This window comes from Rhinatrema bivittatum, chromosome 9 (assembly GCF_901001135.1).
Source record: "Rhinatrema bivittatum chromosome 9, aRhiBiv1.1, whole genome shotgun sequence".
NCBI lineage: Eukaryota > Metazoa > Chordata > Amphibia > Gymnophiona > Rhinatrematidae > Rhinatrema > Rhinatrema bivittatum.
In genome coordinates, this window is record NC_042623.1 from 8,083,763 (window position 1) to 8,209,074 (window position 125,312).

Consider the following 125,312-nt stretch of genomic DNA (forward strand, 5'->3'; position numbering starts at 1 on the left):
AGTGGTAGCTGAATATCCATCCCCTCTGAATGGCCGTCAGTAAGCCGGGGTAACCAGTTATCTGATGAAACAGTTATCCAGCTAAGTGGCGGGTAGGGAGGAGCCAGCAGAGTCAGATAAGAATCCAGCTCTTGGATATTCAGAGTTAGTCATAAAGCTGTCCTAAAGTTATCCAGATAAAGTTATCCAGCTAAGTAGCTGAGTCGTACAGCAGCTCAGTCGCTACCTCATGGCTTACAGGCCCAAGATGATTCTTTGGGGAGGAAGGCGCTGGGGAAATGGAGGCTGCGGGAAGTAGACCCTCGGTAGCACCAGGACCGAGGACAGCTATGTTCCGACCCGCTGAAGTACAAGTCCTGCAGTCCACCTCCTCGTGTCTGGAGGCTTCAGTGGCACGTTACAAGGACGGCCCTGCTCATGCACTTTCAGGTATCTCACAGACCTCAGCTAACTGGTTCCTCTTTGGTTTCTCGCTTTCCTATTTCCTTGGAAGCTTCTCCTAAAGGCTCATCAGTCACAATTGTTGCTCCTCTAAGTCAAAATGTATTTCTTAACATGGAGAAATATGATGGAGAAAAGCCTTCTCCAGGGTACAGTGCTTGAGGCCTAAGGCACCCGATGACGTGCATGGGCAAGAAGTCTCATAGTAAATAATTTCCTAGAGGCTCCAGTTATTGCAGAGAGGATTACCTTGTTGTCAGTGACGGATTTAGGATTTTGGCGCCCCTAGGCACCGTTGCTGCTATCACCTCCTGTCACCCCCCTCTTCCCTCCCCCCCCCCCCCCCCAAGGTTGGACAACAGGGGGCAGAAGGTCTAAATCCCCCAAATTGGCAAACATTTCCATCTTTTATAATCACATTATGAAACTAAAGTAGTTTTACACTTTAATTATTAGTATAATTTATATTATTCTTATTGGAAGGCAGCAAATCTTCAGCTGGCCTGCTGCTCACCCCCAGATCGTTGCAGTCCTCGGCCCCTTTACAAATGCAGGCCTGCTTGTCGAGGTTATCAGTGCGGAGACCTGGTCAGGGCTGTGTTACTGGGTGAATCTGTAGACCTGCTGCAGCAGCCAGGAGTCTCCCTTAAAAGGTCCTTACAACGAAATGTCAAAGCACTTACATGAAGGTGCAAACTCTTGTGGCGAGGGTGGTGGTTTTAGATGACATAAGGCACGAAAACAGTTCTGTTGAATTACGCTTGTTCACCTGTCTCCTGCATTAAATTTTAATTTTTCTTTTTCCAAACCTCTAGTGCCCTATTCTTTGCGATAATGCCAACTTTCTGAATTATGTATAGCTTTGATGCTGGTAACAATGCATTCTGCTTTAAGGGAAACGCAAGCTCTGAAATATTAAACTTGCTTATTAAAATGTTCTAGCGTGCCTGATTTTTGGAGCTGTCATGAGATACGCAGTCGTCACTGGGTTTCGGATGCTCTGACTCCCCCTTCCGGAGCAGGCATCCATGGAAAACAATGCGGGCGCTCTTGTTCCTATTTGCATTTGCTAACTTGGCTTCTCTCTCTAGGAATGTGATGGCTGAGCCTGTTGATTTGTCCATCCTTTGCTCGTGGGACGGCTCCTGCAAGGACTTGGCACGGGATCTACAGTAACGTTTCCTACAAGCTGCAGAACCAGGGCCAGTGAAAATGTGGTACAGGCTCCAGGTACTTGCCCTAGCTCTGTTTTCCAAAGGAGGTTTGCTGCACTCCCTCAGCGACCATAACTTTGTCAGGAAGGAAATCAAGATGGAAGGAGATCTGGTTTTAGGAGGGTTGTTCCCGATCAAAGAGAAAGGCAGTGGAATCGAAGAATGTGGAAGGATCAACGAGGACAGGGGAATCCAGCGCTCGGAGGCCATGCTCTTTGCAATTGATCATATCAACAGTGATAAGTCCTTGCTTCCTGGGGTTAAGCTTGGAGTTCATATTTTGGACACGTGTTCAAGGGATACCTACGCTTTGGAGCAGTCACTGGAATTCGTCAGAGCCTCCTTGACTAAGGTGGACGAAGCAGAGTTTATGTGCCCTGATGGGTCTTACGCCATCCAAGAAAACAACCCCTTACTCATCGCAGGGGTGATAGGTGGTTCATACAGCAGCGTTTCCATACAGGTAAGACATCGCCAACGTTAAATATTAAAGACATGTCGGCTTATAAAATGCAGGTAGTGCAAGAAAATGGTTGTCATCTGCAACAAATGCAGCTTGTTGATTCTGGCCGTTCATATAGGTCAAGGTGAATATTTGGTATTACTCATGCCAAGGGTTATAAAAGGTTTAGTATAAACACAGACTAAAAAAAAAAATAATAATTTTAAAAGGCACTAGACCTTTGTAAATAGTTTATGTCTCCAGCTGTCTGTTACTGTTTTGTATTAGGCAGTAGGTTAGGTATCTCAGCTATGCGCTCCACCTAATACCCCCCAAGAGAAATCCCCTCTTCTTGCTACACTTACTGCTTTGGTAACCTAGTCAGTTGCTCCTAATTTATTCTGATTTCCAGTTTTCTAATATGTGATTTTCCCTGTTTTCTCTATACTAGCCCTATTCAACCATATTTCTGCCTGTTAAATGTGCAATATTTGGGTCTCTGTATTTTGCAGCATTATCACTCACACCCAAATCTTTACCTGCATTACTCTACGGCTCTACAATGCCTCCTTTAATCGACAATTATTCATTATCATACCAGCCAGGACACCACACTAATTTTCCCCTCGCTTTCACACATCAGACCGCACACCACAAGACAACTCAAAACAAAAGAAGGCTTATCCCAATACACACACTCACACGCACACAAGCCATCAGTCTCTCTCTCATTACCATTATTCTTTTCAACGCACAATCTCTCCAAAAGAAAACTCATCTCTTACATGACATTCTCATTGACTCCAAACCTGAAATATGCGCTGTCACGGAAACATGGTTCAAACAGCATGACACTCCCCTCTTCAACCAACTACCCCTAGACAGCTACGATGTTTTCTCAATCCCTCGAAAAAAGAAGAGAGGAGGCGGCATACTCCTGGCTGTAAAAAAGGACTTTCAACTCTTGGCCCAGAAATGTGACATCCCTAAGCAATATGAAATTGGCTTCTTCAAATCAAAATCACTCCAACTATGTCTCATTTATACCCCCCCAGGTCTCCTTGAGAAAGATTCATCCCCCCTTATTGAATTCTTTGCTAACTCGTTATCCCCCGACGTACCCACGATTCTCCTAGGAGACTTTAACTTACACATAGATACAATCCCACAATCCCCAGCATGCGAAGCATTCATGTCCTCACTCGAAGCCATGGGTTTCCAACAAATTGTGAACTCGCCCACACACAAAGCTGGCCACACTCTTGATCTGATTTTTATCAACTCCCACTTCAACATAAGCAACCCCCCATCATGCATGGCAGTACCCTGGTCTGATCACTCCCTAATTCAAACTAGACTCACCCTCCCTCAAAGTTCTACTATACTGCCCAGTCAGCCCATAGCATTCAATTTTCGCAAATCCTGCGATATAGACACCATCGCACAAGCATGCTCGGACATAGGCAACCATATTGATCTCTCCTCCACCGACAACGCCTTCTCCACCTGGGTTAATTCCACCCTCAGCATCGCCAATAAACACTGCCCTTTAATAACGAAAACTGTAAACCCAAACCGTAGAAATCGAAAACCCTGGTACACGCCTGAGCTCAGGGATCTTAAAACCCATCTCAGAGCTGCAGAAAGGTCCTGGCGTAAGCACCAATCCCCCGCAACCAAAACAATATACTACCAACGTATGCATGAATATAGAAAGTCCATACTCCAAACCAAACGAGAATATTACGCCAAAAAAATACATGGTCTGCAACACAATCCCAAGGCCCTCTTCTCCATGGTTGCCAATCTAACCTCGCCCTCCCTAACACAACAACCTGCAATTTCCTCAAAAAATCGGTGCAATGAGCTTGCACAATTTTTTAAAAACAAGGTATCCTCCATCACAGCACAATTCTCTCGCAACAGCTTCAAAATCTGTCTCCCCTTTATAAACGCACCAGTCTCCCTTTCCATTTTTGATTCCTCTTCCTCCCTGGAAGTTGAGAACATCCTAAAAAAAATGAAACCCTCTTCACATCCCTCTGAAACTATTCCTTCTAAACTCTTACTATCTATACCCAAAGTGATCGCCAAACCCTTATCGAATATTCTTAACTGTTCCTTAGAGCATGGCACAGTCCCTAATTTTCTTAAGCAAGCAGTAGTGAAACCGCTACTCAAAAAACCCAATCTTGACCCTACCACCCTATCTAATTACAGACCCGTCTCCAATCTACCCCTCCTAGCTAAAGTCATGGAAAAACTAGTTAATTCACGCCTATCTGATCACCTAGAACAGAACAATATTTTCCCATCCACCCAACACGGTTTCAGGAAGCATTTAAGTACTGAAACCCTACTGCTCTCCCTACATGATACCCTCATCAGAGGAATCGACTCAGGATCCTCGTACCTGATTGCAATGCTTGACATTTCTGCTGCATTTGATACAGTCAATCACGATGTCCTCCTCAATATCTTGAAGAGTATCGGGATTACTGGCAATGCCCTCACCTGGATTCAATCGTACCTCCAAAATCGCTTCTTTACTGTTTTAGTGGACAACAATGAATCTGACCCCATCAGTCTCCCTCAAGGTGTGCCCCAAGGATCCTCTCTCTCTTCTACCCTCTTTAATATATACATGCTTCCCCTTACCACGCTTCTCACTAACCTTCACATCAAGCATTTCATATATGCTGATGATGTGCAACTCATTTTCCCATTCTCTGACTCTCTACAAACTGCGCTACAGAACTGGGAATCCTGTCTCTCCTCTATCAACCAACTTCTCAATGACATGCAGCTAGCTCTAAATCCCAACAAAACTGAACTATTAATCATATCTAACAGGCATCCGCTCCCAGACATTCCTTTTGCATACTCATCTACCACTTTCCCCCCGCACACTCGCAACCTAGGTGTCCTTATTGACAATCATCTTACCTTTAAACCATTCATTAAATCCATCCTAAAGGAATGCTACTTTAAGCTCCAAACGATAAAAAAACTCAGACCCCTGCTTCATTTCTCCGACTTCCGCACAGTTCTCCAGTCTATCATCTTGTCTAAAATAGACTATTGTAACGCTCTCTTCCTCGGCATCCCTGCAATACATACCAAGCCTTTGCAACTTTTGCAAAACGCCGCCGCTAGGATTCTGTCAAACACAAGAAAAAGAGACCACATTGCCCCCACACTCATAGAACTACATTGGCTCCCAATAAAATCACGAATTCTTTATAAAGCACTCTCCATCATTCATAAAAGTCTGTTAAACTCCAACCTCAACTGGATCAACCCCCCCCCTCCTCCCCCGCACCTCCAACAGACCTACCCGCACAGCCCTTCAAGGAACCCTTCGTGCCCAACCCATCAAAACTTTCAAACTATCCTCTACTATCAGCAGAGCTTTCTCCCTCGCAGGCCCCACCTTATGGAACTCCCTACCCCATGATATACGCCTAGAGACACATACACCCAAATTCAAAAAAAAACTGAAAACCTGGCTTTTCCAGCAAGCCTACTCCATATCCCCCCCTACCACTTAGAATTTCCCCCATTAGTGAATTCCTCTATAATATATACTCTTCGAGCTATGACTATGAATGCCTCCGATTTAAGACTAAGAATTTGCCTGCTGTTTTTTGTACTTTGAACTCTCCTATCTGTGTATATAGTTGGTTTACTCATATTGAGTTATATTTATAGCTAGTTTTCACCCCCCTGTTTAATGTACTCTATTGGTTATATGTAAGGGCCCTGCCCAAAAGTTAATCTTGTTCCGCTGTTATATGTAAGGGCTCTGCCCAAATGTTTTTGTTTTTTGTAAACCGATGCGATGTGTCAACGGACGTCGGTATAAAAGAGACCTTAAATAAAATAAAATAATAAAAATAATACTGGCCTCTGTCCCACACCAGTATCATGCAAAGCTGAGTGACAAGGGGTCAAGATGAAACGTAGAAGGATGAGCCGCATTGGTACCACAGATTTGGACTTTTCTGCCCAGGCAAAGTCTTGACAACTGTCATCTGACTGAGGCTGGCGGCTGCAGCTGCTCGATTCCCCGGGAAAAAAAAACCTTTAAGTTGTTAGCCAGAAAAGCCAGGTTAAGACAGATGCCTTATTTCAGCTGGGTCCCAGAGGACCGCTGGGGGAACAGTAATTTCGCCTGCACCAGACGGTTTTCTGAGAATTTCTGAGAGCTCTTATTACGAAGCTGGATAGCTCTTTTTCAGAGGCAACACTGAGATTATTTTCCTGCTGAAGAATATGTTTAATATGTGTAAATGCATCTGTGTGTGGGAGCATGCAGAGTCGTGCCCTGTGACCAATGGACAATTACAACAAAGTGATATTTCTTTTTAAGAGGATGATTTTAAGAGCCACGGACCTGGGTAAACGGTCTGGCTGAATATTGCCCTCTTCTGCCCAGGCTTCCATATCACACAGGTACTTTTAGCTGAGTTAAAGAGAGGTATTCCAGGAGGAGTGAGGGGGTGCTTAGAATGGGGGAGGAAAACAGGGTATATACATTACATTTTATTTATTTTATTTTATTTTCAAATATGCACATGCTGTTTTGCATCCCTCCCCGCCTCCAATGAGCTGCCTGCACAAATACCAGGTGCAAGGCATGCAAGCCTTTGAGTGCATACCCTTTGTATGCATGTACTTGGGTAGTTTACTGTGAAAATTAGCTACAAAGTCCATGTGGTTAAAAGGGCACAAGGACTTTGCAACTGTCCATGCCATCGAAAAGTGGCTTCTAAGAGGGTCATTTTTGAACAGCCCACCTGGGCTACATTCTGCCGGGATTTGTACCCAAAGACTGTAGCTTGAACATTCTAAAATGGATACATGCGCATACATTCATTTCGAAAATTCGTCAGCGTGTACGGAACCAGGACAGACATACACACACACACCAGGTAACACCTGCTCAGGAACAAGTCCAACTTTGTACAGATATATCATATATAGGGTACATATATATTTGTACATATATATCATATATATATGTACATATATATCATATATATCATATATAGGGTACATATATATTTGTACATATATATCATATATATATATATATATATATATATATATATATATATATATATATATATATATATATATATATATATAGGGTACACAAGCCTACACCTGAACTGATCTTTTATATCACTTTTCCTTCCTGGTTAATGATCTCTTTATCCCACATTGCTTAATAATCCTTGAATTAGTCTGAATTTCCCTCCTGCCAATCTTCAACCACTTGTTACATGATTAACCTAATTTATAGGAATTCTGCTAGTTAAAATTGTATATATTGTATAAGTTATTATTTATTCAATTCAATGTTGTCCAAGTTCCATAGTTTCCCTGTTCTCTGTAAGACATTCGTGTTAAGTCATTTCTAAGTTCTATGTAAACCGAAGTGATTGGTAACATTGTTACCAGAACGTCGGTATATAAAAAATGTTAAATAAATAAATAAATATCCATATGCATTCTTTCAAACATCGTGTCCCACTCCCCCCAGAAAGCCTCTTTGTTGTACACATGTAATTGCTTTTGAGCAATATCTTTCTGTGCAGAAGTCCCCAGGTAATTTTTAAAAGGCCATTTACATGAATAAAACCAGCTTTATGTGTTTAGATTTTGATTTTTCAATAATAGAAGGTTTTCTGGGCTCTCACCTAAGCCAGTAAGGTTTCACAACACACTAGCTCCTACATATAGGTACAAAGATAGTTTTCTTCTTAGGTTAGAGAAGTGTTAAGGGCTTTTCCACACCTTGTTTTCCAGTTGCTTGTGGTCATTTGTTCTCACTTCTTTTGTTTGTTAAGTAAACACATATATTCCTGAAGACATCTGAAAGCAATCGTTCATTCTTCCTTCAATTTAGATTATAATAAAATATGAAATATTGGTTTTTAAAACATAGAAACATATAGAAACAGAAATGACGGCAGAAGAAGACCAAAAGGTCCATCCAGTCTGCCCAGCAAGCTTTCACACTTTTTTTTTCATACTTTTCTGTTACTCTTGTCCCTTTAAATAATTTTTTTGGTTCTATTTCCCTACCACCCCCGCCATTGTAGATAGCAGTGCTGGAGCTGCATCTGAGTGAAATATCCAGCTAAATGGTTTGGGGTAGTAACTTCTGTAATAAGCAAGCTACTCCCACGCTTGTTTACCCAGCCTGTGCAACTCAGTTCTTGTTGGTTGTTTGAATACAAATCCTCTTTTCTTCATACCCCTGCCATTGAAGCAGTGAGCTGCACTGGATATGTATTCTAAGCACAATATATGAACACTAAGAGACCACATTGCTGTCAGAGCTAGCCATAAGTGCCGAGCTTCTGGTTACGATTAGAGATTTGGGGGGTGTAGGTGGGGTGAGAGGATTAGGGTGAATTTGGTGAGGTACGGGTAGGGGGAAAGGTAGCACAATGCTGCTGCTTTCCATTAATTCATCTATGGACTTTTGAAGGGGCTGGGGAGGGGAAGGAAGGCCCACATTGTATATTCTGGGGGTACATAAGAACATAAGAGATGCCACATTATATAATACATATTTTGGGGGTACATAAGAACATAAGATATGCCACATTATATAATGCATATTCTGGGGGTACATAATTACATAAGAGATGTCACATTATATAATGCATATTTTGGGGGTACATAAGAACATAAGATATGTCACATTGTATAATGCATATTCTGGGGGTACATAGGAACATAAGATATGCCACATTATATAATGCATATTCTGGGGGTACATAAGAACATAAGAGATGCCACATTGTATAATGCATATTCTGGGGATACATAAGAACATAAGATATGCCACATTATATAATGCATATTCTGGGGGTACATAAGAACATAAGATATGCCACATTATATAATGCATATTTTGGGGGTACATAAGAACATAAGATATGCCACATTGTATAATGCATATTCTGGGGATACATAAGAACATAAGATATGCCACATTGTATAATGCATATTCTGGGGGTACATAAGAACATAAGATATGCCACATTATATAATGCATATTTTGGGGGTACATAAGAACATAAGATATGCCACATTATATAATGCATATTCTGGGGAAACATAAGAACATAAGATATGTCACATTGTATGATGCATATTTTGGGGGTACATACCATACTGGGTCAGACCAAGGTGCCATCAAGCCCAACATCCTGTGTCCAACAGTGGCCAATCCAAGTCATTAGTATCTGGTAAGTACCCAAATACTAAGAAGATCCCATGCTACTATGGGTTATTAATTACAGTAATAGCAGTTTATGGACTAGGAGATTGGCCAGCAGGACTGGCATTGTTTCCACTGGGGTGGGGGTGAGGGTTAGAGCTACAAATCCAAATAACTTATTCCGCTAATGCGCCTTCTGTATCCAGCTGAATTTTGGACAATGACTTAAATCAGCTAAAAATTAGCTTGCTAAATGCTGCGGATATTCACTACTCATATTTAGCCAAATAATGAAGTCAGCTAAATACCTTTTGAATATTGGCCTCTAAATAGCTTAGGCCAGATGCATTAAATATTTTCCCACAGACACAAAATTGGGAAAAGCCTTTAACAAATCTGCCCTGTTAGTAAAACTTACTGCTGAGCCTTTTCTCCCACTCCCCGCATGTCGTCCTGCGCAGTTCCTTCCTCCCGCGCTGCGTCAGAAATTGCAAGCATACCGTTTGCTGATTTCCTGCTGAGGGGACCCGGCAGTCTCCAGTGGATCTGGTACAGGGATACGTCTTTCAGTTCAGGTGAATTTCAGTCGCCGTACCCCGCAGGCCCTGATTCGGTGCTCCCTGGGAAATCTCTGAGTTGTAGCGCGACCACCCCCAGCCTCTGGCTCCAGAAGTCGTGAGTGCGGTGGCTAAACCTGTGATCCCAGGCCGTGCCCCCCCCCCCCCCACCATGGAAGCTGTAATCTCCGTGCTCACAGACCTGAGAGGAGCCCAGGTTTGGGGATAGGGACGCCGAGGAGATGCAGGGCAGGATTTCGGAGTGGTGGGGAGAACAAGACATTTTGCACCCGCACCCCTACAAATTTTGCCGTCCCAGGCACAGGCCTGCTAAGCCAGTGTGGGAAATCAGGGTCTGTGGCTAAAAGTGTCCCGTGGATCTGACCGCAGCCAGCTGAGGGGTCTGGAGCCCCAAAGCAAAGACAGAAAGCCTCGGTTAAGAAACCAATCTGATTGCAAATCATGCCTGAGATAAAGAGAGTGGAGAAGTTGCTTGTGTGGGACCGAAGAGATCTGACACAGTGGCTTTCACCTTCGTTTGCTCGCTAAGGCCATGCCCCTTCACATTTTCTGATTATATGGGCAATAAGCACCCGGAATTCCCCCGTTCTTTTCTCTTCCTGGCACTTTCTAACTGCCCGCCCCCTGCAAAAGCGGCAGAAAGTTGATCTGAATCCTCTCTTCTCCTCCTCCTCCTCCCCCCCCCGCTCGTCTCCCTATCTCCATCCACATCAGGCAGAGACTACAGAGCCTGTGGACGCTCCTATTACTTAATGCGTATTCTTGGATAAGATCAGATGTAGGTTCTGAGCCCTGACCTGCTGATGACCTCTGCTTGGCCTTTTGGCTGAGACACGGAGCGCATAGCAATGCCCTCCACCCACCCCCTGGCCAAGCTGGAAGTGTTAAACCACCTGTAAAAAATTAAAATTACAATGGGTAAAATGTCGCACAAACACAACGGGAGAAAGTTTGAGCAGCTCCAGTTGTTTGTGTGCACCTCGGCCTGTTTCAAAGGGAAATTACCTTTCTTCTCTCCCTTTGATAAAAAGCAGCCACAAAGTCCATGCACTTAAATCACCCGTGCACTTTACACGTGCTGTCTGTGCAAGAGACCACGTGGGGGCACAATAGTGCCTGTATGCATTTAAACATTGATTGTGCGCCTGCTCTTTTACTCCCCTTAAACCCACCTAAGTTCCTGTGCTGTGCAAAACCAGCCGCACACTTTTACCTGGACAAGGGGTTAGGCACGCTTTCAGCCACGCCTTTGTAGCTGGACGAATGGCTTTAAAATTGTCCTTGAATTTACTTATCCAGTGGTTATAACGAGGTGGCAGAGGCAGAACCGGTGCTGGGACTCCTATAAAGAGAATGAGAATCTTGCGTCCCAGCTCCGTGCTTAACTACTAATCCATTCTCTTCTCTTTACTTCTGAATTTCCTCTGCAATCACCTCCCAAATATACCGCACTGATGGCGCCTAAGCACATGACAGACTCTTTGCAAAACAGCTGGGAGTTCATGAAACAGAGAGCGAGTGAGTGCTGTGGAATACCTGGAACTCAAATAAGATGACTTATCCCCACTCAAGCACTATTCCAGCTCAGCTCATATATCTTATTTGTGACCAAACACAGGCAGTTGGGTTGCTTCTGTGACTCTGACATTAAACAATGCTTAAAAATGCATGAGGTTGGGAGGTGGGGATGGGGTGGGCATGAATGGACATGGGCATGGGGATGAAAGTGAAGGTAGGAGTGGGGATACAGGTGAAGTGAAGATAGGATGGGAGTGGGAGTGGGGATGGGGTGAGGATAGGGATGGAAGTGAAGGTGGAGGTGGGGATAGAGGTGAGGTGGGGTGAAGATAGGATGGGAGTGGGAGTGGGGATGGGGTGATGATAGGGATGGAAGTGAAGGTGGAGGTGGGGATAGAAGTGGGGTGAAGATAGGATGGGAGTGGGAGTGGGGATGGGGTGAGGATAGGGATGGAAGTGAAGGTGGAGGTGGGGATAGAAGTGGGTGAAGATAGGATGGGAGTGGGAGGGGGATGGGGTGGGATAGGGATGGAAGTGAAGGTGGAGGTGGAGATAGAAGTGGGGTGAAGATAGGATGGGAGTGGGAGTGGGGATGTGGTGAGGATAGGGATGGAAGTGAAGGTGGGAGTGGGGATACAGGTGGAGTGAAGATAGGATGGGAGTGGGAGTGGGGATGGGGTGAGGATAGGGATGGAAGTGAAGGTGGGAGTGGGGATACAGGTGAAGTGAAGATAGGATGGGAGTGGGAATGGGATGGGGATGGGGTGAGGATAGGGATGGAAGTGAAGGTGGAGGTGGGGATAGAGGTGGGGTGAAGATAGGATGGGAGTGGGAGTGGGGATGAGGTGAGGATAGGGATGGAAGTGAAGGTGGAGGTGGGGATAGAAGTGGGGTGAAGATAGGATGGGAGTGGGGATGGGGTGAGGATAGGGATGGAAGTGAAGGTGGAGTTGGGGAGAAGTGGGTGAAGATAGGATGGGAGTGGGGGTGGGGATGGGGTGAGGATAGGGATGGAAGTGAAGGTGGAGGTGGGGATAGAAGTGGGGTGAAGATAGGATGGGAGTGGGAGTGGGGATGGGGTGAGGATAGGGATGGAAGTGAAGGTGGGAGTGGGGATATACAGGTGGAGTGTGAAGATAGGATGGGGGTGGGGTGGGGATGGGGTGAGGATAGGGATGGAAGTGAAGGTGGAGGTGGGGTGAAGATAGAGGTGGGGTGAAGATAGGATGGGAGTGGGAGTGGGGATGGGGTGAGGATAGGGATGGAAGTGAAGGTGGGAGTGGGGATACAGGTGGAGTGAAGATAGGATGGGAGTGGGAGTGGGGATGGGGTGAGGATAGGGATGGAAGTGAAGGTGGAAGGGGGGATAGAAGTGGGGTGAAGATAGGATGGGAGTGGGAGTGGGAGTGGGGATGGGGTGAGGATAGGGATGGAAGTGAAGGTGGAGGGGGGTGAAGATAGAGGTGGGGTGAAGATAGGATGGGAGTGGGAGTGGGGATGGGGTGAGGATAGGGATGGAAGTGAAGGTGGGAGTGGGGATACAGGTGGAGTGAAGATAGGATGGGGAGGGGAGTGGGGATGGGGTGAGGATAGGGATGGAAGTGAAGGTGGAAGGGGGGATAGAAGTGGGGTGAAGATAGGATGGGAGTGGGAGTGGGAGTGGGGATGGGGTGAGGATAGGGATGGAAGTGAAGGTGGAGGGGGTGAGGATGGGGTGGAAATAGAGATGGGAGTGGGAGTGGGGATGGGGTGAGGTTAGGGATGGAAGTGAAGGTGGAAGGGGGGATAGAAGTGGGGTGAAGATAGGATGGGAGTGGGAGTGGGGATGGGGTGAGGATAGGGATGGAAGTGAAGGTGGAGGTGGGGATAGAAGTGGGGTGAAGATAGGATGGGAGTGGGAGTGGGGATGGGGTGAGGATAGGGATGGAAGTGAAGGTGGAGGTGGGGATAGAAGTGGGGTGAAGATAGGATGGGAGTGGGAGTGGGGATGGGGTGAGGATAGGGATGGAAGTGAAGGTGGAGGTGGGGTGTGGATGGGATGGAGATGAAGACAGGGATAAGGATGGATGTAGGAGGTGGGGGTGAGGATGGGGTGGAAATAGAGATGGGAATGGGGATGAGGATAGAGGTGGATGTAACTTACCATCGACCACATGCTCCTGTCTCACAATCCAGGTCCCGCTGCTGAAACCTGCAGCCTGTTGAGGTTCTCCAGCAAGGTTCCCAGCATCTGGCTTCTGCTCTACATTCTACTGGGGCATTCTACTACCACTTGTGGGTTTCTGAACTTCCTGTGGAGCCAGATGATGATGTCATTACTACTCCTCTATAGATATAGATATATAGCAACCCATGTCACTCAATGGGTGCCTTAGCAACAGGTCTTGCTTCCTGCTCCTGATTATCTTCCCTTGTCCTGCTCTAACTTCACCTTGCAACCCAGCCTTCTTCCTGACCTCATACTGAACGCTGCCTGCACTGACCTCTCCTCTGCCTCCTGCTACAACACAGTGCCTCTGGTCCTACTTATCAGCTACTACTTGTGAGGGACTCCCTAACTCAGTTGGAGGTCGCCCTGTGACCTGGATTTTCTCTACAAATCTAGGCCTCCTCCAGGCCATGACTGTTGAGTGGGGTGAACATGGGGATAGGGATGACAATGGAAGTGGAGATGGGAGTTAGGATGGGAGTGATGAGGTGCACATGGACATGGGGATGGAAGTGGAGGTGGGGGTGGGGGTGGGCTGGAGTTGGAGATGATGGGGATAAGGATAGGAATGGTGGTAGAGATGAGGTGGGCATGGGGTTGGAGAGGAGGAGGGGAGGAGACTAGGAATGGAGGTGGAGATGAAGTGCGAGGGGAGAGGAGGGGAGGTGGAGGTGGGGGTGGGCTGGGGTTGGAGGTGTAGATGGAAATGGGAAATGAAATGAATTTTTACGTCTGTTCTTCCCAGTGCTCCTTTTTTCTCTAGAAGACCTGGGCTGCTATCCAGTTCATCCCTTTTGTGGACCAAATGCATGTTGATGAGCCTATTAATTATTACCCTGGAATACTGAAAGTAAAATGTCCGGCCAAGCCGCACATTTACTCTCACAAATTAACATATGCCCAAAGGCGTTAATTTCAGACGGCACCGGGAAAGTGTACAGAAAAGCAGAAAAAACGTTTTTCTGTACACCTTCCAACTTAATATCATAGCGAAATTGTCGGAGGCCCCAAAATTAAAAAAAAATCTGCCCGCTGGTCGAACGGGTTTGAAAACGGATGCTCAGTTTTGCTGGCGTCCGTTTTCCAAATCTGTGGCTTTCTGCGGGTTCCATAACCGACGACGGTAAAATGAAGCGTCGGACCCGCTGACAGCCGCCGCTTCCGCTAATAAGGAAGCGCTAGTGTCCTTAGTGCCTCCTTATTAGCGCAGGCCCTAATTTTAAATACAAAATCGCGCGCCCAGGAGAGGTGCCTGGGCACACCTCGGGAGAGTGGGCACTCGCCTCGGAGCGCCCACTCTCCCGCGGGTTTTATTGCATCGGCCTGAGAGTCAGCACACTGTCTTTTATTGCACATTTGCATAAAAATCTTACAGTATAGAAAGCCCCCAATGCTTTCCTGATTTATATTGGAGAAAGTTCCTTCTCCTGGCTTGCATCTCTTTCACTATGTCCAGAAAAATAGATGCGCTTTGACCCATAAATAAAACATTTTTCAAAGCAAAAACAAGTTTCAAAGTCCAATGATTGTCACTCTCTTCCGCAAAAGTAAGAGTAAGAGTAGATCTTTCAGCGGTTTCAGACAGAGATGCAGAATGCTCCAAGAAAGTTGGTAGATCAGTACCCAAAGAAACGTCTTCATTTTCAGCCCACAATTGTACATTTTTCTTAATAGGCAAATAATATATTCTAGTAACCTCAGGTACCGTTTCTTTGGAAACGTTTAAGAATTGCATATAGAATTTCCTAAGCATTTCCCTAGGAGATATAAGAGGAGAAGGAGGAAAATTAAGAAATCTAAGGTTACAATGCCTAAGAAGATTCTCCATATTTTCCAGTTTCTGACAGCTACGTTGAAAATCTTTGGGAAGAGACACGTCGCATTCTTGGAGACTAACACACATTTCTTTTCCGATTCCTGCAGTTTGCTAGATTGATCCACCCTTCTGGCAGGTGGTTCACACTTTGCTTAACTTTCAGATTTCCCATAAGGGGAAAACCTCCACTTTATCATAAACCTGATAACAATATCCATTCCTATGCACTCTGCGGCGTTACCCAAATCTTTCCAGCTGTTTAGTTACTGGCACAGAATGAAGATCAACTTCGTCCCCAGTAGGACTACACTGTACCCTTTAATTTACCAGCATCATAATAAGGCCATCTAATCTTTTCTTAAGAAGGATGAGAGAGCAGTCCCTGGTGGCGGATGTGCAAGCAGTGGAGACAATAGCAGGATCTGAATTCAGGAAAGCATGGGGATAAACGCAGGGGATCTCTAAGGGAGAGACGGGAATTATAATGCTAAATTAAGCGGGCAGATGGGCAGATTGGATGGGCCATACGGTCCTTTTCCTGCCTTCATGTTTCTGTGGGAATAATGAGTGAGGTGATCTAATCTGCAGACGGCACAAAATTATTCATAGCGATTACATCACAAAAAAGCATTGTGAGAAATTGCAAGAGGACCTTGCGAGACATATATAGAAACGTCATTACCAGGTAGTTTATAAATGTATTAAATAAAAAGCAGTGGTCCCAGAACAGATCCCTGGGGCACGCCACCATTCACCTTTCTGCTTTGGGAAAATTGACCATTTTGCCCTGCTGTTTTCTATCTTTTAACCGGTTCCCATCCTGCTGGGCATTCCCTAAATCCTTTGTTTACCTTAGGAATTTAATTTCCAACCAAAGAGCTGATCTGCATTACAGCTTTGCCCTGCTTTGATCACTCTTTAGTTCTCTTTCTGTAAACGTTGACGTAGTGTGTTATGCGCAAATTGAGATTCCTGTTACCCGTAGGAACAGTCATGACCTTAATATGGGCATTTTGTCAGTCAGTCTTCAGAGTTTCCCAGATAAGTTTCCTGACAACGCTCTCGATAGCCAAACTGAGATTTGAAATGCTTTTCTAAAGGTCGCGTTATATAACGTTCTCTCCCTCAGTAAACCCAGGTCAAACTCTACCTCTGATTTTACCTAAGAGGCAGATTCGACATTTCAAAGAAAAATAGTAGAACAACCTCATTCTTACTTTGAGCTGTGTAAAGTTAAAAGTACCATATATAAGACATAATAAAAACTGCAAAGAAACATTTTACGAATAGCTGAGATTGCCGTGGGCAGCTTTTTAAAATCATATCATACCTGTCAAGTACAAAGAATAGTTCAATGGGAGTTGATGTGAAGTGTTTAACAGCAAGACACTTTTGCCAATTATTTTGACAAGAAAAATATTAGATATTAAAAGAATTTATAGCTCCTTCATTGTGTGATCTGCCAAATCCAGAGGATTTAGAATGAAAACAGCCCCCCTATGAGTGAATTCTCCTCCTCTAATAAATTCCAGGTTTATGGAAAGCTTGCAAGCAGTTGGCTCTACTCCTCCTCTCATAGACTCTCTTCCCTCCAAACTGATTAAGAACCAGGAACTTGGCCTTGCATCTTATCTCGGCACTGCTGTTTAGAACAGGGCCAGGACCACTCTCTTTAAAGGACACACGGATCTGTGCTCTCCTAAAGAAAGAGGAATTAGATACTACACACCGTCGGCCATTACAGACTGGTCTCGCATCTTCCCTTTATGTCCAAGGTAATGGAAAAAGTGCGTTACCAGCAACTCCTGAATTACCTGTAAAACGTGAATGCTTTTTATTCCAGATAATCACAGCACAGAGCCTGCCTGACTTGCAATGGTCAAAGAAATTCTTGTAAACACTGATAGGTGGAAAAGATGCCCTCATTATAAGCTTGAGAGCGGCCTTTGATTCTATTGACCATTTCTTGCTGATCCAATGGTTCTATGAGCAAGGACTGGCTGGTACAGTACTAAGGTGGTTTAGGTCATTCCTGACCGTAGCCGGCCCCAGTTATCAGAATTCCTTACCAGAGTCAACTCGCACGAAGGCAGGCACTAAATCCTTTTAAAACACATCTGCTTCAGCTGACCTTTCAAGATGTCCTGTGTTCTGAAACTGGTTAGTTATGCTGATGGAAATGTTTTTTCTTAACAGATTATTACTGCTTTAGAATTTATTTCATGTATTTGTAAGTCTTGTGTTACAATATGTTTACCCATATTTCTGCCTAGAACGATAAGTGGCATAGAAATGGTTCAAAATAAATAGATAGTGCTTCTGATCAGATTAACTGACACTGTAAGGCCAATTTTATATGGGGGTCCCTCTGGGCTCAATGTTGGCTCCAGTGCATTTTAATCTCTGTCTTGTACCACTGGCAACTTTAATTCAAGATCCCGGAATCAGTTTTTTTCTCTTTTGCAGATGATGAATCGTTTGTGGTAAAACCTATTCTAAAAAATAATACTAGCTGTTCTGACAGTTGGGAAAATTATAGACCAATATCCAACCTGCCCTTTCTCTTAAAAAATTCTCGAAAAAGCAGAACTATCACAACTAGAAGACTATCTAGATGCCCAGCACATTCTACATCCAAACCAATTCAGGTTCAGGAAAAATCGCTCAACCGAGTCTCTACTGTATCCTTAATGGACCCCATATTACGGGGATGTAACAATGATGAATCCTATTTCCTGGTACTACTTGACCTAACAGCAGCCTTTGATACCATTGACCATACCCTGCTATGCCAGCAGTTGAAAAAATCGAAACTGACGACAATGTAATGAAGTGGTTCTCCTCATTCCTATCAAAAAGGTCATTCCAAATCAAACTGGGCAACCACTTGTCCGACACCCTCCCAATTGATGCAGGTGTCCCCCAGGGTTCAGCTCTCTCAGCAACTCTATAAGAACATATGAACATGCCATACTGGGTCAGACCAAAGGTCCATCAAGCCCACCATCCTGCTTCCAACAGTGGCCAATCCAGGCCATAAGAACCTGGCAAGTACCCAAAAACTAAGTCTATTCCATGTTACCGTTGCTAGTAATAGCGGTGGTTATTATCTAAGTCAACTTAATTCTTCTCCAAGAACTTATCCAATCCTTTTTTAAACACAGCTATACTAACTGCACTAACCACATCCTCTGGCAACAAATTCCAGAGTTTAATTGTGCGTTGAGTAAAAAAGAACTTTCTCCGATTAGTTTTAAATGTGCCCCATGCTAACTTCATGGAGTGCCCCCTAGTCTTTCTACTATCCGAAAGAGTAAATAACCGATTCACATCTACCCGTTCTAGACCTCTCATGATTTTAAACACCTCTATCATATCCCCCCTCAGTCGTCTCTTCTCCAAGCTGAAAAGTTGGCTAAAGAGGTCTTTCCCCTATGAGGAAGACCTCTTTAGTCTTTCCTCATAGGGGAGCTGTTTCCATTCCCCTTATCATTTTGGTAGCCCTTCTCTGTACCTTCTCCATCGCAATTATATCTTTTTTGAGATGCGGCGACCAGAATTGTACACAGTATTCAAGGTGCGGTCTCACCATGGAGCGATACAGAGGCATTATGACATTTTCCGTTTTATTCACCATTCCCTTTCTAATATTCCCAACATTCTGTTTGCTTTTTTGACTGCCACAGCACACTGAACCAACGATTTCAATGTGCTATCCACTATGACACCTAGATCTCTTTCTTGGGTTGTAGCTCCTAATATGGAACCCAACATTGTGTAATTATAGCATGGGTTATTTTTCCCTATATGCATCACCTTGTACTTATCCACATTAAATTTCATCTGCCATTTGGATGCCCAATTTTCCAGTCTCACAAGATCTTCCTGCAATTTATCACAATCTGCTTGTGATTTAACTACTCTGAACAATTTGTGTCATCTGCAAATTTGATTATCTCACCTCGTCGTATTTCTTTCCAGATCATTTATAAATATATTGAAAAGTAAAGGGTCCCAATACAGATCCCTGAGGCACTCCACTGTCCACCTACTCCCTTCCACTGAGAAATTGTCCATTTAATCCTACTCTCTGTTTCCTGTCTTTTAGCCAGTTTTGCAATCCACGAAAGGACATCGCCACCTATCCCATGACGTTTTACTTTTCCTAGAAGCCTTTCATGAGGAACTTTGTCAAACGCCTTCTGAAAATCCAAGTATACTATATCTACTGGTTCACCTTTATCCACATGTTTATTAACTCCTTCAAAAAAGTGAAGCAGATTTGTGAGGAAAGACTTGCCCTGGGTAAAGCCATGCTGACTTTGTTCCATTAAACCATGTCTTTCTATATGTTCTGTGATTTTGATGTTTAGAACACTTTCCACTATTTTCCTGGCACTGAAGTCAGGCTAATCGGTCTGTAGTTTCCCCGGATCGCCCCTGGAGCCCTTTTTAAATATTGGGGTTACATTTGCTATCCTCCAGTCTTCAGGTACAATGGATGATTTTAATGATAAGTTACAAATTTTTACTAATAGGTCTGAAATTTCATTTTTTAGTTCCTTCAGAACTCTGGGGTGTATACCATCCGATCCGGGTGATTTACTACTCTTCAGTTGTCAATCAGGCCTACCACAATCTTCTAGGTTCACCGTGATTAATCAATCTGAATCATTTCTCCATTACGGGTATCTCCCCAACATCCTCTTCAGTAAACACCGAAGCAAAGAAATCATTTAATCTTTCCGCGATGGCCTTATCTTCTCTAAGTGCCCCTTTAACCCCTCGATCATCTAACGGTCCAACTGACTCCCTCACAGGCTTTCTGCTTCGGATATATTTAAAAAGTTTTTACTGTGAGTTTTTGCCTCTACAGCCAACTTCTTTTAAAAGTCTCTCTTAGCCTGTCTTATCAATGTCTTACATTTAACTTGCCAATGTTTATGCTTTAATCCTATTTTCTTCTGTTGGGATCCTTCTTCCAATTTTTAAATGAAGATCTTTTGGCTAAAAATAGCTTCTTTCACCTCCCCTTTTAACCATGCCATGGTTAAAAGGGGAGGGTTCAGCTCTCTCGGCAACTCTATTCAACATGTATATACTTCCTCTATGTAAACTTCTAACTGATCTAGGAATCGCCTTCTACCTATACGCTGACAACATTCAGTTCTATATACCATGCACCAAATCTATTGAAAATGCTAAATTAACTCTAGCGAGACACATGAAGGCAATACAACATGAATTATCCAAACTTAAACTAACTCTAAACACCAATAAAACTGAAATCATTCTATTGAGAAGAAAACTACCTACAGTGACTCCTCAAACACTTGAAATGGGTAACTTCAGCATTACATCCTCTGACCAAATACTTGACTTGAGTATACAGATTGACGAGAACCTAACAATGGAAAAACACATAAGCAAATTGATCAAATCAGGATATGCCAAATTGTGCTTACTACATAAACTGAAACCATTGCTGACTCATGCAGACTTTCGCACAGTCCTGCAGACCCTCATCTTTCCAAACTTACACTACTGTAACTCACTTCTACTCGGACTTCCCAATTGTCTTCTAAAAAAAAACTACAACTATTACAAAATACCACAGCTAGACTCTTAACTGGTTCAAGGACATTCGATCATATATCACATTCACTGATAGCTCCTCATTGACTACCTGTACAATCCCGCATCAGAGTCCTAACATTAATACACTCCATCATCCATTCTAACACCTCTGGTTTGGTCGATGTAGCTCTACAGTCATATAGGCCACAGAGATCATTGCGATCTCAAAACAAAGGACTACTAGCTGTGCCATCATTACAGAATACTCACCTAACAAAAATAAGAGACCGCATGTTTTCAATAGCAATCCCAATACTATGGAACTCCCTACCCGAGAATCTAAAACTGACTCCAGAAACAAAGAAATTCAAATGTGACCTAAAAAACATGGTTATTTCAAAATTTCTATAACCTAACTTAAAATCGCCTGAATACAGAGCATGCACCCTCAAGGACAATGTCGTTAAGAACCTATCCTTTGATCTAAATACCTTATCCCAAGTAAATGTCAATCTTTAATGTGTATGATGTTTCACGTCATTAAAATCAATGTTCCGTAATTGTTGATGTATATTATGTACATCAAGTTGTAAACCATTGTGATCTTTATTTGGACTGGCGGTATATAAAATGGCTAAATAAATGAATAAATGTAGATCCATTTATAACATACTCAGCTTCCGATTCTATACGTTATATGTTTGATGGGCCTGTAGGCTTCTTGGGTTTTGTAGTTTTCTATTTAGATCCAATACAAATTAATGACCTGCTTATCTCAACAAATACTTGGCCGCTGTTTCTTTCTGACTGATTGCACACAGGCTTAAACTTACAATTCTTCCATCTGTCTCAGGGTTAGGCATCTGTCCTAAAGGCTTAGGGGTAAATTTTCAAAGAAGCACATGGGCGTACATGTGCACACGCTACCCAGCGCGCACACATGGATGCCCGATTTTATAACATGCACACGAGGGGGGGGCGCGCATGTTATAAAATCAGGGGTCAGTGCGTGCAATGGGGTGCACAATTGTGCACCCTGCATGCGCCGATGCCCGCGGGCTTCACCCGTTCCCTCCCAGGCTGCTCCGATTTTGGAGCAGCCTGTGAGGGAACTTCCCTTCCCCCTAATATAACCTTCCCACCCCTTCCCCTAACCTATCCCCCCAGCCCTATCCTAAACCCCCCAAAATTTTATTTTACCTTCTGCGCCTGCCTCTGGCCCCAACCCGCCCCTTTTTAAAAGCTTTGGGACTTAGACGCAGCCCGGGGCTTTACGCACATCCCCAGGCCTTTATAAAATAGGCCCGGTGCGCGTAACCCCCTCTACGTGCGTAGAGCTTTTAAAATCCGTCCCTTAGTGCCATAAACTTAGAATGAAACTCTCCCAGTAAAACTTTAATTGAAGAGTAAAACCTTGACAGCAACATTAGTCCAAACTTGGACAGGAGACCCTCCCACTGTGCATTGATACCTCTGCGGTATTTAGATGTCTCTATCATATCTCTCCTTTCCTCCAGGGTGTACATGTTTAGATCTTTAAGTCTCTCCCCATATGCTTTAGAATGAAGACCACTGACCATTTCAGTGGCCTCCCTCTGGCCGGACTCCATCCTGTTTATATCCTTTTGAAGGTGCGGTCTCCAGAATTGTACTCAGTATTCCCAGTGAGGTCTCACTAGGGACCTATACAGAGGCAATATCACCTCCCTTTCTCTGCTGACCTTTTCTCTCTGTTATAATTAGTGAGGTTTGGGAGGACCCTTGGACACTGTGGCAGCTGACCACGCCCAAGGGGGGAAGTCCCATGAGGGGCCACAGGTCAGGCTCAGCTCTTGGACACACAAACACAGATTTATCTTTATTTAGACAGTTTGAGAAGCCACCAGAGGTGGCGGTAGTGAGTAGAAGATGTAGCCCGGCTGGGCTAGTATTCCCCAGGCGCTGGTACAGCGGTTCCTCCGGTAGCACTGCTGTAGTGGAGAGAACTGAGAGAATGAGTACAAAAGAACATTCACAGAGTCTCAAATATGGAGAAGCCCCGAGATAGGGAGAGCTGGCCCTCGAGGAGTGAGTACCAGATCCCTGGGAGCAGGGAGACTCGTTGGCAATGTACTCACACAGCGGTTCCACGTAGGAGATGGCACTGGTGCTAGAACGGAGGCAGGCCCTCGAGGAGCGAGTACCTGGTTCCAGGGAGACAGCTCTGAGGAGCGAGTACCAGATCCCTGGGAGCAGGGAGACTCGTTGGCAAAGTACTCACACAGCGGTTCCACGTAAGAGATGGCACTGGTGCTAGAACGGAGGCAGGCCCTCGAGGAGCGAGTACCAGATTCCTGGGAGCAGGGAGACTCGTTGGCAAAGTACTCACACAGCGGTTCCACATAGGAGATGGCACTGGCGCTGGAACGGAGGCAGGCCCTCGAGGAGCGAGTACCTTGTTCCAGGGAGACAGCTCTGAGGAGCGAGTACCAGATCCCTGGGAGCAGGGAGACTCGTTGGCAAAGTACTCACACAGCGGTTCCACATAGGAGATGGCACTGGCGCTGGAACGGAGGCAGGCCCTCGAGGAGCGAGTACCTTGTTCCAGGGAGACAGCTCTGAGGAGCGAGTACCAGATCCCTGGGCACAGGGAGACTCGTTGGCAAAGTACTCACACAGCGGTTCCACGTAAGAGATGGCACTGGTGCTGGAACGGAGGCAGGCCCTCGAGGAGCGAGTACCAGATCCCTGGGAGCAGGGAGACTCGTTGGCAAAGTACTCACACAGCGGTTCCACGTAGGAGATGGCGCTGGCGCTGGAATGGAGGCAGGCCCTCGAGGAACGAGTACCTGGTTCCAGGGAGACAGCTCTGAGGAGTAGATGGTAGTAGTACTCACTGATGGTGTCTGTAGCGAATTCTTCCAAGTAGAAGAGGAGATAGATGCAAGCAGCGGGTCAGAGAACATGGGCCCTCGAGGAGCGAGTACCGATTACCTGATAGCGACCTGAAAGAAGCAAAAGAGGCCCCCGAGGAGCAGGTACCCCATTAGCAGTAAGAGTCCAATAGAAGTTGGAAAGGCAGAGTAGCTGGGTACGGAGAACGAATCCCATCCGTAAGAATCCCTCCTTGCAAACTCAACGGCTAGCAATAAACAGTAGGCTTAAATATCCGGGCAGCGTGATGTCATCACAGGGGGGACGCCCCTGAGGAACGCGCCAATGAGGACATAAGAATGAGGGCCACGCGGCGCGTGCGCCTTAAGGTACCTGTAGAACATGGCGGGAGGCAGCACCCAAGACGGTCCATGGACGCTGGAGAGGATGGCAGTCGGATGCCGCGGCAGCCAGGCGTCCGTGAAGAGCAGAAGGAACCACAGGAAAGGAAAGGTAGGCGGAGTGAAGCCATCGGGCAGCGACAGTCACAACACTCTCCCTGTACAGCCAAGCAGCTTTCTAGCTTTTGCCATAGGCTTGTTGATTATCTTAAGAGCATCAGAAATAATCATATATACATAGTCTTGCCTTCTGGCTCCATGTCATGATGAACAGGCATTCAGGCACTTGGAGTTCTCATTTAATTACAACATAAGAACATAAGAAATTGCCATGGTGGGTCAGACCAAGGGTCCATCAAGCTCAGCATCCTGTTTCCAACAGGAACCTAACAATCACCCAAACACTAAGAACATCCCATGCTACTGATGCAATTAATAGCAGTAGCTATTCCATAAGTAAATTTGATTAATAGCAGTTAATGGACTTCTCCTCTAAGAACTTATCCAAACCTTTTTTGAACCCAGCTACACTAACTGCACTAACCACATCCTCTGGCAACAAATTCCAGAGCTTTATTGTGCGCTGAATGAAAAAGAATTTTCTCCGATTAGTCTTAAATGTGCTACTTGCTATCTTCATGGAATGCCCTCTAGTCCTTCTATTATCCAAAAGTATAAATAACCGATTCACATCTACTCGTTCAAGACCTCTCATGATTTTAAAGATCTCTACCATATCCCCCCTCAGCTGTCTCTTCTCCAAGCTGATCAACCCTAACCTCTTCAGCCTTTCCTCATAGGGAAGCTGTTCCATCCCCTTTATCATTTTGATTGCCCTTCTCTGTACTTGTAATGTATCACAATTCGCTTGTGATTTAACTACTCTGAATAATTTTGTATCGTCCGCAAATTTGAAAACCTCACTCTTATTCCTTTCCAGATCATTTATATATATATATTGAAAAGCCCTGGTCCAAGTGCAGATTCCTGAGGCACTCCACTGTTTACCCTTTTCCACTGAGAAAATTGACCATTTAATCCTACTCTCTGTTTCCTATCTTTTAACCAGTTTGTAATCCACAAAAGGACATTGCCTCCTATCCCATGACTTTTTAGTTTTCATAGAAGCCTCTCATGAGGGACTTTGTCAAACGTCTTCTGAAAATCCAAATACACTACATCTACCGGTTCACCTTTATCCACATGTTTATTAACCCCTTCAAAAAAATGAAGCAGATTTGTTAGGCAAGACTTCCCTTGGGTAAATCCATGTTGACTGTGTTCCATTAAACCATGTCTTTCTATATGCTCTACGATTTTGATCTTGAGAATAGTTTCCACTATTTTTCCCGGCACTGAAGTCAGGCTCACCAGTCTATGGTTACCCGGATCGCCCCTGGAGCCTTTTTTAAATATTGGGGTTACATTGGCCACCCTCCAGTCTTCAGGTACAATGGATGATTTTAATGAAAGGTTACAAATTGTAACTAATAGATCAGAAATTTCATATTTTTTAGTTCCTTCAGTACCCTAGGATGCATACCATCCGGTCCAGGTGATTTGCAACTCTTTAGTTTGTCAATCTGACCTACTACATCTTCCCGGTTCACAGTGATTTGGTTTAGTTCGTCTGACTCATCACCCTTGAAAACCATCTCCGGAACTGGTATCTCCCCAACATCCTCATTAGTAAACACGGAAGCAAAGAATTCATTTAGTCTTTCTGCAATGCCTTATCTTCCCTAAGAGCCCCTTTAACTCCTCTGTCATCTAATGGTCCAACCGGCTCCCTCACAGGTTTCTTGCTTCTGATATATATTTAAAAGTTTTTATTATGAGTTTTTGCCTCTATGGCAAAGGTAAATCAATGGGACAATGAGAGCTACAAGTCCCTCATGCAATAGAGTAAAACCCTGGACTGGATTAGCTTGATCGTGACCCTTCTCCCAGATCCCACTCTTGTTTTGTGCACAGAAGACTTTCATCTCTTATACTCTACCACGCCCTTGGGTTTTTGCAGCCAAGTACATGACTCTACCAAACTCTAAACCAGTGGTTCTCAACCCTGTCCTCAGGCCACACTCAGGTATGCACAATGAATATGCATGAGATGGACTTGCATGTGCTTCTGCCATTGTATGCAAATATATCTCATGCATATTCATTCTTGATATATCAAAAACAGACTGGTCAGGTGGGTCTCAAGGACTGGGTTGAGAATCCCTGTTCTAGATCATTCTTCAAGCTTCACTCGATCGCTTCTCATGTTTTTCACACCTTCCTGGCTGTCTTCCCTGTTGCAGACTTTGCTATCATCTGCAAAAAAAAAAACAAAAAAAACCTCTCTCGATAGCCCTTCTGCAAACCGCTGTGCTCAGGAGGGCTGCCTCCTCAATCAGAGTGTTCTGGTTTATTAATTTTTGGGGGGGTTTAGGAGAGTGGTAAGAAACTCACTGAAGTGGGGTGGGAAGAAGAGACTGCCTCGCCTGGCCCCTGTACGCCCCTAAGGGTTCGGCCTAGGCCCACCATTTTAGCCCTGGATCAGGATCAGACCCCAGCCGTGTTGTGCTTGCAGCCTTTAGCACATTTAGCTCTGTTTCTATCTCCCCAGGTCCTCACTGTGCATGCAAGGTCTTGGTCAGGGCTGAAGGAGCTTCCCTTGCCTCTCTCTTTTGGGTTTTCTCTTCCTATGAGGACAGAATGATGGACTGAATAGAGAGGTCTGCTTCTACCTCCCTGGCACTCAGTCCTGGGCCATGCAACGAGGAAGACCAGTGAAATTAGCTCCACACAGAAATTCTGTGAAATCTGCCACATCTGTTTTGTAACTCATTTAAAGTAAGAAATGCAATAAACCAAATGAAATTCATCTTCTCAGAAACGTACAGGTCAGTATTCAAAGCTGGCCATGTAAGTAACTGAGCCGGATACAACTTGTCCGGCTAAGTTACGATGCATATTCAGAGGCACGCGAAGCTGTTGAATATATGTGTATATATATGTAAATATATGTGTATATATATGTGTATATATATGTAAATATATGTGTATATATATGTAAATATATGTGTATATATATATGTAAATATATGTATATATATATATGTAAATATATGTGTGTATATATGTGTATAATATTTGTCTATCTATGTAAATATATGTGTTATATATGTATATATCTGTAAATATATGTGTATATATTTGTATATATATGTGTATATATATGTAATATATGTTCGTGCGCACCTCGTCGGATAAGTCTGCTCAGCTAAACTAAGACCTGCTCTATGGGGCGTCGAAACTTAAATGTACACTTATACGCCTAACCCCAAATATCGGTAGATTGTATAACACGTGCGTGCAGTGAATATGTGTGCGCGCTACCTGGCGCGCGCACACGTGCACCCAATTTTATAACTTGCGCGCACAGGCACACACAAGTTATAAAATCAGGGGTCGGCGCACGCAAGGGGGGTGCACAATTGTGCACTTTGCCCACGCCAAGCTGCGCTGCCTTCCCCCTTCCCTTCCCCCTAACCTAACCTTCCCACCCCTTCTCCTAACCTTCCCCCCCCCCAGCCCTACTCTAACCCCCCCCCTGACTTTTATTTTACCTTTTGCGCCTGCCTCTGGCCCCGTCCCCGTCCCACCCCCGGACCGCCTCGCCCTGCCCACGCCCTGCCCCTCACCCCCCCCCCCCCCCACTCCTTTTTGCAAGCCCCAGGACTTACACGCCATCCTGGGGCTATACGCATGTCGCCGGTCCCTTTTAAAATAAGCCCGGCGCACGTAACCCCCCCTACGTGCGTAAGGCTTTGAAAATCTGCCCCTATATGTCTAACCCGCTCCTCCCCCGATCCATGCAATGCACGCCCATTTTTTAGGCACTAAGGGACTTCCACGGCTAAGTGGCTCACATATTCAGCAGCTGCTGCTTAGCCACCTAAGTCCCATTGTCCTGCTAAATAGCGCTGAACGCGCCTTGAATACTGACCTCGTAACGAATGCAACATTTCTACAATAAGTTGGAAATCCAGCTGGAGTAAAGGATTAAACAAACCAGCTGATGGAAAAGCACTGTGCTGACCCCGGAGGCTGGCAGGGAGCTGCTGCCGAGTTGAGGAGCAGTTCCCCCAAGCGTCGTAGGTGCAGCTCCAAATTCTGCCCTCCTGTTACTGCAGCACAGTGACCCCTGCTCGTGTGATGCAGGGCGCAGTATCGCACAGTGCGGGGAGCCGCGGGAAAACGGGCGACATTCGTACGGCTGACCAGGTCCAGCTGAATGTGAGTGCTGCTTCATGAAATCTACGGATCGAGCTTCAGCTCACCCGCATTGCTGCGTTTGGCTCTTTTCCTGCCTGGCTGCGTGATGGATTAATTATTCTCCCAAAATGCCTTGCTGAGTCCGACCAATGGTCTATCAAGCCCAGCATCCTGCCTGCGACGGTGGCCAGCTCAGGTCACAAGTATCTGGCAGATCCAAATATTACTTGCCACTTATTTTCTCGTACATTTTTGTAAAGTCAATTTCTCCCCATGCAGCTTTCACTGAGCTTGGTAATGCTCAATTGTGATTTGATGGCTTAAACGGCTCCTATTTTTGCCTTCATGTGTGTTACAGAACGATGGAATCGTTGAACTGAGATATATTTTAGGATGAGCAGGACAGTTCATTTGCAGAACAGGTTGACAGGTTTGCATCAGCGTTCACAGAAATCTCTGTAAATGCATGTAAGTGATAGAGCCCATGAAATTCCTATCAGGTGTCTGTGAGAGCTGTCATTCCTGGAAGTGTTAAATCCACCAGCACAACAGAGGGGTGATCCAGGGTGGCACAGCTTACTCATGCTTCTTGGGGTCTGGTGATGTCTGATGTTTAACCTCGGTTCCCAGTTCTAGTTAATAGACGTGTGCCTGATGACTTTGTACTGTGAATACCCTGAGAACCAGGCCGGGTGTGTACCTCCTCCATATATAATTCAGGTAATGGTCTTCAGAGGAGCTAAATACAAATGAAGTTTCCAAAAACAGGAAAAGGCCCTTAAGATCTATGGACAGAGCTGTAGGAAGTGCTTTTCATCTTCTCATTTGCAAATAGCTACTCTTCCAAAAAAAAAAAATACAAAGAAGACATAAAAATATCAATTTCTGATAACAACTTATGGGCCGGATTTTAAAAGCCCTACGTGCATAAATCCAGAGGATTTACACGCTTAGAGGGGGATACGCACGCCGGGCCTATAGCCCCGGGACGCGTGTAAGTCCCGGGGCTTTACTAAAGGGGCAGTCCGGGGGCAGGGCCAGAAGCCGCTGACAGAGCGGCCATTGCCCCTGTGTTGAAGGATCATGTGCCGGCAGGCTGCTGGCGCGCGCAACTTGCACCTGCCCGGAGGCAGGCGCAAAAGGTAAGATAACAATTTGGGGGGGGTTAGAGTAGGGCTGGGGGGGAAAGGTTAGGGGAAGGGGTGGGAAGGTCAGGTTAGGGAGAAGGGAAGTTCCCTTCCAGGCCGCTCTGATTTCCGTGCGGCCTGGGAGGGAACGGGGGAAGGCAGCGCGGCTCAGTGCGCGCAGGGTGCACAATTGTGCACCCCCTTGTGCGCGCTGACCCCTGATTTTATAACTTACGCGCACCTGCGCGCGCAAGTTATAAAATCCGGCGTACATGTGTGCGCGCCGGCTAGCGCGTGCATATGTATGCCATGCGCGCTCCTTTTAAAATCTACCCCTATGTGTCGCCCCCAATAGTGTACTTCCGGTCCTATCATGTCACCTTCTTCAAGGTCTTCCATGTAGGTCTGTAGAGGACAACTTCTAGGACGAGGGGGCACGCCATAAAGTTAGCAAGTAGCACATTTAAAATGTATCAGAGAAAATTCTTTTTCACTCAACCCTTACAATTCATTGCTAGAGAATGTGGTTAAGGCAGTTAGTGTAGCTGGGTTTAAAAAAGGTTTGGATAAGTTCCTGGAGGAGAAGTCCATTAATGGCTATTAATCAATAGGGAATAGTCGCTGCTTGTTACCAGCATTAATACCTTGGGATCTAGTTAATATTTAGTTACTTGCCAGGTACTTGTGACTTGGTTGGCCACTAATGATCACAGGCTTGATAGTCCCTTGATCTGACCCAGTAAGGCGTATCTTATGTTCTTAGGTAAAATGATCTAGCTGAATAAATAGGTAGCTACCTGCTTAGATTGCCCTGATTGGAAACTGTCACCCTCAGAGCAACTGAACGTTTGGGTGGGATTTCCTAGCTTGCATCTTTAAAGCCAGATTACAGGTGTTCCTGAGGGTGGAGAGAGGAGGGGGTTAGGATGGGGGCAGGAAAACAACTCCTGTAGATTTGACTTTCACAACTGTCTGCATTGTTTTGCCCCTGTTCCGCTGCCCAGAGAAATAACACCAGCATTTGGGCTCCGCACGCCATGTCGGCGGTCTGCAAAGAGAAAACCTTTGACAATTAGCGACTGGTTCGCAGCTACATAAACTCTTGAAAATGAGTGCCTAAGAGGCAACAATGGTGGGAAAGGTGCCTGATTCATCAAACCACTGAAAAGAAGATATGCCATGTCTAGGAACTTAGCTACCTTGGTTTTTAGGAACTCAGATTCTCCTCAGAAATATAAGTAATTGACATGTAATGAATTTTCTCATTTTCACTTACAGCAAGTTAAAAACTCTGTTTCTTCACAGGTTGCCAACCTGCTAAGATTATTCCACATTCCACAAATAAGCTATGCATCCACCAGTGCCAAACTGAGCGATAAATCCCGCTATGACTACTTTGCCAGGACAGTGCCCCCTGACTTCTACCAGGCAAAGGCAATGGCTGAGATTCTGCGAGTCTTCAATTGGACGTACGTCTCAACAGTCGCTTCTGAAGGGGATTACGGGGAGACGGGAATAGAAGCTTTTGAACAAGAGGCCCGGCTCAGGAACATCTGCATCGCCATATCAGAGAAAGTCGGCAGGTCCAACGTCAAGAAGTCATACGACAACACGATCCAAGAGCTGATGCAGAAATCAAATGCAAAAGTGGTGGTGCTCTTCATGCGGAGCGACGACACCCGAGAGCTTCTTGCTGCCGCCAATCGATACAATGCATCCTTTACATGGATCGCTAGCGATGGATGGGGTGCACAAGAGAGCATTGTGAAGGGAAGTGAACATATCGCCTATGGGGCAATAACACTGGAACTTGCATCGCACCCCATTAAAGAGTTTGACATGTATTTTAAGAGCCTCAACCCTTACAATAATCATCGCAACCCATGGTTCAAGGATTTCTGGGAGCAGAAGTTCCAGTGCAGCCTTCGGATGAAAAGTCCGCATGGGAAAACTTGCGATAAACGTCTCACTATTGACAGTTCAAATTACGAGCAAGAATCCAAGATCATGTTTGTTGTGAATGCCGTGTATGCGATGGCCCACGCCTTGCATAACATGCAACGAATGCTCTGCCAAAACACGACCAAACTATGTGACGCCATGAAGACTCTGGATGGAAAGAAATTGTACCAGGACTATTTACTGAAAGTCAACTTCACAGGTAAAGCATCTCATTCCTTGCTTTTGATTTTGCCCGTTTGCAGCGTCTCTACAAAAAAAATATCACAGGTGATTGTTTCAGTTTAGTGTCAGCAGATGTTTCTGGGTCATGAGGTTGCTCACTCCTTATTAGGCTGGTGTGACATTTTTATATGATTCCTGAAGCACTCTCAGAACAGGAGAAAAAGCCACAAAGAAAACGAGCTGGTGTGGCTTCATTTTGGGATATGAAATTAAATCACGCTCCAAAAAAAAACAAGAAAAAACACCCTCATTAACACATGTACACACATAAAACATCTTTATACACCACAGTTCTTGAAAAAAAAATAACCTGTAAATAATTTAACATCTGGATTTTATTTATTTATTTATTTATAGTTTTTATATACCGGGAGTTCCTGTATACAATACATATCACTCCGGTTCACAGTTAACAGAAGAACTACTGCCGGGGGGCAGTTTACATAGAACAGTTTACATGGAACAGTTTACATTGAACAAGACTTGAAACAAGTAAAAAAACACTAGATCTAAATAAATAGGTAAAAACCAAAAACTAAGCTCAACTTTAAGTAAATAAATAAGGCAATTAATAGACTAGATTAAATAAAGGCAGAGAAACCATACATTAAAACCAAAGGACAGGGTTTTTTAAATCTTCTAGTTCTTAGCTCTCAGGGAATGCTTGCAGGAAGAGCCAAGTCTTGAGTTTCGCTTTAAAGGTAGTATGGCACAGCTCAAGGCGGAGGTCTGGTGGTAGAGAATTCCAGAGAGACGGGCCCGCAGTTGATAGAGCGCGTTTTCTCAGGGAGGATTTTGCAGGCTGGGTAATCAATCTGTTTTGATATGCTCTTCTAGTCGGCTTATGCGAAGTATGAATTTGTAGCTTGAAGGTTAAGTTGAGTGGGGATATGTTGTGTAGAGCCTTATGAATCATCATGCTGCTTTTGAACTGTATCCTGTATTTAATGGGAAGCCAGTGGAGGTGCTGGAGGATTGGGGTGATGTGGTCTGGTTTTTTTGCGTTGGTGAGAATTCTTGCTGTGGCATTTAGGACCATCTGGAGGGGTTTCGTAGAGCATGCGGGGAGTCCCAGCAGAAGTGAATTGCAATAGTCCAGTTTCGGGAGAATGATGGCCTGGAGCACTGTGCGGAAATCTCTGTAGCGTAGGAGTGGCTTTATTTTCTTTAAAACTTGTAATTTAAAGAAGCATTCTTTGGTGGTGTTGTTAATGAATTTATTGAGGCTGAATCTGTCGTCTAGAATTACACCCAGATCTCTGACTTGCGGCGAGGTGGTGTATCCTGAGGTGTCTGTAGTGTTGCTGGAGGTAGGCAGGGTAGATTTGTCCGGTGCTATTATAAGGATCTCCGTTTTATTAGTATTTAGAACCAGGTTGAGGCTGGTTAGAAGCTCGTTGATGGATGAGAGGCATTTATTCCAGTAAGCCATGGTCTTGTGTAAGGTGTCCGTTATGGGGATGATAATTTGTATGTCATCCGCGTATAGGAAATGGGTGAGCTTGAGGTTAGTGAGGAGGTGACAGAGTGGGAGAAGATAAATGTTGAAAAGGGTGGGGGAGAGTGAGGATCCTTGTGGTACCCCCATTTTGGCTTGGATGGGATGAGATTCCTTGTTGTTTATTTTGACTCTGTATGTTCTGTTTTCAAGGAAGGATTTAAACCAGTTGAACGCTGCTCCTGTGATGCCAATGTCTGTGAGTCGTTGTAGTAAGCTAGAATGGTTCACGGTGTCGAACGCTGCTGACAGATCCAGGAGTGCGAGAAGGCAAGGTTGTCCTTTCTCCAGATTGAAGATGATGGTGTCAGCTAGAGTGGCTAGTAGTGATTCCGTGTTCTTTTTCTTCCGGAATCCAAATTGGTTATTGGTAAGGATATTGTTGTCATCAAGGAATTCAGAGAGTTGACGGTTGACCACTTTCTCCAAAACTTTGGCTAACATAGGAAGGTTTGCTATGGGTCTGTAGTTGGCAGGATCTGTGGTGGGAAGGTTAGGTTTTTTGAGGAGAGGTTTAAGCATTGCAGACTTGAGTTGGTTGGGAACTTGGCCTTGGGTGAGAGAGAGGTTGATGGGATCTAAATTTAACACCAAAAATGTGAGCTTGTATAGGATTGGAAGGAAGTGTATTGATATTAAAAGACCAGCATGGCAGTGACAGCGCTGGAGGCTGCCATCCTGGGCAGCTGGGACTGGGGATGCTGCAGATATAATGTGCACAGCCCCCTGGAGAAAAAAAAGGCTCATCCCACAATGGAAACATTGCAGGTCCACACATCCTGGGTCACAGAAGGCCGAAGGAGCAGGGCTGAATGGAAGGAGAGGGAACCCTTAGTTATGCACAAAGCTCATGGCACCAGAGTGCAAGAGAGGCCGGTTCTGATTGCATTGGAAAACCCAAAGGGAGCATTAGTAAAAGAGTGGGTGAAAAGAAAAGACCAGGATGAGAGCCCGTTTATGGCAGAATAAGAGACATTGATGGAAAGCATTTCAGAAAGGAGCTTACAGCCACCACATCTACATCTGGCCCTGTGCTCGTTCTTACCAAAAATCGATTGTGAGAGATTTTTTTCCATTTACAAAGTTTCTTTTATAGTTTAGTGATTTTTTGCACAGTTTTAGGGAAGGGGGTTGCCCACTCGCTTTTCTAGCACATTTAAGGTTTTATGGTAAGCTGTGTTTTGGGGATAACACTTTTCCAGAAGGCGCGTTTTGTCGAACATTCCCCAATGCTTCTTTGCCATGTAAGCAGACGTGATATGATATTAATAGAGCATCCCCTGACACCAAGAGCTTACAGTCTAAGTGGGGACCCAAGGCAATAGGGGAGAAATATAGGAGCCAATGATCAAAACTCCCTCCGTACTTTTCCCTCATTGGGTTTGCACAAAATAATCCAAGCAAAACTACCTGGGGTACTTCAGCTTTGATTACTGCCCTCGGAAGAAGCACCGGCGAAGATCTGCGAGCACTTTTTCTAGGCAAAGCTACACAAATTACTGCAAACTAACGCTGCCCACAGGGATGGCTACGAATGCTGTGGGGAAAATTGCAATGCGCCTTCCTGAACCCACACAGAGCATGGGCACCATTTCCATGCCTGAAACGCTGTTTTACCTCTAGACACGGCAGCTTCAAAACCTTTATTATATCTTGCATGAGAAAATGAAATCAGATTTACAACGAAAATATGCTGCTATGTTAGTTTGTTCTGCTGCCTCTGCTGGTTACAACTATTTAAAAATGACTTAATGCTCCAGGCATTACTGTCTATTAATTATTCTTTTAGAGCAGCACAGTAAGGACAGCGTGGAATGAGTTGGTGCAACCTCAGCTGGAGGCGGATCATCTGGTTCTTGTCCTCTGCGGCTGATTCCTTTCCTTAGCTGCTGTTTTCCTCCCTACTGCCCGTTGCTGTTGTGGTGAAGCTGCCCCCGTGCTTCACTGGGCCCAGATCCATGTGCTTGCCCTGAATAACCAGCATGCATTGTCCTTAAACTATGGGACGTGGAGCCATGGCCGTGTCTGGACCTCCGCGGCCCCTGCTGCGGTCCAGGGGTAGATTTCCAGCCAGGTTGGGAGCGCCTTGGACTGCCCCCCCAAATCGTAGCCAGGAATCTTAAGCACATCTTCATCTGCATCCGTTTCTGGCTGGAAATTACTATTACTGCTGCTATCATAGATCTAAAGTTCTCGTATACGTGCGTAATAAGGGCCAGCGCACAATCGCCAACCCATCCTATCTGCCAGACTAGATGAGCCCCCATGGTCGTTATCTGCCGTCATGTTCGTGTTTTAGGAATGCCTCTGTGGTCACCCATTTTTGCCTGGCTAAATACCCACAGATGTCAAACAGCTTTTTGTGCAGGCGAAATTTTAATGGAAAAGAATTCACATAGATTTGATTCAGCAAGACGTTTCTCTCCTTCTGGGGGCCGATGTAATAAGCTGTGCATTTAAAAAACCTGTGCTGAATTTCAGCGCTCAGTCTTAACGCATGCACTAAAGAATATTTTAACTCCTGATGCAGAAGGCTAATTGTATGTGAATGTACCAAGAGTTTAAAATGCCTGCTTAGCATGCATAAAATACGGATGTATGCACAGAAAACACTTATTTATTTATTTATTTTATTTATTTATTTAACGCTTTTTATATACCGACATTCGTGGGCCACATCATGTCGGTTCACAAGTAACTGAGAAAGGAAATTACAATGAACGAGGATGGAGGGCTAACTGGGAAATAATTGGATAATATGCAAACTGGATAACATAAAGTACAGGAGAGAGAGTCAACGAGCAGGGATACAACATTGTTGAACGACATGGAAGTTACTTATCCATGTTGAAAATAAATGTGCATAAGCAAAGATTAAATATGCATAAGCAATGTTACGGAGGCGTATGTGTGCACTTCTTGTGTGCACAAATAATGCCTTCTACACATACAGCTTGTGCTTAAAACATGCTTTCGGCACAAACTGTGTTTTCTATACTCAAATTCCAAATGCAGGAATCCCCCGCACGAGGAACTCTGGGTGAGCCTGAGTAACCTTACTCCAGCTCTGCCATACGAGTGCAGTTTCCAGTGCTGAGAAACCAGGAGTCGAGCCTGCTTGCCTCTCTGCATTAGGGAGTAATAGCTAATCCTTTCCTGAGCAAGGAATTTAAATGGAGAAGGGAATCATTTGTGCGCGCAGTTTAATGCAGGTGTGTGCATATGTTTTTTGCATGCACAGCTTCTTGGGCGCGCATTTAAACCGTTCTAGGCCAGTTAAGAACCACAAATTTGTGAATCTGCTGCCAAAGGATTAAACTCCAAAAGCTAAGATTTTGCTTGCCTTGCTTTTATATTTAATAAGGTTTCTATTTTCTGCTTGTTTAGAGAAAACTGTTCTTAATCCGTTTGCTATTTTATTTGTGTTAAGGTTGCTGATTCCGTATCGTTTTGCCTCCATCGCGCTGAGAGCTGCTATCCTGGGCTGATTTCTTCACTTGAGTACTTACTGAAGTTTGAAATTCAGGGTGCATAAAAAGGAGAGCAGATTTTCCTTCTAGAAACTGCTTTCAGGGTGGGGTTTAGGGAAACAATAGTTTTTGTTATCAGTAGGAATCCTGGGAAGAAACCAAAATCTTATGAGTAACATTTAAGAAAGATAATTTTGAGTTTAAAGTGCCCTGACCCTTAAAATCCCTCCCACCCTACACCATCTCCCACCCACCTCTGACCTTGTTTTTTTTCTATAGTCTTAGGGGAGATGTGCAAATTTAATTAAAACTAAGTTGTGAACAAGGTATTTAGAAATTCCTTATCACACTACCTTAATATGGGCCAATCCACCTCTCCCGGGTGCTGGACTTAGTATTCAAATAGGGGAAAATGTGCCCCCCTAGTGCCTCCTCAGCAGCAGGTGCCCAGGAGAGGTGGCTGTCAGTGTGGGTTAGGAAAACGGACGCTGAGTTTTACGAGCATCCGTTTTCCTAAACCACCAGTGACAACGTTTTATTTATTTATTTATTTTCCCCCGTTGTGCTTTTTTCAGTTCCTCTGACTTAATATAGCCACGATATTAAGTTGGAGGAACTACAGAAAAGCAGTTGGGTGCACATATATAATTTTTTTTGCATTGGGGGTAATAGTTAATAGCCTTGTCAACTTGAATTTACCTGTGATGAGTGCTATAAGCCATGCGCTGGTTTGGATGTGCTAATCCCCTTATTGCGTGGGGGGTTTGGACGCACGTGCAAAACGCGTGTTCAAGAGCGTGTAAAGCCATGCACTCGGCCAAGCGCACTGTATTGCATCAGCCTGTAAAGGCGCTCTGTAGTAAACAAATCTACAAATGGGCTACAATTCTGTGTAACAGTTGTGGTGCCCCAGTCTTAAGGCAGACCGTCTGGAAGCTCAAGGCTTGTCCCATTTGCCTTCAGCCTTCAGCCATAAAAAAGGAACTGACTCAACTTACAGAGGACTTGTCCAACTGTGCAGCATCCAAAATATCTGCCCCCACTCCCACACAGTGTTCAGGAACCCAGGAATAAATGGGAAAGACCTGTGACAAGGAGTCACCCTTCCACCCAAACGATGCCCATGCAAAACAGTTTTTCCACATTGGAAAATGAAGAGAGTTCATAAATGGAAAGTGAATTCATATCGGAACAGACACTGAAACTAAATAATACCATAAGAGCATAAAGCTTGCCATACTGGGTCAGACCAAAGGACTATCAAATACATTATCATGTGTCCACCAGTGGCCAATCCAGGTCACAAGTACCCGGCAGGACCCTAAGGAATAAACTGATTCCAAGCTGCTTATCCCAGTGCTAAGCAGTGCATTTCTGCAACTCCATCTTAATAATGGTTTATGGACTTTTCCAAGCCTTTTTTAAACACAACTACACAAAGGAGCTGAGTTAGCCACATAAAGTTATGTGGCTAGCTCTGGTTGTCCTAGAGGTAGTCATATAAACATATAAGGCTAACTTTAAGATAGATGGCTATGTTCAGCAGCACAACCGTACCACTGAATATAGCCTGCCAGTTAGCCGGATATTGACCCCACGGTGTCTCTGAGATGCCAGCTCTGTCTCCCTCTTCATCCAGTGCTATACACTCCAACTCTCCCGTTTTATTTTTCAGACTTCTAGCATTTGTATACGGACATTTCAAAGTAGGTTTTCTGTTTGTATTAACAGTCTGCTCGTCAGGTGGAAGGGGTAATTTGGAATCTTTCTGCTCTTTACTTACAGACACCTGGTCCATTTTAGCATTTATTGCAAGCTCTTTACTGGGTGCCTTATTTTCCCTGTTCTCTTAGGGCCGGATTTTCAAAGCTCTAAGCGCGTCGGGCATATTTTATAAAGGCCTAGCAACGCGCATAAAGCCCCGCGACGCATCTAAGTACCAGGGCTTCAAAAAAGGGGCAGTCCTGGGGTGGGGCAGGGAGGTCCGGGGGCAGAGCGGTCCAGGGGCGGGGCCGCTGTGTTGGAGGATTGCGTGCTGGCAGGACTAGGGGGTGGGAAGGTAAGGGGAAGGGGTGGGAAGGATAGAGTAGGGGGAAGGGAAGTTCCCTCACAGGGTGCACAATTGTGCACCCCCTTGCACGCGCTGACCCCCGATTTTATATCATGCGCGCACCTGCGTGCACATGTTATAAAATCTGGCATCCACGTGTGCGCGCCGGGTAGCGCGCGCGCACATGTATGCCCGCGCGCTTCTTTTAAAATCTACCCCTAGTATCCTTCTAAGATTCATCACTCTGAACCATGCGCTGCTGAGCGACTGTCGGCTTTCCCCTATGATTTAGTTTAAAAGCTGCTCTATCTCCTTTTTAAAGGTTAGCGCCAGCAGTCTGGTTCCACCCTGGTTAAGGTGGAGCCCATCCCTTCGGAAGAGACTCCCCCTTCCCCAAAAGGATCCCCAGTTCCTTACAAAACTGAATCCCTCTTCCTTGCACCATCGTCTCATCCACGCATTGAGACTCCGGAGCTCTGCCTGCCTCTGGGGACCTGCGCGTGGAACAGAGAGCATTTCAGAGAATGCTACCCTGGAGGTTCTGGATTTAATCTTTCTACCTAAGAGCCTAAATTTGGCTTCCAGAACCTCCCTCCCACATCTTCCTATGTCGTTGGTGCCCACGTGTACCACGACAGCCGGCTCCTCCCCAGCACTGTCTAAAATCCTATCTAGGTGACGCGTGAGGTCCACCACCTTCGCACCAGGTAGGCAAGTTACCAGGCGATCCTCACGTCTACCAGCCATCCAGCTATCTACATTCCTAATAATCGAATCACCAACTGCACATATTGAAACAAAATATGCCCTCTACTGGGAGACACTTACAACAGAAACCACAGAATGTTACCAACCAGAAACCTCCTCCTGCTGTCATCAGGGGCACTGACTTGTGGATTCATTTTGAGGGACAGAGCATGATAAAATGCATTCCAGCATCCTCATCTGACAGACTGACGATCCAGAGTGTCAGCACCATTAAGGGAGAAATAAGGAATAGAAAACTGATGTGATCATCCATCTGGGGACCAATGACCTCGCTGGAAACCACATCCAAGAAGTAAAGAGCAGTACACGGCACAGACTGATCCCTGTGCATGGAGAGGGAAAGGAAAGGTCAGATCAAGGTCATATGGGCAACTTCAATACATGGCCCAAAGCCTGCTGCAAAGAGGAAAGATTTGCATTCATTGGGGATTGGGACAGGGTGCAGAACAGCTGGTCAGCATCTGTCAGTGGCAGGAAAAGGGATCCTGACTGAGAAACTCAGAGCGTATGTCATCAGGCATTTAAAGTAAAGGACGAGGGTGGCAGAAGGAAGTCACTGGAACCAGTGCGTACAAATGCAGGTAAAAAAAAAGCAGAAAAGGTGTCTGGGAAGGGCAGCTGGAAAGCCGAGAGCACAAATGCTGGCGGTCGGGAGCCAGAAGGTTCCGGATCAGCAGGCTCGGATACTGCTGCTGTCACAGAGCCGTGCTTCAGTGAGTCTCATGCCGGGCTCTGTGACAGCAGCAGTATCCGAGCCAGCGGGGAAAAAATGGAGGTAGAGTGACTGAAATGCAGGGGCATGGGGTATGGAAGAAGCGCTGTGGGCTGCCTTAAAAAAAACGAGAACGGCCTTTCCATTTACACTGGTGCGGGCTGCAGGTTTCTGAGTCAGACAGAAGAGCTGGACAGAGATTTAGCTGAAGACCTCCGAAAGGTGGGGGGAAAAGGGAGAACGACTCATGTGAGATTTTAATCTGCCAAATGTGGACTGCAGTATCCCTGCTGCCGAATCTGTAAGGAGTGGGCAGACAGTGGAGGTGCTGGGATCACAGAGGAGGAGGAGGGATACTGGACCCGGAGATCATATTTTTAGAGTCCCGGTAGGTGCCCACCTGAGTGGTTTGATGGAGCAGCGAAGATGGAGAGAAGTCACAGGAAGATGAAAGTCCTGGATTACAGCAGCACAGACTCTGTTAGTACGGGGAAGAGCCTTAAGGAGAAGGTAGAAGGCTGGGAGGAGGGGGTGAGGTGGCACAACATTGGGCTAAATTAAAAAGAGCCACAACAAAGGCAACAGATATTTACGTAAGAAAAGTGAATAAAAGGAAGAGGAAAATGAAACCGACGTGTGGTTCTCTAGAGGTGGCTGAAAAAATAGAGGCAGAAAGATCACCCTTCAAAAAGTAAGGAACCCAAAAAGAGGCTTCCAGGGAAGAACGTCTGCTGACGCTGGAAGGGAGGGAAAGAAATCCGGACGGAAGAAGCTTGATGGCAGACGGGAGGGGACAAAACGTTTCTCAGATACATCAGAGAAGGGAGGAAGGCCAAAGGCGGCGTTGCAAGAATGAGACACGGGTCATGGTGTGGAAGCCGAGGAGGAAAAAGCAGAAACATTACACAAACGCTTCATTTCCGCATGTGGAAGAGGCTCGGGGGACCAGAAGTGCAAAAGGCCAGGGGGCCAGGATGCTGCAGGAGGCAGAGAGGTGCTGGCAGGTCTGCTGAAGGACGGATGTGCTCCCACCTGGAGACCACAGGCCGCTTAGCCTTACCCCGGTGCTGGGACAACTAACAGCGATGCTTCTGAGGGAAAGGGTGGGGGACTGTCTGCACTGCGTGGGGATGCATGATCCAAGACATCGGGGCTTCACCACAGGAAGGATCACGTCAGACAAATCTGATTGACTCTTTTTGGATTGGGGGACTAGAGAATTAGATCAAGGAAGGGCACTGAATGTGATTTATCTGGATTTCAGCAAAACTTCTGATATTGTACCACATAGGACGCTCATGAAAAAAGCATTGGAATGGATCCCAGGTGGCGGAATGGATCAGAAATTGGCTGACTGACAGACAATAGAAAGTGGTCATAAATGGAGCCTGTTCTGAGGAGGGAAGAGGGATAAGTGGAGTGCCTCAAGGGTTGGTTCCGGAACCTGTTCTGAGGAGGGAAGAGGGATAAGTGGAGTGCCTCAAGGGTTGGATCTGGAGCCTGTTCTGAGGAGGGAAGAGGGACAAGTGGAGTGCCTCAAGGGTTGGTTCCGGAACCTGTTCTGTTCAGTATTTTTGTGAGTGATGTTGCGGAAGAATTAGAAGGAGAAGTTTGTCATTTTGCAGATGACAGTAAAATCTGCAACACATACCATGCATGTGCACGGGGCAGAGCACCCTGGAGGCAGCGGGCAGGCAGCAGCAGCTGCGGGGCCACCAGTGGTGCTCAACCCGTCGGCGGCTGAAAATGAGAAGCCTGGTATTCCCTTTTATTTGCATATGTGCACGCACTCCCACACACAACTTTTCCCAAGGGCACGCACAGCTTCCACTCCCTCCCGCCTCCAAGCAGGAAGGCCACAGGGCCATAGTGGAATTCATCCCACCATGGCCCAAAAACAACAGGAAGCTCACGGGCCATGGTGGTGCTCATCTCACCATGGCCCAACAACAAGGAAGCCGAGTGTTTATGTGTGAGCTTGTATGTGTGTATGAGTGAGTGAGAGCCTGTGTGTGTGAGAGTCTGCGTATCTATGTGTCTATGTGAGAGCCTGTGCATATGTGTGAGAGCCTGTGTGTGTTTGTGTATGTTTATGTGCCTGTCAGTGCCTGTGAGTCACTTACAGGCTCTCACAGACATGCATGCACGCACACATAATGTGTCTGTGAGGGAGAAGGAGCCTATGTATGTGAGAGAAACAGAGTGTGTGAGAGAATGAATTTGCTCTGTGCGTGAGAGAGAAGACAAAATTTGTACGGCCCTACCTCCCCCAATATATGAGAATCTCAGGGTGACTGGAAATCAGAAGATCCCACGTATGGAGAGCAGGAGATGTTTTAATCCTCATTAGTTTTAATTATTGGGTATAATTTGATGTTTCTGCTTTTTTGAAATATTTAATTTTTGGGAGAGAATGGAACATTTTTAAATTATTGCATTTTTCATTCATCAAATTTTTTAAAATATGTTATTGGTATATGGGGAACTTTCGATATTCTATTCATTAACTCGTTTGAAATATTTATTCATTTTATGACCGATTTTACTATTAAGATGTTTTATATTTCTTGATTTTATTATTTAATATTTTATGAAGAATGGTAATGTTCCTCTTTTGTAAATGAACAGAAGGTAGAATAAGAAACCTTTCTTAAAAGGATACAATGTAAAAATATATAAGAAAGAGGGACAAAATTCAATATAAGTTTTTATTAGTGTTACATACTATTTTAAGAAGATATAATAAATGTACAGGGACAATACACTTGGTAAAATAATCAATAATATCTTTTTTCAATAATGAAGCCACAAATAATAACTATAAGACACTGCTAACTCCACCTACAACTTATAGAAACACCAGAACCCCAACAGAGACCCCGTTTCACTATAAACTGGCTTCCTCAGGGAAGTTATTTTAAATTACAATGACGATATTATATAAAGTTATATTTATATATTATATGAACTGTCTTCCATGCAAATATTTCTTGGGTTCAATTTTCAAAATAAGAACTGGGCTCAGACTGGGTTTTACCCTTACAAACCTTGCCTATTTCAAATTTGTCCCCTATGAGGGAGCAGCTTTCCAAGGTTTAGCCCTAGCCATGTGTATATACAATTACAGGCACAGGGCAGTTAATTACAGAGGGAAGATGGGGTGCAGATTTACTGTTTAAAATTTGAAAGAGTATGCACTTAAAATCCGAGGGGAAACGTATGCTCACCTACAGCTAGACGCAGGGCTGCAGGCAAACTTTGCCCGGTTCAGTTTTCAGAGGGGAAACTTCCCTTTCAAAAGTTTATGTAAAAAGTAGAAGTAAAAACCACCGGCGTTCTTTACAGCTCCCTGCATCTTTTTCTACGTTGCCTCCTAACCAGCTAAATTTTTGTCTTGTAAAATTCTCAGACCTCAATTCCTGGGGCAGGTTTTTCAAATTTAGCTGGTTAGCAGGATATTCAGCGCTAACTAAGCTACGTTTGGTCGGACAAATTTTAGGAGCTGCAATAGCAGAGCTAACTCTGCCCAACCACTGGTAAGTTTCTCTCTCTCCCATCATCCAGTAAATTAAAAAACTAAAATACCCCAGGCCACTCTCCCTCTGTCCCAGAATCTGACACTAAAAAACCCTGAAGTGCTATAAATTGCACATTCCCCCTCACTCCCCCCATCTTCAAACGCCCGGAAAGTCCCCAATGTGGCCTTTGGCCTCTTGTTCTGCCAGTGGCGCTGGTAATTGTGGTCCCTGTGCCAGAAGCATCGCTGTCAGGGCAGAGGGGGAGGAGTGCGTCCTCCTGCTGGCTCAGCCTGGAGGGAATCGGGTGACGCTAGAGAGTTCTGAGGCGAGGGAGGGAGATTTATGGAATCAGGACTCAGGGAACTTTCACATGCCAGAAGGAGGGGGTGCGGTTTTTTTTTTGGTTTTTTTTTAATTAGGGGGACTTATCCAGTTATGGCTGACTGTGATAAATCAGCCAGCTAGATTTAGACAAACTTTTAGCTGCAAATTCAGCCGTGAGTTTCAGCTAAAAAAGTAAAATTAACCCGGTATGTCTGCCGTTCAGCAGCTTTTTGCAACTCGATAATCAACGTCCCTGCTAGCTGGAGGAGCTGGATGGTGGGTGCTGGCCATGGTCCTGAAGAGCACGTTCCCTGCCTACTCCTCAGACACTGGCCTAGGTCGCTCAGGAGAGCCTGCACAACAGCTTCTCCTTGCTGTAAAGTCTTTCCAAAGCTCCAGAACGAACTTTTGGAGGCAGATCAGGGCAGACAAAAATTAGGAGTGAGGCTTATTATGTTCCTGCTCTTCTTGCCACTGTTTAGCCCTGAAGTAAGACTCAACCTGAGAAAGGGACTTCAGTCATTTTTGGGATTAGATTTATCTTGTAATGAACATTAAATGCCCCAATTACAATTTCTGGCTGTTTTCAGGATTTTCGTGGATTACTTTTAAGAGTCAAAGTCCAGACATGGAATTATGTAAAAAATCACGGTTGGTCAGAGACTTCTCTAAAGGTTATGAAAACCAAGACCAGAGCATCACTTGTGGCAAAGCTGAGTCCATCCACATTTGATCAGCGACAAATCACATAGCAACTTAGTAACCTAGTGCATGACGGCAGAAAAAGACCAACGCACCCATCTAGTCTGTCTGGTTATTCCAGCTCACTCTGCAAGGATAGAGGCCAGCTGCTTAGCTGCTGTTAAGAAATCTCTATCTTCCTCTTCAGTTAGGTAACACCCAGACCTCTCCCTTTCCAGTCCTATCCGCTTGGTAATAATCTACATAGCTACCAACACCAGCAGAGTGATTCCCCAAACACAGAACCACATACGTCGCATGCATAGTCTTCCAGACAAACCAGCCATGTGAACGCCTGTATTTTCTCTGGGGATTTCTAGTTATTACTGGGCTTGCAATTTGCTGACAGACCCAGCTGCATGGCTGCCTGTTTTTCCATTTGAATTTCTAATGTTTCATATTACTCACCAGGCCATTCATAGAAACATAGAAACATAGAAATGACGGCAGAAGAAGACCAATCGGCCCATCCAGTCTGCCCAGCAAGCCTCACACTTCTTTTTTTCTCCTACTTATCTGTTTCTCTTGGCTCCTAGTAACCTTTGGTTCTATTTCCCTTCCACCCCCACCATTAATGTAGAAAGCAGTGATGGAGCTGCATCCAAGTGAAATATCTAGCTTGATTAGTTAGGGGTAGTAACCGCCACAATAAGCAAGCTACACCCATGCTTATTTATTTACCCAGACTATGTTATACAGCCCTTATTGGTTGTTTTTCTTCTCCCCTGCCGTTGAAGCAGAGAGCTATGCTGGATATGCGTGAAGTATCAGTTTTTCTTCTCCCCTGCTGTTGAAGCAGAGAGCTATGCTGGATATGTATTGAAAGTGAAGTATGCATTGAAAGCCACATTATCTATCAACAAATATTGAATAAGCCTAATAATTGGTAATACCTATAGCTTATGAACTCTTCGTTAATTTTACATACTCTTGCCCATCCCTGTTTTGTTTTGTTTTTTTTAAATTTGGAGATGGCAGGCCTCCATCCTTCCGCTCCGTGAAAGTGAAACACCAACCACTGGCCACTGGCATCCCGCTCCATGAATGCCTCTGTGGCTACTGCCGCTCTGTGCAGTGTTTTGCTGCCTCCTCTTTATGCACTTCCTCTAGACCTGATGGATCCACAGTGTTTATCCCACGTCCCTTTATTTATTTATTTATTTATTTCGGATTTTTATATACCGACATTCTCAATACAAGTATCGAATCAGGTCAGTTTACATCGAACAATAACTGTCGCAATAAAGGCGTTACATTAAACAGCTTTTCATAACATAAGAGTAACATATAACATATAACATATAAATATAATATAAATATAAATAATACAAATTAAATTACATAGACCATACTAGTGATAATAATGATGATAATAACTCGTCGACAGGAAGAGGAACAATGTAAGGGATGTTTAAAGCGTGAATAAATATCTTGAATAATTAGGGGGGTAGTCTAAGTTGTGCTGTGTGGGTACATAGACCTTATTGAAGTGTATAAATCCGGGTTATGCATGAATTAAAGAAGACTGATGAATCAGAGAAGGAGTCTTAAACAGGTGAGTTGTTCAGATCTAGCGTGGTTGGTTCTTGAGGGGAATATGGGTGAGCGAGGATCTGATGTTCTGAAGTTGGACTATTTTTCTCTTTGACCGGTGTCTGAGTGATCTTGTGATTCTGTATAGGCTTGCCTGAAAAGCCACGTTTTTAGGTTTTTCTTAAAAGTTAGATGACAAGTCTCTTGGCGTAGATCCGGCGGTAATGAGTTCCAGAGGGTGGGCCCAGCTGTGGAGAGAGCTCGTTTTGTAAGTGTAGTTTTGATCAGGGGAGCATATAAGGAGCCTTTGTAGTTGTACCTGATGGGTCTTTGTGATGAGTGAGGGCGGAGTTGTGAGATTAGATTTAGGTGTGCGATGCCCATGATATCCTTGTGGATCATTGATAATGTCTTGTAGGAGATTCTAGCTTTTATAGGAAGCCAGTGAAGGCTGTGTAGAATAGGTGTTATGTGGGCTCTTTTATTTGTGTTAGTGAGTAGCCTCGCTGCGGCATTCTGCACCAATTGTAATGGTCTTGTGGATATGGCTGGGAGACCTAGCAGTAGAGAGTTGCAGTAATCCAGCTTAGACAGAATTATAGACTGGACTACTAGCCGGAAGTCACTAAAGTGAAGAAGAGGTTTAAGATTTTTTATCACTTGGAGTTTGAAATAGCATTCTTTAGTTGTGTTGGTAATGAAGGATTTAAGGTTGAATTTGTTGTCGAGACGCACTCCCAGGTCTCTGACGGAGGTGGAGTGGTTAATAGTTAGTTTTGAGAATTGTGTTGCGCTTTGGGAGTTGGTAAGGGTATGGTTTTCGTCTGGTGAGATGATGAGGATTTCTGTTTTGTTTGGATTAAGTATGAGGTTCAAGCTGGATAGCAGGGTGTTGATAGCCTGTAAGCAGTTATTCCAATGTGCCCAAGTTTTTTGCAGTGATTCTGTGATGGGCAGGAGAATCTGAATGTCATCAGCGAAAATATAATGTTTTAGCTTGAGATTAGAGAGTAAGTGGCAGAGTGGAAGCAGGTAAATATTAAATAGTGTAGGTGAGAGAGATGATCCTTGTGGTACTCCTCGGGTTGATTTGATAGGATGCGATTCTTCATTATTGATTTTTACTTTGTAGAATCTGTTCTCCAGGAACGATTGGAACCAGCTAAGAGCTTCTCCTTGAATTCCTATATCGGTTAGCCGCTCGAGTAGGATGGTATGGTTGACCGTGTCGAATGCGGCGGATAGGTCGAGAAGCGCGAGGAGGTAAGGTTGTTTTTTTTCGAGATTAAGAAGGATGGTGTCCGATAACGATGTTAGAAGTGCTTCAGTGTTTTGTGATTTCCTGAAGCCGAACTGGAAGGGGGAGAGAATGTTGTTATCCTCCAGGTATTCCGACAGTTGCTTGTTGACGAATCGTTCCATAACTCTTGAGATCAGGGGAAGGTTAGCGATAGGGCGGAAATTTGCAGGGTCATCCGTTGAAAGGTTTGGTTTTTTTAGTAAAGGTTTCAGAACGGCTATTTTGAGTTGATCTGGGACTTTTCCTTGGATTAAGGAGCAGTTGATGATGTCTGCTATTGGTTTAGAAATGGTGTTAGGGGTCGATAGGAGAAGATTGGAGGGTATGGTATCTAGAGGATGGGAAGAAGGTTTGAGCTTCTTGAGAATAAGTTCGATTTCCAATGATGAAGGAGTTTCGAATGATGATAAGCTGTATTCTTTGTCATGTGATGGGGTTGTTGGCTGTGGAACCGTCGTTTGTTGGGTGGAGATTGGCTTCAGGAGGTTGGTGATCTTTTTATCAAAGTAGATTGCTAGTTCCTCAGCTTTGTTGGCTGCTTGTTCATCTGGAATGATAGGTGGAGTGGGTTTTGTTAAGGAAGATACAAATGAGAATAGAGCTTTTGAGTCCAGTGCAAAGTTGTGGATTTTTTTTGCAAAGAAGTCTTTTTTAGCCTTTAAGATGGCTAATCTGTATGTGTTGAGATGGGATTTGTAGTTTAGCGTTGTGATGGTGGAAGGAGACTTGCGCCAATTGTTTTCTTTTTTCCGAAGTTCTTGTTTGAGAGTTTTGAGTGTCGGAGTGTACCATGGTTGTCTTTTAGCTTGGGGTGGTTTTACGGATTTGGTGATGGAGGGGCAGGTAAGATCTGCGATCTCGTTTGTAATGTTGAGCCAGGAGATGATAGCTGATGATGCGTCTGTTAAATCCAGTCGTTCGAGTTCTTTGGAAAGAATATTATTAAGATTGTCTATGGAGCAGGGTTTCCTGTAACGTATAGTGGTTACTGGAAATATAGGGCGAGGCTGGTCTTTAATTTGGAATTCAGCAGAGATGACGTGATGGTCCGACCATGGGACTGGGACGCAAATAGGGTTGTTTGTTGGTGTTATGCCATGGTTGAGAAAGATCAGGTCGAGGGTATGTCCCGCTTTGTGCGTGGGGTCTTTAACTATCTGATTGAAGCCTAGGTGGTTGAGTGCTGAGAGAAGGATATCACAATTATGGGTTAGAGGTGCGCTGTTTACATGTAAGTTAAAGTCTCCCATCAACATAGCTGGTTTGTTCTGATTGCAATGTTTTGTAGTAAATTCAATTAGAGGAGAAGGGTCTGTGTCTAAGGTTCCAGGTGGTGAGTAGACTAAAGTTATTTGTAGATGGTCCGAATTGAAAAAGGCAATTTCAGTGTTCTTTATTGTGGTAGATAATTGGAGTGAGAGCCCTATGCCCTTTTTTGTGGCTAGAAGGATCCCTCCACCCCTTTTTTTGGTTCTAGGGATTGAATGTATGTCATAAAGATGGTTTGAAGTCCTTCACAGTTTTGGACTTCACCACTTCCTCCGGAAGGGCATTCCAGGCATCCACCACTCTCTCCGTGAAGAAATATTTCCTGACATTGGTTCTTAGTCTTCTTCCCTGGAGCCTCAGCTCGTGACCTCTGGTTCTGCTGATTTTTTTCTGACGGAAAAGGTTTGTCGTTGTCTTTGGATCGTTAAAGTATTTCAAGTATCTGAAGGTCTGAATCATATCACCCCTGCTCCTCCTTTCCTCCAGGGTGTACATATTTAGATTCTTCAATCTCTCTTCGTATGACATCTGATGAAGACCCTTCACCTTTTTGGTCGCTCTTCTCTGTACCGCTTCCATCTTGTCTCTGTCTCTTTGTAGATACGGTCTCCAGAACTGAACACAGTATTCCAGGTGAGGCCTCACCAAGGACCTGTATAAGGGGATAATCACTTCCCTTTTCTTATTCGATATTCCTCTCTCTATGCAGCCCAGCATTCTTCTGACTTTTGCTATCGCCTTGTTGCATTGTTTCGCAGACTTCATATCATTAGACACTCCGTGCACATCAGCCTCCCCCCCCCCCCCCCCCATATCGTATACAGTTCATTCGGATTTCCACTCCCCATATGCATGACTTTGCACTTCTTGGCATTGAATCTCAGCTGCCATATCTTCGACCACTCTTCCAGTTTCCTTAAATCCTGTCTCATTCTCTCCACTCCTTCCGGCGTGTCCACTCTGTTGCAGATCTTAGTGTCGTCCGCAAAAAGATAAATCTTACCTTCTATCCCGTCCGCAATGTCGCTCACAAAGATATTGAACAGGACTGGAACCCAACACCGATCCCTGCGGTACAACACTTAAAACCGCTCTCTCTTCAGAGAGAGTTCCATTTACCATCACACATTGTCTTCTGTCCGTCAACCAGTTTGCAATCCAGGTCACCAACTCGGCACTCACTCCTATGCTTCTCGTTTTATTCACCAGTCTCCTGTGTGGAACCATATCAAAAGCTTTGCTGAAATCTAAGTAGATGACATCGAGTGCTCTTCCTTGATCCAATTCCTTGGTTACCCAGTCAAAAAAGTCAATCAGATTTGTCTGACAGGATCTTCCCCTGGAGAATCCATGCTGCCTCTGGTCCAGCAATTCTCCGGACTGTAGATAGTTCACTCTTCTCTCGTTCAACAGTGACTCCATTACTTTTCCCACCACCGAAGTGAGGCTAACCAGTCTGTAGTTACCAGCCTCCTCTCTGTTCCCACTCTTGTGAAGCGGGACCACCACCGCTTTTCTCCAATCACTCGGCACCACTCCCGTTTCTAGGGATCTATTGAACAGGTCACACAGTGGACCCACCAGCACATCTCTGAGCTCCATCAGTATCCTTGGATGAATCCCATCAGGTCCCATGGCTTTGTCCACTTTCAGATTATTTAGCTCTTCCCATACATTTTCTACTGTGAAAGGGTTTTCTTCTATTCCACTTCCTTCCATTTTCCTTCCAGTTTTGGCAACCCCAAAACTAGTTGTTGAACTGTTCAATTTGGGTACTTTAAACACTTAAACATGTGCCGATAGATTGTGCTTTCTGCTCTCTCTTCACTTTTTGAAACTAAGGATCCTCTGTGATTATCCCATGCCGGTGAGCCTGACTTCAATGCTGGGAAACTGTTATAAAAAATAAAATCACCGAACATTTAGATTGACATGGTATAATGGGAAACAGCCAGCATGGATTTACCCAAGGGAAGTGGTTTTCACAGTGGAAAAGGGTAAACAGTGGAGTGCCTCGGGGATCTCTACTAGTGCTTTTTAATATATTTTTTAATGATCTGGAAAGGGGCACAACAAGTGAGGTAATCAAATTTGCAGATGACACAAAATTAAGCAGAGTAGTTAAATCTCAAGCGGATTGTGATAAATTGCAGGAGGACCTTGTGAGACTGGAAGATTGGGCATCCAAATGGCAGATGAAATTTAATGTGGACAAGTGCAAGGTATTGCATTTAGGGAAAAACAGTCCATGCTGTAGTTACACAATGTTAGGCTCCACATTAGGAGTTACCATCCAGGAAAGAGATCTAGGTGTCAAACTGAATGAAATTGAAGTCATCAATTCAGTGTGATGTGGTGATCAAAAAAGCAAACAGAATGTTAGGAATTATTAGGAAGGGAATTGTGAATAAAATGGTGGATGTCACAATGCCTCTGTATTGCTCCATGGTGAGACCACATCTTGAATACTGTGTACAATTCTGGTCACCAGATCTCAAAAAATATATAGTTGCACTGGAGAAAATACAGAAAATGGTGACCAAAATAATAAAGGGGATGGAATGGCTCCCCTATGAAGAAAGGCTAAAGAGGTTAGGGCTGTTCAGCTTGGAGAAGAAATGACTGAGGGGGGATATGATAGAGGTCTTTACAATCATGAGAGGTCTAGAATGGGTAAATGTGAATCGGTTGTTTACTCTTTCGGATAATACAAGGAATAGGGAGCACACTGTGAAGTTAGCAAGTAGCTCATTTAAAAAAAATTGGAGAAAATTATTTTTCTCTCAATGCATAATTAAGCTCTGGAATTCATTTCCAAAGGAAGTGGTTAAAGCAGCCCCCCCCCCCCTTTTAATGGAACACATTGTTACCTATTACAGTCATAACCTTTGAAATGTTTTACCCCTTCAGTCACCTATGCTGTTTTGTTATTGTTACTTACTTATAGTTATAAGCTTTGAAACACTGATGTTTGCAGTTGAGCTGTACTTCTGTGCTTTACTATGTTGCCCCTTCCCTTTATTCCCTGTTATTATGTAATTCCATTACTATTGTTATAATGTGAACCGGCATGAAGTACCTCTACAAATACCGGTATAAAAAAAGATTATAAATAAATAAATAAATGGGGTTTTAAAAGGTTTGGATAAGTTCCTAGAGCAGAAGTCCATAAACTGCTATGAATTCCAGAGCTTAATTGTGCATTGAGTGAAAAAGAATTTTCTCTGATTTGTTTTAAATGTGCTACTTGCTAACTTTATGGAGTGCTCTCCTAGTCGTTGTATTATCTTAAAGAATAAATAACTGATTCACATTTACCCATTTAAGTCATTTCATTATTTTATAGACCTCTATTATATCCCCCTTTAGCTGACTCTTCTCCAGGCTGAACAGTCCTAACCTCTTTAGCCTTTCTTCATACCGTTCAGATATCTAAATATCTCTATCATATCACCTAGGGATACATATTTAGATCCTTAATTTTCATCTCAGAGGGCTTCTGGTGAAGACCACTCACCATTGTGGTAGCTCTTCTCTGGACTCCTCCACTTTGTCTATGATCTTCTGAGGGTGCCACCTGTGGAACTAGGCACTATACTCCAAATGAGATTTCACCGTAACTTCTTATTCTGTGTATTCCCTCAGGCATGTCCAATCTGTCACAGATCTTAGTATCATCTACAAAAAGCCAAATTTACCCTCCTACCTCTTCTGCAATATCATTCATAGAGACAGAAGAAGGTGAAAAGAAAAGAGTGCCTCTGAGATTGGTCCTAGGGCTGGTTCTGTTCACTGTCACCTTGCTAAAAGCCCCCCAGCCACACCACAATACAAGATCAAGTAGGGTCTCTGGTATTGCAATAAGCAGGAAAAATGGGCCTTTCTGAGCGGTTGATATTCAGTGAGAGCTAGTCAGCGGGAAAGCTTCATGCATAGCTTTGCCGGGTATTCAGTGGGACAGCCCCACATAAAGGGGGGATTTTTCTGATCAGACTTATCTTCCTAACTTTAGCTGAGTGGTACTCAATGTCAGCGCTCACTGAAGCATCTCCATCACCATCTCCCATTTTATCTGGTTAAACTTTGTGCGGGTGAGGAGTTACCCACACAAAATTTAGCTGGACAGTGGGGGAGGGAAAAAATTCAAATCTCAGGCTTTGTCTGGGTGACTGATAAAGTTACAGAAACAGGGATGGTAACTTTAAAGCAAGAGCGCGCACCCAGCTGCACGTGTATATGGGCGTGAGCGCGCATGTATTGGAATTTTATGTCATTCATGCAAGGGTGCGCACAGTTTATAAAATATGCCAAGCATGCATACGTCTGCTCCTAATTTTAAGCAGCTAGGCAAGGAAAGGTTATTCATGTATTTTCCTATGAACTTGTCGGCTTTTACGCGCGCAAGTGAACACATTTCGTGCCATGTGCACATGAAGAAAATAACCAGTTTTACCAAATAGTTTGCCCAGTCTATCTCTAGATTATCCAGATCCCTCTGGTTCCTCAGCCTGCAGTCCCCCCAGTTTACCCTGACCCCCCTCACCCTGTCAGTTTTTGGCTATAAAGAGCTTTATTCTGACTGACACCTGATATAGAGCAGAAGTAACTTCGCACAGGTAACAGCCCTAAGCGCACTGCGTTCATAGGTTTTAAAATTGGGATTTCTCTGTGTAAATGCTGGCTCTGCCCTGGAATGCCCCTTACTCACCCCAAATCCACCCTGTTTTCTACACGAGCAAAGTTATTCCGTGCGCACGCGTGAGGTTTATAAAATAGCAGTAGCGCAAACGAGAGCCACGTGCGGAAGCACCTGCCGTTTTCTGCGCGCGCATCTCTTTTAAAATTCACCTCAAAGCCTTTGACTATCGATCTCCGTGTTTCTAAGTCAGAAGAAGGCTTCTGAAATGCTAAAGAGATGTCAGCACTGAGATCTGCGTTTCAAATTAATGAAACAGAGTGAAACGAGGAGCCCACAGACTTATTCATGTAAAGGGTGACCTGCTCAACATTGGTATTATGCAGGTAAACTCTGTTCCTGTTTATATAAATTATCCATTAAAAGCAGCATGGAAATTACTGAGCACTGATTTCCAGCTGACACCATGCCGAAGTGGAATTTTCATGTCATAGTCGCATAGTAATGACGGCAGAAAAAGACCAAAATGGTCCATCCAGTCTGCCCAGCAAGCTTCCCAAGGTAGTAACTGCCGCTCCGTGCAGGTTACCCCCAAGCTTTTTTATTTATTCCCATCCTCCAGCCTTTAGGGATCCAGAGTGTTTATCCCATGCCCCTTTGAAACCCTTCACAGTTTTAGCCTTCACCACTTCCTCCGGAAGGGCCTTCCAGTCACTGACTCCTCTCGCACAGAAGAGGACTGCAGAAGGTAAAGCTTTGGCTTCCAGCTTGATGTTTCCTAGAAATTTTAACCACAAAGGCTGTTTCTTTCGAGATCCAGTCCAATTCATTTTAGACAACAGTATTTCAGTTTAGAAATGAGTAGTACTTTTAAGTTCAAATTGTGTAGCATAAAATGCTACCATCATTGACAAGTTGAGCGTTAGTCTACTACTCATCAGTGTAGATGTAGGACACAACTCAGCTATTGTGTATGAGAAAAAGTATCAAAAATGTCAACACAATATAAACAGGCCCGTCTAGAGGCAGTAAGAAACCTATGAGAGCCCTTGGACTAGGTGTCTGAGGTTACAACAGAGGGTGATAATGAGAATCCTAGCGTGGGTCCTCAGTCTGAACACTCTGAATATACATCTTTCAGATTACTACCCACATATCTCCTGAATATCCCCTTCTATGGACATTACATTTAAGAAAACTGAAATATCTCCAAATTTCTGCTGTCCAGAGTGGCAGTTACTGCCCTTAACAGAAACACAGGGGTATCCTGCATGGAGCGGCAGTTACTAACCTTAACAGAAACACAGGGGTAACTTGCACGGAGCAGCAGTTACTACCCTTAACAGAAACATGGGGGTAACCTGCATGGAGCAGCAGTTAATACCCTTAACAGAAACACAGGGGTAACCTGCACGGAGCGGCAGTTACTACCCTTAACAGAAACTTGGGGGTAACCTGCATGGAGCGGCAGTTACTACCCTTAACAGAAACATGGGGGTAACCTGCAAGGAGCGGCAGTTACTACCCTTAACAGAAACATGGGGGTAACCTGCAAGGAGCGGCAGTTACTACCCTTAACAGAAACATGGGGGTAACCTGCAAGGAGCGGCAGTTACTGCCCTTAACAGAAACATGGGGGTAACCTGCACGGAGCGGCAGTTACTGCCCTTAACAGAAACATGGGGGTAACCTGCAAGGAGCGGCAGTTACTACCCTTAACAGAAACATGGGGGTAACCTGCACGGAGCGGCAGTTACTACCCTTAACAGAAACATGGGGGTAATCTGCAAGGAGCGGCAGTTACTGCCCTTAACAGAAACATGGGGGTAACCTGCACGGAGCGGCAGTTACTACCCTTAACAGAAACATGGGGGTAACCTGCAAGGAGCGGCAGTTACTGCCCTTAACAGAAACATGGGGGTAACCTGCAAGGAGCGGCAGTTACTACCCTTATCAGAAACATGGGGGTAACGTGCACGGAGCAGCAGTTACTACCTTTAACAGAAATATGGGGGCAATCTGCATGGTGTGGCAGTTACCACCCTTAAAACAGAGTCATGAGGGTAACATTCATGGAGCAGCATTTACTACCATAAGAAGCTTGCTGGGCAGACTGGATGGACCATTTGTTCCTTCTCTGCCATCATTATTATGTTACAAAAATCAGGTGGGCGAATCTGTCCCAACGTGCACAGAGATGAAACCCACGCATTAAATTGTTGCTAATGGTAGATCATTTGCAAAAATTCTGATTATTTTATCAATATATATCCATGCCAAATGTAAGCATTATCGCTCTTGATCTGAATGGAGTACTGTGATTGCCCTGTTAGTCCACCTGCACCTGTAAGGTTAAGAAGAAAGAGGGACGTGAGACGTTTTACTGGAGTAACTCAGCACATTTGGGACGAGTTTTGGCAAGTTGCGTGCTCTTCATTACAGAGGGAGCAAAGCTCTCCGTAGCTCCTCACAAGGGAAAACATCTCACGTACAACTTCCTTCTTGACCTTTAAGCCTTTTGTTCCGTAAATCAAACCTCTGGACAGGTGACCTGCTTGGACAGGTAGACAAACCGACACAAAAATATTCTCTCTGAGTTTCTTTACATGACCAGAGGATTAAAAAAAAAAAAAACCCCTCGAGAATCCGCTTATATAAGTGCAGGCAAACTCTATTAAAACAGAATCTTTCCCTAAGGAAACTATTTCTATTACAAATTTGCAGCATTAATTCATTTTGATTCAGCTCATTCCTTCTCAGTGGTAGCTGGAGGCAAGTTACCTTCAGGTACAGTAAATATTGCAATCCCTGAGGCAATGGAGGGTGAAGTGACACAAGGGGTGGCGGTGGAATTTGAACCCGGGGTTCTCCATCTGCCGCGGCAGCCTCTAGGCCACAGCTCTTTATAGACTCTCTTTTCTCCTCTGTATTACCTTTATCAAACTGTACATTAGTTTGACGGAGTCCTTGTAACACCGAGACGTTTGCTCAGTACAGAAAGCGTCATTTAAATTTCTGATGGGAAATCTGTTGGCAGGAGCCGCCGCACACCGATGTCTCGCAGGATGTGATTTTGGGGTAAATCCGTGAGCTGAGCAGAAATGTACGTTTTCATGATCGCAATATTTCGTCATGTAAAAGCTAATAGCGCTGCATCTCTTTGCATTAACATCTTGAAAGTGCCATGGAGAGCTGGGTTTACGGCATTAGTGGGATTTGAGTTCCCATAGCCAATAACTGGAGTCTTAAAAAAATGGGCTCGAGTCCCAGGCATTACCGATTTAACAAGGCGATATTTCATTTCATAGACCAATGGCGTACTTTTACGTTTATTTTCAAATGAAAATATACAAGAATCCTCCTAATTGATTAAGTGTATTCCCATGCAGGAGGAGCTTCGTCCAACAAAAAACAAGGCGACGTTTTGGAATTCTGCAGTGTGGACTTGAGGCTTGGGAATATTTGGGGGATATTAAGTGTTTGCAGACGGCTTTCAAATGTTGAGGGAAAGGAGCTTTCTTCAGCAGCAGCCTGTGAAGTTTACAAAAAGCTCCTGTACTGGAACATCCTTTTCCTTGGTCCTTTAAAAGACAAAGGCTGTAGTTTTCTCCAGCACCGATGTGGCCTCTAGAGCTGTGCACTAGGAACGCATTGGTTTAAGACCGAGGGTCAGGCTACACGTGGCTATGAAACAGGCAAGAGGAAATGGCTCTGTGTGACTGCATTTTTACATCTTTCCATGACACAGTGAATCTCTTTGCATACTGTCTGAAGTACAAATCTATGGCAAAGCTCTTATACAGAACTGAGGAGTCCATTTGCATCCTTTGGGTCATGCGTTACATTAACCCAATCAACATGACTAACCCGCCATCAGTTCACGAATACTCTACAGCTGCTGATTATGTTTGATTGCGGATGTTGTGAATAAATGTGGGAGCCCCTTTTTAGGTGATTTAAATTAATCCAATGCTCTTCCCCTGGGGGTAGGTCTAATATCTTTTTCTTTTCTTTTATATCACTGAGTAGAACTGCTTTTGGCCAATACCCACCGGAAGGCTACGTTGGACGAGCACAGTCCTATGTTTCATTCTAAGAACTCTAGAAATATACAAGTCAGGGATCTGCGCAGCATCATTCATGCCTCGCTATGTGCCGACCCTGATAAGGAGGCAAAGCTCCTTTAACTTAGTCCGAAGTGTATTGTGTGAAAAGGTTTTACCTGCTACTTGTTTATTGACCTTTATATCAAAATATCCAACTAGACTAACACTGCAACTTCCGCCCTTCATTCTAGGCACTGCATAGCTGTGATTTAGCACACTCTCCACCTCCTTATTGCTTCCTGATAAAGAAATGTTGCTCCCATGGGCAGTCGTTAGGGTTGGAACCTTGGAAGATTTGCTCTAAACAGAGCACAACATATATGAAAGATAAGAACATGAAATATGACTACTACTACTACTTAACACTTCTGTAACACTATTTGGAGGTACGCAGCACTGTACAAAAATAAATTAGAGAGAGTCCCTGCCCAGTAGAGTGTACAATCTAATCAAGACAAACGTACAGGGCAAAGGAGATGTTGGGAATTTCATTTATTAAGAAAATGGCTAAAAATTAATGAGGCTGTAAGCGAGACAATCAGGGGTTAAGATTAAGAACATAAGAACATAAGAAATTGCCATACTGGGTCAGACCAAGGGTCCATCAAGCCCAGCATCCTGTTTCCAACAGTGGCCAATCCAGGCCATAAGAACCTGGCAATTACCCAAACACTAAGAAGATCCCATGCTACTGATGCAATTAATAGCAATGGCTATTCCCTAAGTATAATTGATTAATAGCAGGTAATAGATGTAAAGCATCCTCATAAAGGTGGGTTCTTAAATGGGATTTAAATAAGACAAGAGAGGGAGCATGATGGGTCAATCGGGAGTTAAGATTTAAAAGCAGTCTCAATAAAGGTGGGGTTCTAGCTCTAGAAACAGACATTGCATTCTTAGAGATTTCCTCAAGCAGGTTAAACCATTATGTCCCAGTGTCCTATTTAGAGGACAGCTTCTTAAAAAAATTGGGACATAATGGGTTAAGCATTGAAATTAACACTATGAGCAGGCAGATCAACTATGATCACCTTCATGAAGTGCAGTAGTTCTGTTGTTTTATATAGTGAGGTAGTAAATGACAGCAGATAAAGACCAACTGGCCCATCCAGTCTTCCCAGGTATGGCAGGAAATGATGCTGTAGCCAGGATCTACCCTCCAGGTGATGCAGTGCCCTCTTGCACCCAGGGCCACGTGCCTGGGAGGGAGGGAGGGATTAGGATGGCTGTTATAGTTGGTGATTCAGTCATTAGGAGCTGGGTGGTTGGTCAGCGTGAGGATTACTTGGTAATTTCCCTGCTTGGTTTGACCTCACGCATCGCTTAGATAGGATTTTAGGCAGTGGTGGAGAGGAACCTGCTGTCCTGGTATGGGAGAGAGGTTCTAAAAACCAAATTTAGGCTTTTAGGCAGAAAGTTGCAGGGAGGCATTCCTCATTGCACACGCAGGACCCCAGAGACAGGCAGAGCTCCAGAGTCTCAGTGCGTAGATGAGGCAATGGTTCAGGGAAGAGAGCTTTACATTTCTTATAGGCAACATTTTAGGGAAGGGCAAGCCTGTTCTAAAAGGATGGGCTTCACCTTAACCAGGGTGGAACCTGGAAGTTAGCACACAGACTCTTACTCAGACACATACACAAGCTCTCACACAGAAACACATATACACACAAGCATGCAGACACACACACACACATGTATACAGGCTCTCTCACACACACACATATGCATACAGACTTTACACAGACACCCACAAGATTTTACACAGATACACACAGGATCTCTCACAGACAGACACACATGCAAGCTCTCTCACACATACACTCACACATCCATACAAGCTCTCACACAGACACAGATACAAGCTCTCACACAGAAACACATATACACACAAGCATGCAGACACACACACATGTATACAGGCTCACACACACACACACACATATGCATACAGACTTTACACAGACACCCACAAGATTCTACACAGATACACACACACAGGATCTCTCACAGACAGACACACATGCAAGCTCTCTCACACACACACACTCACACATCCATACAAGCTCTCACACAGACACATACACAAGCTCTCACACAGAAACACATATACACACAAGCATGCAGACACACACACACACACATGCATACAGGCTCTCTCACACACACACACATGCATACAGACTTTACACAGACACCCACATGCTTTTACACAGATACACACACACTGGATCTCTCACACACACACACACATCCATACAAGCTCTCACACAGACACACACACACGGCTCCACCACAGCCCCCTGGGCTTCCTGAGCTGGAGGAATGGAGATGGAAGTTGTGTGCACCTGCACGGAACTTTTCCCACAGGTGTGCACTGCTTCTGCTTCCCCGCCTCCTCAGATTAAAGGGAACATTGCAGCCTCTCCATATTTTCGACCACCGGCAAGAACTCAGCTGGCAGCCCACAGGCTCGCTTCCTCTTTGGCCACTGGCAGGTTGAGCTCTGCCAGTAGCCCACAGCCTCACCTACTGCTGCCTTCCCCCTCCCCCCCAGGTGTGCCACCCAGCGCAGGAGACAAAATAAAATGTGGAATCTGAGTGGATACAAATTCCAGGTGTGCTGTAGATTGTGTTGCGGTAAAGTACCATCCACCTGACCAGATGAAGAAACAGATAGTAACATGCTAACAGAAACTAGAAAAGCTAACAAACTAGGCAGCACACTAATAATGGAAGATGTCAAGTACCCTGATATTTACTGGGAAAATGTCTCATAAGGATAGGATAAGGAGGTAACGTTTCTGGATGCCGTAAATGACTGTTTCATGGAGCAGCTGGTCCTGGAAGTAACGAGGTGGGGGACAGGTCTGGATCAATGTTTCGCTACCCTCACCTTGAGGCACACCTAAGGTTTTCAGGGTTTTCACAATGACATTGTATGAGGTAGATTTGCATATCCTGGGTCTCAAACATATGGAAATCTCTATCTTGCATATTCATTATGGATATCCTGAAAACCTGACTGGTTAGATGTGCCTCCTGGAGAGGAGCTGGGAAAGACGTCACTAGATCTAATCCCCACTGTGATGCAGGATCTGATGTGAGGTAATGGTGCTGGCAACAGTGATCATAAAGTAATCACATTTAACATAACCAGCGAAGCGAGGACATTAAGGAAAACTACTACTGCAATAGCCTTTAATCTTAAAAAGGGAGGTTATAGGGGGTAAGAGAGGGGTAATCGATAATCTTTCTATAAAAATGTTAGGAACGTGGACCCTTGAGTCGGCTGAGACGGAAGGTGATGCTCTGTGGGAACCCACAGTGGACGTCGCAGCCAGGAGGTGGCGCTGAAGAGATGGCCCTGGAAGGCTTCACCCTTGGAAGCCCGCGGTCCCCCCTGGGAGGAGCCCATGAGGACCCGAACCGCTGGGTCTTAGGCGAGATCCTCTGCGACCGAGGACCAGAAGAGATAGGCCAGGGAAGCAGCCGGCACCAGGAGGTCGATGAAGACTTCACCCTTGGAAGCCCGCGGTCCCCCCTGGGAGGAGCCCATGAGGACCCGAGCCGCTGGGACTTAGGCGAGGCCCCCTGGTGGGTGAAGAACTGGATACCTGTGGATGAAGAGACGCCAGAAGCTGGAGTCCAGCCAGGAACGGAAGCTGAACCCAGAAGTCAGTGGACGAGCCAAGGTCGGAAGCCAGGAGTCAGAAGCCGAAGACAAAGCCAAGGACAGAAGCAGAATCAGAAGTCCAGGGACAGAAGCCGGAGTTGAAAACCAGAAGTCAGAAGCCAAAGACAAGATCAGGGATCCGAAGCAGCAACTAGCAACTCTAACCAGAGTGAACCTCGTTGCAAGGCAAGGCAAGAGCCTAGCTGCAGGGTTTAAGTATCCCTGCAGCATCTGATGTCATCTGGAGGCAGTCCTGTGGTTTCCTGCGCTGGCCCCTTTAAATTCTGAGCCCCTGTACGCACGTGCGCGCCTAGGGGGCGGGGCCAGATGCGGCGGATCACCGGCGTCTCCCTCGAGGAGGGAGTGCTGCGGCCAAGGCCAGGACGGGCCTTGTTGGCGTTCCAGTGGCCCAGGCCGGCCTTGAGGTAAGTGGAGGTCCCGGGGCATGGCCCGGGGCCGTAACAAAAAATGTTATTATTCTTTACTGTATACTGTGCATGGAAGGAGCCACTATGCACCAGTTTTTGTTACAACCTTCAATAAAAAGATTTAAATATATAAAAATGAAACTACAAAAAAATAGGAAATTAGAGAAAAAAACTGAAAAGAGAGGAAGCAAAGGTTAAAAGTTTGCATGAAGCAAAAATCCATCTTCGAAGCCCAGAATAAATGTATTCCATGTAGTAGAAAAGGTAGAAAGAAGACCAAACGTCTGCCAGCGTGGTTAAATGATGAGGTGAAAGAGGCTATTAAAGCCAAAAGAAGATGTTTCCAAAACTTTAAGGTGGTTCCAAATGAAGAAAATAGAAAAGAACATAAACTAAATGTAAAGTATTAATAGAATAAGCCTAAAAAGAATTTGAAAAGATGCTTGATCGACGGGCAAATACTCAAAATAAAAACTTCTTCAAGTACATTCACAGCAAGAAGCCTGTGAAGTAGGACTATGAGATGACTGAAGGGTAAAAGGGTAGTTCAGGGAAGATAAAGTCACTGCAGAAAAACTAAATGAATTCTTTCTTTCACTCTTTACCAAGGAGGATGTTGAGAAGATTCCTATGCTGGAAAAATTATTTGAGGGTGATGATTCAACCAAATCACAGTGAACCGGGAAGATATAATAGAACAATTTGACAAACTAAAGAGTAACAAATCACCAGGACCAGATGGTATACATCTCAGAGTTCTGAAAGAACTAAAAAATGAAATTGAGGACGTTTTTACTAGTAACCTCTAATTTCTTATTCAAATCAGCTATGGTGGAGGATTGCCATTTTTAAAAAAAAAAATGAGTGAATCAGAAAACTACATAACAGCAAGCCTAACCTTGGTACCAGGCAAAATGGTAGAAGCTAATCTGAAGAACAAAATTACTGGTTATCTAATGGGGCAGAACCAACATGGATTTAGCAAAGAGCAATCTTGCCTTACAAATGTGTTAGATTTTGTTTTGAAGAGTTTAACAAACATGTGGAGAAGGGTGAGATCATTAAGTATATCTGCATTTTCAGAAGGTGATTGACAAAATTCCTCGAGATTCATCAGTAAATTAAAAAGTTATGGGATAGGAGGCAATGTCATATTGGATTGGTAATTGAGGATAGGACTGAATGGTCATTTCTCTCAATGGAGAAAATTCTGTTTGCAGTTTGACTGCTGCTGTACACTGAGAACAGGATTTCAAAGAATTCTGCACAATGACTTCAAGATCCTTTTCCTGGATAATGAAATCTCAGTATGGAAGCCAGCTTTATGCATATATTGTTTGAATTACTCTTCTCTGTATGCATCACTTTGTATGTGTCCACATTAAATCTCCTCTGCCATTTAGACATCCAATCCCCCAATCCAGCAAGGCTGTCTTGCAATTTCTCACAATCGGTCACAATCTAACAACTTTGAATAGCTGTGTCATCTGTGAATCTTACCACCTCACTCCAGATCATTTATAAATATATTGTAAAGCACCAGTCCCAGTACAGATCCCTGGGTCATTCCACTGTTTATCTTTAGGTATTAGGAAATGAATGGAGAATATCATAATACCTTTGTATTGATCCGTGGTGCTACAACACCTTGATTATTGTGTGCAGTTCTGGCCCTCCATCTTAATAATGATAGTGCAGAACTAGAAAAGGTACAGAGAAGGGAGATCAAAATGATAAAATGGCTCCCAGATGAGGACAGCCTGAGAAGATGGCTGAGAGGAGACTTGATAGGTCTATAAAACCTTGAGTGGGGTAGAACGGGTAAAGAGAGGACAGTTATTTACCCTTTCCATGAAGCTAATAGGTAACACATTTAAAACAAGTCAGAGAAAGTATTTTGTCACTGAACACAGAATTAAACTGCAGAATTTGCTGCCAGAGGATGTGGTGAAAGCAGTTAGCATAGCTGGGTTTAAAAAGGGTCTAGAGAAGTTCCTGAAGGAAGTATATAAATCACTATAAGCCATGTAGACTTGAGAAACCCACTGCTTATCTGTAGTTATGAGCACGGAGGGTTGGACCTATTCTTTGGGATCCTATCAGGTATTTGTGACCTGGATTGACCGTTGTCAGAGAAAGGCTGCTGGGCTCGATGGACCTTTATATGTTCTCATGTGACTTTCCCTCTGGTTTCTACTATTTGGGTAGAGGAGAACTCAAAATCCCATTGCTCACACCAACACCATCTCCCCTTTTTTCTGCCTCGCTTCTGCCACTGTCCTCCCTAAGTGCGCCCAGTCTGATCCCTCTCTTCCTTATCTTTTGGAAAGGACCAATCACCAGCATTCTGCAGCCTCTGCCTTCCACAGTAAAGCAATGGGAATTTTTGTGAGGATTCGTTCTCTGAAAATATTCAGCCAGCGTTTCTGGGTTTTGAATAATAATCCCATTTTCTTCCAGTCAGCCAAACTTGGTGACTTTCTGCCCTTCCTTTGGAGATTTATTTTGCCCCTGGACAGATGGACGGACAACCAGACACTGACTCCTTTTGCATAATTCTTTCCAACACTCCAGATGTTGAAAAGCATTTTAAAAAAAAATCCTTTAGAGTAAAAGGCAAGAATACCCTGAATGGTGAAAGGCAGAAAGATGTTTTTAAAACAAATGGATTTTTTTTTTACATTTAAATCTATTTTTATAACCTAAAAAGCAAATGTAAATTAGGATAAAAGTGGCTGGCTTTTGTCTGGTTTTTTTCCCCTCAGCCCCTGGCTGGATGTATCGTTCAGCCCTTAGCAGTGAGAATACATCAGAGTTGCCCCAGGGGTGGTTTCACGTCTTCCGTGCCAGGGAATGGGCAGAGCAGGGCACCCGCATCATATTACGCTAAGAAAGGAGAAATATCTTGCCCTTGTGCCTCTCTCTGGCTATAGTCCCCCCTCCCCCCAAAATGTTCCGATCTAAATGACCTTGAATGGCCTTTTTGAAGGTGAGTGGAATGTCTCACAGCCTTACAAAGGGGGGAGGTAGAACCGAAAATTGATCCTGAGGTTGAAGGAACTGCACATTTTGAAGGGAACATTTATTGATTTTGGCAGGATTAATACCCCCACATCTGCTTAAATGATCACTTGCAAATCTCAGGGTGATTAATAATACAAAAATCCTCTGGAAAGGGGATTTTCACGGCCTATTTTTTTTTTTTTAACAAGGAGTGGCAGGAAGGGCCTGGGTGACAGACTGGGGTGAGATGGGGAGGGGTTGTAGACTTTCAGTGTTTCCCTAGCTGTCCTCCCCTTGTCCCCACCACTTGCTCCACTCCAGACGCTTAAACACGAGCTGACTCTCCTCGCTCACAATGCACCTTTCTTTCTTTTTTTTCTTTATCAGCCAAGAAGTTGCAGAGGGAGTAATTCGTATTGAGCTTAGCACCCTCAATCATTTTGAAAAGCTGGCGCCTACCGCAAGACCTAAGATTGATTGCTCAGTCTTCCGTGATCTCAAGCTTAGACTATTGCACTATGGTCTTCCTTGGGACCTCAGAGAAGCTGTTGGCTCAGCCTCAGCTTATCCAGTACACAGCTGCCAGGTTAATTGGAGGGTCTTAAAATGTATGATCATGTGTCTTCAAAACTCCAGGAGCTGAGTTCGCTTCCAATGCACTACCGTGTTCAGTTTAAGATGTTAGTTTTGCATTTCAGGCTTCTTCAGAATTAGGAACCTCAATTTCTGTTCCAAGCCATGAAATTAGCACGTAGCACATTTAAAACAAATCTGAGAAAATTATTTTTCACTTAGCACGTAATTAGGCTCTGAAATTCGTTGCTAGAGGATGTGGTTAAGGCAGCTAGTGTACCTGGGTTTAAACAAAGTTTGGATAAGTTCCTGGATGAGAAGTCCATAAACTGCTATTAATCAACAGGGAATAGCAACTGCTTGTTACCAGCAATAATATCTTGGGATCTATTTAATATTTAGGTACTTGTGAGTTGGATTGGCCACTGTTGGACACAGGATACTGGGTTTGATGGACCCTCGGTCTGACCCACTATGGCATATCTTATCTTCTTATATTATGTTCTTAGCTAAGTCGCTCACTTCTTCCATGCAGTGGGAATTATTGGTCGTCCTGTTGCTTAAAGAAGTCAGATTACACAGGCATTGCTCACAGATGTTCTCGGTTGTTGCTCCAAAAATTTGGAATTCTTTGCCCCAGTGCTGAGAGAAATTAAGGATCTTTTAGGTTTTCAGAAATCATTGAGATCTGGTGGTTTTCTCAGATCTTTGCGGGTTAGGCTGAAGAAATATGTTATTTTACTATGGGAGGTTTTACTATTGGGTTTATGTTACCAGTGATCATCAAACGGTGTGGTGTGATATCGCGAACAGTAGCAGAGAAGTCACATGAAGATCCAAGTCTCAAAGCAAAGAACGTCAAGCAGCATTGTCTGAATTATCAAGAAGACTCCTCACCCAGTAAAAATGTTGCTAGCAGTAATTTGTTATGGGTTTGACAGTTGCTTGGTTTTGATTGTAAGTATTACTACCCTTACCATAAGGCTTGGGGGTAACTGCACAGAGCAGTAGTTACTGTCCTTGAGAGAAGCATGGGGTTATCCTGCAGGGAGCAGCAGTTACTACTGGAAGAAGCTTACTGGGCAGACTGGATAGGCCATCTGATCCTTTTCTCCTGTCATTACTATGTTACTTCTATGTATGATTGTATTTTATTATTCTGTTTGTTGTATTAATGTAAGGCGATTAATAAATGTAATGTAGAGAACCCCACTGGGTCTCTACTAGTGGGAATATTCCATCTGAGTAGGTAAAATGAAAGTATTTTTAGATGGTGTATAGCTCCCTGCATTGGTAATGTCCTGGTGTTATAAAAACCAGCAACACCATTTTGCAGTGTGGATTCTTGAGTTGACATATGAGGAGACAAGATGGAATTTTTTCTGCTCCTGATTTTATTATTTTTATTTGGAGAGGAGTACCCTTGGGCCTTAAGAAATAAGATCTGAATCTGAGGGAAGAAAGGGTAACAATCTTCTCTTTTTGAGAAACTGCTTTTACTTTTTGGATTTTTCTTTAGAGGAAGTTTTATCCACCCGTCCTTCATCTTTTGTTGCTTTCTGAAACCTGGATTTTTATGTTTGGTTCAGCAATTACATTCTCCATGGTCTAGGAGGTTTAGTCACTATCATGAAGAAAGGAGTTTTCAGGAGCCAGGGGTTGATGCATTAAGACGCGCATTGAAAATGGACGTTCGTATTGAGTGCCTGTTTTCCTAACAGACATGCATCTACATCCCATAGGTACCCGATGCAGTATTTAAATGAGGGGCTGCCTAAAAAAGGATGCGCTACGGACGAATTGTGCCTCCCTAACGCTCAAATGCATCAGATGCCCACAATTCCAACGGGCGCTCAATACAAGCGTCCATTTTTATCCCGCTTCTTCTGGCCGATTTTCCTGAGGTTGCTGAAGATGCCCCTTGCTATGGGCGCATATATTGTGCACCTAAATTGTGCATCCAGAATTCTTATTTTAAAATCAAGCCAATATACATTTATTTTTCAACACCACAAGCAGTAAATTTAAGTGTCACAACCATACTAAATAGGAGGAACCACAGAGGATCTATTTTTTAATTTCTTATGAGCCCTTGACTCGTGGATTGACACTACGCCACTTCCGGGGCTGAATTTAAATTTGCTGCATTACAAAGTGTGTGTGAGGTGCCCAGCGATTTTCTACATCGAGGGGTAATAGCTAATAGCCTCATTTACATGGAATTTGCATGTGCCAACTATGAAAAACATTCGGGCCGATACAGTAAACGGCGCAGGAGAGCGGGCGAGCGCCCGCTCTCCCGACGCGTGCCCAGGCCACTCTCCTGGGGGCGCCAATTCAGGAAGCCAAGCTATGCAAATTAGGGCCCGCAGAAGTGACGGCTGTCAGCGGGTTTGACAGCCGACGGCTTAATTTTACCGGTGTCGGCTGTCAAACCCGCTGACAGCCACGGGTTCGGAAAATGGATGCCGGCAAAATTGAGCGTCCGTCTTGCAACCCATGGGCAGATTTTTAATTTTTTTATTAGATTTTAAATTTCTTTTTATTTTTGGGGCCTCCAACTTAATATCGATACCCCTTACTGTATAAGGGGTAAAAATAGCGCGTCAAAAACGCGTGGCCAAACAGGGGCTAAAGGTGCGCTTGGCCCGATTGTGACTCATACCTGGAGTGAAGTCCTCAACTCAGAACCAACACCAGAAAATATTTCTTCACAAAGAAAATGGTGGATACTTTGGAATGCCCTTCCGAAGGAGGGGGTGAGGATGAAAATAGTCAAAGAATTCAAAGGGGGTTAAACACTGTGGATCCAGGTTCTTATGGCCTGGATTGGCCACTGTTGGAAACAGGATGCTGGGCTTGATGGACCCTTGGTCTGACCCAGTTTGGCAATTTCTTATGATGAGCGCTAAAGGCTATGATTTGTTTAGGGGATGCGTTTTCAACGCACTAATTTCCTTATTGCAGTGGACGCTATTCTAGCACGTTCAACCTCACGCAAACCTGTGCACTAGGATGGGCGCACTTTATTGCATCGTCCCCTTGAGATCCAAACACCCTTAAAAGGTCAACATTCATTCATGGGAGGAGGAGAGAAATATGAGAAAAGGAGAAGCACTTGAATATCATCAAGATATACTGGAGGAGGTTGGATAAGGAGTAGTCATCTGGATCAAGATATGGCCAATAGGATGTTAACTTACGTCATCTAAATTTAGTGAAGTATTCTGCGAGGGCGCTTCAAAACTTGCCCCTGAAACTGGGAGAGGATGTGGCAGCAGAAGACGAAATTAAAACATCAGGAGAGAGCCACATATTTACTGGAACTAAATTTTGTAATAGATTTCATTGAACAAAAGCTTGTGTATTGTCATCCACGTTTATTCAAAACCAGTTATCGGTAAAGTTATGTTGGAAACACATTAATCATCCAGCGTGATTATTACTGTATCTTAAAGACTGTTAAGCAATGCTCAGGGCCCCAGCAGTCAATTCTGGAAAGAGAGGGTCTTAACGAACGTATGGGGGGTGTGAACGGAGTAAGCCCTTGTAATCCTCAGTGAGGATATCACCCCAGGGGTTACAATAATAATAATAGTAATAAGCACCCCATAAGGAATGTGTTACAATGAACTGGGTAATTAGTGTCTTCCCATGATGTGATAAGGCCTCCAGGAATTGGTGCAGTCCCAGCTGGCAGCCTCATGTAAGCTGTAATATCCTTTTGTAGCTGCATGATTTATGGTAAGCATCCATTCTTTACAGCACTGTATTCGCAATCGGGGCGAAGGAAAAATGCAATTAGAATATTAGGTTCACAGCTATAATTTATGCACCAATTAATTAAGCATTCATCCTCAGGAAGTCTGAGGTGGAGGAGTGGCAACTTCGCCAGTTAGCGGGTCCAGTTTTTAACCCAAAATGATTACCATGCGGCAACCTGGATAAGTGGTGAGGAGGTTGCAGCTGGAAGTCAGGAGGCCGGGATCAGTAGAAGCAGAGCTTGCACTGTGCAGGTCTTCTCCGCAGAAGGAGATGAGGTAGATTCAGTTTACAATCTATTAATGTTGGTTATAGTAAAATAACATCAGTTGAGAGGGCATTGTAAAGGAGAAGAAATGAATTTAGAAACATTAACACTCCTGCAGAGGGTCCCTGTGCTTAATTATGGGACTGGTCTGCATGGCTAAGCTTTACAGAAGAGCTGTAAGCCCTTGGGGGCAGGGTCATCTGCTCAGAGTCCCGCTTTAATCTCCTTTGTAATTGCTGTTTGATTACTGATGTAAATGACTTTGTATGCTCACTGGCTCTTGTGCCAGTCTCGTCCCAAAGCCAATATTTCTCAATTAAAAGAGCTGCTATCAATCCAAGGAAGCCGCTGTCTTCAGATCCTACCCTGCGCTAAAGGGGCCTGTGAATTATAAATGAGACAATTCCCCCTTTGACTAAGGGAGTGTGAAGTCCCCTGGCGCCCCAGTGCATTTCCGCCGGCTTCCCAGTGAGATGCTCAGCACATCCCAGGCGCTGCCAAGCTGCTGAACTGGGAAGACAGGCCCGGGCAGGAATGAAGGACGTTTGCAGGCCCGATCGGCTCCGGGAAATGTCTTCCCTAGACCGATTTCTTTGGCCTCTCAAAAAAAGATTATTCCTTTCCTCCTTTGACTGTAAGCTGCTCTTACAGCATAGGCGGTGCCTTGGGGAATGAAAGAAGCATGTTGTGAGTTTAGACGGAGGTTGTACCCTCAGTGTACTGCACTGCATTAAAAACCGTGCCGGTAGGGCATTGTTTCGTTCTGTTCTCTAAGCTGCTGCTGCTGCAGTCATATTTGGAACAGTGGACAGGCCTGCATTTAGGGATAACAACATAGGGTGCCACAAAATATCCAGGACAAACTGAAGCCTGTTTCTGCTTGCTTAAGGGTCATGCGCTGGAAGACCCTCAAAGGGGTATTGCTGTGGTACGTCTACCTGTGGGCACCCAAGGGTTAAATCCGGCCCCGACAGTGCAGGCCTCTGGTGATAGGAGTGCACTGAGGAATGTACCTCTCTCTGTGCATGCTTTAAAAATACTTTACTGCCTCTGCACTAAGTTAATGATATGCACAGGACTCTTGCATTAATGCAGAAACAACCTGCACTAAGCATAGCACATACCCAGTAACTGGCCCATTATCAAAGAACCAGTCGGGCCAGGGAAATGTCCCCTCCCTTTTCTGATCCAAAAACGTCTCACACAGCAACAAACTCCCCCCCCCCCCCCCCAAAAAAATCACTCCAGCCCTGCTCCCCTACCGCCACATCAAGCTAGTAGGAAGAGAGTGTCTCCTCTTCTACTGGCATTGCTTTTAATCCCAAACGGTCGTTGGCTAGCAGTGCCACAAACTTGCCCAGTGTACAATTCAAAGTTTGCGGCAGTGCCAGGCAACGCTCCCATCGATCTCCATCCACCTGGCACTACTTCAGATTTCTTATGGTTTGAACCATGCAGGGCTCTGTAGTCTTGCAGGACCTTTACAACCCCTCAAGATTCAAATTCTGAAACGGATGAAATGGCTGCAGGTGGTTGGAAGGGAGTCTGAGGTACCTAGGGGCACTACAAATGTTAAACTGTCCATCATGCATGTGGTTCAAAGTCTGAGACGCTTGTAGGAAAATCCAATCCAGATCAAAGCTGGATGCCAGGCTGGTAGGTGGCAAAGATGTTTCCTCCTGCTAGCTCAGCACCGAGATCTTTTGCGGGGATCCTGAATGGTGGCTGAAAACGTTAGTGAGGGATATGGAAGAGGAGTGGGAACGTTTCGGTTTTTTATTGAGTCAGGTGGGTGGGAGGGTTATTTTCTTTAAGATCAGAGTGGAAGGAAGGGATAAGAGAAAGGTTTACCTAAATTGTACAGCCTTACTGTGTTAATGATAGCGGTGTGCATAGCTCATGCCTACTCTGCATAGTGTGCTTTCCCTAGCACTCGGGTGCTGAATATTTAAGTGCCTTAGAACATTTATAGCAATGTTTAAATAATTGTATTAGTGGGTAGGGACAGTCTTGCACAAGTCATTTCGATGGATCATGTGAAGGGTTAATTTTGTCCCTTATGAGAGAGAAATGCTTTCATACAGTGATGATTGGTTTATAATGAGTTAGTTATTGCATGCAGTTTTGTGTTTTCTGTTCACTGAGAAACATACTGTGTTACAGTTCTAGGTTCACAGCCCCTCCCCAGGCCCCTTTCTCCCTTAATATGATTAGAATTTAGTTAAGGTGATGGAAATGGAAATAGAGGATATTAGAAAGAGGAAGTACAACTTAGACTCCATTATTACGTACAAGGTCAGCACTTAGCTTGTTGGAAAGTACTAAATATTTTTCCTAGAAAGGATAACACAGACATAAAGCACTGCTTAAAGAAATTACAGGCTTCTGTACTAGAAGCAGCTTGGAACACTTCACAGCCCACAGCCCTCCTTCCCTTTAACTTGAAGTCTGCAAGCTTCAAGGTCACAAGCAGATAGATACTGAGTACAAAATGGAGACAGGACTTAATTTAAAGTATAAGAATGCCACTTACTCAAAGCCAGTTAGCAGATTAAGAGTTAAATCTTGGACTTGACTAGATGTATCAATCAAGTGCAGCATAAGAAGTTTTGCAAAAATTGAACCTGAAAACACCAGTCATATACCCAGATTAGTTTTGGTAAAAGTCAGCACATAGCTTGTTGGAAAGTTAAGGTTTTGGTAAAACTAATCTATTAAGATGTAAACTATAGACATAATATGAATTGCACATATTATTTGCAGATTCTGTTTATTATTTGTTACCTGAGACATGACATTAGTGATATTTTTGGTTAGCTTTAGAGAAGGTACAAGGCTAGTGATCACACACATGTGTGAGACAGAATGTCTGGACAATATGGCGATTAAAAGCAGTGAACAAAGACAAGAAATTCACAATTTTCAAAGGACACATGCAGTAGTTTTTCTTATCAGTAGCCTGGCAATATTTCAGGAAAGTTAGTAGACAGAGATCCCCACAGTGCATGTCCCAAACACAGATCTATAACTCTAGCACACGGTAGGACCTACGGACTTCTGCTGAAAGCTATACAGACAGAGCTTAGCAAAACCAGTTTCAGCCTTAGCAAACAGTTCCCCTGTGCTTCCTAAGCCTTCCCAAGAGACGTCTGCTGACACTAGACTGGGGAGAAAGAAGATGAGCTTTCAGGAAAGTACAGTTTATCGCTAGGCCTTTGAATATAATTATTCACTGTTAATTGGGGAATTAAGATATTTACCCTTGCTTATTGTGCTGATATAATATATATATCCTTTTTCTGTTTATTTATTTGTTTGTTTGTTTGTTCTCTGGTGTTTCATAAGCACCTGTCTTGTGCATATATTATACTGAGAATATAGTTTTTCATAGTTTCACCTAAGCTGTAGTCAGTGTTATTATTTTCTTAGTTGTACTTGTGTGAACCAGACTACCAGACAAAAACCGCCATGCTTCCACCCTCTACAATAATGTATGCTATTTTCAGCTCATTCTCTGCACATAGGGCCCATTGAATGTTTATCCTGATCAGTCCAAGCATAGCGATGTATTATACTTTTCCTTGTTGGGAAGTTCTGTGCCATTGTGAAGCATTTTGCGAAACTTGCATGAAAGATGTTTCACGAAATACAGATGTACTCTGTAGCTGACCACAATGTGCTCTTACAGCTGTGTCATGGGTTTAGCGTTTCTGCCTGCTGAGGTCCGAGGCTGAGAACAGGATCATTGAACGGCCACCAGATTCGTTTCCTACCAGTTGGCTACTGTGGCAAAGTCCTGAGAACCGGATAACAAAATACAGTAATTTTGAATAAAACTCTTCATTCAAATGTGAAAAATAGCATTCACACCGGGTTCTTCAAGCTGAGTATAGCACAGGATAGAATCAGCCTAGTTATCGTAATTTGAAATGTACAGCCGGAGCCTTGAGATTGTATAAAATAGCTTCCAAAGGCTATTCTTCACATGTGATCTGTCATCCACAGAAGGTTGCTCAGTTACAAGGACTGCTTTTCAATCTTGTGGTCACGCCTAGGGCCAGGCACATCTCCATAGCCCACATGAGGAAGTTAGCTGTAAAACTTGAGTTTAATTGGTGTTAAAACTTTTCCATAATGGACATAAGCGATCAGAAAGAGGAAATGAGGAGGACGCGGCTCCATCCTCTACAGCGGCTGAACGTCTCACTCCCATTTCTCCTCATCTAGGCAGCCTGCTTCCTTTTCATTGATCCGCTGTATATTTCACGCTGGAAAGTACCCACAAATTAGATTTGTCGCCTTAAGGAACAGTCATATTTTGTTGAGAACATTAAATGCTTTCAAAGGAAAATCCATCAAAATAGCAGGAAATCAAAATTAATTGGGTTTCCGCTGAACAGGCGAGCCAAAGCCTTGCTTGGAGGGCAGCAAACACTTTATGCAAATGATTTCTTTTACCTCGTTAAATCCATTTAATAAGCATTTTAATGGATTCAAATAGAGAGAGAGTATACCGAGCTCCATTTTTCAACAGATTTATCCACGAGAGCAGATGCAGTACAAACTGGTTTGAAACGAGAGCCCAGGGCTGTTCATTACACGGAGGATTTGTTCTCACACTCATTACAGAAGGGAGGGGCCGTGGCATAAACCACAAGCCACAGAGGTTTGCACAAACTACGGAAACCTCAGCACCCTGCTCACAGGTGATGGGCAAATGCTGACCCGCCGTGACAGCCGCTGCGCCCCTCTGCTGCTTTAATGACCACAGCGACGCAAAGCTGCGGTTTGGGGCGCATCTCCTGTCATTGCCTGAGAACCTTGTGAAATATGACAGGTTACAACAATTCAAATGCGATTTTTCAGCTAAAAGTCGCCACCACACAAAAGACAGAGCAAGAAAGAAAGATTTTGGGATCCCATAGCATAACTTGGCACAATTATATTTACAGCCCAAGAAGCTTGCAGCCCTTTGTATGCATTAACATAAGAACATAAGAACAGGCCATACCGGGTCAGACCAAGGGTCCATCAAGCCCAGCATCCTGCTTCCAACAGTGGCCAATCCAGGCCATAAGAACCTGGCAAGTACCCAAACATTAGATAGATCCCAAGCTACTATTGCTTACTAATTACTGTAATAGCAGTTTATGGATTTAACCTCTGGGAACTTATCTAAACCTTTTTTAAATCCAGTTACACTAACTGCTATAATCACATCCTCTGGTAATGAATTCCAGAGCTTAACTATGCACTGAATGAAAAAGTATTTTCTTCAATTTGTTTTAAATGAGCTACTTGCTAACTTCATGGAGTGTCCCCTGGTCCTTCTATTATGTGCAGATTAGGTGGATTGCAAATACTGTTTGCAATGCAGTCCTCTCATTGGAAATGGCCAAGTTGGAGGTAGGTTAAATAGATAATTCCACATGGACAAGTAACTGGTGATGTACATAGGGCACCAGCTGCCATCCAGAAATTATGGCTGATGGCAAGCTGAGCACAGGATTTCAAAGCCAAGTAACAATCACAGAGCCATTAAACCCCAGGGTGGGTCCAAAGGTTAAGGAATTTATCTTGCCATTACATAGGGCACTGAAAAACTCCTACTTGCAATAACTGATACCATCCTTAAAGGCATGGACCACGGCCAATCATACATACTTGCCCTTCTTGATATCTCAGCCGCCTTCGATACCGTGAATCATCAAATCCTAATATCTCGATTAGCAGAGATAGGCATCTCAAACACAGCCTTATCCTGGTTCTCCTCATACCTAGACCACCGTCACTACTTAGTCAAGCTTGATAAATTTGAATCCGCACACATTCCCCTCACACAAGGGGTACCCCAAGGCTCCTCTCTTTCCTCCACCCTCTTCAATATATACTTACTCCCTCTCTGCCACCTCCTCTCTAAACTAGGACTAAAATTCTTCTTGTACGCAGACGACGTACAAATACTTATTCCAATTAAAAAATCCATCAGCGAAACCCTCCAACACTGGGAAATATGCCTGACATCCATTAATTCTCTCCTCTCCAATCTCCACCTAGCACTCAACACCTCGAAAACTGAAATCCTCATCCTAGCTAACCAACCCCTCAACTCAATCCACCATATGATTCTCAACGCCTCACAAGTACACGCACTACCGCCCAGTGTCAGAGATTTAGGAGTAACCCTAGACAATCAACTCAGCTTCAAACCCCACATTAAATCACTTCTAAAAGGGGGCTTCTATAAACTACAAATCCTCAAAAAACTGAAGCCCCTTCTCCACGCCCATGACTTCCGCACGGTTATGCAAACCACCATACTAACCAAACTCGACTATTGCAACTCCCTCCTCCTAGGCCTCCCTGCCTCTACCATCAAACCACTCCAAATCCTCCAAAATGCCATGGCAAGAATTTTAACAAACACCAGAAAAACTGAACACATCACTCCCATACTCCAAGATCTCCATTGGCTCCCCATCACCTTCCGTTCCCAATATAAAACACTCACCATCCTCCACAACACATTATACAACAACAATTCACCCTGGCTTGAAGACATGCCTCGATTCCGTCAAGCTAATCGCCCCACTAGAAACTCCCTTGCTGGCACTCTCCAAACTCCCTCACTTAAAATTGGGCACCTCACCGCCACCAGGGATAGAGCCTTCTCCATAGCGGGCCCTACCCTCTGGAATTCCCTACCCGTCAGACTCCGCTTAGAACCGTCCCTGAGCCATTTCAAAAAAGGAATCAAGACATGGCTCTTTAAACAAGCATACCCCAATCCCACCCAATCCTAACCTATTTTCTCCTTGATCCTTGATCCTCCTCAGTCCCGTCCCAGCCTATAACCTTTTCCCTGACCTCAATCCACCATTCCAGTACCCTCCCCGCTCCCTCCCCTTCCCCCTTCCCCGTACCCCACACCCCCCTGCCTACCATCCCCACTCCCTCCCCGGCTCCCTCCCCCATTGCCCACTGTACCCCCGCCCTCCCTCCCCCCTACTCCGCCCCTCCACCCCCTCTTCTCCTCACTCCCTCCTTCCCCACCCTCCCCCCATCACCAGCCTCTTATCGCTCTTGCACGCTCCTGTATTACTGTACTACTTGCACCTGTATTAATGTATATATCCTCATATACTAAGTGTATCAAGTGCACATGCCACGTAACATTGTATATTAGTTCATTTGCATATATAATCCTAATCCAATGCAAATAGTTGTAACGCTGCCTGTTGACTCTCCTCTCCTGTACTTATGTATATCTTCCAGTTACCCCCTCCCCTGTTCATTGTAATTTCCTTTCCTTTCTCAGTTTTTTGTAAACCGACATGATGTGTCCTACGAATGCCGGTATAAAAAAGTTTCTAAATAAAATAAAATAAATAAATAGGGCCACATCTGAAGCACATTGCACATTTCTGGGCTGCAGACGTCAAGAGTGATATCAACAGGGAAAGGCAACTCAAATTAATTAAAGGCCTGCCTCCTGATGATAGTTCCCAAAGCTGCTCTTTAAGCCGAGAAACCTCAAGACACACACAATAAATATTCCAGCAATATGTGCACCCGTTTGCTCTAAGAATGGGTTTGATTTGCATGCTTTGGTTACGCTGAATATCAGGCCTGTGGGGGATTCTAGCAGACTAGACACGGGCTTATCTTTTTCTTAGAAACAACGAAGGTTGAAAAAGGATGTAATTACATTGTACAGATGCATAAAACATGCAGGGGAACTATTTACCCCCAGAGAAGCCAACCATCAGGTTCTTGGCTTGATTCACTGAATCCGCACAGAACTTATTCTTAACAATCACCTTCAGAGATTCAAAACCTAAGCACGACCCCCTTAAGGACAGGAGCCAGGACGGTCCAAGCACGTAGCCACTGGTCCCTGCCTCCAGCCAATATTAGGTGTCTTCACCATACATTTATCAGTCCCGTGTGGTGACTCGGGGAGCAGGGCCTCATCTCCCAGTTCAGGACCATCAAAAGACCTCAGAGGGAGCTTCACACAGAGAGGGGGAAAGGTGCGACCTGCGCTCCCCATGGAAAGTGCCCTGGCTGAATACATTTAAGGGAAGACTGGATGAGCTCCTGGAAAACAGAAAAGAGCAGGGACTCTCCTGATGTTGCTTAGACTTTAGCTGTCGTTCCAGAGAGATTTCCGCCATTGAAGACAATAATTAATTTTAGGACTGAGTTGCCGGGCACAGGGTTACAGAGGCTTCCAAGTCTAGGTAAACGATTCAAATCCAGTTAGTGTGAAGGAATCGCGTCATCCGAAAGTCGCGAGGCGTTTTATGTAGAATGAGGTCATGGGGCCAGATGTGCTCATTACTGAACCACCTGCATCACAAGTTAGCACTAATTGGCTCCCTCGTTGGGAACCTAACAAAAACATAGGGGATGATGAACTAAACTTGTATGGGACGTTGTGCACGCCTCAGTAACCAGGACATACTGTTTTCTACCTGGGCTTCTTTGCAGATAAGACCCGAAGAAAACAGCACATGTAGGTCTGCCACAAACGTTTATGAAAACACTTGGCTACACCGCCTTGAAGTGTAATTACATTTTTCTGCAAAATCCCATTTGTCAAGTTAGGTTTGCCCATAGTTTTACTATGTTTTCATAGTTAATGAGCTGTTTTGCATGATTTTGTACGACAGTGACTCATTAACTATGAATTCACATAAAAGCTCACGGGCGTAATGCACGCTATTAGGCTTTTGAGCGCATGAAGCAGCCTTTGCGCAGTTTTGCGCTGTTTAGTACACCGGCCTCGTACCGCCTAAATAACCCTCCTGCGTCTAGAAGTGGAGGCTCCAGAACAGAGCTAACGCAGGCTGGCAGGAAAGAGGAGGAAACCTGTTCTGTGGATGAAATGAGACCTGCACTTTCCTGTCTTGTCGCTCCAGCACCTTCCACAAGCTCTACAATCATCCAAAAAATCATTTTCCTTGAGCTTTGTGATTCAATAAATCAGACTCAATAAATCAGAATACTCAACCAGTTCGGCCCTGAATGGTAACTATTCATCCCGACACATTTTAGGGAATCCCAAAAAATGTAACCATGAATTTTCAGTATATATCACAATTCAAGAATCTTCATATAGTTTATTATACATCTCACATGAACATGTTATTAAATTACATTTTATAACAATTAAATACATGTTTAACATTGTAATATTGACAGCTCTCTGTTTGCATTGGTAACATTGTAATACACACATATTTCTGATGATAACACCGTATTCAACAGTGCATATATATCAACCACTATATTCCTCACCACACATACACAGTTTTAAATATGCCCGGTCTGGACCGGATCCAATAATACAACTCCAACCCTAACCCCCTAATATCACACATTCACATACATACACCATTCATTCATCCTAAAACCATATACCCCATAAAAATATCCTAATGCCTAATGTTGTATTATGGATTGGATTGTATATTATTGAGGGGATCTAGCAGTGCCCTAGAGTGATTGTGCCAGATTAAACTATTCATCCCGCCCATCTTGCAATGCTCTTCTTATGGGCTGAGGGGTCTTTGGTGCTCAGATCACTTAATTGCAAAACCAGAGTGATCTCAAAGTCAAAATGACATTTTGCAAGTTGAATACTTCCTGCGCTGGTAGTTTTGTTAAGATAAAAGTTCTTACAGAATCCAGTGATGCTTGAGCACCATAAATGTTGTCCAGCGAGACTCTGCGGCGTTTTACATTCTGCGCAGGTGGGATCTTCCTCTCAGAGGGGTAACAAGCTTCAGAAAAGGCTCTTTCTTCTGGGTCTAAGCAGTTTCTGCCTCTCTTGTGAGCCCCAGCTGCTGAGAAAGGCACCTCAGTTCCAGCTCCCAGGATTTCTCGATTCCCTAAATACCTCGTTGGGCGAGGCAGCGATTGGCCGGCTGTTATTAGTGCAGATGCCAAAGCAAATATATTGAAGAAAAAAAAAAGTGTGATGGATTGTCTGCCTTTGATAGCTTCACTGTTCAGTTCCGAGGCAAATCCCCTCACCGTCCATCCCAGGCCATAAAGAAATATATTCTCTTTTGCTTTCTTCTTCAGACTACTGACTTTCCTCATATTTCGCTACAGTAAGGGTGCTCCCGAGAGAACAAGCAGAAGAGATATTGGACGCTTAGGCAGTCGGTCTTGCTGGGAGGTCAGCATGGGCTGCTGTTTCAGCAGCAGTTAAACGTAATGAGAAAAACGTGGCCGACACATCCAGTGGCGATGAGGTGCGCTGGAGCTGGGCGGGTGGAAAGACTTTTATTGTAGCTCTGCCTCTGCCTTCCGAGCTTCCATGTCAATGGTAACCTCACCCTTACTCTAGCTCTGGTCCCCCACGAGTGCTCCCTCACAGTCACTGAACTCCCCTCTCTCACCCCCCTGACTTGTAGCAACAATCCTCAGCTACTGAGGCAGAGCCTGGCGTGCACGGCCAGCCAACGCTGCTCTTGTACAATAATCCCCCTCACGTGAGACTGTGAACACTGCGGCCACAGTCCCCACATCTGGCCAGGAGGTCAAGGAGCAGGAGCTGGCCTGGGGAGGTGAAACCCAAGTCTACTGTACAGCAGCAGAGCACCTGCCACTGAGCTGTGGACATAGCCGGAAGTCCTAGTGGCAACGCCGGTGCTCATGAAGCAAGCCTTGCAGGGAGCCTAAGGGGCTCACTAGTGATGCTAGATGGGAAGTTCAAGCTAGGATGAGAGGCAGCTGGCTCTGTTTGGCAGGCTGCAGGTTTAGGGTTGCCAACTGGCTCCAGATTTTCAGGACAGGTTGATCCAGTCCTGGTTTTACCCCATTGCATGCTGGGACTTGTTCCGATTTCTCTGTTGCTTTCCCTAACAAAAACAAGACTATAAGTACCTGCATGCAGCGTAGTAAACCTAGGACTGGAGCAACCTGGCCTGAAAATCTATGCAGGTTCTGTAATTAACTAACAGGCACGTGCATGGCTAGCTCTGTCAGGCAGGCTACATGAGGGACCTACAAGGCTGGCCAGACTGGTATTGCTGGATATTTAGATAATTAAGAGCTTTATGCTTAAGCATGGGAGAGGTGGGTGCTGCAGGGAACCGAGGCTCATAATGTCTTCTATCCAAGATGGTGGAGTAGAAAGATGGAAGATAAATAAGGAGACACTGTGCAGGTGGTCACACTCCATGGCTGCCACCTGGCATGTATCCTTAGTGGTGTGGACAGGATACCTGTGCAGACTGATGGAGCTGGTTGTCCTTGTTCGGCTGTTATTCACCCAATTACTATGCAGGTATTTATCAGATACCAACTTCAGTTTGCTCCCAGAATTGTGACTTTACAGCAGCCATGCTTCCAAAATCCCGTCTCTATCACCACAGCACGTCACAGCTTTTGAAGATTTTTTTGTTCACAAACTCAGAGTTGCAGTTTTACAGGATAAAGGATTTTGGGGGTGCTGATTGCAGATAACAGATGGTGATTTGCAGGTGAGTCTGAAGCTGAACCAAAACGTTGGCAGCAATCTGAAGAGTTGGCTTGTGGGTCAGACGTTTATTTACTTATTTAGATTTTATATTCCGCTTTTCTCTCTTTTTTCAGCACTTCATAGCGAATGACATATATGAAAATGTGTTTTCCTTTCCTAATTTCCTGTCCTAACCAACAATACCCCCTGTCAGGGTCAGGGTAGAATGGAGGTGTCCAGTTTCATACCTGCAACATGATGGCACTGCTGTCATTTGGCTGTGCCTTCATCTACAATATATTGCGGCCCATTCTCTTCCAAAAGTCCGTTCTTTCCTCTGACAGCTATTGATCATTTAAACTTTTATACCTAAATATCTACTTTCCCTCAACGTTTCTGAACATTTACTGTGTGTGCACATAAATATTCAGCTGCATTCAAAAAAAAAATGTGCTGAAACTAAAAGTTTTCTATTCTTGTTTTCACAGCACCATTCAACCCTCCTCATAATGCCAACAGTATGGTGAAATTTGACACTTACGGGGATGGAATAGGACGATACAATGTCTTCAATTTCCAGTACAGCGGAGGAAGACACTCCTACCTGAGAGTTGGTCGGTGGGCAGAGACCTTGTCGCTGGATATCGACCAGATTCAGTGGTCCACAAGCTCCATCCCCACCTCCCAATGCAGTGACCCATGTGCTCCAAATGAAATGAAGAGCATACAGCCTGGAGATGTCTGCTGTTGGATGTGCATTCCTTGTGAGCACTACGAATACCTAGCCGATGAGTTCACCTGCCGCGACTGCGGACCCGGACGCTGGCCCACTTCAGATCTGATGGGCTGTTTCGAGCTTCCCGAAGACTTCGTCAAGTGGGAAGACGCCTGGGCAATAGGCCCCATCACTGTTGCTTGTCTTGGTTATGTGTGCACCTGCCTGGTCGCAGCTGTCTTTATCAAGCACAACAACACGCCACTAGTCAAAGCTTCCGGCCGGGAGCTGTGCTACATTTTATTGTTTGGGGTCTTCATGTGCTACTCTATGACGTTCTTCTTCATAGCTAAGCCTTCTCCTGTCATTTGTACTCTACGGCGCTTGGGACTGGGAAGTTCCTTTGTAGTTTGCTACTCCGCCCTTCTGACAAAGACGAACCGCATAGCCCGAATATTCAGTGGTGTCAAGGAAGGCGCTCAGAGGCCCAAATTCATCAGCCCAAGCTCTCAGGTTGTCATATGCCTGAGTCTTATTTCGATACAGATTGTTATTGTGTCTGTGTGGCTCATGCTGGAGTCCCCTGGCACCAGAAGGTGCACATTTCCTGAAAAACGGGAAACTGTTATATTAAAATGCAATGTCAAAGATTCCAGTATGTTAATCTCTTTAACATATGATGTGGTCCTTGTAATTTTATGCACAGTGTATGCCTTCAAAACGAGGAAGTGCCCAGAGAATTTCAACGAGGCCAAATTTATCGGTTTTACAATGTACACGACTTGTATTATCTGGCTGGCCTTCCTGCCCATATTTTATGTGACATCTAGTGATTACAGAGTAAGTCTTTCTTTAACTTGTACACATAACGCTCAGAGTTGCCTGACTTTAACAATGATGTACGTTTTATTCGTTTTCCCCAAAGAATCTGGCAGATTTATCTCATGGAACAAATCTTAAAATGATGTTTAATAGAGAACCACGGAGTTAGCAACTCAGAAAAATGAATGATAGTGTTGTATGAGTTAAGAGTTTATTTATTTATTTGTTTTTCTATTCGATCGGAGATATCACATCGGTTTACAGTAAATAAGGGTTGAAATAAGACTAAGGCATCCTATTTCTTGCAATGAAATTTAGAAACAATATTGGGGCTATAGGAGTAAAGGTAAAACACACGAAGATTGGGGACAAACAGAGTAACTTGGATGTTATAGTACATTGGGAATTTGACGACTATGTTGAGGGTGGAAATAACATCTTGGGGGTGAGGAGGGCGAGGTAATGTAAATTGATGGACGTTTGGGGAAGGGGAGGAGGGGGAGGTTCTGGGGGAGGAGGGGGGAAGATAAATGAATGAGACAGGGGGTTGCGTATGAAGGGCAGGAGACGGTGAGTTGTTACTCTAGTGGTGGGGGAGGGTGGGGAGTTAGGTCACAGGGGGAAAGGCTTTTTGGAAGAGCCTGCATTGGAGATGGGGGTCACTGGCTTGGATCCATCAGAACCAGGACTCCCTAAACTAAATCTCAATTGTGTAATAATGTGGTTGTCTCTCACCTGCCTAGGTCAGCTCTGACATGCACTTCCATGCCCAAAACGATACAGAACCTTAAACTTTGCAAAATATTTAATCAGTTTTGGATCAAGTTGAATTGTGAAAGAAATCTAATCAGAACTGAAAGGAAACTAGGGGGAACTGGATCTAAGGTTAACATCTGACTCCTGCTGCCTGCTTAGGATGAACCAGTTCTGGTAGCACTTCATTATATCTGCCATAGCATCACGGTAAATAACAGCAGATAAAGACCCAGATGGTCCATCCACTCTGCCCAGCAAGTTGTTTAGAGTATAACTGTTATTCCATGCAGATTACCTCGAGGCATTTTGTTTAGGGTTGCAACTGCCGCTCTATGCAGGTTACCCCGTGCCCTCTGATAAGAATAGTAACTTCTGCTCTATAAGAACATAAGAACATGCCATGCTGAGTCAGACCAAGGGTCCATCAAGCCCAGCATCCTGTTTCCAACAGAGGCCAAACCAGGCCATAAGAACCTGACAATTACCCAAACACCAAGAAGATCCCATGCTACTGATGCAATTAATAGCAGTGGCTATTCCCTAAGTAAACTTGATTAATAACAGTTAATGGACTTCTCCTCCAAGAACTTATCCAAACCTTTTTTAAACCCAGCTGCACTAACTGCACTAACCACATCCTCTGGCAACAAATTCCAGAGCTTTATTGTGCATTGAGTGAAAAAGAATTTTCTCCAATTAGTTTTAAATGTGCTACTTGCTAACTTCATGGAATGCCCCCTAGTCCTTCTATTATCTGAAAGTGTAAATAACCGATTCACATCTACCCGTTCTAGACCTCTCATGATTTTAAACACCTCTATCATATCCCCCCTCAGCCGTCTCTTCTCCAAGCTGAACAGTCCTAACCTCTTCAGCCTTTCCTCATAGGGGAGCTGTTCCATCCCCTTTATCATTTTGGTCGCCCTTCTCTGTACCTTCTCCATTGTAATTATATCTTTTTTGAGATGCGGTGACCAGAATTGTACACAGTATTCAAGGTGCGGTCTCACCATGGAGCGATATAGAGGCATGATGACATTTTCCGTTCTATTAACCATTCCCTTCCTAATAATTCCTAACATTCTATTTGCTTTTTTGACTGCTGCAGCACACTGAGCTGATGATTTTAAAGTATTATCCACTATGATGCCTAGATCTTTTTCCTGGATGGTAGTTCCTAATATGGAACCTAACATCGTGTAACTACAGCAAGGGTTATTTTTCACTTGTGATTTAACTACTCTGAATAATTTTGTATCGACCGCAAATTTGATAACCTCACTTGTCGTATTCCTTTCCAGATCATTTATATATATATTGAAAAGCACCTGAGGCACTCCACTGTTTACCCTTTTCCACTGAGCAAATTGACCATTTAATCATATTCTCTGTTTCCTGACTTTTAACCAGTTTGTAATCCACAAAAGGACATCGCCTCCTATCCCATGACTTTTTAGTTTTCCTAGAAGCCTCTCATGAGGGACTTTGTCAAATGTCTTCTGAAAATCCAAATACACCACATCTACCGGTTCACCTTTACCACACGTTTATTAACCCCTTCAAAAAAATGAAGCAGATTTGTTAGGCAAGACTTCCCTTGGGTAAATCCATGCTGACTATGTCCCATTAAATCATGTCTTTCTATATACTCTATGATTCTGATCTTGAGAATAGTTTCCACTATTTTTCCCAGCACTGAAGTCAGGCTCACTGGTCTATAGTTACCCGGATCGCCCCTGGATCCTTTTTTAAATATTGGGGATACGAGCAGCCAAATTCTGAATGATCTGCAAAGCATTCAAGGTTAAAGCTGGAAGATCCAGACCGATTGCATTAACAATAGTCCAAGTAGGACAAGCGCCTGGAGCACAGTGTGGGAATCCTTTAAATTCAAAAAAAGGCTTAAGTTTCCGATGCATGCAAAACATGGAAAATGAGCTTCATACAACTGATTTAACATGAGCATTAAAAGATAAGCCAGGTTCCAAAATATCTCCCAGATTCTGGACTTCCTGTCTGAGTGGAGCTGTTAAGCCTTCAAACTGTAGGTTCTTTGGGAAGGATGGTGATGCAAATCCACCCGTCCTAGTAACCTCAGCTTTTTCAGTATTTGAGGATAAATTATTATTGGTTAATCACACCGGGATAGCTTTAAGATAAATCATAGCCAGTCCTTAGTTGGCGTTAATATCAGATGTTATAGGGAAAACAAACTGAATATCATCAGCGTAGGTAACGAAAGCCAGCAAGAAGCTTACAAATTGGCCTGAGACAGATATAGAACAGGATGGCAGGACAGCGAGGAGCCCTGAGGTACCCCAGTAAGGGAGTCTGGGTGTTAATAATAATTCAGCTAACCAAAGCTGTGGGCATGAAAACATGAAGACTGCATTCTCTCCTATACAATATTAACAGAAAAGGACAAAACGTTTCTGCGGCCATGCATTCCCCAGGCTGGTTCCAGGCCTGGCGTGATCCTATAAACGTATGCTCTGTCCAAAATCTGACCTCCAGTGGGGAATAGTACAATTCAAAAACATCAAGGAGCTTGACTTTCATCCCCAGACCTGCTGCTTCCCAGGACCTTGCCTCACACACCTTAACGTAGCAAACAGGTCATCACAATCAGGCTGCAGATTCAAAGTAGTAATTCATGGAGAATGCCCAGGTCAGTTCCAACACAAACGTCTCAGATTCTGTATCATCAATCCATCTGACCCCTGCTATTAAAAATGCTCTCCTGCAGTGTCCATTCCCAAGTACTTAACTCCTGCAGCCGAATGGAAAGGGGTGGTTTATAAATTTAAAAAGAAAGAAAAGAAAAAATGGCACGTCTGGGTCAACCCTGCAAAATGTTATTTTATTTATTTATTTAAATCTTTTTCTATACCGTCGTTAAGGTGGGGACCGTCACAATGATTTACAGTAAGGCACATAAAAGTAATGCTATTAAAATCTATCAGTTTACACAGGTGCCATAAGATTCGGTAACATAGTTTTAATCAATGTTAGTTGTTAAATGAATGTGAACACTATCATGTCCCGGTCGATTCTATAGCAGTTTTGAGTCTGGGACTCATTCTATAAATGTAACTTATCCTTTAGTGATGAATTCTATTAAAATCTACACCCTTAGTGATTCCTGTTTGTGTGGGTGTTCATTGTTTGTACCTTGCACTTCCCTGGTTTCTATTCTCCCTTCTCTTTTTGAAAAGCTTGTTTGAATAGCCAAGTTTTTAGATTTTTTTCTAAATGTTTTGTTTTCTCTTTGTAGCCTTAATTCCAATGGCATGGAGTTCCATAGTATGGGTCCCGTTAGGGATAATGCTCTCTCTCTTACCTGTGTTAGTCTTGCTGTCTTGACTGATGGAATAGTCAGAAGTGCTTTGTTGGCTGATCTTAGGTTTCTGTTGGGGATGTGTACGCGAAGGGCTGTGTTCAGCCAGTCTGCGTTTTCGTTGTGTATTAACTTGTGTATGGTGCATAGTGTCTTGTACTGTATTCGTTGTTCAATCGGAAGCCAGTGCAACTCAGCCAGTGTTTCCGTAATGTGATCTCTCCATAATGTGATTCCGTAATGTGTTACAATTAGAACCTTCATCCCAGATCAAAATAGCTGCGGAGGGCTCCGTCTCACCGCATAGGTGGACCCTGTTGGTTGCAAAGACTGGCACAGCCTCCAAAGTGGTCACCCACGACCATGGCAGAAGGATTTGTATTACTTCTTCTTCTCTTTGCCAATAACGAGAGCTAGCTGGTTCCACGCCTAATGTGGACAGAGTATAAGAGTCAGACTCCGACAGGAGAGCCAAACCAAGTCCAGGCTGCTCTCTCGCCCCCCAGAACAGGTCAGGAACTGACTCACCCCATGTCTCTCCTGGGTCTCCAAACTTCTCGATATGTACGGAGAGGTGCTCTGGGTCACAACACTTCTCCAGCTTCTTAAGGGTAGTAACTGCTGCTCCCTGCAGGTTACCCCCATGTTTCTGTTAAGGGCAGTAACTGCCGCTCCGTGCAGGTTACCCCCATGTTTCTGTTAAGGGTAGTAACTGCCGCTCCGTGCAGGTTACCCCCATGTTTCTGTTAAGGGTAGTAACTGCCGCTCCGTGCAGGTTACCCCCATGTTTCTGTTAAGGGTAGTAACTGCCGCTCCGTGCAGGTTACCCCCATGTTTCTGTTAAGGGTAGTAACTGCCGCTCCGTGCAGGTTACCCCCATGTTTCTGTTAAGGGTAGTAACTGCCGCTCCGTGCAGGTTACCCCCGTGTTTCTCTTAAGGGTAGTAACTGCCGCTCCATGCAAGTTACCCCCGTGTTTCTCTTAAGGGTAGTAACTGCCACTCCCTGCAAGTTACCCCCATGTTTCTCTTAAGGGTAGTAACTGCCGCTCCATGCAAGATACCCCCATGTTTCTGTTAAGGGAAGTAACTGCCGCTCCGTGCAGGTTACCCCCATGTTTCTCTTAAGGGCAGTAACTGCCGCTCCATGCAGGTTACCCTCATGTTTCTGTTAAGGATAGTAACTGCCACTCCATGCAAGTTACCCTCATGTTTCTCTTAAGGGTAGTGACTGCCGCTCCGTGCATTTATCCCCAAGCCTTATGATAACCCATAAAACATTTACTGGTAGCAACATTTTTACTGGGTGAGGAGCTTTCTTGAAAATTCAGAGAGTACTGATGTGTTTTGCTTTTGGACTTTGCCATAGAAACAGTCCTGTGCTTATTCCCTTATATCTGCATATCAGTACCCCAGACCATAAACGTCAGGGCCTGTGTTGGTTGTTGTCTGAATCCAATTCCTCCTCTTCCTCCCACCCCCTCACACACCTTCTGCGCTCACACCTGCCGCTGTGACTCTGTCAGATGTCGGTGGCACATTTTATTTCTGCTGACTCTGCCGGCAGTTTCCACGCGTAAATGCTATTTCTGGCCCTGGGTATCGGGTTATCATTGCAGGGAAAAGCAGTGCACTCACGTGAGACAAAACATATTCATGACCGCACCGCTCCTAGCTCTCCTCAGCAAGTGTTAAATCTTCAGAGAAATGTCTTTTTCCTTCCGTTCCACGTTGATCTTTCTTGTTACCCCCAGGCACAGGTCATGGCCACAGGTACTGGAGTTAAATCCCTGTAACTTCAAATTACTAATTAACAGAGTCTGCGGTTTGCTCCATTTTGCTGATGGTTGTGCCTGCCCGGGTACTCTGACTGCTGTATCTCGTACAGTGCTGCCGGACTATCCCAGAGGGATCACCATCTAAGGCCTGAATTCATCGTTCTGCATGAGCCGCAGCCAGAGACGGGGGCGATAGCGTGCACCCGGGCACATCACAGTGCTGCCGGACTATCCCAGAGGGATCACCATCTAAGGCCTGAATTCATCGTTCTGCATGAGCCGCAGCCAGAGACGGGGGCGATAGCGTGCACCCGGGCACATCACAGTGCTGCGTTTTCTCTCGCCGTGGTCGCAGCCGCGGCGCACACTTACCCCTCCCCCCCCTTCCTCCGCGCCAATGGGAAAGGTGTTTCCAGCGCTGCCGCCGGCGACGACGTCTAAAACCGGAATGAAAATGTTTCTAACCCTGCACAAACCCCGCCCCTTCCCCCTCATTTAAAGGCTAACGTCGCGATGCGGCCGTTATTGCCTGCGTTGGCGCGCGCATGTTATAAAAGGTGATGTCTGTCTGCACAAGCGCGGCCGGATTTTAACATCCGTGCACACGGGTGCGGGGGCGAGGGATTTTCAAAAGTGCACGCGGCGACGCGATCGGGCTTTGCCCAGTTCCCTCCCAGTCCGCTCCAATTAAGGTGCAGACTGGGAGGGAACTTTCCTTTAGCCCTACCTACCCTTCCTCCCTTTTCCCCTCTCCTCCCCGTCCCCTAAACTTACCCGACCTATTCCTTTTTTTTTATTATTTTCATATTTACTACTCCCCGGGAGCAGAAGCAAATTCCTGCTCGCTGGTCGGCTGCCGGCGCGCGCTTCCCCCTGACAGCCCGCCCCCAGCCCCTCCCCGCCCAGGCCATGCCCCCAGGCCCGCCCCCTTTTGCAGGGCCCAGCACTTCTGTGCATAAGAGGGGTTACGCGCGTGGCTTAGGCCCGTTCTAAAATGCGCGCAGCGTGCGCAAGGACTGGCCACACGTGTTAACTCCAAGTTTTATGCCCGCGGCCCTTTTAAAATCGGGCCTTATGTTTCTTCACCTTCGTCACGCTGAAATTTCAGTTCAATAAGCAGCAAAGAGCAATTTTAAAGTGAGATATTTTGGGCTGAGACTCAGCTTTGTAGACCCCCAAGAGTCCTTCTCGTGAAGCTTAGGCCCAAGTCAGGGGGCAGCATTTCTGGCAGATGCCTGACTGTGATCTGTGCATGCGCAGCAGACAGTTTCCTCTGTGTTTACTTGTTGAGAGAAAGTATAAGAAAGCTAGCCAGCTCCCATCCCATGCCTGCCCCTGCCATGCATCACAATTCTCGGAAAGCCAAAATCCTCAACAAAACACGAAAAAAAACAGCACTCTCATGTGCATGATCAAAGTTTATGAAAAAGTTAGAATTTGACCTGAAAAAAATAATTGAAAAAATTATATATACAGTATATAAATATATGAAATTTGTGATAAATCTGCAGGGAGAGCAGGGAGTCAGAGATGATTGGCGGTTGTGCTTGGAAATTAAAATCCAAGGTTCTCCAAAAATCACATCTCGAGCACTGTGAATGATAAACCTCCCCACCTAAAAAGTTAGTCTAGCTGTGTTTTCCTACGGTTATACGTATTGCCTATAATCTGGCAGATCTATTTTTAAAAAAAAGCATTAACTACTTCACTGAAGTTGCAGCAAAGGAACGAAATACCTGAAAAATCACGAAATGTGTGATAAATCTGTCACTCTCAGCCGCATTCATGCCTGACATGCGCCCCGTTAGCAGCAGGGGTGATCATTTATCTCGGGAGGGTAACTGAGCATGGTGGTGCCATCTAACGCTTTTCTCACCGGTTTTAAATGTATCTCTGCACCTAAGGACCGTGCACGCTCTCACACTGTAACCAGCTGGAGGAATGCTAAGTACCTCTCACACCCTTTCTAGTAACACAGTAATGATGGCAGAAAAGGACCAGCCAGTCTGCCCAGCAAGCTTCTGAAGGTGGTAACTGCCGCTCCGTGCAGGTTACCCCCGAGCCTGATGGTAGCCAGAAGAATTGCAGCTGGCAACGTTTTTCACGGGGTGATGAGCTTTCTTGAAGATTCAGACATTGTTACTCGACGTGCGTTGCTTATGGACTTGGCTGTTGCTGTTTCCCCTTAGGTCTGCGTATCAGTACCCAGAGGTCAGGCCCGCTTGGTTGTTGTCTGTAACTTATTCCCCCTTTCCTCTGCCGCTGAAGTGGGGAACAATGCTGCAGCTGCATGAGAATCATCAAGGCATGTTAATGTTAAGGGCAGTGATCTCCATGCCGTCTGCTAAGGGTAGTAACTGCCGCTCCGTGCAGGTTACCCCCCTGCATGCTTTTCCGCATTCCCATCCTCTGGCCTTTAGGGATCCACAGTGTCTATCCCATGCCCCTTTGAAATCTTTCACTGTTTTTGTCTTCACCACCTCCTCCGGAAGGGCATTCCAGGCATCCACCCCCCTCTCCAGGAAGAAATATTTCCCGACGTTGGTTCTGAGTTTCACTTCATGACCCCTGGTTCTAATGTTGTCTTTCAAATGTTAAGATTTAGAGTAGTTGCATCATTAAAGCTTTTCCAGTATCTGAAGGTCTGAATCCTATCTCCCCTGCACCTCCTCTCCTCCAGGCTGTACATATTCAGATCCTTCAGCCTCTCCTCATACGTTTTCTGACACAGACCCCACACCCTTCTCTGGACCACCTCCATCCTGTCTCTGTCCCTTTTGAGATTCGGTCTCCAGAACTGAGCACAGTACTCCAGGTGAGGCCTCACCAAGGACCTGTACAAGGGGATCATCACTTCCTTTTTTCTTCCTGGTTATTCCTCTCTCTATGCAGCCCCGCACTCTTCTGGCTTTAGCTATCGCCTTGTCACATTGCTTCACCATCTTCAGAGCGCCAAACTATCACCCTAAGGTCCCTCTCCTGCTCCGTGCACAGCAGTCTTTCACCCCCCAACTTTCCACCTCGGCCACCTCAGAGGTGAAACGTTTCTCTAATTCTGGTGTTTGAAGAAAGGGAAGAATGAAAATGTCCTCCTTTTCTTGGGTGGCGCAGTGAGCAGGATTTGAGCTCCTGGATGATGTGTTTGCTTTCTGCTATTTCCTAGCCCCTTGTGCCCTCATCCAGTTCCTGCCAGGCTGTAACCGTGCCAGCTTGGGCTCTCATCCCAGAACATTTCACAAGCTGAACAGGGTTTGGCTTTGTTACAACTGTCGCTGCCCGACGTCTCCACTCCACCCTCCTTACCTCTCTGGCGACTCCTCCCACGGTTGACGGACATTTGGCTGCCGCGGTGTCTGCCTGCCGTCCTCTCCGGCGTCCCCTGTCCAGCTTGGGCACTGCCTCCCGCCATGTTGTCCAGTTGCCTTAGGGCGTGCGCGCCACACAGCCCTGCTTCAAATACTTTCTTTGGTGCAAACCTCAGGGGCGTCCCCCTGTGATGACGTCACGCATCCCGGATACAAAAAGCCTACACTACTGCTAGCTAATCGAGTTAGCAAGGTGAACTCCTTACGGATGGGATTCGCTCTCCGTACCTAGCTACTCTGCCTCTCCTTAATTGGACTTACTCTATCGGGGTACCCGCTCCTCGGGGGCCTCTCTCTCTTCTCTTTCAGGTCGCTGTCTGGAACCGGTACTCGCTCCTCGAGGACCCATGTTCCCCGAACTCGCTGCCTGGACTCCACTTCTGCCTGGAAGACACCGCTGCCTACACCATCAGTGAGTTACCATCTCTATCTCTCAGAGCTGTTCCCTGGGCCTGCCTCTATTCCTGCTCCTGTGATTCCTACCGAGAGAAACCGCTGTGCGAGTACTCAACCAACGAGGCTCTGATCCTGAACCCTGCATATACTCCATTGTACTCACTATCTCAGTTTCTCTTCACTACAGCACAGCCATTGAGGGATCACTGTTCCAGTGTCCTGAGGGACTACAAGCCCAGCCGGGCTTCATCTCTGCTCACTACTGCCACCTCTGGTGGCTCCTCAATACTGTTAATAAAAGATCCATCTGTATTGTGTGTCCTAAGCTGAGCCTGACCTGTGGCCCCTCACAGGACTTCCCCCCATGGGTATCGTCAGCAGCCACAGTGTCCAAGGGTCCGCCCAAAATCTTACCAACAATAACAGACTTGGCCAGCTCTTGGGTCAGAAACCTTCCAGAACACCCCATGTTGCAGGAATTGGTGCATTATTACCGCTCAACTAGTATTAAAACAGTACTCGAGTACTATGCTGCGGAGTGTTCTGACTTCAGATGAGTAACCAAGGCAACGGCCAGGCCAGAAACCTTTTCAAAAGAGCCCATGGCCGTGGTCTAGCCCAGGTCGTTCAATCTGGCCTGACCCAGCTCACCACAGACAAAATCAGATTTCTGAGAGAGAAATCTCTGCCCATTTCTATTGTGTATATCTCCTGATAATTTGGCCGTATGGCATTTTGGATAAAAGGATTATGCAAATGAATAATAAAAAAGCAGTAACTGCTGCTCCGTGCAGGTTACTCCCATGTTTCTCTTAAGGGTAGTAACTGCCGCTCCGTGCAGGTTACTCCCATGTTTCTCTTAAGGGTAGTAACTGCCGCTCCGTGCAGGTTACCCCCATGTTTCTGTTAAGGGTAGTAACTGCCGCTCAGTGCAGGTTACCCCCATGTTTCTGTTAAGGGTAGTAACTGCTGCTCCGTGCAGGTTACCCCCATGTTTCTGTTAAGGGTAGTAACTGCCGCTCAGTGCAGGTTACCCCCATGTTTCTGTTAAGGGTAGTAACTGCCGCTCCGTGCAGGTTACTCCCATGTTTCTCTTAAGGGTAGTAACTGCCGCTCCGTGCAGGTTACCCCCATGTTTCTGTTAAGGGCAGTAACTGCCGCTCCATGCAGGTTAGCCCCATGTTTCTGTTAAGGGCAGTAACTGCCGCTCCCTGCAGGTTACCCCCATGTTTCTGTTAAGGGTAGTAACTGCCGCTCCGTGCAGGTTACCCCCATGTTTCTGTTAAGGGCAGTAACTGCCGCTCCCTGCAGGTTACTCCCATGTTTCTGTTAGGGGTAGTAACTGCCGCTCCGTGCAGGTTACCCCCATGTTTCTGTTAAGGGTAGTAACTGCCACTCTGTGCAGGTTACCCCCATGTTTCTGATAAGAGCAGTAACTGCTGCTCCGTGCAGGTTACCCCCATGTTTCTGTTAAGGGTAGTAACTGCCGCTCCGTGCGGGTTACCCCCATGTTTCTGTTAAGGGTAGTAACTGCCGTTCCGTGCAGGTTACCCCCATGTTTCTGTTAAGGGCAGTAACTGCCGCTCCGTGCGGGTTACCCCCATGTTTCTGTTAAGGGTAGTAACTGCCGCTCCTTGCAGGTTACTCCCATGTTAGGGGTAGTAACTGCCGCTCCGTGCAGGTTACTCCGATGTTTCTGTTAAGGGTAGTAACTGCCGCCCCATGCAGGTTACCCCCATGTTTCTGGTAAGGGCAGTAACTGCCGCTCCGTGCAGGTAACCCCATGTTTCTGTTAAGGGCAGTAACTGCCACTCCGTGCAGATTACCCCCATGTTTCTGTTAAGAGCAGTAACTGCCGCTCCGTGCAGGTAACCCCATGTTTCTGTTAAGAGCAGTAACTGCCGCTCCGTGCAGGTTACCCCCATGTTTCTGTTAAGGGTAGTAACTGCCGCTCCGTGCAGATTACCCCCATGTTTCTGTTAAGGGTAGTAACTGCCGCTCCGTGCAGGTTACCCCCATGTTTCTGTTAAGGATAGTAACTGCCGCTCCGTGCAGGTTACCCCCATGTTTCTGTTAAGGGTAGTAACTGCCGCTCCGTGCAGGTTACCTCCATGTTTCTGTTAAGGGTAGTAACTGCCGCTCCGTGCAGGTTACCCCCATGTTTCTGTTAAGGATCTAACAAGCTCACCTATAGAGGTGACACGCTCCAGATCAGGGTGCTGTGTGGAAGTATTGGTGCAGCACATGTTCCTGGATGCTGATGGTGCTTTGGTTGAAAGGGCGTGGATGACAAATGGAGACTGCATATTTCAGAATTAAATCATTTTAGCAGTACATTAGTTTAGCCATCTGGATGTCATGAATTCGGAAGCAAGGAAGCTACTTTTCGTAGTCTTTTAGATTGATCCAGTTCTTAGGACTATTTTATCCTGATAAAAAACTTTCCAACTCAGAGGTTAATCTAAGCATGGGTAGGAAATACTAAATGCAGTGTGATCTTATTTGGATGAAAGATGCTGAGTGTGTTCACGTGCAGTTAATCCACGTGTAGCTAAATAGATAAACTGAAATTTTCTGATTAAAACATTCATAGAAAGACTATAGGGCCCATCTGCATTTACTGCTCAGGTTTATAGTCTCTACTCCTACTAATCCACTCTCTCTACCACCACCATCCTCTCTGTAAAGAAATATTTCCTCAGATTACTCCTGAGTGCTCCCCCTTCCACCCTCTCCCTCCTACTAATCCACTCTCTCTACCACCACCACCCTCTCTGTCTAAAGAAATATTTCCTCAGATTACTCCCGAGTGCTTCCCCTTCCACCCTCTCCCTCCTACTAATCCACTCTCTCTCTCCACCACCACCACCCTCTCTGTAAAGAAATATTTCCTCAGATTACTCCCGAGTGCTCCCCCTTCCACCCTCTCCCTCCTACTAATCCACTCTCTCTCTCCACCACCACCACCCTCTCTGTAAAGAAATATTTCCTCAGATTACTCCTGAGTGCTTCCCCTTCCACCCTCTCCCTCCTACTAATCCTCACTCTCTCCCCGCCACCCTCTCTGTAAAGAAATATTTCCTCAGATTACTCCTGAGTGCTCCCCCTTCCACCCTCTCCCTCCTACTAATCCTCACTCTCTCTCCACCACCTCCCCCTCTCTGTAAAGAAATATTTCCTCAGATTACTCCCGAGTGCTTCCCCTTCCACCCTCTCCCTCCTACTAATCCACTCTCTCTCTCCACCACCACCACCCTCTCTGTAAAGAAATATTTCCTCAGATTACTCCCGAGTGCTCCCCCTTCCACCCTCTCCCTCTTACTAATCCACTCTCTCTCTCCACCACCACCACCCTCTCTGTAAAGAAATATTTCCTCAGATTACTCCTGAGTGCTTCCCCTTCCACCCTCTCCCTCCTACTAATCCTCACTCTCTCCCCGCCACCCTCTCTGTAAAGAAATATTTCCTCAGATTACTCCTGAGTGCTCCCCCTTCCACCCTCTCCCTCCTACTAATCCTCACTCTCCCTCCTCCACCACCACCACCCTCTCTGTAAAGAAATATTTCCTCAGATTACTCCTGAGTGCGCCCCCTTCCACCCTCTCCCTCCTACTAATCCTCACTCTCTCTCCACCACCACCACCACCCTCTGTAAAGAAATATTTCCTCAGATTACTCCTGAGTGCTCCCCCTTCCACCCTCTCCCTCCTACTAATCCACTCTCTCTCTCCACCACCACCACCCCCTCTCTCTAAAGAAATATTTCCTCAGATTACTCCCGAGTGCACCCCCTTCCACCCTCTCCCTCCTACTAATCCACTCTCTCTCTCCACCACCACCACCACCCCCTCTCTCTAAAGAAATATTTCCTCAGATTACTCCTTCCACCCTTATCTAATGACCCTTCCCGCTAGAGCCTCCTGTGAATGGACACTGTGAGATATTTGAATGTCTATCATATCTCCCCTATCTCGCCTCTCCTCCAGGATGAACAAGTTTAGATCTTTACAAATTTTCACAGCCTTTAATACAAATAGAACTGGGTTTTAACTGTGAACTAAAATAGGCCTGGGCTCAGCTCAATATTAAAATGCACATGGGACCCAGGTTCATGTTTACTTTTACACAAATTGTACAGAAGCGTTCCAGGGGGTGGGATTGGGATTTACACATGCACGTTTTGATTTTAAAAGGTATAGACATAGATTGCAGTGCATCGCACAAGTCACCTTTGTAAGTGCAGGTATAATTTTGTAATTCAAGGAATGTAATGGGTGCTCAAACTCACCCAATTACTGAAGCATTTTCAAAGCAAAATTATGTTTCTGATGAACACCACTGACCAATTCAGTGGCCACTTCTGTGGACCAAAAGATGCTTGGATGGACAGGGAGAGGACTAGCCAGGAGGCTATTATCTTATCTTTCTGAAGTGCACTCTCCAGCATTGTACACAGCATTGCCATGATTGGGGGATGCCTGATCCCCCAATCATGGCCTATTGGGGGATCAGGCATCCCCCGGTGGCCCAATCGCTCCAGTCACATGGTCTGCTGTGCGTGGCCATGACAAAGCCGCGCTCAGCAGACCAAGTGTTGTTTCCTGGGCCGGCCCGACATCGTGAATCCGCCACTGATTGTACACAGTACTCCAAAGGAGTTTTCACCAGGGACCTATGACCTCTGTGTAAGTCTCATCTGGAATACTGTGTACAATTCAGGAGACCGAACCTTCAGGAGGATACAAACAATGGAATAGAATAGCCTGCTGGCCGTTCCTCTCCCTAAGCACCCAAGTGTCCTACTGGCTTTTGCCATCACGTTACCTACCTGTTTGGCCATCTTAAGATCATCAGATACGATCACCCCACATCCTCCTCCTGTACTTTGGTGCTTCCTTGAGTTTGTGCAATCCAAATGCAAGCTGCCCGACTCTCTCTTTTCCACTAGATCCCTCCTCATGCTTTCCACACTGTCCAGGGGATCTATTCAGTTGCACATTTTGGTATCATCCACAAAAAGGCCAACCTTACCCGAGAGCCCTTTCACAATATTGCTTACAATCATTTTGAACATAACTGGACAGAGGGCCAATCCCTGAGGTGCACCCCTGGCGCCCCTGCTTTTCCTCGGAATGAACTCCATTTATCACTGCTCTTTGTCACCATTCACTCAACCAGTCTCTAAGCTAGGCTGTCTCGTTAGGGACCATACTTTGCACACTCAGGTTGTTTATAAGTTGCCTGTATGGAACTGTGTCAAAGGCCTTGCTGAAATCCAAGTACCCTACATCTAACGCTCTCCTCTGATCTAATACTCTTGTCACCCAAAGAAACTGATTAGATTAGTCTGACAAGAACTACCTCTGGTGCAACCATGATCCATTGGATCCTCTAATCCAATGGATTCCAGAAACTGTTTTAGCAACGATTCCATTAATTTACTCACCACTGACATCAGATTAATTGGCCTGTGTTTTCCAGCCTCCTTATCTGCCTTCCAGTCCTTTGGAATCACTCCTGTCTCTAAAGAAGCATTGAAAGGGTCAGTGTGGATACTGTGCAGTGCTCGCTTCCCACCAGCAGGGGCCCTCAGTGGGCCAAGTTCCTTGCTGTTCAGTGTTCCAAGCTCTATGACTTGGAGGTCCTGCTGGCAGCCATGTTTCTAGCACTGCCACAGGATATAAGCCTGCTTCTCCACAAGCACAGTGGTTCAGGTTGGAGGTCCTTGCCTTCCGTGTGCAAACTTGTGATATCCTAGTCTTAGTTTGAGCTCTTGCCTTGTTCCTGTTTTGTGTGTTTGTGACTAGTGGTTGCTGTCTTTTTGCTCTTGTTTGTATCTGTCTTTGCCCAAGTTTTATTTGCTTGTTCTTGATCCTAGTTGTGTGGCCTTCTGGTCTTACTGTGACTGTTTGTCTGGCCTTCTTGTTTTCTGTTTGTCTGTGGGCACACTTTTCTTCCTGTTTCCTGCAGCCAGCTCTGCCTCAGTGGATGTTTTTCTGTATCTGCCCCTGCTGTGCATGTCCTGTTTAGTCCTGCTGTCCACCAGAACCTGATGGCTCAACCCAAGGAGGAGATGGCTGGTCCAAAGCAGAAGACCCTGATGTCTAGCCAGTTCTCTATTTTGGGTCCAGCCTATTCCTGATCTGGGGATTAGCAAACACCAGCTGTAGCTGTCACAGTCAGGCAGCGTTGCTGCCAGAACCTCCCTAAATTCCCTTAATACTCTCAGATGTATTCCTTCCAGTATCATTGCTTTATCTACTTTTATTTCTGTTAGCTCCTTTTGAACACACTCTTCAGACAATTGATTGAGGTCTGCCTCACTTCCATGCCTATTTGTGGCAGTTTTCTGTGGTCCTACTCCAAGTCTTTCCTCAGTGAACACTGACCAGAACTATTTGTAAAGCTATTCTGCTGTTTCCTCATCAACCTCTACTATTTCCCCCACCCTCAGCCCCACCTCCCATCAAATTTCAGTCTTATTGTCCCGTTTTTGGATTCTGACAATGTTACCCAGAAATGAATGTCAATAAATGAGTTGCAGGTGAGATATTTTTATTGGACTAACTCCATTCATTTGTAACTCACATTCACAACTCTTGATGAATGGGGTGCAGCTTTGGAAAACCAATCACAGATGCATTAAGGTAATTACAGTAAAAGGGTCTCACTTACAACTAATTTGTTGGCCTTCATTTCTATGCATCCAAGTGGACCAGCATAAGAATCACAAAATCTTCCTCTAGAAAATATTACACGATAGAAAATAGGTTAATGGTTAAGTGTTATCCTCATGTCTACAATTATCAAACATGAATTGCTCAGGAACTCAGATTATTTTTCTGTAACATATAGTGCCGGTCGCTTTCTGGGATCCTTGCTCTGTAGCATTCTGTAGGCTGACTCACCATCTCACCACAACTCCACCAAATTCAGTACACCCTCCACCATTTGGCCAAGATGCCTACAATTGGCTCTCATCGTTAAGTGACCATCACCGTAAGGAGAACTTATGCATCTCTTGATCTACCCAAGTCATCACTTTAATCGCTTAACAGCTAATTTGAGATTTTTGTTTTCAAAGCATTTAAATTTGTAATTTTGAAGAGTAAACAAAACAAAAGAGTAATCTTTTATAGAGTAGGTGACTGGGCAAGGGTTAGAAGGACAGGGGAAGAAGGGGGAAGGTATCAGGGACAGAGAAGGAGAAGAACATTTGTAAAAAGGGAAGAAGAGAAAACTTCCTCCAAACAAAATATCATTATGAAGGTAGAAAGGCTAAGGCTCCCCATGTGTGGAACATGAATGTGGCCAGGCCTATAGGCTATGTACATCAGGAAACACCAAATAGGATACACATCGCCTTTTCCAGTGAATACAGCTAAAATGTGTGATATCACATGAATGAACCCCATCAGCGCTAACTAAACAGCAAGACTATAGAAGCATCTCTGGTTGTTAGCCTCTTGTACAGAACTCCAGACACATGGTTTGTGTGTATGCGGCTTGGAATCCCTCTGCTATTACAATAATAATAATAATAACGAGGCCCTGTCTGTGGAAGGCATGAGCCATCAGCCTATGACTGTCCATTCTATAAAGTTCTGGTAAGGGTCTGGTGAAAGTGCAACCTTAACTAGACCCAAGGACAAAAAAACAGGATGGAAGATGAGAGGTCATGGTGTTGTCCTAAGGGTGGCCAAGCTTCTATGCCTGGCAGCTGGGATGTATCCTTGCAGTTGTAGACAGGAATAATTCATCAATCTGGATAGGGCAGTTGGGTCTTTACCTGCCATTATCTACTATGTATGTAAGCTCATGATCTGCTATGAACACTGTATTTTGGAAATTTGCAGAATATAAGACTCTATAATGAACAATAAACGGGGTCCTATGTTCAAAGAGATGATGTAAAGCCAACTTTCCGTGCCAGCTTTGGTTTCTTGTTTTCAGGTGCTCAATCAGTAACAAGTTATTTTCTAACAACTCTTTTCCTTGCAGGTTCAGACCACCACCATGTGCATCTCTGTCAGTCTCAGCGGTTTTGTGGTTCTGGGCTGTTTGTTTGCCCCGAAAGTGCACATCATTCTGTTCCAGCCCCAGAAGAATGTGGTCACTCACAGGCTGCAGCTGAACAGGTTCAGTGTTAGTGGCCCAGGGACCACTTTCTCCCAGGGTAAGTAGAGGATCCATGAAACGGAGCCAAATGTACCTTAGTGCAGTTATAACACCTGAGCAGTGTGAGATGTGGCCATGGATGACCTCCTGCTCCCACTGTCTTTGGAGGCAGCTTCTTGGAAGAGGAAGCCAGAACAGATCATCAGGTTTGGGTTAGACTAGCTCCTACTATAATACTGGTATCCTTGTAGAAGATGTTCTCCCTCATGCCTCGTTCTTCAGATCAGATCAGACACTATGTTGGCAGAGCATCTTCTGTTTCTGGACCCCTGCCTTGAGTGCATAGACCTGAGAATCTAATGTAGACCACCTTCCCTGGTTTTGCAAGCTCAGAGTTAACCATTTTGATTTTGAGACCTCTTCTATTTTAACTGTTATTATTACTTGCTTTTGTAAAATCAGTTATTGACATTGTTTAATAAGAAATAAAAAGAACAGTGAATGGTGTCATCCAGAAGCAAGGGGAGTCACCCAGGGTCTGTGAGAGAAGAGACTCCATGACACACCGACGAGACCATTCTCGGAGAATTTCTCTTCCCTCGTCAATAATTTTGGCCTCTTTTTCCTTCAGTCACTTTACTTCTACATAGAAATATGGTACAGACACACTTTATTCTTTTTAACACTTGTCCTTTCCTAAAATACTCTTCAGGTCCCCCTTTTTATTTTCTTTTAAGAAGGAGGTAGATTTTGAAAAGAAAACATCTAAGTAAATTAGCCAGATAAGGCTTAAAAAGATATCCAGCTGCATGGCTACGCTGCTGAACATCCCTGAATAAGTGGCTAGTTAGCTGGATAAGTCTTATCTGGCTAACTTTAGACCTGGCTAAGTTAGCCAGATAAGTAGCTCCGCCCCAAAATGCCCATTTCCCGCCCATCACTTAGCTGGATAAATACTTACATGGATACTTGGTGGCCGCTAAACTTGGTGGCCAGACGTTCAGCCACTGCCTCTTCACCAGATAAGTCCTGAATATCCATCTCAAGGACTTTAGTTAGGGAAACGTGCTTTAGAGCAAAAGCTCTCAACCCAGTCCTGGGGGCATATCCATGCATATCAGAGATCTCCACAATCAATAAGCATGAGACACACCTTCATACAATGAGGGTGGTGCATGCAAATCTGTCTCATGCATATTCATTGTGGAGATCCTGAAAACCAGACAGGCTAGGTGTTGTCCCGAGAATCTCTGCTTTACAGTTTAATAGGACAGAGCTATTTATTTATTTATTTAAAAAATGTACAGACAGCACTATCGCCCATTCTAGATATACATAATCAATCATATTCCATAAATCACAGCAATAAAACGTAACTAAAATGGTATAAAATGCTACATATAATAACTTTAAACAGTATATTCTGTTGCCTTATTGAACTACTTCTAAAACTGGGATCTGTGATTATTTGTCATTAATAGAGTCCACAATGTACTCAGCACTGAACAGAGGCTGCAGTCATGCCTAACGACTCAACAGCTGAAATGTAGTTTGCCCTGGAAGAGTGAGACACAAGAAAAGGGGCCATCAGCTGAGAGGAGCCCACTCATTAGAGCTGACAGAGGAGTGTTTACACTTGGACCTTGCAGCCCCACAGATGAGCCGCTCCTCTCGGCCGTTGCAGTCCTGTGTGTACAGGAGCTGCTCCTTTCGAATGTAACTGTCCTGTAGAGGAGCCGCTCTTTTCCAGACTAACCAATCAGCAGTTGGCCCAGTTAGATTCATATTAAACCTCTGGCTCTTCGTGTTTCTTTTGCAGTTCTCTAGGGAAGCTCTGGAAAATAGTAGGACAAAGTTAATATATACCAACTGATACTATTACCCTTCCCTCATCACGGCTCGTTTAATATCTTTTTTTCTGCTGTTAAATACACCACTTGCTCACATAGTAGCATATTCTAATGAAGACTAAAAGCGTACAGTGGTGGCGCTCCCCATTCCCAAATCTGAGCCACTGAATCGTGCTGCCTGCTCACTCTATTTCCTAGACCAGAAAACTTGGGATACCTAACAGTTGCCAACAATTATTTTGCATAGATTATGTTGCTGGGGTTTTTTTTAATTTCTATTACTCCTTCTGTGACTCGTCAGCCACTTGAAAGCAGATTGCATTCAGGTACCAGAAGGACACATAATGGTGTCGTTATGTAGCAGTTGGGCTATAAAGATGACAACGCTAGAGTTTTAAGATGTGAAAAGAGCAAGCCCAGCTCTTTGAGATATTTACAAGCTGCAGAACTGACTGTGAACATTTTGGCTGGGGGGAGGGGAGAGAGAGCCTTTATGCAAATCCCTGAATTATAATTTGTCAGAATTCAGCTTTCTTCCCTCTGGTTTTTGGAAAACCCAAATATACAACAGATTTGCCAGCCATTAAAAATCAAAAACGATGTCAAGTTTCTTTAGCTGAGGCAGAGAGACTGACTTTGTCTTTATGCCAGCATCAGCTACGTGCCATCGTGGCAGTTCCCTGTCTAAACCCAACTGATTCTGCTAGTGGCAGAGACCGATGGCTCTGCAGCCTCCCACGCGTCATCGCTTTCATTAGCGCAGGTTAATCCACTGGAGGAGCCACTCACCTGCTGCCCAGGTGACCTCCAGCGCCAGCAGCAGGACGCGGGCACTGCCGCTCCACATTACTTACAGCCCATTGCTTCTCTTCACAGACCGCAAACGCGCCGATGCCACGGCACTCTGGAGAATCCCCCCACGTGTGGATGTACATAACAAGAGCCAATGACCAAGTCAAGAGCAAGAAAAACACTTGGGCTTACACTTATACGTGCGATGAGAATGGCAGATTTAATGACCAGGGAGTGAGGCTAAGTGACTGGTGGGAAAACTATTTTAAAGAAATGAGATTCGGTCTCCAGAACTGAACGCAGTACTCCAGGTGAGGCCTCACCAAGGACCTGTACAAGGGCATCACCACCTCCTTTTTCTTCCTGGTTATTCCTCTCTCCATGCAGCCCCGCACTCTTCTGGCTTTAGCTATCTCCTTGTCACATTGCTTCAGATCACCAGACACTCTCACCCCAAGTTCCCCCTCCCAGTCTGTACAAATCAGTCTTTCACCCCCCATCACATGCAGCTCTTTTGGATTACTGCACCCCAGATGCTGACTCTGCACTTCTTGGCACTGAATCTCAGCTGCCAAATCTTCAACCACTCTTTCAGCTTTCTTAAATCACTTTTTATTCTCTCCACTCCTTCCGGCGTGTCCACTCTGTTGCAGATCTTTGTATCATCAGCAAATAGACAGACTTTACCTTCTATCCCATCCGCAATGTCGCTCACAAAGATATTGAACAGAACCGGTCCCAACATCAATGCCTGTGGCTCTCTGCTTAACACCGTTCTTCTCTTCTCTTCTTCCATTTACCATCACACGCTGTCTCCTGACAGACAACCCTTTTGTAATCTACGCCACCACCTTGGCGCTCACTCCCAAGCTTCTCATTTTATTCATAAGCCTCCTATGCGGGACCAATCAAAAGCTTTGCTGAAATCCAAGTCGATCACATCGAGCGCTCTTCCTCAATCCAATTCTTTAGTCACCCGATCAAAACAATCAATCAGCTTTGTCTGACAGGAAAGAGAGTGGCTCACACTCAACACGCTCTCTTGCAGTCTCAGAATCTGACGCACACACGTTCGCAGTCTCAGTCACATAGACTTTCTGAAACACACTCAGACACGGATACTCACTCTCGCACTCGCTCAGAAACAGACACACTTTTTCAAAGATTCCGACACATGGGCACACTGTCTCAGACACACACACACACACACACCATACACACACACACGCATGCTTGTACTGCTGGTCCTGGGATCACTTAGCGAGTATCCCCTCCTCTGGCCTGGCTAAGGGCACTCCAGCACCATCCTGTAACTGGCACCCCCCTGCTCAGCCAGCTCATTAGTGACACCATTCTAGTCCAGCCCCTCCTGCTGAGGTTGGCGGTGATTGGAGGTCTCCGTCTACTTGGGGGGGCGAGGAGTAGGAGAAGTGTGCTCAGTTTGAGTTAGGGTGAGGAGCTGATGTTCCCTCTTGCGTTGGGCCTACTACCCCAACTTAGTGAGTTTTTTCGTTCAGAGGGGATTCCTTATCGGAGCACTCTGTGCCTGAGAGGGTCTGCCTCATCTTTTTAAGAGAGATTTTTCTGAGATTTTTGGTGTCTGGAGCACATCTTGAACCCCTATGGTGAAGGCGGTCCCCTGGATCAAGAGGACAAGGGCTAAAGACCTCTGAGCCCTCCGTCTGGGTCAGAGAAGAGGCAAGGTCAGTGAGAGCATCACCCCAGCCTGAGAGGTTTTTGGGACTGCAGAACATTTCCCCTTTTTGTTGGGAGGAGGATTTTGATGCACCCTCCTGACAGGGAAGCTGGACTGGTGGTTTCCTGGGTGCCTCCGACTTCTCCTTCACAGAACTCACCTCTGTTGGAAGTTTGGGAAGAAGGAAGAAGATCAAGAGACCCTGAACAGGATCCTCCACCCTAGGGGGCCAGGACACAGGTGGTGGGCAAGACACAGAACTCTGGACTACGCTAGGAGTTTTCCCCACAATAGGAATTCCCTAACCCACTGGGGCAGTTTATTCACTGAGAAGGAAAGTGATAACCTCCATCCCACAAGCTGAGATAAAGCCTCGAGCCCAGAATCAGCAAGACAGTGTAAATATTCCCATTGTGCAGTTTCAATGGCCATTGATGGAAGTTTTTCAGAGAATCAGACAGTTTTGTTTGAACACCCAGTCTGCATCCAGCCTGTTATCCCAGTTGTAATTACTGAAAGAGAAAGTATAGAGATAGACTCACAGGGAAAAGCACAGAACTGCCTGGGGCAAGAAGAAAGAATCCGCCCCCCCCCCCTGGGATCTGCACTGCGGGGACGCATGCCTGAGAAGACAGCCCCCGAGAATAAGAACATAAGAAATTGCCATACTGGGTCAGACCAAGGGTCCATCAAGCCCAGCATCCTGTTTCCAACAGAGGCCAAACCAGGCCATAAGAACCTGGCAAGTACCCAAACACTAAGTCTATTCCATGTAACCATTGCTAATGGCAGTGGCTATTCTCTAAGTGAACTTAATAGCAGGTAATGGACTTCTCCTCCAAGAACTTATCCAATCCTTTTTAAACACAGCTACACTAACTGCACTAACCACATCCTCTGGCAACAAATTCCAGAGTTTAATTGTGCGTTGAGTAAAAAAGAACTTTCTCCGATTAGTTTTAAATGTGCCCCATGCTAACTTCATGGAGTGTCCCCTAGTCTTTCTACTATCCGAAAGAGTAAATAACCGATTCACATCTACCCGTTCTAGACCTCTCATGATTTTAAACACCTCTATCATATCCCCCCTCAGCCGTCTCTTCTCCAAGCTGAAAACTCCTAACCTCTTTAGTCTTTCCTCATAGGGGAGTTGTTCCATTCCCCTTATCATTTTGGTAGCCCTTCTCTGTACCTTCTCCATCGCAACTATATCTCTTCTGAGATGCGGCGACCAGAATTGTACAGAGTATTCAAGGTGCGGTCTCACCATGGAGCGATACAGAGGCATTATGACATTTTCCGTTTTATTCACCATTCCCTTTCTAATAGTTCCCAACATTCTGTTTCCTTTTTTGACTGCCGCAGCACACTGTACCGACGATTTCAATGTGTTATCCACTATGACACCTAGATCTCTTTCTTGGGTTGTAGCACCTAATATGGAACCCAACATCGTGTAATTATAGCATGGGTTATTTTTCCCTATATGCATCACCTTGCACTTATCCACATTAAATTTCATCTGCTATTTGGATGCCCAATTTTCCAGTCTCACAAGGTCTTCCTGCAATTTATCACAATCTGCTTGTGATTTAACTACTCTGAACAATTTTGTGTCATCTGCAAATTTGATTGTCTCACTCGTCGTATTTCTTTCCAGATCATTTATAAATATATTGAAAAGTAAGGGTCCCAATACAGATCCCTGAGGCACTCCACTGACCACTCCCTTCCACTGAGAAAATTGTCCATTTAATCCTACTCTCTGTTTCCTGTCTTTTAGCCAGTTTGCAATCCATGAAAGGACATCGCCACCTATCCCATGACTTTTTACTTTTCCTAGAAGCCTCTCATGAGGAACTTTGTCAAACGCCTTCTGAAAATCCAAGTATACTACATCTACCGGTTCACCTTTATCCACATGTTTATTAACTCCTTCAAAAAAGTGAAGCAGATTTGTGAGGCAAGACTTGCCCTGGGTAAAGCCATGCTGACTTTGTTCCATTAAACCATGTCTTTCTATATGTTCTGTGATTTTGATGTTTAGAACAATTTCCACTATTTTTCCTGGCACTGAAGTCAGGCTAACCGGTCTGTAGTTTCCCGGATCGCCCCTGGAGCCCTTTTTAAATATTGGGGTTACATTTGCTATCCTCCAGTCTTCAGGTACAATGGATGATTTTAATGATAAGTTACAAATTTTTACTAATAGGTCTGAAATTTCATTTTTTAGTTCCTTCAGAACTCTGGGGTGTATACCATCCGGTCCAGGTGATTTACTACTCTTCAGTTTGTCAATCAGGCCTACCACATCTTCTAGGTTCACCGTGATTTGAATAAATATACATAGCAAATCCCTGCCCTGGTGGCCACTCCTTGCCCAGCCTGCAGCAGCCAGGCACTCACTGACCCCATTCACTGTGTCCACGGTCAGTCGGTCATCCGCTGCCCTTCTCTGAGATCAGCCCAGCTAGCTCACACAGAGACCTGACAAGTAAGGCAGAGAATGGCTCCAGCAGCGCAGAAAGGATGACTGATGCCCCGGCCTTGTCTTCTGCTCCTCTTCTGCTGTCAGGCTGTCATAAGGGGCAGCTCAGGTTTGCTTTTTTTTTCCTGGCTGTGATTTGTTCTCCTTCCAGCTGGGAGTTGGAGAGGGGAGAGAGCAGAGGCTAAACCAGCAGAGCCCGTTCTGAAGAGGGAGGGGGGTAGGACCAGCAAACACGGCACTCGAGCTAGAGGAGGTCTCACCCTCTCTTCTACTTCCCTGCCCCATTCTAGCCAGAGGAGGTCTCACCCTCTCTTCTACTTCCCTGCCCCATTCTAGCCAGAGGAGGTCTCACTCTCTTGTACTCTCCTGCCCCATTCTAGCCAGAGGAGGTCTCACTCTCTTGCACTCTTCTGCCCCATTCTAGCCAGAGGAGGTCTCACTCTCTTGTACTCTCTTGCCTCATTCTAGCCAGAGGAGGACTCACTCTCTTGCACTCTTCTGCCCCATTCTAGCCAGAGGAGGTCTCACTCTCTTGTACTCTCTTGCCCCATTCTAGCCAGAGGAGGTCTCACTCTCTTGTACTCTCCTGCCCCATTCTAGCCAGAGGAGGTCTCACTCTCTTGTACTCTCTTGCCTCATTCTAGCCAGAGGAGGTCTCACTCTCTCTTGTACTCTCCTGCCCCATTCTAGCCAGAGGAGGTCTCACTCTCTCTTGTACTCACCTGCCCCGTTCCAGCCAGAGGAGGTCTCACTCTCTTGTACTCTCCTGCCCCATTCTAGCTACAGGAGATCTCACTCTCTTGTACTCTCCTGCCCCATTCTAGCCAGACGAGGTCTCACTCTCTCTTGTACTGTCCTGCCCCATTCTAGCCAGAGGAGGTCTCACTCTCTCTTGTACTCTCCTGCCCCATTCTAACCAGAGGAGATCTCACTCTCTTGTACTCTCCTGCAGCTCTGTAGCCAGAGGAGGTCTCACTCTCTTGTACTCTCCTGCCCCATTCTAGCTACAGGAGATCTCACTCTCTTGTACTCTCCTGCCCCATTCTAGCCAGAGGAGGTCTCAGTCTCTTGTACTCTCCTGCCCCATTCTAGCTAGAGGAGATCTCACTCTCTTGTACTCTCCTGCCCCATTCTAGCCAGAGGAGGTCTCACTCTCTTGTACTCTCCTACCCCATTCTAGCCAGAGGAGGTCTCACTCTCTTGTACTCTCCTGCCCCATTCTAGCCAGAGGAGGTCTCACTCTCTTGTACTCTCCTGCCCCATTCTAGCCAGAAGAGATCTCACTCTCTTGTACTCTCCTGCAGCTCTGGAGCCAGAGGAGGTCTCACTCTCTATTGTACTGTCCTGCCCCATTCTAGCCAGAGGAGATCTCGCTCTCTCTTGTACTCACCTGCCCCGTTCCAGCCAGAGGAGGTCTCACTCTCTCTTGTACTCTCCTGCCCCATTCTAGCCAGAGGAGATCTCGCTCTCTCTTGTACTCACCTGCCCCGTTCCAGCCAGAGGAGGTCTCATTCTCTATTGTATTCTTCTGCCCCATTCTAGCCAGAGGAGATCTCGCTCTCTCTTGTACTCACCTGCCCCGTTCCAGCCAGAGGAGGTCTCACTCTCTCTTGTACTCTCCTGCCCCATTCTAGCCAGAGGAGGTCTCACTCTTGTACTTTCCTGCCCCATTCTAGCCAGAGGAGGTCTCACTCTCGTACTCTCTCGCCTCATTCTAGCCAGAGGAGGACTCACTCCCTTGCACTCTCCTGCCCCATTCTAGCCAGAGGGGGTCTCACTCTCTTGTACTCTCTCGCCTCATTCTAGCCAGAGGAGGACTCACTCTCTTGCACTCTCCTGCCCCATTCTAGCCAGAGGAGGTCTCACTCTCTTGTACTCTCCTGCCCCATTCTAGCCAGAGGAGGACTCACTCTCTTGCACTCTCCTGCCCCATTCAAGCCAGAGGAGGTCTCACTCTCTTGTACTCTCTCGCCTCATTCTAGCCAGAAGAGGACTCACTCTCTTGCACTCTCCTGCCCCATTCTAGCCAGAGGAGATGTCACTCTCTTGTACTCTCTTGCCTCATTCTAGCCAGAGGAGGACTCACTCTCTTGCACTCTCCTGCCCCATTCTAGCCAGAGGAGGTCTCACTCTCTTGCACTCACTTGCCTCATTCTAGCCAGAGGAGGTCTCACTCTCTTGTACTCTCCTGCTCCCTTCCAGCCAGAGATCTGACTCTCTATTGTACTCTCCTGCCCCATTCTAGCCAGAGGAGGTCTCACTCTCTCTTGTACTCTCCTGCCCCTTTCCAGCCAGAGGAGGTCTCACTCTCTCTTGTACTCTCCTGCTCCCTTCCAGCCAGAGATCTCACTCTCTATTGTACTCTCCTGCCCCATTCTAGCCAGAGGAGGTCTCACTCTCTCTTGTACTCTCCTGCCCCCTTCCAGCCACTCTCTCTATTATACTTTCACTCCCCATTCTAGCCAGAGGAGGTCTCACTCTCTTGCACTCTCCTGCCCCATTCTAGCCAGAGGAGGTCTCACTCTCTTGCACTCTCCTGCCCCATTCTAGCCAGAGGAGGTCTCACTCTCTTGCACTCTCCTGCCCCATTCTAGCCAGAGGAGGTCTCGCTCTCTCTTGTACTCACCTGCCCCGTCCCAGCCAGAGGAGGTCTCACTCTCTTGTACTCTCTTGCCTCATTCTAGCCAGATGAGGTCTCACTCTCTTGCACTCTCTTGCCTCATTCTAGCCAGAGGTCTCACTCTCTTGTACTCTTTTGCCCCATTCTAGCCAGAGGAGGTCTCACTCTCTTGTACTCTCTTGCCTCATTCTAGCCAGAGGAGGTCTCACTCTCTTGTACTCTCTTGCCCCATTCTAGCCAGAGGAGGTCTCACTCTCTTGTACTCTCTTGCCCCATTCTCTTAATATGCATTCAGCGTCTCAGTGCAGCTATCATCCTTCTTTCTGCTTTCTTCCATTAGCAGTGAACATTTTTTAATTTAGCTTTTTTTAACAAGTTTGGAAAACAGCTTCACATTGACTTTCAGACTACAAAATGACCTCTTTCTGCACATCACGGAATTCATTTACAACGAGTTTGAAACCAGATTCAAGCGCATCAAGGCAGCGTTAGCTGAAGGCCGTGCTGTAGTTCTGGTGGCGCTAAGCTTGTCCTCGCGGATGGGGTCCCAAACCCAGTGCATACACAGATGTTCACAGCTGCTTTCAGCATCCTTGGGGCATACGGCAGTGTCTCTGCTGTCAGTGCCAAAGCTCTGGGCTGCACTAAGGTGTATGTTTAATATTCATTGGCTCTTAGGGCTTGGGCACTGTCTAGATCTAACACGTATGTCATCTCCTATGGATTCTGTCAGACAAAAAGCTCTAATTTTACCCGCAGACATATATGCCAGCCCCCCCACCAACAATAATCAGGCACCATAACCAATAACATATTTTATTCTACAATTTGCCAACGCTACAGTCCTGAGATTATTGCTGATAGAGACAGCAGGTAATACCACTTATTTATTTAAAGATAACAGCCTGGCCAGCTGTGTTGCTTTGTACTATGAATATTACCACCATACTTACATAAATGCAAGCACACAAAGCAGAACTGTGATAAAATGCAGTAACGTTATTATCAAAACCACTGTTTTACAACCTAAAACGTAGATCTAGAAACCTAGAAAGGTGCAGTGACAAAGTATAAAATGTATACACTTATCAGGATGGATTAGCCAGATTAATCCTTCTGCTGCTTCCTTCCAAGAGTTCTGGGCGAGGGCAATGAATCAGTAATATTTATAGGATTTCTGCCCCATGCAGTCCTCTGTTTTCTGGTTTTTCCCCATCCTCGGGTCCTCCTTGGTTCTCACATGAACAGTAAATGTTCTTCCTTGTGAGAGATCAGAATTAACATAAGAACAGCCATACTGGCTCAAATCCAATAGCCTGTTTGCTACAGGGCCAGCCCTGGCAGGATCCCACATAATGAATAGATTTCATGCTGCAAATTTCATCACCTCACTTTTTCCCATTTCTGGCTCATTTATAAATATATTAAAAGCACCAGTCCCTGTACAGATCCCTGAGGCACTCCACTGTTCACCTCTCTCCACTGAGAAAACTGACCATTAAGTCCTACTCTCTGTTTCCTATCTTTTAACCATTTCACAAATAGGATATTGCTTCCTATCCCATGGCTTTTTAATTTTCTCAGGAGTCTCTTAGAGACCTTTTGAAAATCCAGATACACTATATACACCAGCTCACAATTTTCTGCATGTTTCTTAACCCCTTGAACAAAAATGAAGCAGATTTGTGAGGCAAGATTTCCCTTGGGTAAGTCCATACTGACTGTATCCCATTAAACCATGTTTTTCTACATGTTCTGTAATTTTGTTCTTTAGAATAGTTTCTATTAATTTTCCAGCCACTAACATCAGGCACACTGGTCTATTGTTTCCTTGATCACCCCTGGAAACTTTAAGATTGGCGTTATATTGGCCACCCTGAAATTTTCAGGAAAAATAGAAGATTTTAATGAGAGTGTACATCATGGTGCTTGCAGCAAGATAAGAGGATACATGCCTTGATCTTAGCACTCAGGGCCAATCATTTTAGCATGCTTTATCTGCTAAAACGATTGGCCCTGAGAACAAGACCATACCAATCTGCTTGCTGTATTATTTCATGGTTACATGCAGGCAGTGGGATAGAGTGATATCAGGTTTCTAAACCAATGCAAAAAGCACTAAGGAATGAAAAGCTTCCAGGGCACGGAATTCGAGTTGGAATTAACTTCTCGGGACCTACAGGGTGTTGCGACTGTCGCTGCCCGATGTCTTCACTTCGCCCTCTGTGGCGACTCCCTCCAGGTCTGAGGGACGGCTGGCTACCGCGGCGTCTCGCTGCCGTCTCTCTCCGGCGTCCCCGGACCGGCTCGATGCTGCAGATCCGCCATGTTGCCTGAAGCCTAGGGCGCATGCATGCGCTCTGAGTGAAGTACCAGCAAGGGCCCGAACCTCAGGGGCGTCCCCCTGAAATGACGTCATCCGCTTCCGATATTTAAAGGTCTCTGATATCACTAACAAACTAGTTAGCAAGGATTCGTTCTAAGCTACGCTGCCTCCTCGGACTTACCAGAGGTACCCGCTCCTCGGGGGCCTCGCTCTCGCTTTATTTTTCAGGTTACAGACAGGAACCGGTACTCGCTCCTCGATGGCTTCCAGGCATAAGAGAATCTGCTGATTCTCTTATGCCTGGAAGCCATCTCTGTCTACATCATTGTGAGTTACCATTGCTCTCTCAGAGCTTTCCCTGGAACCAGGTACTCGCTCCTTGAGGGCCTACCCTTTCCAGCTCCTGACCTCCCTGAGACCAATATGTGAGTGTTGTCATCTAAGTCTGTTCTTGAACTCTGCATACCCTGCCTATTCACTGTCTATAGTTTCTCAACAGCTCAGCCATCCAGGGATCGCTGTTCCAGTACCTGAGGGACTTCAGCCCTGCGGGCACTTCAGCTCACTACTGCCACCTCTGGTGGTTCCATATACTGTCTAATAACAGAACTAGTGTGTGTCTGTCTCCATACTCTAAGCCTAGCCGGTGGTCCCTCTCGGGATCTTTCCCCGGGGTCGTGGTCATCTGCCACTGGCCCAAGCATCCACCCACTACTATCTCCAGCAGTCTATAACAACAGATTGCTACTCCGCCTATGGAACACATCAGATTGCTCCTATCTGATTGCTCCTCCCATCAGCATAGCGGATTATGACAGATTGCTAACTCCATGGATCCGGCTTGACTCCAGGACCCGGCTAACTCTATGGATCTGACTTGACTGCATTGACCCGGCCTATCTCTATCGATCCAGCACATCTCTCTGCCTTGCAGGCCATACCGGGCCTGGCCCTGCGCATCTCAGAGCAGCAAGATGCCTTGGAGAAACTTACTGCAGCATTTCATCAGCTACACACACAGAAGGTTCAAGGCACAGTTTCCAACCATGAAGGTCAGTTACAGGAGGTAACTTTGAAGACTGCTGTACCACTGGCAGCTCCAATCCACTTTTCCGGAGAAATCCAGAAGGCCCGGGGCTTTTTGAACCAGTGCTGCATGCACTTTGCCTTACAGCCATCTTTATTTCCTACGGTACTCTCTAAAACTACCTACATCCTTTCGTACTTGGATGGTAGAGCTCTGTTGTGGGCATCCACCTTGGGGGAATGCAAGGACCCCATTTTGCAGGACATAGAAGGATTTATGGACTTGTTTAAATTCGTTTTTGATGATCCTGCGCATACCTCTATTGCCGGTTCTGCTTTAATGGACTTGAAGCAAGGCAGCAGATCATTGGCTGAATTTGCCATAGAATTCAAGACTCTGGCGGCAGAACTCCGCTGGGACCCCAAATGTCTCAAGACACTCTTTTGCAGAGGCCTGGATACCCGTTTGAAGGACGAGCTGGCCGCTCGCCAGACACCTGATTCGCTGGACGAATTAGTAGCCTTGGCCACTCAGATTGATCATTGACTCCGGGACAAGGTGAAGGAACTCCGGTCTAAGGTGTTACTAGGGTTGAAACAGGCCAGTGCTACCAATGCACCTTGGATGGTTCCAGTAATTTCCGCTGCTGATACAGATGAACCGATGAAACTTGGTCATGGACGCTTGACTCCCAAGGAGAGATTTCGGAAGAAGCACGGTCTATACATGTATTGTGGTCAGCCTGGCCATGATGTCTCTACATACTCCATTCATCCGAAAGGATGGACGGGCAAAAGTCCTGCAGGTGGACTATTCTTAGGCCTCACTGCGCCTTCTTGTACACTCTCTCTCCCAGTCTCCTTGACCTACGGACCAGTCACGGTTCAGACTCTTGCCCTGGTGGACTCGGGGGCAGGAGGCAACTTCATTCTCAGATGATTAGTGGAATATTTGAGGATCCCCCTCATCAAGTTGAAAGATCCACTATGGTTATCCTCTATTCATGGGGAACCCTTACCAGGAGATGTGAGTTGCCAAACCGAATCAGTTACTCTCCGCACCGGAGTTCTTCATACGGAGTCGCTCTCCTTCTTTGTTCTGGAAAAGGCTGTGCACCCTATCATCCTGGGGTTACCTTGGTTGCAAATATACCAACCCCAATTCGATTGGGCATCTCTGGATCTCTCCCACTGGGGCCCAGAATATCATGGGAGATGCCTTAAGGAGATATTGCCTGTTATAGTCACGCCTGCGACCCCAGCAGTACCAGGGTTGCCGCTCCAGTACACCCCCTTCGGGGATATATTTTCCAAAGAAGTAGTTGATGTTCTCCCTCCACTAGAGCCCTATGACTGTGCCATAAGACGAAGCCCAACACTGAGCCACAGAAGGATAGAACATAAGAACATAAGAACATGCCATACTGGGTCAGACCAAGGGTCCATCAAGCCCAGCATCCTGTTTCCAACAGGGGCCAATCCAGGCCAAAAGAACATGGCAAGTACCCAAAAACTAAGTCTATTCCATGTTACCATTGCTAATGGCAGTGGCTATTCTCTAAGTGAACTTAATAGCAGGTAATGGACTTCTCCTCCAAGAACTTATCCAATCCTTTTTTAAACACAGCTATACTAACTGCACTAACCACATCCTCTGGCAACAAATTGCTGAGTTTAATTGTGCCCTTCGCCCATGGCGTCCAGGAGACAGAGCACAGCAGAAGGAGGGTCCAGGATGTACCCTCTCTCAGCTTTTGAGAATAAAGCAACGTCGGAAAACATGGAAGAAAATCTCCAGAAGGGCTTTTCCCTACCATCAGGGTCGTCAGCTGGTGCAGACTTTTGCTTTGGGGGAAGAGAAGACAATACTATACCTAGTGAATATTCTTCAATATCTCTGGACCCGAAGAAGATACTCTTAGCATCCATCCAGTCTGTATCCGCTGGTGATGCCATCAACTCTCATCCAGCAACATCTACTGGAAAATCACCTATTGAAGTGGTTTCTGGACGTTCTCTATCACCTCCACTTCCACTGAATCCCTCAGTGACGTCCACAGCAGCTCAATCCATTGCTGCTGATATCTACAAATAAAATTCTTCCAAGACTGAAGATCCAACTGTCATCGATGCAGAAGACGACTTAGACATTAAGATCAAAGAGATTCTGGATGTTCATAAGAGGCAAGACTTTTGAATACCTTCTGATTTTGGAGGGTTTCGGCCCCGATATAATCTCTTGGGAGCCTCAGACCAATATCTTGGATAAAGAGATGTTTTGTCAGTTCCACCTCGCACATCTTTTAAAACCTAAGCCTGGTACCCGAAGAGATCGCCCTTTGAAAGGAGGGGTACTGTTGCGACTGTCGCTGCCCGACGTCTTCACTCCACCCTCTTTACCTCTGTGGCGACTCCCTCCAGGTCTGAAGGACGGCTGGCTACCGCTGTGTCTCCCTGCCATCTCTCTCCGGCGTCCCCAGACCAGCTCGATGCTGCAGATCCGCCATGTTGCCTGAAGCCTAGGGCATGCACGCGCACGTGCTCTGAGTGAAATACCAGCAAGGGCGTGAACCTCAGGGGCCTCCCCCTGAGATGACATCATCCGCTTCCAATATTTAAAGGTCTCTGATATCGCTATCAAACTGAGTTAGCAAGGATTCGTTCTAAGCTACTCTGCCTCCTCGGACTTACCAGAAGTACCCGCTCCTCGGGGGCCTCGCTCTCTCTTTACTTTTCAGGTTACAGACAGGAACCGGTACTCGCTCCTCGAGGGCCCTCGTTCCTGACTATCTGCTGATTCTCTTCTGCCTGGAAGCCATCTCTGTCTACATCATTGTGAGTTACCATCGCTCTCTCAGAGCTTTCCCTAGAACCAGGTACTCGCTCCTCGAGGGCCTATCCTTTCCAGCTCCTGAGCTCCCTGAGACCAATATGTGAGGGTTGTCATCTAAGTCTGTTCACGAACTCTGCATACCCTGTTTACTCACTGTCTACAGTTTCTCAACAGCTCAGCCATCCAGGGATTGCTGTTCCAGTATCTGAGGGACTTCAGCCCTGCCGAGCACTTCAGCTCACTACTGCCACCTCTGGTGGTTTCAAGACCTGTTTAATAAAAGAACTAGTGTGTGTCTGTCTCCATACTCTAAGGGGCGGATTTTAAACCCCCTGCTCGCGTAAATCCGGCCGGATTTACGCGAGCAGGGCCTCCCGTGCCGGCGCACCTATTTTGCATAGGCCGCCGGCGCGCACAGAGCCTCGGGACTCGCATAAGTCCCAGGGTTTTTGAAAAGGGGCTTGTCGGGGGCGGGGCCTAATGACGCGCTGTTTCGGGGGCGGGACGTGGCGTTTCGGGGGTGGGGCTGGGGGCATGGCGCCGGCCTGGGGGCATGGTCGAGGCCTCCGGACCAGCCCCCGGGTTGAATGATGGAGCGCCAGCACTCCGCGGGCAGGCGTAAATCACGAAATAAAGGTAAGGGGGGGTTTAGATAGGGCCGGGGGGTGGGTTAGGCAGGGGAAGGGAGGGGAAGGGGAGGGCAGGCGAAAAGAAAGTTCCCTCCGAGGCCGCTCCGATTTCGGAGCGGCCTCGGAGGGAACGGAGGCAGGCTGCGCAGCTCGGCGCGCGCAAGCTGCCCAAAATCGGCAGCCTTGCGCGCGCCAATCCCGGATTTTATAGGATACGCGTGGCTACACGCGTATCTTATAAAATCCAGCTTACTTTTGTTTGTGCCTGGTGCGCCAACAAAAGTACGCAATCGCGTATTGTTTAAAGATCTACCTCTAAGCCTAGCCGGTAGTCCCTCTCGGGATCTTTCCCCGGGGGGCGTGGTCATCTGCCACCAGCCCAAGGATCCACCCACTACTATCTCCAGCAGTCTATAACAACAGATTGCTACTCCGCCTACGGAATACATCAGGTTGCTCCTATCTGATTACTCCTCCCATCAGCATAGCGGATTATGACACAGGGAAAGAGAGAAAAATATTAAGCCTGCGTGAACATCTCAACCTTTATCTTTTTTTAAAAATGCATTTTGCAGTTTTATCCTCTCTCTGTATTCCTGGTACAAAAAGCAAAACACGTAATCAGTAGAGTTGCACTTTATAAGCGTTACCGGTGAGAGAAAGGACACTTTTTTCCTCTAGTTATAGTATTAGTAGCCTCACTGCTAAACATTGGCCATCGGACTGGTGGGGTCACAGTAAAATGCCAAAGGACCGTACAAAAATGTTCTTTCCTTCGCCCTAAAGGAAAATTGTACCTATCATACACAAATAACTGCACCCCATAGAAATGAAAAATGTCACTAGACCTTTCTTTAGCTGATGTGGCCGGACTGCCTAATTTAGGTCCCTGCCCCCCAGACCTTACCTAGCGCAGAGATGTCATAATAAAACTGTTTCAGTTTAAATCCAGCATGCGACTTGTACTGTTGCAAAAAAGCAGCAGTTCTCGGATTACAAGAGGCACAGGGGGTTCAGTTACTAAAATGAGCCAATGGGGAGCCAGCTTACTACCCGGAGAGAGGAGAGAACGTCAGACCAATCAGTGAGAAGCAAGCTAGAAAAGGCAGGAGGACTGCATGCTGGATAGGAGACCAGCGGGGAGAGAGCAGGGGAGGGAAATCAGTGAGCTGTGCTTGGGCTAGGATCCCTCCTTGCCCGTCGCCCATGGCGTCCAGGAGACAGAGCACAGCAGAAGGAGGGTCCAGGAGCTGAGAGTTTACGTCCTCCTCCTGCAGGACTTTGTTAAGCTAAGTAAATCCTACTTTGCTCAGCACCCGTACAGCGATTCCTGTTGTCTTTCCGAGGCCCAGACTGTTGCATCGGTGAGCTGCAAGATAAACCCCTGCTGTTGGTTACTAACCACGTAGAGGTCTACCCTGAATCTCTAAATCCCTGCATCAGGGCAGGGAACCAGCTTGTTTCCCCTGTTTGCAGCCTCTATAAGCCTGGAGTCTCCCCAGAGAGAGAGAGCCATTTCTTTTAAACTTTACAGGCAGCATTGAGATGATTAACAACCATTTTTCTTACGTTCTTGGGATTTTTTCCTTTTTTTTGGGTGTATACACTCCTTGGACTGGGGACTAATAAAAGTAAGAGTAGAACCTTTTTGTTGTGCACTGGAAGGACATTTACCCTAAGGTCTTGGGTAAGCATAATGTTTGCCGGAGGGGCAGTCTGAGCAGGAGAAACCTCAGGCTGCTACTGCTAATTCAAGTTGCTCCTAGCCCTGGCTGACTGGGCAGGTTGCTTAATTTACTAGACAAGTATTTGTCCAATTTGTGGCTGCTGTGCTTTTGGATGCGTGCTATTAATAACTATTTTCCCTCCGTTTGCTTTATCATTTCTCTTGTGTTTTACGAACCTGTTAATGGTAAAAGCACTGAATGTTTACAGTGGGGCGGTGATTTCCGTGCTGTACACTGTGCCCAGGGGTGGGGTGGGAACCACAGAGACCCATAGAGGAGAGGATTGGGGCATTTGGATCAATTATCCCAGAGGTGCTAACGTAACCCGCAAACCCCCCCCACGCTGACCCTCCTGCACACTGGTGCAGTTGGGGGGATTCTTCTTGTGCAGCCCCTCTCCCTTGGCAGCCCCCCTGAGGGGGCGCTACACTTACGTTTTATAAGGAGACAGTGCAACCCTCCTCACGCCCCACTCCACCCCTCCCTACCATTCCTTTGCACCCTGTAGAATCCCAAATTATGCCTGAAGCTCCAAAGCTAACTCATGCTTGCTGTGAAATCACGAGATCCAGGGTCTGTGCTACTGTTTGCCAAGTGTGCTTTTAAAATCTGGCACATTTGCCTCCATCCATCAATACCAATATGAACCAGAATTAAATACATTTGAAAAACCTAAGCTGTTGCTTCATGGGGATGTACATTTGTTTAACATGAATGTGCAAAACGCGATGAGTAAGGGCAATTTGTTTAATTCATGGGGGTCTCAGAACAAATCAAGAGCCCCCGAATGAATCAAACCTTATTAGTTGGATTTGTTTTAAATGAATGCATCGGGCCTAGGCTCAGGCCCAAGGCCGGGGCCTCGCCTAGGGCCTAGGCTGAGGCCCAAAGCAGGGGCTGCAGCCTAGGCCCGAGCGTGACACTGGGGGTCTCAGCCTAGGACCAGGCCAACGCTGGGGCCTCGGCCAAGCCACCCTCCCAAGCAATCCCTTACCTGAGCTGTCCGGGAGTCGGCCGAAGTGGCCAGGCCAGGTCCCGATGCCTGGGCCTGGCCTGCAGGCTGGGTCTCAATGCCTGGGCCTCATCCTAGCCTGCAGTCTGCAGCCTCGGCCCAGGCCCAATGCCACAACCTGGCCAAGAGGCTGGGGTCCCTGTGCCTCGGCCAGGGCCCAGGCCCACTGCCCCGACCCGGAGGCCTGGTCCTAATGCCGGGGCCTTGGCAGCTCCGATGACGTTGTCGTCTTCTTTTCTTCTTCAACTGACGCCGTCCGCTGGCAATGCCCGTACATCAAACTGCTGCCATTTGCTAGGGTGAATGCGCCAGTGTTAACTGCGTTGCAACCCCAGTGTACGGCATCAGCTGAAGAAGAAGAGAAGAAAGAAGAGGACTTCATCGGAGCTGTACTGAGGCCTGGGCCTAGGCCTTGCCAGCAGATCCCCACCGGCCTGGGTAAGCGGGGGCTGGGGGGGGGGGGGGGATCCTGCCCCCAGTATTTTCCCAGGTGGGAGGGAAGGGAGGCCCCGTTTGGGGGGGGAGGTTGTCTTTTTTTTATTTTCTTTTGTTTTTAATGTTTGATTCATTTTTTTTCCCCACAAATGAAATGAATCAAACATTCCACGAACTGAAGTTCATGGGGGGGAAAAACCCTCCCGAAAACTGCACCGAAAAATGAAAGCACATGGTTTCTCACTGCACGTCCGCCCTGCCTCCTGACTGACACTTTCACTCTCTCGTTTTCCAGCAAATGCTCGTTATGTGCCAACCGTGTGCAACGGGGGAGAAGTCCTGGACTCCACCACCTCCTCGCTCTGATCACGAGGGCCCCCACGTCTCGCCGCCAGCTCTCAGACTGTTAGCTCACGGGCACATATTGTGTGCACTTCACACCACTAGTGAACGGTATAACAGATTATTTTCCAGGACTGCACTGAAGGATGTCCCACAACTCTGGCTGCATTCCTTGCTTCCGGCCTCCAGCCCTGGAGAGAGATGTAAATACACACAACCATTGTTTACACTATTCTACAGTGTTAACCGGGCATCTAACTTCCTTCCTTATGACGATTTTGTATCCTAGGGCCCTGTTGCAATTAACTTAGAATGAGTTTGTGTCGTATTTGGCAGTGACATCGGGCGTGATGGGCATTTTACTTAGTGTAAAAGGGCCAGTAATAAACCGACGGGTTGGGTTTTTTTTCTCAAGTTTTAAGAGTCATGTTGCCCAGACTTTGACTTTCAAGTTAGACCAAGGTTAAATGAATGCCATCTCCCATGCTGCCCGACTGCCGGGACCTGTGTTTGGCTGCCGTTGCCACGCTGGGTGGCTAGAGCGCCGCAGGCAAGTTCACAGTATTTGTGTGGCTCCAGAGCCCAACCTTTAAAATCTGCATGTCTTGTTGCCAAGAAACATCCCAGAAATTTTGGTGGGACATATTTCTATTATTTATAAATGGGAAAGAATTCTTATAAAATAATAAAAGCAATCTTGTATAATACAGACGACATAAAATGCAAGCTTTCATGGATCAGTATTACTTCTGAGCTCCGGTTCAACATGTGCATGCAACGGTACCTGAAGGTCGTCCTATCCTCCTGGAATCCAGGATGTTGTTAACGTGTAAATCAAGTCTTCCCTCTCTGCAGATCAAGCGTAGAATAATACCCATGTATGCTTGCAGCGCTGAACCAGGAAACATTTAATTCTGATTGGAAATGAGTCTAAAAATAAATGGAAGAAAACTGTTTTTTCTGTACTGTGCGAGGGTAGTAATGAATGATGCTGAAACATGGCGTAATGTAGGGGTAGGCCGTGTACAGGGAAGCGGGTCCGTCTCCTGCTGACCACGAGCAGTGCCCCAGGCAGGGGAGAAGGGGCAGTCCCGCTAAGGATGGCCATGCAGGCACTCGCCCAGGCAGTTCGGAAAATCAGTGTCCAAACAGAACACCACCTCCTTTACAATAAAATGTGCAAGCTTTAACTTATTGCTCTGTAACCCTCCCTTCTCCTCTGATATACTGCGTCTTTAAAAACGAGAATACGTTCAGGGAAGGGAACTCACTTTTTGTAATCCATGTTGTAAAAAAATCAAATAAAACAAGACCGTATTGCTATACATCTGCTCTTCTTCTGAATGCATTCAGCAGTTTTTTTTTAGCACAATGGGTGTCCTTCCCCGTTTTTATTTTTGATATTATTTATACCGTATATAATTTTTTAATTTCCTGGGGTTTTTTTATGAATTGTAGTTTTGGCTCAGACGTTTCTTCCTGCTTATTTGAGGTTTCCAGGTCAGACGGGATTGGACTTTGGTGCCAGAAAACCTCCTTTATAACTGCCTGGGCTTCCTTTACCATTGCAGGGAGGGACCTTGGCCAGGGGATGATTAAGCAAAGGCTGAGGCTCCCCCACAGCCCAGAGAGCCACTGCCACAGAGTCACCAGGCTGGGGGGACGGGGGGACAGGGGGGTGCCATAGTGCTGCTGTTTTCTTGAAAAAAAAAAAAAGGGGACAGTGGTCAAGGTGAAGGTGTCAAGTAGCGTGAAGCGTTGAGCAACCAAGGGGTATCAGGCAGAGGATCTCATGAAAGGCTCCTGCTCACACTGGCACTGGTGAAGCTTTCGGCAGACCCGGCCTCGCAAAGGCCTTCTGTAATTTAATGAGATGCATCGGTCCGGGGCCCTCCGCAACAGCTTCTCCCTCCTAGTGCTAGACAGGAGCCTCTCGCCACAAGATCAGCCTTTCCGCCTCTTCATGAAGGCAGGATGCTCGTCACATTGGACCCTACCACTCTCCTCCTCCTGAAGGATAAGCAGATACCGTCTCGCTTCCTACCGTGTCCAGCTCAGAATAATGTGCACAGGGCTGCTGATTTATTTACATCTCACCATTATTTACCGTCTGCTAAAAGCAGTTCACAAGTGCCCCAGTTGGCATCAGCTACTTTTCATTTCAATAACATCCTGCAAAAATAAAAACCTCAATAAATTCTATACATACAGAAAGTAAAAATATAACCTACCTGGAAATTACAAACCCACTCACAGCTGATGGGTGGCCAAGAAGCAGGAAAACCAAAATGAATTGCAACTTTAAAATACACAAATCCAGATTTATTGCAGCCAAATCACAGCTAATCGGAGGATAAAACTGCCATATTTTATCAAACGTGTTGAGGTCCCCATTCAAAAGCATCTAGCCGGCTACCTCAGAGGTTTGCCAGCTACACGAATATTTGGGCACAGCACCAGTTAAATTCTAGCCAGCTAAGACCGGGATGCTCCAGGGGCAGTCTAATTAGCTGGTTAAGTTAGCTGGCTAACCCTGATATTCAGAGATAGCCGGATCTGGTGGGGCAAAGGGCCTTCCTAAGCTTGCATGGCTATAGTTTGCCAAGTGACTGTAAGACAGCTGCTGCAGTTTCACTATTGAATACTCCTCCAAAGTTATCCAGATCAGTGTCGTCGCTGGCCGGAGAGGGACTGAATCTGGACCTCTGAGTACATCACAATTCCTTTTCATTATCTATATATTCTCAGAAATAAAGCTAGCGGGTAATCAATGAAAAAGGATCCGTCTTTCCCCAGAGGATGCTGGAGGCAGTGATAAGGGTGGGGAACAGGTAATACAGAGGGTGGAGATGAAGAAGGGGGCACAGAGGGGAAAAAGCCCATTATAGCAAAGAGCTCCTGGCTCTCAGGGAAGGAGTCTGATCTCTGGAGGCTAGAGTGGCAGACCTGGAGGAGCTGAGGCAGACAGAGAGGTATATAGATGAGACCTTCAGGGACATAGTAGTCCAGTCCCAACTTCAGACTGGCAGCCTTGGTGCTGCCTTGGAGGAAGAAGGTCTCCTGATGGGAGAGCACCAACCAGGTGTAGCAGGAAAGGATCCTGTAGCAAGGACCTGCTCTCCAGGTGATGCATTGTCCTCTCACACTGAGGACAAATCTCCCAGGGCTACTGCCCAGGAGGGAAGGGTTAGGCCGGCCATCATAGTTGGTGATTCGATTATTAGGAATGTAGATAGCTGGGTGGCTGGTGGGCGTGAGGATCGCCTGGTAACTTGCCTACCTGGTGCAAAGGTGGCGGACCTGATGCATAACCTAGATAGGATTATAGACAGTGCTGGGGAGGAGCCGGCTGTCATTGTACATGTGGGCACCAACAACATAGGAAAATGTGGGAGGGAGGTTCTGGAAGCCAAATTTAGGATTTTAGGTAGGAAGCTGAAATCCAGAACCTCCAGGGTGGCATTCTCTGAAATGCTTCCTGTTCCACGCGCAGGTCACCAGAGGCAGGCAGAGCTCCAGAGTTTCAAATGCTTTGATAATCTCTTGAGAGGAAGAAACGGAAACACCTCTAGGATCTCTAATATTGGTGACAAATGAGGAGGAATATTTGGTTCTCACCAAATTCGTTAACATCCTTCCCAGTTTATTTCCATATAAGAAAAATTTATGGAGAAGATTAGAAAGAGAAGAGGTGGCAATTTGTCATTTAAAAGTTTGAAGGTTGCCCAGAAGGCCCATTTAGTCTGTTGGGATCAATCGCTTCTGAAGAACCTGCAATCTACAGGTGAGAGATAAAATGTCATTATCAAGCTCTTTCTTCCGGTGTATCGTACAGCTAATGATATGTCCCCGCAAAACTGCTTTAGTGGTCTCCCAAAAAAGAACTGGATTGTCTATATGACGATTATATAGTGCTTTTCGGCACTATTGTTCAAATTGTAAAGTTTATTTTAATTGCACCCCTGTTTCTTGTGAACCTGCATGATGGGACTATCGTCTTGAATGTTGGTATATAAAAAAACTTAAATAAATAAATAAATAAATAAATAATTTTTCTCATAATCATCCCATTTTTTTAGACAAGATCTCCTCGAAAGCCTTATCCCGGACCAACCATCGAGGCATCCTCCCTTCCACGTTTCCTGACAGGGAAATAAAATCTGTTAGTACACAGGAAACAGGCCCGTGATCCGAAATTACAATGGGACCAATATCTGAAGAATTTAAATGAGAAATAAAGTCTCAGAAATCAACAAAAAATCAATTCTGGATTTAGTTTATTTATTTATTTATTTATTTAAAAGTATTTATATACCACTTTATAAAAATCGATTTTGTAAAAGTGGTTTACATTAAATAAAATAAAATTATAAAGAAACAATCAAAATCAAATTAAATTAAAATATACATAAAATTAATTAATTAGTGTCTTGAGTCCTGGCTATATGAGTGAACCCCACCTCCCCAGGGTGTAATATGTGCCAAGAATCCAAAAGATGTATCTGCTCACAGAGAAAAGGAATACCCTTATGCGCTCCCAAGACAGAGAGATTGAACTATACAATTAAAATCCCTACCCAGAATTAAGGGCGTCCTCCCCAAGGAGTCCAATACCGTGACTATATTAGTAAAAAAAACTATGATCATAACAATTTGGGGCATAGATGGATGCCAGCCTAACCGGTTTGCCAAACAGGGGGCCACTAATAGCCACATATCAGCCAAAAGGATCAATACAGGCTTGTGACAGTTAAAAAGCCACATTATGGTTAATCAAAATGGCCACACCACATTTTTTGGACGTCCCTTGCGCCGCAGAAACTTGTGACACCCAGCGCTTGCAAAGTTTCTCATGTTCAGGAGTCAGCATATGTGTTTCCTGTAGGAATGCAATATGGCATTTCGGTCTGTTTAAATAAGAGAGCACCTTCTCCCGCTTCACGGGCGTTCCCAAGCCAGCCACGTTCCAAGTAATAAAATGATGAGACTCCCCCTCCATTTTAAAAGCAAAAAGACAGAGATACCAACCCACCCAGCCAAAGAAAACTAGAAACATGAGCCACCCACAGCTCCATCACACAACCAGCAGAGGGAACGTGCATGTCTTTAGTAAGGAACGTTATAGAACAGCACCTCCATCCACAAAAAAATGTACCGGGTACAGAAACCTGGAAAAAACCCCTACCCAACTCCTCTTCCCTACACAAAGGCAAAGGGTCAATCAGATGTGTCGGGGTGCTGCCAAAACAAAAATAAAACAATACACCCATTCACTATATA

General features: G+C 45.5%; 1 protein-coding gene across 2 annotated transcripts; it reads left to right on the plus strand.

The window, feature by feature from the left end:
- The first annotated feature begins 1,653 nt into the window (after positions 1-1,653).
- Positions 1,654-120,079, plus strand: GRM3 (glutamate metabotropic receptor 3). Of its 2 annotated transcripts, XM_029617068.1 has the most exons (5): positions 1,654-2,118; positions 30,985-31,840; positions 81,460-82,526; positions 100,140-100,314; positions 119,986-120,079. In XM_029617068.1, the coding sequence occupies exons 1-5, from the start codon at positions 1,654-1,656 to the stop codon at positions 120,054-120,056; spliced, it is 2,634 nt and encodes an 877-aa protein (XP_029472928.1). In that variant the 3' UTR covers positions 120,057-120,079. The 2 variants fall into 2 exon arrangements, with proteins under 2 accessions (XP_029472928.1, XP_029472929.1); XM_029617069.1 differs by lacking the exons at positions 81,460-82,526; positions 119,986-120,079 and having other exon boundaries at positions 100,140-100,288.
- Positions 120,080-125,312: the final 5,233 nt, after the last annotated feature.

Bases quoted from the DNA above. Each gene is read 5' to 3' on its own strand.
- GRM3 (XM_029617068.1), top strand. From the start codon at position 1,654: ATGTGGTACAGGCTCCAGGTACTTGCCCTAGCTCTGTTTTCCAAAGGA. The intron at 2,119-30,984 runs GTAAGACATCGC...GTTTCTTCACAG, and splicing joins ACAGCAGCGTTTCCATACAG to GTTGCCAACCTGCTAAGATT. The intron at 31,841-81,459 runs GTAAAGCATCTC...TTGTTTTCACAG, and splicing joins ACTGAAAGTCAACTTCACAG to CACCATTCAACCCTCCTCAT.